This window comes from Camelus bactrianus, chromosome 31, assembly GCF_048773025.1.
Source record: "Camelus bactrianus isolate YW-2024 breed Bactrian camel chromosome 31, ASM4877302v1, whole genome shotgun sequence".
Classification (NCBI taxonomy): domain Eukaryota; kingdom Metazoa; phylum Chordata; class Mammalia; order Artiodactyla; family Camelidae; genus Camelus; species Camelus bactrianus.
The window spans coordinates 19697075-19841253 of record NC_133569.1 but is presented as its reverse complement, the minus strand read 5'-3'; the positions used below and the strand labels follow the sequence as shown (position 1 = coordinate 19841253).

Here is a 144179-nt window from a genome sequence, read left to right as displayed (position 1 = left end):
CACTTAGCTGAGGAGAGGGATGACAGGCTCCTCTTTCTTGAGTGACTCATACCGTTTTCATCTTTATCCTTTCCTATTATTTCTAAGAGAATATCAAGTTTTTCTTTTTTATTTGTATGTGTAATTTCTATAATAATTAGCTTTTAATTGTCCCAATTATGCTTTCAAAATTGTGTTCTTAATTTTTGTTAAATTTCCAAAAACTGTATTTCTTGATCTAATATTTTTTCATGTAAATCATGTTTCCATCTGCTAAGATTTTTAATACTTCCTTGAATTTCATTAAAAATTGAAAAAAATTAAAGATAGTCTATGAGTTCTCTTTTTTAAAGCAATTATCTAATAAAGGAAATACTAGTTCTAATTTTTTGGAGTGGTCCTTTAGTTAAAAATGCAACATTATTTTCTTATGCCTGACTCATACTGACAAAAGGGGTCTAAGCTGGTTTGATTGCTTATTGAGAGAGTTTTGTCAGAGATTATGTGATTTATTATTGGGATCTGTCAAATAAAATTTATCTTTATTTTGCTGGAATATAGGTTCATATAGCTGTATTACATATTGCTATGGAATATATCTATGGCTATGGAGTAAAGAGGGAGCTGTAACTAGTAATATCTAAGTATAAATCTTTGTCTTTGGGACAAATTATTTCTTTAACGTGTTTGTGATGGCATCCTCTTTAAGAGCCAGAACTGCTCTTCTTATAATATATCCCTGCCAACCCTCTATCATGTTTAGCAAGCAGTCCATCCATGCCTAGGGTAGGCTAGAAGTAATCCCTGGAATAGGAAGTTTACTTTTTCTAAACTCTAGTTTCTTTGATATGTCTTTAAGACCTTAGAAATATCAACATTTGCCCAAAACAGCTACGCCATAAACTTACCACTCTAAATTTAGTGTAACAAAGGCATCATTCTGGTGCTTTATTCCATTTGTTTTCCCAGTGAATGTTTACCCTCCTCTATGAGTAGTCTGAGATTGGCCAACTCTCCATCTCTGCTTTTATTTTCTGTATAGCCCTCTTATTTTCTGTCATCATATAGATTTCCCTTTATTTCCTTTTTTCTACTTAAGAAAAAATCAGAAACAGAGAGGAGAATGGTTTCTGATCCTATGTACTTAGATTTATATCTAGATTCTTAAATCTTTCTTTTCTACTAGTCTCTAAGATAGTCCCAGATTTGAAGCTTATTAGGTTATTTGATGAATATCATACCTTAAATTTATTTAAAAAATTTAGAGATTAACAAGGCAGTACCATTAGTGTTAGAGATTTAATCCACAAAGCAATGGATTTCAGTTTATCTACATCTGCCTGCCTTTTTACACTCAAATTGACATATATCTCACAAAAAATTCTGTTCTGAGGCCACTTTTGTACACTGAGACAATCTCTAAAGCAAAACCTGAATATTTGATAATTATCTCTAGAAATGCAAATATTATGGAATGTTCAGTCTGTGTTAGTCTTTATAGTAGTTCTTTGCATGTGTCTAACCTTAAAATGAAATATTTCATGAGATATAGCTCTGAAATTTTCAATTTTGCTGTTACAAAAGCTATTAAGTTGGGGGATTTTTCAAAATGCAATTTTGCTGAGCAATTGTCAGCCTGGAAAACTTTCTGTCAGAGAAAATTAGAAATAGCTTCACATGACCAAATTAAGAACGGAATTTGGCAATATATTTTGATTGCCTGCCCAGTATTTAATACTACTTGAGGGAATGTCTGCTTTTAATGAAAAATAGATTTGTTGAGTGAAAGAGAATTTTTATTTTCTCCTTTATCAAAATTAAGGATATGGATAAAGAATAAGGTCATAGTTTTGCATATTTTTCTTGAATATTGCAGATATTATCTGAAGTTAACACATTCCATGTCTTGAAGAACAGTATCCTTATTTTGCTTCTGTCCAATCCAAGACTGGCTCTGAATAAAACTGTGAAGGAACTGAAGATTATTTCCAACCATGCTAGTCTAACTAAGAACATATAATGAATGCCCAGAGTCAACGAGACCTCTAAGTAAATCTTCCTGAGCCTTACATCCTCATCTGTAAAATAAAGATAATATTACCTATGTCATAGGGTCTTTGAGATACACGAGATAATATATGCAAAACATTCAACATTGTGCCTCTGTCTGAATGGTAGCTCAATAAATGACAGTTTTATTGTTTTTGTCATTGTTTATTAATAAATGCAAGTTCCCTTAGCCCATTTCTTTTCCTTTAGTGCCTGAAAGAATAAGTAAAAGAAAGAAGTAAAGGGAAGCACTTTAGGAATAATGAGAGACTAGCTGTTTTGACTTTGAACTGATGATGAAGCGGAGGGTCCTGGATCTGTGTTTCTGTTCAGCAATTTTTTGTTTCTACACAAAACAAAGCAAACAGCAACAACAAACAAACAAATAGAAACACAAAAAGCTTGGTAGCATGGCAGAATACTTAAACCAGTAAGTCTGCATTATAGTCAACATGGTAAAATAAATTATTTCTATGATTCAAAATGGAAAGAGTTTTAATTTTTAATTCAGTTTTAATTCCAATAATTTTAGAAATTTTAACGACCAGATTTTTTTTTTTTGGTTTTTATTTTTGTTAATCTGTATCAATTTTGATGCTTAAATACATGGATCAGTTGCAGTGTGGTCCTTTCAGCGGAACTGAACCTTCTCCTGAGCACGTGCTAGCATAAGGTGCAGCTTAGGAAAAAAAAAACAAAACAGCTTTTATGAACTGGGTGATTAAGTTCAGTTCATTGCATTCTGCCCATTTTCCCCATTTTTTGGATCAGAGCTACGGTTTGGATTGAGTTCAGAGGGAGAGGTTTTTCAGAAGTTGAATTGTTTATATGATTTGAGGAATTTGTGTAAACCCATGAGTTGTTTGCTGTAGCGTCCTTTTCTTTGCACTTCTTTTAAAATAAAGTCCAAATCCTTTTAATGTGGCCCCTAAAGTCTCTCCTCCTTTTTCAGCCACATCTCTCACCATCTTCCCCTCACCCTATGTGACTTGGCACTTCTCAACTTCATCCATTTCTTTGAACCTGTCATATCCTCCCCTACATCCAGACTTCCACATGTGCTCTTTCCTCTGCTGGGAAAATACTTCTACATTCTCTTTGCTTTGCCTTTGCATTCAAGTCTTCAGGTCTTAGCTTACAAGTCACCTCCTCGGGGAAGCTTTCTCTGACCACCAAGTCAGGGTCAGATCCCCTTCTGTGTGCTGGTACATTTACATTATAGTGAAACAACATACTGTTTGTCTGTAATATTCACTGTTCCTGTATTGGCTTGTGAGTGGAAACTATGTTTATTTTTGTGTCCTTATTGCCAAACATAGTGCCCAGCACTTAGGAGGGACTCAATAAATGTTTGTAAATCAATAGTCTTGATCTATATCTTAAAGAATAAACAGGAGGATTTTGTGAAACTACTGCTGGCCCAATTATAACATATGCTTTTTACCCTTTAGCTATTTCTAGTCCATCCTTTTCATATCTCTATCATCCTTTTTTGGGTTTTAAGTAAATATTAAGAATCTTTACAGACAGGTGTGTTTCATGATATTGGGAACTTAAGTTTCCAATGTATGTAGTAAAAAGGCAAAATACCTTAGATGTTAAATGCCAGATTTCGAGTTAGGCAAATCTGTTTTTAAATCTGCCCTTCTAGGTGGTGATTCTCAACAGTTTACCTTACCTTTGCCAGATTTAGTTTAAGCATCTACAGAATCAAAACAATAACACATTACTCATAGGATTTCATGACAATTACATGAGGTATCTTATGTGTAGTTCATTTATTGAACATTAGGGACTCAATAGAGTATGAACAGAGAGCCACTTAATTTTTTTTGTTGCTGTTTCCATCATTTCTTTAAAATTTTTCTGCTGACACCTTCATTTCCCCTGGATGAAATCTCAGGCAGATAAACACACATTTTCTGATTATTCTTAAATGTTAATATATACTCTCATTTTTTTCAGGTATCAAAAAGTCCAGTCCATTTTAATTTCAAAACTTTCCTTTTTCATTTAATTCTAAGCTTTTTCCTGTGCCCAGCTTGGGGGTGCCTTAGGTTAGGAAAACCACAGTTGGGAGGAGGTTCTGGTGAACTTGTTCAGTATTGTCCCATGGCGCTCTTTCCCCTCTCCTCCCCTCACTCACCAGGCTGCCACTCCTCTTGCAGGGTGGAGCCCGGAGAAGGAAGAAGATGAAGGACAGAAAAGTTCTTTCTTGCTAGCATAGTTTTAGCTGGTAATGGTGCCTTTCTAGTGTGATGAAGGAAAATATGGGTTATTTCTTTCTTGTGCTCTTTTTTATGTTTCTCAGAGGATCTTATTTCTGGGAATCTTCTATCTGCTATTCCCTAATTCTTCACAGCTGACTGCTTAAGAGCTCCCTCAATCCATTTCTATCTACTCCAAATAACTTTCTTGAAGATGACTTATCCTTCCAAATCTACCTTTTGAACACATTTTCTTTTGAGTTGACTCATGTCTGGTCTCCCTCCCCAGTGCCTACCTCCCTTCTGTCCTTGGAACTCTAAAAATTCTTAAAGTGAAATGTGACCTCATCTATTCTCTTCCATGCCAGGCTGCTCTAAACAGCTTCTTTCCTTTAGAAGTTTGTTGTTGTTGTTGTGGGGGATGGTTATAAGTCAGGTAGCAGCTCCCCACCCCAACTTCAAAGAATACATGTCAAGATTTCTGAAATCCAGTTTATTTGGATGGAGGTGTGGTAGGGGAAAAAATAGTATCTTGAAATGCTCTTACTAAAGAAATACTAACTCTCCAACACCTCTTCCCCAATTGTCAAGCATTCCTGGTTGTTTATGCCCTCTAGGTGGCCCAGTGTTTGCTAAGCCTGTTTGCCAGACCATCTGTTAGATCTCTCTTTAGAATTTTGGGTACTCATTACCCTTTGGTTTCAAGTTTGGGGTATCAGCCAAAATTAACATGGTGAGAAACCATCTCATTTGATATCCTGTTGCACACGTAAAGTTTACAGGTAATGCAGGTAATTAATAAGTGATGTAGTAATTAGCTTGTTATTAAAGCAAAGCAGATGTGTCAGCATCAGTTCTGTCATATTGAGTCATTCTCCATATTAAGGATAGTGGGACGATTTACGTGCTGGATGTTAAATAAAATGAAGGATGAAAGAGAACTTTATCTATGCCATAATCACCACCTAGTAACTTTCTGCTCCTGTCAGAGAAAGAGGTAGCAGGAAAAGATACCCATTTTCTCAAATATGTTGGGATTTGATTCCACATGCTATTTCTTTAGCCTAGAATTTCCTCCCATTCTCGTTGCCTCATTCTCTTTCTACCTGAGATTTTTAAGAATGAATTTCAAACTTTAAAAAAACAAGCTTTACCCAGTTTGGTTCCCTATGTACTTTTCAAAGCAACTTTATTGCGGTATAACTGATACTCAGTAAACTGCACATATTGAAATTTGATGAATTTTAACATATGTATATACTCACCAAACCATCACTACAGTTATAATAACAAATATTTCCAAGAACTAAAGTTTTTGTAGACCAACTGTTTCATTACCCACATCCCCAAATAACCATTCATCTGCTTTCTGTCATTATATATTAATTTGCATTTTCTAGAATGCATAAATGGAACCATACATTGTATATACACCTTTGTGAGAGACGGGAACCTAGCTTCTTTCACTTAGCATATCTGTTTGAGACTCTCTCATGTAATTATATGTGTAAATAGCTTGCTCCCTTTTAAAATTACTAAGTGAATTTTCATTGTATAATTATAACACAGCTTACTGAGTTTCTTGTTTGTCATCTAGGTTGTTTCCTAGCTTCTATAGCTTTTAATAAATCATCTCAAACAAATAAATCTCCAGTGGCCAGTTGTGTACAAACAAGCCTTTGTGTGGAAATAGACTTTAATTCTTCAATTTTCCATTTCTCTAGAAGTGGAAATGCTATATCATAGCATAGTTACGTGCTTAAGATTCTGCCAGACTATTTTACAGAATGGTTGTACTACTTTGTTACCATCAGCAGTACATACAAGTTCCCATTGTTCCACATCCTCATAAACGCTTGTTGTGATTAGTGTTCTTACTTTTAGCAATTCAAGTGGGTGTTTTATGGTGGTTTTAACTTGTATTTCACTGTTGACTAATGATTTGAATATCTTTCTTATTTTTATCTGCCATCTTTGATTTTAAATCTTTTGCCTTTTAAAAAAATTGCATTTATTGAGACTTATTTACATTTATAGAGTTATGTTTTATAACCCAGAATGTGGTATATGGTGGAGAATATTCCGTGTGCTTTCTTGAAGAATGTGTATTCTACTGGTTGTGGAGGGTGGAATGTTCTATAAATATCAATTTAGTTAAGTTGCTTGATAGTATTGTTCAACTTTTCTATAACTTTCCTGACTTTTTACCCATTTCTTTTTGTTTTCATATTCTTTTTCACCAAAAGCTACTTCAAGATATTGAATATAGTTCCCTGTGCTATATAGTATAAACTTATTGTTTATCTGTTTTATATGTATTAGTTAGTATCTGCAAATCTCAAACTCCCAATTTATCCCTTCCCACTCGCTTCCCCACTGGTAACCATTAGTTTGTTTTCTATGATTGTGAGTCTGTCCCATTTCTTTCTATCAATTATTGACAGAAAAAATTTGAAATCTCCAACAGTAATTGTGGATTAAATTATTATTACTATTACTACTACTACTACTACTACTACTATTATTATTATTATTTTAGCATTTTCTGCTTTTATTTGATGCGTTTGAAGCCATGTTAATAAGTGAAAAAATTTGGGGGATGCTTATTTCTTTTTTGCTAACTGAATGTTTCCTTTATCATTATGAAATGCCCTTCTTTGTCACTGGTTAATTGTTTTGTCTGATTATATTTATACTTAATTATACTTAGTTTGATATTAATATAGCTACTCCTGTGTGTGTGTGCATATGCATGACATATTTTTAATACCTATAACTTATATATGACTTTATATTTAATGTCAGTGTCTCAGATAAAAAATAGTTTGATTGTCTTTTTTCATCTAATCTGTCTAACTCTGCTTTTTAATTGGTATCTTTATATAATTTGCACTTAATGTGATTGTTTATATGCATGGCTTCGAATCTACCATCTTGTTATTTATTTGCCACATCTGTTCTTTAGTCCTTTTTCTCCTCTTCTGCTATCTTTTGGATCAGTTGAATGCTTTTTCATAACTTGATTTTTATTTAATTTATTGCCTTGTTTATCTAGAGTTTACATATATATATAAGCTTTAACTTACAACAATATACATTTTAATGCATATTATAAGAGAATAAGATGTGTTTCTGGGTATAGAATTCTAGGTTGACTTTGTTTTCTAGTATTTTAACAATGTTGCTTCACTGAATTCTGGCTTGCATTGTTTTTGCTTGGAAGTCTGTCATTGTTCTTACCTTTGTGGCTTTGTGTGCAATGTGTCTTTTTTCTGTGGCTACTTTAAAAAAATTCTCTTAATCATTGTTTGGCAACAGTTGGATTATGATGTGTCTTCTTGTGGTTTTCTTCATATTTATTCTTACTGTAGTTTTTTGAGCTTCTTGGATATGTGGGATTATAGTTTCAATTAAATTTGGAAAATTTTAGCAATTATTTCTTCAAAATTTTTTTCTGTCTCACTTCTTACTCCTTTTCTTCTAGGATTCCAATCATATATTTGCTACACTGCTTGATACTGCCCATAGCTCACTGTTGCTCTGTTTATTTTTCAGTCTTTTGTTTTGTTTTGTTTTGTTTGTTTTGTTTTGGATAGTTTCTCTTGCTATGTCTCCAAGTTCATTTTTTTTTTCTGTAATGTCTAATTTATCATGTTGGGATGCTTTTATGTGAGACTTTATATTTTCTTTTCCAAAAGTCTGATTTGTATCTTTTTAAGTCTTCCATTAATCTTTTAATCATGCTCTTGCTTTCCTCCATTTTCTTGAACATATTAACTTATATTTATAGTAACTATTTTAACATTCTTATTCACTAATTTTACCATTTCTGTTCTTTCTGCTTCTGTCCCTTTTCATTGACTTTTCTCCTTGTTATAGTCATATTTTTCTCCTTTTTTCCGTGACTGGTAAAGTGTAACTGTATTTCAGGCATTGTGAATTTTATGTTCTTGGGTTTTAGACTTTCTTTTATTTTCTTAAATATTTTTGATCTATATTATAGCTAAGTTACTTAGAAGTTTATGTTTAGCTTTCCTATATGGATTGAGAGCAGCTTTTAGGATAGGGCTAATTTGTCTCAACTACTGAGGCAATACACTTTTGAGGTCTCTACTCCAAGAACTGGCAAACATTTTCCTCTCAAGGGCCAGTAAATATTTTATACTATGTGGACCAAATATTCCTCATTTCAACAATTAAATCTACCATTGTAGCACATAATATGCATGTACGATAATATGTAAATAAGTTAGTGTGGCTGTGTGCCAAGGACATTTGATTTACAAAAAATCAAGCGGCAGGCCACGTTTGGCATGTGGCTGTGTTTTACTGATAGAATGTGTCAGGGTGTCTTTCCACTTGGACTTTTGGGAACATGAGCTGTTCCCATCGTCTTGTGAGCTCTACAGATCACCCCCCTGCTACGTTCTAGTGCTTTCTTTCCTAGTCCTAGGAGTTATTTTACATGCATGTGACATCAGTCCTCTGTAAAAAAGAAACGAGGGAAACCCTCTGATGATCTCTGATGCTCACTCTATCCTGTGCAGTCGTCTGCCTCACAAATTTGAGAATGCATAACCTCTGTGAACCCTGACCTCTGCTTCTTTAGTTTCTCCAACTGGTGCCTGCCAGGTCCTGCGTAAGTTTGTCCACGTTGTTTAAACTCAGTCCAGGTAGTAAGTTGGGGTAATCACAGGGCCCTTGTAGTTTGGTTTAATGGTTTGACTCTTAGGGAATCATCGTCGTGATTTCGCCTGTTGTCCAATGTCTGAAAACTCTTACTTGTAGCAGATTATATTTGTATATTTTGACTGTTTTTAAGACAGGTATATAAATCTGGTCTCTATTACTCCATCATACCTGGGAGCAGCAGTCACTTCCTTAAGTCCTTTTTACTTACAGAGTCTCCGTGATATTCACATTGTCTTTGTACCAGGATTCCAAGAGGATAGAGTCTAACTTTAAATGGAGGTTTTACTCATTTTAGTTTCCTTTATGTACATTTCACTTGTAAATTAAGAATTTGTAAGTCATCATTTACTGTGGCGTTTGTAGAAACCTTCAATGTAAGAGAAAATTTTTTCTGCCTTGTTTTCACCTGTCATTTTTTCCCCACAAGCCCATATCTGAACTTACTCTGCTAAAACTGCTCTGGATACTTACCATTTCCTGTTCATATCAGTGACTTTGATTAAGAGATGTTTCCTGTTAGGTAGCATTTTCTTGTCAAATCCTCGCTTAAGACTGAGAAGGAGGGAGGCTGAGAGGATTTTGGCACAACTTAAATCACTCAAAATTAAGAGTAGTAGTGTGTAGCAAACCGAGACAAGAAGACAAGCCAGGCTGACATGTAACGTGGGGTTGCATGCGCAGATGAAATCTACTAGAACGTTTGGGCAGGTCCTTGGCCCATCAAGATGTCTGTAGCTACATGACAGAACAAAGTTGTCACTGAGCTCTAGGTTTCAGTCTGATCCCATGTGAACAATATCTGGTAAGACTTCTCTGATATTTGTAAATGTGGACTATATAGTTCTGATGATCTTGGTCCTCGTTTCTGCTTCCCCTATGTTGCTTTAGCCTGGTTATGACTTAGAAGATAAAGGATGGGAGGGTCTGCATCTGAAGGGGAATACAGAGTCAGCAATTCTGAGCAAGTTCAAAACCTTCTGGAGTTACATACTGTGAGGTATTACAGCTGCTGTATCGACTAAACACTTCACTTGGTCCGTTAATATGTACTCGGTACTTTACGTTGTGGTAAGTACTGAGATTATAAGGATGATATGATTTTACATATTTCCTATCTTTGTGAATGTTAGTTTCTGGCTGGGACTATAGACATGCAAATAATTAACTGCACATATTATCTCTAGTATTAGAGCTATATATGAAATGCTCAGGGGCTCAATAGAGCAATTAGCAAGCTGTGCAATGACTTCCTAGTGAATGTGTTGGTTATAATACTCTAAATCTTTATCACACAATGCACCAAAATACTCCTGTTTTGACTGATTACTCTTTATTTGCTATTTACTAACAATAACAAAAAACCCCATGGTGCTATTTTCTTTTTTGAGCTGCTGATTTTCTTCTGCCTTTTTTGATATTATGGAGTAAATCATTATTTTAATTTTCTTTGAATTTGCTCTAAATATGTTTTGAAAGTAGCTCTTTCTAAATATAAATTTTAATATTCTATTTTTTGGGTAGTTAGAAAAAATATTTCCTATTATTCTTAGCCCTGGAGGTCTGATTGGCATTTTTAGCACCTTTGTGGCAAGAAAGAATTTCTTACTTAATTACTAGTCATCTAAAATGGACAGATGTTAACTTAGTAGGAAAGGACCACCAGATAATTTCAGGACCTGTTTCAGGCAATTTTTTCTGTTGTCAGATTATGAACTACTGTGCTCCCTTTTCCCTCCTTCGTCCCCGATTTCTTTTTCTTCTTTTGGGCGTGATCAATTAACGTAGTCTGCCTCCTTCTGGGGCACAGTAATGAGAAAGCCAGTTGCATCAGTTTTGCAACAGAATTCATGTGAGGACATTAGTATATTTGAGAATGGCTTCTCACGGAAGGTAGGTCAAGGTGTTTATGTTTGCATATGTATTTGGAACCCTGGTACAGTATAAATTTTGTGGTAAAAAGAAAAGCTCAGGTTTCTTCCAGAATGTTAGTTTTAGGATGAGGGTGCAGAGCAGCAACATCTGGATTAAAAATCACTTAAAGAGATGGAATCTGTTTCATCACAAGAACATAATACATTTCTATGGTGAATCTGATCTTTCACCCATCCTGGCATTTGTTCTTTAATAACCTCCTGAAATGCATCTGATTGCTGTTATTTCACTTTATGTTCAGGTGGGATGTGTGCTCGGGAGTGTACATTCAGACCGATGAGAGAAGAAACAGACCAGATCGTGCTGCTGGCACCACATGGGCTGGAAATCCAACATTAAATGGGCAAACTGCATAGTAGTAGTAGACATCCATATCTGAGAAGGCCTAATCCAGCAGACTGGGATTAGCATTAAAGTCCAGGGGACAGGGACATCTGAAGTCAGATGATCAGCTACTGAAGATACAGGTAAGCTGGAGTCAGGAAACCAGAAGCAAAATATCCAGGGTTGGACCAGCACAGTGGGGCCTAGGGTTAGGGGAAGACTGTGTACATACAGTGGGATTGGAGGAAGGGAAGAATGCACAAATATGAGCAAAACTCCCCAGATATATTAGGTACAATTTTATGGGAATGAGATTCCTTTCAGTGGCTACTGCTGATCTGTTGTCTTTCCAGTTCGAGATAGGCTTAGAAACTAACCAGGTCTGGGCCTGCAGATGAGGAGGTGAGACTGTCAGAAGTTGACACTAACTCCCATGCAAAGAGACAAAAAAAGGATCCTACCTGAATATCTAATTTTCCTCGTGTTTATTATCTGTGTTCCCTTTATATCATTCTATTTTCTATGTTTTACTTAGATTGCATTTTTTCTGGTCATAATTTCCTGTGAAAAATAAAACTTCCCTTTGTCTGTCTTACAGAAGGGTTAAATTAATTAATATCAGTAAGAGCTCTTCTAGCTCTAAACATTTATGATGCAGGATCTCTTTATATTTATGTATCTCTACATACAGAGAAAGTCATACTATCTATTTATTTATCTATATACAGAGGTAAATGTATATATGTATAGAGAGAGAGGGAGAGATCTAGAGTTAGATGCTAGAAATCTAGAGCTAGAAGAGATATCTATTAGTTTCATAAATTTAAAAATTTCATACATATAAAAGTTATATATATATATATCTACATATAAAGATATATGTATATAAATGTGTACATACAGAGGGGATTATATCATTTACATTATTTAAGAAACACATTTTGAGTTGCCCTACTTAATAGCAGGTATTTATGCCAACAGCTTTTAAGATTGTCCATTCCTGCCTGTCCCTAGCCTGGCTGGTAAAAAACATTCATTTGTTTTTTCATTCAACAATATGACTAAGTACCTGCTATGTTGTTAGTACAGAGAATACAAAGATGAGTAAGATATGGCCATTATTAAAGTTTGCAACTAGTAGGCACAGAGGAGTTTGATTCTTCTCCATGTCTAGACCATATTGGTCTCCTTAGTCTATAATTGAAGCATCTGCTGGTGTTACCAGTGTTGCCAAATGACCAGCAGCCTTTGTTGCCTGTTTCTGGACCAGACCCTTCAATGAGCCCAATAGATGTTTATTTCAGATAAGGTTCATGTTTGGTTGATTTGGACTGATGTTCTTTTCCTGGATGGCAACAATCCTTTCTTCCTAGGAAATGTGTCCTGGTTTCACCTAAAACTAGTCCCAGCTTGCTCTCTCCATTTGGCTGGAAACTTCCAGCATGCCATGTGGTTTTAACAAGGGCTGTATTGAGGAAAAATGATAACAATTTTGTTTCTAGGCCATGGGGGGAAAAAAAAGGATGGACATGTCATTTTGTAATAGTTTAATTCATTTCATTCTATACATGATTTTCTTTTCTTTTTTGGTATTTGATTATTACCTTCCTCCTTTCAGACTGAAGTGTAAGACAGAGTGTATCAGTTAGGGTTCATTCAGAGAAGTAGAACTATGAGTGATAAAGGATAAGAGATTTATTATAAGATTTAGACCTTATTCAGTGGTGGGAGTTGCTAGAAGTATCTGTGAAATGCTGGTGTCTCTGAGTCTGGGTCGATCTTGAAACCATTGTGAGTCAACCATACTGAGGTAGGAAAAGAGCTGGGCATGTGCAGAAACAAGGAAAACTGGCACCAGAAAGGATGAAATCATAAGAACAAGAAGAAGCTGAAGCCTGTTGCTGTGGACTGTGTATGTCCTTGTGTTGGACTAGGAGAAACAGAGGATCTTGCAGGATCAAGAGTTGCTGTGGTTTCAGGTGTTGCCCCATGTCAAAAAGGTGATCAGTGAAATTGCATATCATTGACAATATATATGTGCTGCACTCACCAACCTTCAGAGAGCAACAAAATGAATGTGGCTCCACTTCTATTTCCCAAATCTTGTGCAAATATCGACCAATCCTTACCCAAGGTCATATGAGGAAAGAATTCTGGGAAATGTAATTCTAGTTTAGCTGAATTGACACAGTTCAAAGCCACCACAATCTACCATTTGGTACCCATACACATTTATTTTAACCATATTTAACTTTGAAATAAAAACAATAGAAAAATTATGCTTTCACCGAACATGATGCAGCTGTCTCATATACAACTGAAAATACACCAACCTTGTCCCCAAGATAAGATACAAAATTCTTTTATAGTAATTCTTTTTCTAACTGAATTCTACTCCCCCTTTGATATCATAGAATTTTCATCCTGATATGTGGATTAATTTCTATTGATACATCTTATGTTAGATGGAAGGGAAATGAGAAAGAAGAAGAAAGAAGTGGCTAACATACACACAATTATATTCACATCAAACTAAGAAAGAAATATCATAATTAATTGCACTTCTCATTTCTGCATTGAATCATGTAGTCGTAGCTGGTGTTGATAAGTTATTTTCCACTAGCCATTTTGCCCTCAAGAAGAAACCCAGTTGGTTGTAGTTCCTTACTGGTAGGATGACCCTAGCCTTTATTGTTGAAGTGTTTGGCCCAGCAGTTTTGCCTCTATTAAATTACTAGCATTTCTATTGATTTTAATCTTAGCATATGAGAAGACTATCAAGTCTTCCCAGGGGATCTACTTTACAGGTATATTCCCCAGTATTCCTGTTATGTTATAGCAAATCAGTTTCCCTTTCAGGTAAAATCAATAACCCCAGATAGTATAGTGACCTCCTTCTTTAGCTTTTTATTCATTGGAATGTGGAGCCCATACTGGCCAGGTGGTAGTATCAGCTTTCTATTTAATAAAACTATTGCCGTGTCTTCTGGTGGAAACACTCCCTCTTTGGTAATGAAGACCTCTAGTCCAGCAAAATTCAAAGTCATAAGGATGGAAAGCAAATATTTTGTTCATGGATGGATCTTTAGAGGTAGTGGTTTGAGAAGCCATACTCATTTACATCTCTTGATTCTCAGATCCATAAATCTTGGTGGTGGGAGAAATAGCACCATGTATTAACCACTGGTTTAAAGCATACATCACATTCTAGTGACATTACCCCAGCCCTACAAAGTGTTGCCCAGCTGGCACCATGATTGAGTCTTCAAAAGGCCATTCTACTATTCTGTCATACTTTCAGAATGATGGAAACATTGTAAGTCCAGTGAATTCCTTGTGTACAGGGCCATTGCCACACTACACTTACTATAAAATGATTTCTTTGATCAGAAGCTATGCTATCTAGAATATCATGAAGCGAATAAGGTGTTTTTTAAGTTCATGAACTGTTGTTTTGGCCGAAGTATTGCAGGCAGAATGGCAAATCCATATCCAGAATAAGTGTCTACTTTCTAGTGAGAACAAAATGCTGCTCTTCTACGATGGAGGTGGTCCAATGTAATCATCCTGGTAGCTGGCTACCAGGTAGCTGGCTAATCCTTTCTGGGAATGCAATACTGGAGGTCTCTGTTGTTGGCAGTTTGGACACTGTCACCAGATGAGCCTTGATGAATGTATTAGTCAGAGTTCTCCTGAGAAACAGAACCAATAAGATATCTTTATGGGAAGTAATTTATTATAAGGAAATCTCATGCAGTTGTGGAGACTGAGAAGTCCCACTATCTGCCATCTGCAGGCTGTGGATCCAGGAAAGCTGGTGGTACAATTTAGTCTGAGTCTGAAGGCCTGAGAGCCAGAAGCAAAAAGGACAGGATGTTGCAGCTCCTGCAATCAGGTAGGAGGGGCCAAGGTCTTCCTTCCTCCATCTTTTTATTCTATTCATGGTGTCAAGGAATTGAATGATGCCTCCCACACTGGGGACAGCCATCTGCTTTACTCAGTTCACCAGTTTAGATGTTAATTTCATCCAGAAACATTTTCACAGACACATCTAGAAATAATCTGGCCAGATATCTGGGTACCCCATGATCCAGTCAAATGGACACATAGAATAACCTTTACAGTGAGTGATATTCCACATTGTTAAGCACACATATAATGCACATCATGCTGCCATATCTACTTTATCAGTCCACTGGGCAAGGAAATTGGTAGTTGGGAATAGAGGCTTTTTGATGTCTGTAAAAAAAGATAGTTTTATCCACCTGCTTATTAAGGTCTCCCTCTACTGAGGGCATCCATTGGTGAGCATTCATATGGGACACAGATATCTCTATACCGTGCCCATTTGGGGTGTTCTTTCTACGTATCTCTTCCCAAGATTTCCTTATGGCCAGTTTTCCAATCTTGTTCCTAGGAAGCCCCTGTTGATCCAGCTAAACCAATAGTCACTGTCCATAAACCAGGTGTATCTGGCCATCTCTCCCTATGCCTTCAGAATCTGCTTAAATTTCCTCTTTTTTATATCAATTTCATTTGATTAGGGAATGATACAGTGTAGACTTTTTGGTTTTGTAGGTGAGACAACCCCAATAACTGATGAGCACCTCAAGTCACATGGTATCTTAATGGCCAGTGGTTAAGCATTCAGTCTACACCAGGGTCCATCAGAAGCCAGAAGCTGTTGCTCAAAATAGAAGCTATTGATAGAGGATGGCATAGCTTTGCTCCATAATCCTAAAAATCTACACTGTAAGTCACTTAGAGATTCTGCCCAAGACTCTTTGCAGCATGCCTATGTGCTTCATACATTTCAGATACCATCATATCTGCTGGATCATATAACTTGACTGACAGCAGTTTGCTTGACAGCAGACAACTTGACAGCTTGACAGGTTGCACAGACTTTTCTTATTCTGTGCCCCACTCAGTATGTTCACAAATATAAAATCTCCTGAGCTCAGACTAGATGGACAAAACTGGATTTTAAAAATTCAACAGGTTATAGATACCTATGAAGCCTTTGGAAAAAGCTCTATTCAACTTTCTCTTTGTCAATGACATATTCATATTGCTTTTTCTGATCACTTTGAGGGTTGTTCTTTTATTATTTTCTATGTTTTTTTGAGTTTCCTATCAACTAAAATCCTTAGGGCATTTCTTAAGATGTAGACTAATAACAAAGAGAGCCATTGGGTCTATACAGTCCTCTAACCCCTGAGCATGTGGTCAATCAATAAATTTGATGAATTAATCCTTGAACAAAGAATTAGCCAATAAATATAAATGGGACAATTTCTCATTTGTATGAATAGGTAAAAGATATGGATTGAATATATATGATAGTTTATATAAATACTGATACCCTTAGGTACCCAGATAAATTACTCAGTTTTTCTTTAAATTGTAATTTGTATCTATTATACAGAATGAATGTGATCAGGTAAACTTCATTTTTAGAATAGTTGTAGATTTTCAGAAAAGATGAGAGTATAGTTTAGAGAGTTCTCATATGTCTCACATACAGTTTCTTCTGTTATTAACATCTCCCACTAGTATGGTCCATTTGTCATAATTAGTGAACCAGTGCTAATACATTATTATTAGCTAACACCCATATTTTTTCATATTTCCTGTCATTTTTCTGTTCTAGGATCCCATACAGCATTCAATATTACATTTAGTTTGTATGTCTTCTTAGTCTCCTCCTGGTTGTGACAGTTTCTCAGAATCTGTTTTTGATGACCTTGAATGTCTCAGGTATTTGGTAGAACATCCTTTCACTGGAATTTGTCTGATATTTTTTCTCATAAGTAGGTTGAGTTTATGTGAGGACCATAGAAGTAAAACACCATTCTTATCACATCTTCTCAAAAAGATACACAGAGATCAACAAGACTTACCACTGTCAACAAGTTTATCAACTGAAGTGTAGTGCTTATATACATTTTCTTTTGCATTAGTTTTATAGTTACTTGGATCAGCACTTCCCCCCATGCCCTTCAATGAAGGAATTATTTCATACATTTATAAGACATTTAGATTCTTTTGTCACAGTCTATATTTCATCCTAAGATTCCTCAACATCCTACGTGATTTTTAAGTGCTTACACACAGAGTTTACTCTTTGTTCTGTAAAGTTCAGTGGATTTTGACAAACGCATAGTGTCGTGTGTCCACAATTACGGTATTAGACTGAATAGTTTCACTGCCCTGACAAAACTCCCCTGTACTTCACCTATTCAGAAACTCTGGCAACTACTGCTCTGTTAACCGTCTCTATAGTTTGCCTTTTCCAGAATGTCATATAAATTGAATCATACAGCCTTCTCAGACTGATTTCTTTCACTTAGTAACATGCATTCAAGAATCATTCATGATTTTGTTGGGCTTCATAGTGTAATAACTAGATTTCCTAGTTTTCCTATTTGATACTTTGACATCTTGGGTCCTTGCTCACCCTTGGGGGATTGCCCCTCCTGATTAGCTAACTAGCTAACTCCTAGAGAGAGCAAACGGATTACCTGTGAACATACCTTTCATAAGCACACTAACCAGTCCAGAGCCCACCCCCAAATGCCTTCTTTGTTAGGCTTTCACCTTTAAGCCACTGTTTCCTTGCCCTCATCACACAGGGCCAGGTACCAGACAGCTAGGGACTGCCTTCCGCAGGAGAGCCTGCTGGAGTGATTCACACTAGCTAATGCGAAACTGCTTCGCCTGTTCATTCCTTCCTGTGGAAACCACAGTAGAGGCTCCTGCTCACATTTTCCCCCTGCTCCTCCTGCCTCCTAACTGACTCACGTGGCCCACCATGACATGACCCTTCCTCTTGAGATCTGTATGACAAGCTGTCTTGTAATAGCAGTCATCTCCTAATCTGTTGGTTTTGCTATACTTGGATAATACTAAAACCTATGTTTAAAAACATAGTTCATTCCTTTTTATTACTGAAGATAATTCCACTGTAGAGATTCACTACGGTTTGTTTATCCATTCACCTACTGAATAACATATTAGTTGCTTTTAGTTTGGGGAAATTACAAATAAAACTGCTGTAAACATTTGTGTGGAGGTTTTTTTGTGGCATATGTTTTAAAATCAGTTGGGTAAATAAATACCTTTGAGTGCAGTTGCTGGATTATATGGTAAGACTATGTTTTGCTTTGTAGGAAACTACCAAACTGACTTCCAAATTAGCTGTGCTATTTTGCATTCCCACCAGCAGTGAATGAGCTTCCCTACTGCTCCACGCCTTGCCGGAAGTTGGTATTTTTATTATTTTAGAATTTAGCCATTCTAATAGGTGTATTTTCTTATTTTGCATTTCTGAATGAAAAATGACATTCAGCATATTTAATGTACTTTTTTGCCATCTGTACATTTTTTTGGTGAGATGCCTGTTCATATCTTTCATCCATTTTTATTTGGATTATTTATTTTCTTATTGTTGATTTTGACAGTTCTATGCATATTTTGGCTACAACTACTTTGTCAGATATTTGTTTTGAAAATATTTTTCCTCCCAGGTGGTGGTTTATATTTTCATTCTCTTAACATTATATTACACAGAGCAGATAATTCTAATTTTAATAAAGTCAACTTATAATTTTTTTCTTTAGTAGACCATGCTTTCTTGTTCTGTACCTAAAGATCACCAAACTCAGGACCACTTAGATTTTCTTCTTCGTTTTCTTCTACACATTTTACAGTTTTGAATTTTATAGTTAGATCTATGATCCATTTGAGTTAATTTTTGTGAAAAGGTATAAGGTCTTTGTCTATGTTTCTTTTTTTTTCTTCAAATTTTTGCATATGGATGTCCAGTTGTTCCAGCAGCCTTAGTCAGAAGACCATGCTTTCGCCACTGAACTGCCTTTGCACTTTGTCAAAGATTAATTATATTTGTATGGGCCTCTTTCTGCTCTCTTGATTCCATTTCAGTGATCCCGTTCTTCTGCCAGTACCACATTGTTTTTTAAATTAATGTAGCTTTATAGTAATTTTTGAAATAGGGTAGTGTGTATCTTTCAACATTTTTTTTTCAGAATTGTGTTGGTTCTATGCATTTTGCCTTTCCATATAAACTTTAAAATCAGTTGATACTTAAAATATAATTTGCTAGGATTGGGATTGTGTTGAATCTATAGTTCAAGTTGAGAGGAACTGACATTTTATTTTATTTATTTATTTTTTGACATTTTAATACTATCGAGTCTGTCAGTCCATGAACATGGAATATCTCTCCATTTGTTTAGATCTTATTTGATACTCTATTTTTTCTTCACATTTCAGTTTGGGAAGTTTCTATTGACCTGTCTTTAAGCTTACTGATTCTTTCCTTTGTTGTGTCCAGTCCACCAATCAGCCCATCAAAGACATTCTCTATTTAATTAGCATTTATGTAATGTCTAGTATTTCCTTTGACTCTTTCTTAGAGTTTCCATCTCTTTGTTACCTATCAGTTCTTATATTTTGCCTGTTTTTATCATAGTTATTTTAAATTCCCTATCTAATAATTCCAAAATCTGAGCCATGTCTGACTCTGATTCTGATGCATATGTTTTCTCTTCAGACCGTCTCTTCTTACCTTCTAGCATGCTTTCTAATTTTTTTGTTGGAAGCCAGAAACTTGTCTAGTAATAGAAACTTAGGAAAATTGGCCTCTACTGTGAGCTTTTATGTTAACCCAGGTATGCGTTGGATTGTGTTTATTATTTTTCTCTAGCTGTTAGTTCCAGAGGCTTCGAAGTCGTCCTTGATGATCTCTCCTTTGTTTTCTCTGGGTCTCCCTAAGAACTCTGTCTTAGATAAAGTCTATGTCTTAGTGCTCTTTGAGCTGTATTATACCACTATGCCACTGTTACTCTACTAGAGACATGTTGGTATTGTATAAGGCATGGGGGAAGGGAACCACTCCATAGTCTTACGATTAAATCTCCATCTTTCAGTGGGTCTGTCTCCTTGGGCTGTGACTTTCACAAGTGTCTCTTAGCTTCTCTCTTTTTAGGTTAGACAGTAAATCTAGAGGAAGCTTGAGTCAGTGATATGACCTTACTCTACAGGGGATAAGGCTCTGGTAAAGTTTTTCCTTCTGGAGAATAATCTTTGTTAAGGAGAAGGCCCTGGGTGTATTTCACAATGTTTATTCTTTCTTTACCTCTGATACAGCCATCTTTTTTGGAGGTTCACATGAAGAACCTTGTGTGTATCCTGAAAATAAAGTCCAGGAAAGTGTAGCATCCCCTTAAGACTGGCTTCCAGGAGTGTTTCTCTTTCATGCTAGTCTATATTTAGCTTTCAGTAATTTATTGAAGTTGCCAGGTAAGTATTCCTACCAGTTTATGGCTCCAGATATCAAATATGTATCAGCTGTAATTATCTACAGTTGCCTATTTCTCCAGGTTATGTGGTGGCAGTTTGCCATGAAACTTGTCTTACGCATCCAAGAAAAGACACTGATTTTCAGTTTGTTTATCATTTAGTTGTTGTACAGATGAGGGTGACAACTTACAAGCCCTTTACCTGCTTTAGGTAAAAGTGGAAGTTGTGGTCATAGAGGTTTAATTGCTCATGTTGCTATTGTTTTTGGTATTACAGTGTAATTCTGAGTAAATTTGTTTTTATTCCCTAAGGTGCGTATTGTTTACCCTAGTGAATTAAAGTCACTGTATAGTATATTTTTTCACTAGGTGTTTTATTTGGTTTTACAAGTTTTAGTAAAGAAGACACTACTTTCTTTCTCAAATGGGATACATAGACACTGCTCTTCTTTGAACCGGAGGAGTACTTATAGCCAAGAGGTTTTCCTAGTTGTGAAAAATCTTTATCTCTCAATTGATATGATTCTCTGGCTTGGATTGTAGCTCTGGGAAGTGGCTACAAATTTGGATAACTAAGTAAAGTGGCTTTTCCATAAAGTTCATTTTTTATCCTATAAGAGATTAATTTGCTGTAGGGTTTAAAGAAAAATAGAGCAGAAAAACTAGTCTAAAAACTGATCAAAGTTATGATGAGAACACTTGAAAACTTTTTCTGTGTGGCAAAGCATACATCTGTCTTTATTAAATGGCATTACTGCCCAGCAGATCATAAAACTACATGATATAATTTCCCTGAACTACAGAACTTCCTATGACTCACAGATATGAACTACCTTGTATTTAACTAGTACTTTTTTTCTAATACAAACCAAGAGCCAAATTAGTTATTAAGCTTCCAGGAAAATGAACAAGATTGTCTTTGCTCTTATTCTTTCTCTTTAAAACCACAAATTTACTTGATGCTATGTCTTTTTTCTTTTCAAATAATTCCTTGCCAATTTTGATAAAAATTCAAAGCAATTGGCAGGCACCGATATTTCTTCCCTCCTCCGCATGTCTTATGAAAATGACCCTCCAATATGGCTCTATGTAATTCACTTCCCCATTTCTGAAAACACCATTATTAATATTAGCACTATTTTAAGAAACAGGAATTTTATCTCTTTGTCAGTTAGCTTAATGACATTTGGCCTTAAGAATATTCAATTCTATAACTTTACGATTACAGGAATTTTACTTCAATTGTATCTTTGCTTATAGAGTATCAGACTGTAATGTGTACTTTTATTTATTTATTTATTTATTTATTTATTTATTTATTTATTTATTTATTTATTTATTTATTTTTTTTTAACATTTTTTATTGATTTATAATCATTTTACAATATTGTGTCAAATTCCAGTGTTCAGCACAATTTTTCAGTTATTCTTGGACATATACACACTCATTGTCACATTTTTTTCTCTGTGAGTTATCATAACATTTTGTGTATATTTCCCTGTGCTATACAGTGTAGTCTATTCTACAATTTTGAAATCCCAGTCTATCCCTTCCCACCCTCCACCCCCCTGGTAACCACAAGTCTGTATTCTCTGTCTGTGAGTCTATTTCTGTCTTTTATTTACGCTTTGTTTTTGTTTGCTTGTTTGTTTTTGTTTTTGTTTTTTAGATTCCACATATGAGCGATCTCATATGGTATTTTTCTTTCTCTTTCTGGCTTACTTCACTTAGAATGACATTGTCCAGGAGCATCCATGTTGCTGCAAATGGCATTATGTTGTCGGTTTTTATGGCTGAGTAGTATTCCATTGTATAAATATACCACGTCGTCTTTATCCAGTCACCTGTTGATGGACATTTAGGCTGTTTCCATGTTTTGGCTATTGTAAATATTGCTGCTATGAACATTGGGGTGCAGGTGTCATCCTGAAGTAGGGTTCCTTCCGGATACAAGCCCAGGAGTGGGATTCCTGGGTCATATGGTAAGTCTATTCCTAGTCTTTTGAGGAATCGCCACACTGTTTTCCATAGTGGCTGCACCAAACTGCATTCCCACCAGCAGTGTAGGAGGGTTCCCCTTTCTTCACAGCCTCTCCAGCATTTGTCATTTGTGGATTTTTGAATGACGGCCATTCTGACTGGTGTGAGGTGATACCTCATTGTAGTTTTGATTTGCATTTCTCTGATAATTAGTGATAATGAGCATTTTTTCATGTGCCTTTTGATGATTTGTATGTCTTCCTTGGAGAATTGCTTGTTTAGGTCTTCTGCCCATTTTTGGATTGGGTTGTTTATTTTTTTCTTACTGAGTCGTATGAACGCTGCTTATATATTCTGGAGATCAAGCCTTTGTCGGTTTCACTTGCAAAAATTTTCTCCCATTCCGTAGGTTTTCTTCTTGTTTTATTTCTGATTTCCTTTGCTGTGCAGAAGCTTGTAAGTTTCATTAGGTCCCATTTGTTTATTCTTGCTTTTATTTCTTCTAGGAGAAAAATTTTTAAATGTATGTCAGATAATGTTTTGCCTATGTTTTCCTCTAGGAGGTTTATTGTATCTTGTCTTATGTTTAAGTCTTTAATCCATTTTGAGTTGATTTTTGTATATGGTGTAAGGGAGTGTTCTAGCTTCATTGTTTTACATGCTGCTGTCCAGTTTTCCCAACACCATTTGCTGAAGAGACTGTCTTTATTCCATTGTATATTCTTGCCTCCTTTGTCAAAGATGAGTTGACCAAAAGTTTGTGGGTTCATTTCTGGGCTCTCTATTCTGTTCCATTGGTCTATATGTCTGTTTTGGTACCAATACCATGCTGTCTTGATGACTGTAGCTCTATAGTATTGTCTGAAGTCTGGGAGAGTTATTCCTCCAGCCTCTTTCTTTCTCTTCAGTAATGCTTTGGCAATTCTAGGTCTTTGATGGTTCCATATGAATTTTATTATGATTTTTTCTAGTTCTGTGAAATATGTCCTGGGTAATTGGATAGGGATTGCATTAAATCTGTAGATTGCCTTGGGCAGTGTGACCATTTTAACAATATTGATTCTTCCAATCCAAGAGCATGGAATATCTTTCCATTTTTTAAAGTCTTCTTTAATTTCCTTCATCAATGGTTTATAGTTTTCTGTGTATAATTCTTTTTATGTGTACTTTTAACAGGACAATAACGATGATCTTAATTTACTAAACAACTCTACTCTTCCGGCAATTTTACTTACATAATTCTCTCATTTAATTTTCACTGTTAGAGGATTAACAGGGCTGAGATTGAGTATGTCCATCCTAGTGTGGCTACATGGCTTGTTTTGAGCATCACTGTCCCGTTTTAAAAATGAGAAAACTAACTGTCTAGAGATTAATTACCTTGCCCAAGATAGTCCAGCTAGTATTCAGCAGAACTTAACATCTGAACTGACTTGTCACGCCATGCCAAGTTATCTCAGATGACTTCATTTTGCAGGAGGCCAGTGCCTTTCAGTGGTCAGTGGGTGTTTCAATTAGAATAGCAAATATAAGTGTGAGGTTTTGATACAAAGACTGGAAAAGAGGAGTAAGTTAGATTCATCTATCAAAGTATCAACTAGTGCAACTAGTGCAGAAAATGCAAATATTCCTTCAAGGCAAATAGTTGATTCTTGAACAGTGTGGTGGTTGGGGCACTGATCCTCAGCCGTGTCGTAAAAAAATCTACCTGTAATTTATAGCTGTCCCTCCATGTCTGTGATTCTTCCAGACCTGTGGTTCTGCATCTGCTGGTTGAACCAACCCCAGGTCATGCAGTTCTGTAGTACTAACTACTGAACAAAATCTGCAGTGTAAGTGGACCTGTGCAATTCAGACCCATGTTGTTCAAGGGCAAACGGTATTCCTGTTACTCATCTATAATTAGTAAGATTTTATTGATCAAATACTAAAGTGCATCTAGTGAATAGCTAGGGCTAATAATTGAAAGATTTGAGAGGGCATAAGGTTTACTCTAGGCCGCTGTAAAGAGGTGAGGTTGATAGGCACTGGTGAGGTGCTGGGCATAGACTGAGAAGTACACAACATGGACATTTACTGCAGACTTAGGACTTAGGATTCAGTCCAGGTCTATCAGCTTTCCAATAGCCAAGATCACACTTAACCTTCTTTTCCTGTTTCACAATTTTACTTAGGATTGGCTCTAATTACATTATTGTGATATTAGCCTGCTTCCTATGTTTTCTGATTGTTGCTTATAGTGATGAACTCCCTATCTGCTGACACAGCCAAACAGTTTTGATGTACTTTATGGTTCCCTGGGGTGGCCATGGGAGGTGATAACCCCCCCAAATCATCCTGTGTTCCACCTTTTACCTCCTCTACCCCAACTTACTAGGTTGAATTGTATGGAATTGTCATTTGAAAATCAAAAACATTTGTAGTTCATAAACAATTTCATGAGATGCAACTTAATGTGCTCATTCTGAGAAGATCTTGTAGAATGGGAAGAGGCTGAGTAATTCTCTATCTCAGAGTGTTGTTGGGGGAGTGGGTTGCAAAACGGACACTGATCTCTCTTACTGCCAGTACGTGGAAACACTTTCTTAACTATTTACTTTCTTTACGACTTTACTTTCTATTTTTATCTTGAGCCATAAGTCCCTTCAACATCTATAATGTATACCTAGTCTCCAAAAACCCAGTGGACCAAAATAAATGCTTTCATTAAGTTGGCTATGATGTTTTACTATGATGACAGTCACATGATCAAGTGTGTGTGTGGGTGTCCATATCTTTCTTTCCTAAATTAAGGATAGAATGTGTCCAGGTTCACTGGACTTAACTCCCACACAATTTTCTGACCAAAATGCCATGAATCTCATGTTGACTTCTTATCTAAAATTAGAGGCAATTGAAATGAATTATAAGGTGTTTCATAAGATTCTTTTAAAAACAGTTCTTACCTCTGTTTGTCATCCTTCGTAACATCCTTTTCCCTTCACCTCTACTCTGTGTGGGGTGATTTGTCACTGTAGATTTTCTCATATCCTAATTTTTTTTTCTCTTTTAGTTTTTCATTAATTCTGGGCTGCTGCTACTGGTTTAAATTGTGGTTTTACTTTTTCCTGGTTAAAAAAATAAAATAACATGTAAGGAAAATTATCCATACAAATGACTCAATGTTTGCAGATCTTTTGGTGGAGAAAAAAATGCCTGACCTGTTGGCACAGGGGAGAGAGTTAGGGGCAGTGTGGACCTTGAGAGCGAAAAAGAGAATTTCTAAATTATTTCATGCTATGGGCTTCTGGGAGAATCACTATGGTTAAACTTACACAAAACCTCTCTCTCAACCTCTGCTGCTCACAATGCACATGGGTGGCTTAAGAGAACCAGATCTCTCAGTCAAGTTAGAGAAATCAGCAGCACTGAGTGTTAGGTTAACCTACTGGTGATTTTAGCTTTCCTTCTTAGACTTAAGTAACAGTTAATTGCCTTCTTTGTGTTCAAGATTATTTAACAACTGTAGGTATTTATGTTTATGATTAAAATTCACAGATGAGATCATTGATCATTTTATCTCAAATGCACTATTTAACTAGAAAGCAGATTTACTGACCCCTGTTGATCCTGTGTTTTCCTACCACCGTTGTTTAAAACATAATAGGCATTCAGGATATGCATTTTAGTGCTGTACATTATACATTAAACAGATGCTGCTAAATAGGAAAATGACTTACCAACATGCAGAACCCTCAGTAAATCTAAGTATTTTCTTTTTCACCCCAAGTATTCTAGGCGTGAAATATTAGATAGAAACAAATGTTAAGGACAGCCTTCAAGAAGAAAAGAGGTCACAGAGAATGGGATCTGTAAAAGGACAGGGTGGTGAGGAATTCCAGCTCCAATTTTTAAAAATCTCAGTGGTGTATAAACTTAACAAGAAGCAGAAGTGCACAGTGATGAGGCACTGAGGACTGGTTTGGCAGCTTTGACAATCAGCTTGCACTCTGAGTGTTAGGATCTGAGAAGGAGACCCAGCCATTACACAAACAGACAAGGAAAAGAGCTCTAATTTACAGAAGAAATTGAAAATGTTGTAGAAGGGTGTTGGGTCCAGAAAATTTTATGATTTTCTGGGAAACATTAAAGGAAACACAATGGCCATGCTACTGAATCTGTTTATTTTACCAAATCATTATAATATAGATTCTGTATTTCAGCAGAGGGAAGATAGATGAAGAGAAAGACAGATGAAATTCAGTAATGAGTATATAGTCCAATTTGCTTAGTAAGCACCAAAATTAACTGGTGCACAGGTGACTGAAGGTAAGAGGTGAAAAGGACCTGGGATCTACTCACCTCCTCAGTGGTGCTTGATAATAAGCAGCAGCCGGATAAAGAGAATTTCTTGGTGGGGGAACAACTAGTATAAATGCTGAGAATGGAGAGGGGCGTACGTGTAACAAAGATGGAAACAGGCTTGCTCGTGTAATGATGAGAAGCTGCTGACGTGGAGTCAGGGGAGAGCAACAGGGGACATTAGACAAATAACAGGGGATCAGACACAGGAGGCCTTATGCCACTCAAGTGTGACGTCAGGACCAGCAGCTTCAGTTGCACACTGAAGGCATGTTAGAAATGCAAAATCTCACCTTGCCCTATTGACCCACATTCTGTATTGTAACAAGGTCCTCAGGCAATTTTCAGACATATTAAATTTTAAGAAGCTTGGTCGATGTAAGACTTAAGCTTTCACTTGGCGATGATGGTTGGTTGCCCATTGGTAGACTGTGAAGGGCTTTAAAAAATAATGACACCTTACGTCACACCCAGATGCTCTGATGTAGTGGGTTCAGGGTAAGGCCTGGGCATTAGTATTTTAAATGCTCCTGCTCATTTTAACGGTAAGAGTTGAGCATGCTCCAGGTAACATGGTTTGGTTTTCCTTTACGAAGGATCTCTATTGCTGCCAGCTAAGAGAAGACTGTATGAGGACAGGAATAGAAATAGTTATGAATAAAATGGGCAAAAATCCAATTCATGCCAATGAGGAAAGATTTTAAAACTGGCTTGGAGTTATATGAAGAAAAATATGTAACTTTACTGAGGACATTAATAAAGATGTGGGGAAAAAAAGTGGAGATTCATATTGTCATCTTAGGAAGATTCAGATTGTAAAGCTGTCCATCCTGTTCTTACTGCTTTACTCCTTTAATTCACTTCTCATCAAAATTCAGTTAAGATTTCGTTGAAATTTGATAAAATGCTTGTAATCTTCATCTAGATGCTTTAAAAGCATGAAAATACGGACTCGCATTTTGATAAGGGAGAATGAAGTATAGAAAGCAGAGCTATAAATTATTAAAACTTATTAACCCACAGTAACTATTTCAATAGGTGTATCAGTGAAGTTGCAATAAAAAGTTGAAAAACAGATATAAGTAAAATAAGAATCTAATATTTTCAAAAGGTGATATTTCAAATTAATCTAGATTGTCCCTTTGGGATTACCTTTTGGGATGTTCCTATCTCTCTTACACATTTAAATAAGTTCCAGGTGGAAGTATTAAAGACATATATGTAAATATATTTTTGATGTGGGTTAGAATTTTTTTGAAACATGATGAAGGCAGAAAGCATAAAGGAGAACATGAATTTGCTTAGAAACAGCTAATACATGTCAAAATAATCATACATAAGTGAAATACAAGTAGGATGCTGTGGGAAATATTTATCACATATGTGTTAGGCAAAGGGATATATATATATGTATAAGTATATATATATATGTATATATATTTATACACACAAAATCAAAATGATAAACACTCCAGCAGTACAATGTGAAAAGGTTAAGCTAGAAAATTCAGAAGAAAAAGTACAAATGGATAGCAAGCATAGCTAACATATGTCTAACCTCCGTGTATTTTTAAGAAATTTAAGTTAAAAGCATAATATACCATGTTTTGCCTTTTAAATGAAAGAGTATTTTTAAATTATTTCATATTAAAATAATGATACTTGGTGTGGGAAAGAATACAGCAAAATGAGCATTCTTATATACTTCTTTTCAAAATTGGCATGTCTGTTAACCCAAATAATAATTTTATGAAAATTATTATTAAGATAATAATTATGACTGTAAATAAATATGTGGTCCTGATATATTTTCACAGAATATTTTTAAATAATAAGAAATAGCAACATAAAAATTCTATAGCTGTTTAATGTTCCAATATTTTAAGATAGATCTGAGCAATGCAATCCCATATAGGCATTTCATAGGACATATTTTGTCCATATGATTGAAATGTTGAAAGAATACATGTTCTAAATTAATATTTGATGGGCAAATATACTTACCACATACTATTAAGTAACAACCATATTTGAAGATAATGTGCAGTTGAATTAAAGATATCTGGACTTGTCAAATTTTGGCAAATCATCTTTGAGTTATTATTTCTTCATATTTCTGCTTATCTATATTTCCTAAATTTTCTATAATAAATATGTACATTTTTTTGAAAAAAATAAAATTTTTAGCTTGGAATACTTTTATATTTATAGAAAAGTTGCGAAGATAGTGGACTTGCCATATAACCTTCACCCAGTTTCTCTTAATAGTAACATATTATAAAACTGTGGTACATTGGTGAAAACTAAAATGTTAACATTTGTAGGTTGCTACTAACTAAACTACAGATTCTATTTGGATTTCATCAGTTGATCAACTAATGTTCTTATTCTGTTCCAGGATCTAAGCCAGGATACCACGTTGCATTTAGTGCAATATGGCTCTGTGTAATTTGCTTCCCCATTTCTGAAAACACCATTACTAATACTCTTTACCCTCACTGATCTTCCACTCCTTTATTTATAAAATGAAGATCCTAATATCCTCTTTGTAGAATTATGAGGATTAAACAAAACAATGTATATAAAATATTTGATACATAATAGGCATTCCAAAAAAATGCTTTAATTATTCTTTTTTTGATCCCCCTTCTTCCCTGAAAATCATGCCATCTTGATCCCAAAGATACAACTCTTATGGAATCATTTTGTTTTGAAGCAAGGAAAGGGTAAAACAAAAACAAAAAAACCCACCTCAGTATTTCCCAGTAAAGTCAAGTGACATGAGAATTTGGGATGTCAACATAAAGACATACCCTTTTGGATCATGGGATCTCAGAAAAGTAGGATGAAATTATACTGTGACTTAATGCCCCCATCAATCTGAATTTCCAGATCTGGTTACCCTGTAGATGCTTGGTGCTGGTAACTTATTTTCCAGACTTATTTGCTCAGCTGTCCCACTAAGCCAGAACTAAATGAATCCCAAATGATTTCTAACTATACTAGCACAAGTGTCATTTTCCTTAAAGCCAGTCATTACACCTCTTCCCCTGATATGTGTGTCACATTTTTCCTGCCAAACAATTTCTGTAATAAAGATTACAAAAATATGAAAGGAATGTTTATTTTCAAAATATTTGAAGCTACTTTAATTGAAAGAAGATGAAATGTAAAAACATCAGATCTAACATGAATATGGTGTAAGAATGTAAGAATGAAAAAAATAATTAAATTCTGTTTTAATAAAAGACAGTAATTTTATGCTATAAATGTACTTTTTAATCTTTTGTGCATCTAAAAATTAGATGGATTGCTTAGTTTAAAATGTGAATTCTTAGGTTTCACTAAGAAAGATTCTGAATCAGTGGGCTGGGATGGTGCCCCTGCAGTGTCCATTTTAAGCAGGCATGAGGTGAATCTCAGGTAGATTTTCTTTATACTATATTTTGTGAAACAGTTGGAGAACAGAATTTTTTTGATGTGGAGGTCTTTGAGAAATTCAGTTCCACTTGCTTTTCTCAAAATTGCCCTATTGGCCTACAATTCTCAATTTTTTCAGTCATCCTTATTTCAGCCCTCCACAATTTCCATATTCCAAGGAGTTCAAGATGCTTTGAAGTTAAGAATAAAGCCAGAGTAATCTGAAAATTGTAGAAACCGCAAACATCCTTACTTAGGAAGTACAGAAATGTTTCAATTGTTTTAAGAAATCTATGGAGACTGCTCAGAGATAGCAGAATAAGTACATGAGAGACACATTTGACTAAAGCTACATAGGAGTACAACTGACATTAGAAAAAGGCACCTTGCATATTGAGTCTAGTGGTAACTTTACTTAAATTTTCAACCTAAAGACTGGTGGTATAGACCAGTGCTTCTCAAAGTGTGTTCCATGCACCATGCCCATCCTTAAACTGTTTGTTACCAGTTGGTGACAGAATAAGTACAGAAATTAAGAGTCACTTTTTAGAAGCTTTAATAGCACTTCAAAAGAGTAATTTTGTGTTTGCAGAATCTACTAAGTGAAATAAACTGGGCTTGCATTTTGTATATTTTTCTTTCCATTTCATTTTTCCAGTAATTCATTTTGATTGGATTTACCAGGTTATTGAACCATGATGGATTGGAAAATTTAAATAAAACTGTTTTCTCACCACAGGCAGTTTGAGAAGCACTGGTTCTAGATCACTTTGTTTATAGTTTTCCTTGAGATGGTTCTTTAACGGTACTCAAACTGACTGTGTCTTCCATTGCCTGACTCACATCATACTTGTTGCCAAGCCTGTGTATAACTAGACGGTGAAGATAAAAACAACTACTTATTATATTTATTTTACTACATCCATGTTGTTCCAGAAAGGATTTAAAAGGAGGCTGGCTCAGGGGCTAAGAAGGCTGAGATGGATGGAGTGAGGCTCTCTAAATTTGGAAGACGTTTTCTGTTTTCAAAGGACGGTTCTAATAGCCTTTGTAGGGGGCCCCCTTACCCTTCTCCCATCCTCTGACAGATGATTAGTAGATAGGAGCTGGTCTTGTCTGTCTCTTGCTTGGGTTTATGTGGGCCTCAACTCTGGTTCGTATTTTGACTATGTGTTAAGGCTGCTTATCAGGTGGAACTCAGAAAAAGCTACTCTGACAATTAAGGATGAATCTTACCATGTCTTATTTTCTAGTTGACTTGGCCTATGTGCAATTTATAATTCCCAGAAATTAAATATTAAGAAGCTATTAATACTGATGAACAAAGTACACATTTATTGTATCTCTCAGTCTCATTCCCCACCTGGCAGTTGTCCCATGTATTGAAGTAGATGGTGGTGGGGAGTCTCCAAGCCCAAGGCCAGTATTTTCAGAGTTAGTTAGAGTCTACCTGTTAACCTATAATTTCTCAGCAGATCTAACTCCTAATTTTCCAATAGATGCTTCCACGTAATACTGCAAAGACTACAATTTTCTATGGCCCTGTATTAGTCTTTTGTTTCTATTGAAATTAGCTAGCACAAATACACTGGCTTAAAGCAAATGCATTTATTCTCTCACATTTTTGGAGGTCAGGAGTCTGAAATGAGTCTTACAGGACTAAAATCAAAGTGTCAGCAAGGCCAGTTCCTTTCTGTGGCTCTTTGCTTCTTGCTGCTTCTGGTGGCTGCCATCATTCCTTGCCCTGTGCCTGCATCATTCCAATCTCTCCCTCCATCAACACATTACCCTCTCTTCTGCAGTAGGATCTCCCTCTGCCACTCTCTTTTGAGGACATGTGTGATTACATTTAAAGCATACCAAAATAATCCAGCATAATTTCTCCATTTCAGCATTTTTAACTCAATAACATATGCAGAGTCCCTTTTGCCATATAATGTAATAGATTCCAGGAGTGTAGACATGGGCATTTTAAGGCAGCCATTATTTAGCCTCCCACAGGCCCTAATAAAAACCCTTGGTTCCCCTTTCCTCTTCCCATCACATTTTTGAAATGTCAAAGCAGAGACTGTAGAAAAGTGCTAAAGACCCCAGACTCTGTAGACTTAAACTCTGTAGGTTAAAATTAGACTATTGGGTTAAAATCCTAACTCTGCCAGTTACAGTCTATTTAATAGTGAAATTAACCTGTTTGTGCGTTACTTACTTCATTTGTAAAACGGATAATGATAGTATGTACTTCCTACGCTTAGTATGAGGATTAGATAGTTTATGCAAAGAACTTTGAAGAGCATCTGGAAATATAGTAAGTGCTCAATAAATTTTAGCCATATCTTACTATTAAGCAAATATATATTGGCTCACCCTGGGCCAGTTCCAGGAGGTCCTAGGGATTTTTTCATATACATTGTACCATTTCATATTCATAAAAGTTGTGGTGAATGTTGAGGGTTGGCTTACTCAATCTTGATTCCACTTACTTCTAACATGTCTGTCTTTGGTCAGTTCCTCAGGAAACATACTCTGAGGTGAATATTCGTGTTCAGGAAGTGATACTTGAGTAAACAATGGCTGTGGGGAATAAAGGGCATAGGATTGGACAGAGAAAGGAGTTAAGCTGCCAGGCAGTCACAGTGAAGGACTTAATCAATTACTTGAGAATCTCAGGTGCTGGAATGACCGTCAGAGACATCTTGCCTTGAGGCAAAGGTCTGGTTCTTTATACCCTCATGTGGATCAGTAATTAGAAGCAGTGTGCCCCTGGGAGTGGACCTGATGTTGGGCGAGGCAGCTGTCTGCAATAGATGGTCAGTTCCAGAGAAAGACTTAGCTGAGAGATGTCAGTTACCAATGATCTCAGCAGCTGAAGTAACGTAGTACTGTTCCTGGAGGGGCATCTGGTTACTAACTGTGCCCTCCTAAACTAGATGTGCTATAAGTCCAAAATCTCAGAGTCCTACACTGCCTTGCAGCTGGAGAGCTGCATGTGAATTTAGGTTCTAGCCATGAGAGGTATGCCTGGGAGATTTTGATTCAGAACTGGATTAAAAAGGGGAAACAGCAGAGAGCAGACATTCTTGCTGAGCAGGGCTGTGACACAGGCATGGTGGTTTTCCAGTTGGTGGCTTCATGATGGGGCACCTTCTTTCACTGCTGGTCACTGCTCTTCCTCCATCATGGCAGAAGCATTGTAATGCTGGGGCCTGCAAAGTGTTTCAGGAAGTCAGTCTAGAGCTGGCTCTTCCAGCTTTCCTATGGTTTTGTAAGCCACTTCATTTGATAACAAATTATCTCTAATTTAGTCAGAGGCTAAGTATTTTGCAGCTGTACCCTAACCAATTATAATAATCTTACTGTGTTTTGTTTCATAGGTAAAGAAACTGAGTGTCATAGATGTGCAGTGGTATACATAGGAACAGAGCTTGCTGAGTGGCAGAGCCAGGATTCAAATCTAGATGCTCTGGCTCCAAACACTGTGCCCTTCACCTAGAGTGAGGTTAGAAAATACATATTATGGGTACCACCACTCCAGCTCTCTTCCCTTGTCCAGAAATGGGTTCACATGCATTGATAGAAGCTAGCACATAAAGAAAGTCTATTTTTAATTTGGCTCAATATCACACAATATATAACTTCCCTCAAGTAGGTAGTCTTGTTTCTTGGTTCTCTCCCTAGCTCTCTTTCCTATTCTCTTTAAATATGTTCCATGTCTTCTTCCACCCTGTGCTCTCAGATGTCAGCAGTTCTTCTCTTCTGGAAAGACGTTGTCAATTGAATGTCTTATCCTCATATACCAGGGACTTTGACACTTAAAAGGAGGCCCTTCTAAAGGAAGAAGGCAGTGCTAAACCTACAGAAGAAGCTAATCACAGAGGGAGTTTAGAATACTCTAAGGGAGATGTTTCAGTAATTTTTGGGGACTGGCACTTCCCCTCATACAGCACTTTGCATCATTTTGCTCAATAAATATTTTTTAATTGGATGCTTTTTAAATGTGTCTGCTAATGGCTGTGTGGGCAAAGGCAGAAGACTTGGATTCAAAACAAAGAGCAGTATTAGGGTTAAAATGATTTCTTCCAGGGACAGCTCCCGGGGTAATATTCTAGAGCATAAATTTAGCTTGGCTGATCTTTTGTGAAGGAAGTAGAGGAGTCTTTATTTATTTTGAAATGCAATAGCCAAGGATTCAGCCTTTGATTTCCCTCCAGATATGGTTGGAAGTCCTGGAAAGGTCTTCTCGGTGCCTTGATCTTGCTGCCCCAATGCGAATCTTCTTGGTGTCTCTCCTGGGTAGCTATAATCTGCCTTTGATCTCTCTCTATTTCTGGGTGTGTGTGTGTTGGTATTTGTAGTTGTACATTTGTTTGCTTCCTCTATTTGCCTAATCAATCCATTTTTCAGCTGGGGGTCAGTAACCAAAAGCTATGACATTTGGTGGCAGTGCCACCCACCCCATTCTTAAAGTGAACACATGTGTATATTATATAAACAGGATGACATTATCCTCATAGAGGAATTTATCCCAACGCTGTGTGTTTTTTCAGATATATTAAGTAAAATTTTCCTTAGCTACATTGGTGGTTTAACAATGGATTTAACCTAAAAGCAACCATATTTAGACCTCATCTAGTAGGATGTACTTAAAGGAGCTAACATTTATTGAGCCTTAATTATGTTAGTTACTGTGATAGGCATTTGAAATACACAAATTTTATTTAATCTTCAGTGTATTATGAAGTAGGCATTATTATTCTGAGGGGTAAAGTAACCCAAAGAAGGGCGTAGAGATTTGACGCTACTTGTAACTGACTGACTTCTTAGAACATCATTTTGCCTCCTGGTGGTCTGCTGGACCTGCTGAAGGTTATCTGTGGAGATCTGCTGATCAGATGTGGTCTTAGGTTTTTACCTTCACTCTGTGCTTTCATTTACATCCATGTAAGTTCAGGAAAAAGTGGACTTGGAGTGAGAAGCCATGAATTCATTTGTTAATGTTGTCGTCAACTTGCTTTATAATGTTGGGCAAAATATTTTACCTGTTTGAGACTCTGTTTCCTCATCTGTAAAAGGGGTGATTGGGCTAAGTGATTATCAGTTCTCCCTTACAGGTCTCTCAGCAGCCTAGAAGTGGGTGGAGAATGCTTTATAAGGCTATTCCACTTGCTCTGAGTCTTGATGTTTACAAAAGACTATACTATCAAAGGACAGTTATGGTTGAGAAAGATAATAATACTGAGAAAGAATAATACTAAAAGAGGAAACAGAATGTTTACCTCTATGTGTATGTGAAAACAGAATGTTCACCTCACACATAGAATTGCTAAGTGTGTGGGTGAAATATCCACTGAAATGTGAAAAGAGATGAAGTTGCCGAGGTAGTCTGGGGCTGATTGTAAAGTGTCTTGGATTCTCAAATAAGGAGTTAGGATTTAATCCTCTATGTAGGAAATCAATGAAAGTCTTTAATCTGTGCAGGTCACTGTCACAGCTGTATTTTAGGAAGATTAGTCTGACAGCAATACTGAGAATAGATTGGAGAGAGAAGTGAGGTGGAAAAACAGTTGGTTTTGCATATTAATTGTCCAGGCAGAAAAATGATGAAGGCTACAATTAAGATTTTAGCTGAAGGAACAGAAAAGAGATACAAATTTCTAAAGAGGTATGTGAGGGACAAAAATTTTCCTATCATACTGATCTAAGTTACCTAGATTCTAAATGCATAGAGTTTTAAAAAAACATTTTTGAAACTGGGATTCATGTTGTCATTGGTTTATGCTGATTAAATTGGCACAGTATTTTTTCTTCTTTCAAAATGCGTAAAAATAATGGTGAGGGAAACAATTGATCATGTCTTATATATAATGAAATACAGCAAATAACTTTCCAATTATTCCCTGTGCAAAAGCCTTCTAAAGTCTCTAGTCTGGTTGAGATTACAAAAATAGTTGCCATTCTTTTGTTAAGTGGAACAAGGTAAAAAAATAAAAATCAACTTGGCTCTCCTTGGTACCCAAAAGATTTAGTTGTTTGTTGTTTGTTTGTTTGTTTAACATACAAATAGATTCTCTATTGCAGCTGTTTGTTTCTAGATCAAGGCAAATCTCTTCTGTAAACGGAACAGCCAAACAATGATTCCTGCTGAAGAGAAGCACCAAGGGATACTAAAAAAAAATTTGTCAAAAGCTCTAATTTTGAGTTCTGTGTTTGGAGCACTAGTTGTGTGACCTTAGGCAAATCTTTTAAGCCTCTCCAAGCTGCTCAGTTGTCCCATCAGTAAAATAGTTATAAGATCAGTCTCAAAAAATTATTGGGAGTCTCAAATCAGATAACATATTCACCTGGATGATACAAGGGAAATATCTCTGTTAATCCATTATTCTATGTGAGTACTTTGTAAGCTTCACATTACCTTGCCAAACCTATGTATTAATTCCCAGCCATGTCTGAACGTCCTTGTGGTGTGTTCATAGCCTATCTACGACCCAGTATCTTAGACCTCCAGAGAGTCGTCCTGTCTAACCTGTTTTGTGATTTGGCTCAGAAAGCACGTTTTGGTGGCGGATGTGGTATTACAAATGTTCTAGAGGGGAGAGCGGTTTGCCAGGAAGCTTTGCCAATTGAAAGCAAAGTGAAAATTCAGAATTAACGGAGGTTTAATTTCCTGCTGAATAATTCTCCGCAAGCTGTGTAAACTTCTCTTCACTGAACAAATACTCAGAATAAAATACCTTAGATGCTCTTTTCCTTTTTAATAAGAAATGTTCATATTATTTGAAAGTGGAGCCAAGGAGAGAAGAAGGTCTGGCACTCCTGAGCTGAGCTGAGTGTGTATAAGTCATCAAGAATCCTGCTGTGCCTTCGACCTGTGGAGTTTGGAAGGTTGGGTGAGGAGAGCCGTTTTCCAAGGGCTTTCTTCCAGCAAGAGCCCTACAGATTGTCCATGGGCAAGTTCTTTGCAGTCTCTTTAACTTTATAATTCTTTGGTGAATTAACCTTTTTATAGAAGATGCTTTAAAATAGTGCTTCAGCACCTACAAGGTGCCAGCATTGATTAGCAAAATAGGGGTGGTCCCTGACTTCTTAGAACATAGTTTAGAAGAGGAGTCAACCAACACATGTCCACGCAAATAAGTATAAAGGTAAAAACTGTGATAGATGTTAGTTTACATTAATGCATCAGAGAAAGACGCTTTCAGAAAGGACATTTGAACTGAAACCCAAAGGGGAAGTGGGAGTTGGCTAGCTGTCAAACACATAGATGCATGCTTTAGTCAGTGGTAGTCTCATGTGCAAAGTCCCCGCAGTGGAGAAACAGCTTGGTGCATCTGAGAAGCTGAACCAAGGCCAGGATGGCAGGACATAGTGAACATGAGGGAGAATGGTATAAGATGAAGAGAAAGAGTCGGTTCCCAGATATTGAAGCCTACAAGGACCTGCAAGGACAGTGGAAACCCACTAAAGGGTTTAATCAAGTGAATAACTTGATCAGATCATGTTTATGAAGATCACTTTGCCTGCTGTGTGGAAACCCCATGAAGAGCAAACCATACAAGCAAGGAGACTAGTTAGAAAGCTCTTGTAATCGAGCTGGACTAATTTGGTGCAGAGGTGATGGAGAGCAGTATACGGCTCTGAGATGTACTGAAGTCAGGAGCCACATGAGTTGGTTCTGAACTGGGTGTGAGAAGTGCTGGGGAGGGAGTAGTCAGGGTTGAATCTCAGGTTTCCAGCTTGAACACTAGCTGGGTTTTTGGTGACGCCATTTACTGACTTGGTTACACGGAGGGAAGCAGGTTTGAGGGAAGAGTTTCAGCTCAGCTTCAGTCGCATCGAGTTTGAGCTTCCGAGACTTCCAAGTGAAGTCCTAGAGTGCACGTTACATGCACCTGGAGATTCCAGCAGAGTTCAAGGTTGGAGTTATAAATTAGGCAATTCATCAAAGTATAGGGTGAGGCCGTGGAATGATGGTATTCCAGAGCATTGCCACTAAGAGAAATAGGGGCGGGCTCTTCCTTCTCAGCTAGTGTGTTAGGATTAGTTGATGCATGTTGGGTTACTGGGACACAGGCCATGATCAAGAAGGTCAGATTGATCAATTGATCATTATACAATGAGAATAATTAGGAGTCTGCATCTCAGGCTTCAGTTTTGTTTTGTTCTGTTTTGTTATTTTAAAGCAGCACTGTCTCTAGTTTAAAACAGATGATAACTTTTGATTAAATATTGAACTACGTAACAGGTGCTTTGCAAGACATTTTATCAACATTTTTCCAATTTAAACTTTTTTAGAAGTTTGTACTTTTATAAAATTTATATATGAGTATAGGATAAGTAGACAGATCCTTCTACATAGGTTATTATAAGATCAACAGTTTCCTCTGCCCTACCTGGTTCCATCACCTGATCCTCCCAGGCAATAGCTTTCCATTCTTTCAGCTTTTACACTTGGTAATATATATATTGCCACATCTTCTGCATATATTGACAATACACTTGGTATTAACATGTCTTGAATAACGTTTATAATGTTAATTCTTGATTTTAATGATTGTTTTATAGTTTTAGGCATTGTATTTTGGCTTTTCACCATAAAAGATGGGAATTTAGCCCTTTTTCATCAAGCTCCTCCCTCAAAAACAAAGGCACTGAGAATGTATCCTCTGAAGTTGTAGGCAGTAGAGAGTAGAATGCATTTTAAAAGCCTCTCTGGCAGAGTTTGAATTGTCAGCTGAGTCTTGAGATAAGAGATACAGCTTGATGGAATGTGAAGACATGGCAGAAACCCTTCACCTAGAGAAGAAACCTCTCCCTGGAGAGGAGTGTAAGAGACAGACTCACTGGCAGTGACCACACCACCTTGCATTTCAGAGGCTTTATCTCATCAGAGTTTTCAGAGTCTCTAAAGGGTTCCTTGATGTTCCAGTGAAGCAGGTTAGGTGGATATTATTATTTAGATTTTTTTTTTCAACAGGGAAGTAATTGAGATTTAGAAAGTTTGGCTGATTAAGTCAAAATGAGTGGCAATTGTGGTCACAGTAGTGAGAGAAATAACTGATAGCTAAATAGCCATACATCAAATTCTAAATGAACATACAGGTAATGTTCATGGTTACAATAATCAAGACATATAAATTATATGTCCATAATATACATGTAATATGTGCATATAAATTGTATAGATATAGAATAGAGTGTATCATTTCATTCACTGTTAAAAATGTCTTGTGTGTGTGGGGGGGCATAAATAGGTACAAACATGGTAGAAAATATGAAAAGGTAAAATAATTTATTTGGGAAGATCAGATTGTGAATGGTGGTTAAAAACTGATTTCCCCCTGCCATTATGTAGTTATATTGTCAAAACAAATTAAAGTGGTGGGACTTAGTAGGTGTTGAGGCCAACTTTTAAGTGTTTGGATTTTACACAGGAAATTCTATAGGCTCCTGTTTACAGAGCCACACAAATAAGCAGTTTAAAAAAGGATTGCCAAGTGAGCATAACAAGAAAGTAAGAGAGAGTAAGGATACAGTCTTTCCCCACTTTCCAATACCATTTTCCCAATTTCTATTTCCCTACATATTTCAAAATTGCAATTTTGTAAATCTGTTATCCAGTGAATCATGATTATCTCTGAATCAGCCATGTACACTCGTGAAGAGATTTGCCATTGCCCATCTCCAACACATGGCCACATACCCGTGCTTTTGTCATGGTGCCCCTCTGCAGGGCAGTCATGCTGATGCTTGCTGGGAAAGAGAAAGACTGAAACCAGAGAGGGATCTGTTGCTGTGAATTAGTCATGAGAGTGAGAACTACCCAGATGAAGGTACGGGTAAGGCAAGAATTTGAAGACATATTTTCCCCCAGAGTTTGGTTGGAAAAATTCTTACAATTGCTTAATGCATGATGATTTCCAAAAATTCAGGGCAGTGTAGCAGGCGTGCGATTGAAAAACAATTATCTTAGCAACTGGAAATAGTGTTGAGAATGCCAACCCCCTTCTGTGTGTATGCCGTGTCTATGAAAAATGCAAAAGTCCTTTTTGTGGATTGAAATATAAATTGTCTAGTGTAACATCCCTTGTGAGAATGTAATGAATTGAAAAAGAAAGGAAATCTCCTTGCCTGATTCCATAATGGATATGACATGCATTCAAATGACTGTGCACACTCTGGGTCACACAGGCATAACCAGTGCTCTGAAAAATGCCAACTAAATGGCAAGTTCTACTTTGTTCCTTGTAACATGCTTATCTCTTGCTGATGAATGCACACTTATCTTTGTTAATGCTATGTAATTACTTAAAGTGAAATTTTCTCCCTAAATAGGAGTAGTCCCTATGTGCTTTATTCTCTTCCCAAGTGAAAATTTGACTTGGTGAGAAAGTGGCATTAAGAATGTCTGGATGATTGGTACAAAAACAGACATAAAGATCAATGGAGCAGAATAGAGAGCCCATAAATAAACCCACAAACTTTTGGTCAATTAATCTTTGACAAAGGAGACAAGAACATACAATGGAGTAAAGACAGTCTCTTCAGCAAATGGTGTTGGGATAACTGGACAGCAGCATGTAAATCAGTGAAGTTAGAATACTCCCTCACACCATACACAAAAATAAACTCAAAATGGCTTAAAGACCTAAACATAAGACAAGACACTATAAACCTCTTAGAAGAAAACATAGGCAGAACATTATCTGACATAAATCCCAGCAATGTTCTTCTAGGGCAGTCTACCCAGGCAATAGAAATAAGAGCAAAAATAACCAAATGGGACCTAATTAAACTTACAAGCTTTTGCACAGCAAAGGAAACCATAAGCAAAACAAAAAGACCTATGGAATGGGAGAAAATATTTGTAAAAGATGAGACTGAAAAGTGCTTAATTTCCAGAATATATAAACAGCTCATACAACTTAATAATAAAGAAACAAACAACTCAATCCAAAAATAAACAGAAGATTTAAACAAGCAATTCTCCAATGAAGACATACAAATGGCCAATAGGCACATGAAAAAAATGCTGAAGGTTGCTAATTATCTGAGAAATGCAAATCGAAACTACAATGAAATATCACTTCACACCAGTCAGAATGGCCATCATTCAAAAATCAACAAGTGATTAATGCTGGAGAGGGTGTGAAGAAATGGGAACCCTCCTACATTGCTGGTGGGAATGCAGTTTGGTGCAGCCACTATGGAAAACAGTATGGAGAGTCCTCAATAAACTTAGCATATGATCTAGCAATCCCACTCCTGGGCGTATAACCAGAGGGAACCTTAATTCAAAAAGACACATGCACCTCAATGTTCATAGCAGCACTATCTACAACAGCCAAGACATGGAAACAACCTAAATGTCCATCAGTGGATGACTGGGTAAAGAAGTTGTGGTATATTTATACAATGGAATACTACTCAGTCATAAAAAAGAATAAAGTAATACCATTTGCAGCAACATGGTTGGAACTGGAGATCATCATTCTAAGTTAGGTAAGCCAGAAAGAGAAAGAAAAATACCATGTGATATCACTCATATGTGGAATCTGAAAAAAAAAAAAAAAAAAAAAAGACAGACGAACTTATTTACAAAACAGAAACAGACTCACAGACATAGAAAACAAACTTAGGGTTACCAGGGTTGGGAAGGGATACATTGGAAGTTTGAGATTTGCAGATACCTAATATATGTATATAAAATAGATAACAAGTTCTTACTGTGTAGCACAGGGAACTATATTCATATCTTGTAGTAACCTATGATGAAAAAGAAACATGAAAACAAATACATGTATGTTCATGTATGACTGAAGCATTATGCTGTACACCAGAAATTGACCCAACATTGTAAATGGATTATACTTCAATTAAAAAAAAAATATATATATATATATATATATATATATATTTATACAAGAAAAAAAGAATGTCTGAATGAAAAAAGAACAGGCTAGCAGTTTAGAGTGATCCAGAAATTTTGCATTTTATTAATCTCTCATTCTCTCTTGTTCTAGAGATTAGTTTTCATACACTTCGAATTAAACCCTTTATGTCTTGATAAGCATTTTACATCCATATGTAAAGCTTATATAAATTGTTCATCTCCTTTCTTCTTACATTAGAGACTATCAGTAAACACTTGTGAGGAACCATCTGGTCCAGAATATACTCTGTGGGACTTGGGGCCCAACTTGTCTGTCCTTTTTCTAGCTGAGCCCATGCCTTTTCAAGGTTTCTGTGTCTCAAGTAATCAACTGGCAGAAAAGTAGGCAGAGGGAAGAATGAGAGCATCGTGCTGAATTCACTGGGTACAGAGAACAGTTAAAAGGGGGCCAGTCATCAGACTCCTTAGACTAGATCTCGTGACCTCCTAAGCCAGAACCTAAGGGTGATTTATGTTTCTGTGTCACTGGATTAGTGAGCAGAGCTATACTGACCCCAAGATAGGAGACAGGGACATCTGTTTATGTTCACAAGTGAACAATCCAGGGGGGTCTTCCTCTTACAAAGGTCTTGAGCTGTAGAATTGGGTGGCGGGGGATCTTGTTAGGCTTATGGAAGAATAATAGATTAAGGCCACCGTACATTCAGTAGCACAACTTCCATCAGTGGGGGGTGAGGGTGACCTTTGCACAGGCTCCCTCCCACAGTGAGTAAGCCTTCCTTCCTTTGTTGTGGTTTTTACAATGATGGCAGAAGTCAACTGGTTGAAGAAAATGAAAATATCCTCAGTGATTTCTTTCTCAACAGGCTCTTCCAGTCCATCATTTGTCCAGCCAGTACTATTTTCAGGGTGACATGTGTTTGTGCTTTTTTTGGGTTTAATATCCACAGCCTGGCTTATTTCCCTGGCGGTTAGCCCCTTCCTTCTTTACTCTTCCAGCAGAAACAGAGCTGCTTTTCACCTCTTTGTGACTTCCTAGGGACAAGTGCCCAACCACACTCTCATAGTCTATGGTGTTCCACCATAGGAAAATTCAAATTTAACACACACACATGCATGCACGCACGCACATGCACACACTAAGTCTCTGTTGCCTGTGGCTGCAGATCAGGATTTGACCTAATTTTTTTATTCTTTTTTAAAGCAGTTCTCTTTGAAGGGATACTTACCTATTACTCCAAGCATTCATTTTCTTGATCAGTCATATATGACAGTGTGCCTGTGTGTGTATTCAAATCTGATGAGCATGAATCTAGTCTTCCTTCTAAAGATGGCTTTGCATACCCGCCTTTCTCTTATGCTAACTCCTCCCCACTTAGTCCCAAGGATACACCTTCCTGCCCCTAGCCTCACACAGACTTGTGCTTAAGGTAGTCAATTTGGATTTGACAATGTCAATAGATTGCCGAGGCTGTGGGTCTTTCCAAGTCAATTACAATATCACAATGAGCAATTTATTTGGAGTCTTAAATCAGTTAAGAATGGCAGGGGACATGAATAGGTATGAACATATTAGTGGCTCTGGTAGGACCATTTTCTGTGGAACAAAGGCAAACCTGAATGATTTGAGAATGGTTTAATATTTGAGCTTTGTTGTGGGAGAGCTGGGCTTGGTGCTACTTTTAAGAGCACACAGGGTAGTTGAAGAAAGAAAAAAAAGCAAAAACTGATCATCTTACAGAGGAGGATGAAGTTTAAACAGTTTCATATCAGTCCAACTTTTTTCCTTAAAAATCCAAATTATTTTTATTACGACTGACCCTCTTTTTAAACATGTCTCCTCTTGATTTAAAAAGCAATACACATTTACTTAAGAACTTTGGAAAATACAGTAAAACATAAAGAAAATAAAAATCGTTAGTTACTCAAATTTTAGAAATAATCACTGTTATTTTTATATGTGCATTTTTTGTATATATCTACTATATGAGCAATATTTATAGTATATTTGACTATATATATATTTGACTATATACACACACACACACACACACACACACACACACACACACATATACACATACATACACACATACACCAATATTGCAGTGCATATATATTTCATGCTTTTGTTGTGTATAATCACTACATTTGCATTTAGGATATATTTATATATGAATGCTGTACAGCATCATTTTCATGGTTATATAATAGTCTATCTAATGATTCTGTTTCTCATTCTGTTTCATATTCTAATTCAATGTTGGGTATTTACAGAATTTCTGATCTTTTTAAATAAATAATGTTTTGATATCTTTATAGGTTTATGCTCATTCACGGTAGGAATTTATAAGAAATGCTGTTAGCTCAAAGGTTTTTGTGTTTTTTAATTCATATCCTCAAATTGACCACCAAAACTATTGTTCTTATTGACAGTCCAACCCAAAAGTTATTGGAATGCTTACTTCTCCATAGCCTTGCTAGCATGTAATATTAATATAAGATAGAAAACGCTGTGAGCATTTGAATTCCCTTGTTACTATTGAGTGTGAATCACTTTATGCTTATTGGCTACGTACTTTCCCTGTGAACATCCTGTTTATGTACTTTGCCCATTATTCTGTTGAGGGTACTTTTTCTTAGTGTTTTGTTTATTTATGATAATCTATTTTTCTTTGCTGTTTTGGATGCTCCTTCTGTGACTGTAGCTCAGCTATTTTGCCAGAATGTGTTACACAGTCAGTCTTTGATTTCACCTGGGGTGTGATGAGCTTTCTCACTTTCACATAGTAGGGTTTTGCTTGAGAGAGTTACACTCAATTATATCTTTGTTACTTAGATTCCATACGTTCTCATACAGATGATACTCGTGATTCATGGATGCTGTTTTTGTGAATTTTCCTCCTCACTAAAATTTATCTGTAATCCTGAAATCAGTGCTTGTAGCCCTTTTGTAGTCATTTGTGGACATTCGTATGCAGAGAGCAGCAAAAAATTCTCAGTTCCTCGTACTGTGTACGTTCTCAGCTGAGGTAGACAAGGCAGCGCTTGTTTCAGCTCTCATACTTTCATGGTGTATTTAGTGCCACTTTTTAAAAAATATATATATTTTGCTTTTTTTGTTGGTGATTCCTCTGTTTAAAATGACCCCAAGCATAGTGCTGTCTAGTGTTCCTGCAGCAGGAAGACTGTGACATGCCTTCTAGAGAAAACCAGAGTTAGATAAGCTTCTTTAATTTAGGCAGGAGTTATAGTGCTATTGGCTGAGAGTTCAATGTTAAGTAATCAACAGTATATATTCATTAAGCTCTCTTTAAAGAAAAATGCACATTAAAACGGTTATGTATTGATCAGTTGATGAAATGTTGTGTCTAGAAGCTCACAGGAACCTAATTCTATATTTCCCCTGGGAGCAGTGGTCCAGGATTCACTAGTTCAGTGTTCGGAGTGACTTTATAGAAAATAACTACCACAAATAGTGAGAATTGACTGTATATCTTTCAGAGGCATTGATATTTTGAGCCTGTCATCTCTACCATTTTCCCTTGGTTGTTTTTTACCTTTAGACCTCTTAGCTTTTTTTGTGAATTTTGCTAATTTGACTCCACACAACTGAAATCATTTTTTTTACAGCATTAAGTATGCTTTTCTCTGCCTCCAGTGTGGATTATCAGCCTTCAGTTTTTTTGTTGCTGTGATTTTTCATCTATTTGTATGTTTCTGGCTATTAGTGTGAAAAATCTGAAGTCTTACCAGAACTTATTGAAGAGGTGTCATTTTGAACTAGAAGTCTGCGGAATATTCTGGTTTTATTTTCAGTTGTTTGATGTATCATGAGGCTTAGTGTACCGTAATGACATGAAGACACAAAGATATTTTCTTCATTCAGTTTCTTCAGTGATAAAAAAAGGCTACTCCAGAATATGTCAACCAGCAAGAAAAAGTGTTATTTCCCCCTACTTATACACTCCTCCTCCAAATATGGTCTTACTCTTAGAAATTGAAAGCCAATTATTATACTTGAAACTAATGAATGCACAGTAACCTCATTTTTTTTTTAAAGTATGGGATGAAGGAAGTGGTAAGGAAAGACAATGATAAGATTCTTTTACCAAAAGAAACTCACCTTTGTTGATCATTGTTAGGCATTTAAAACACCATATTCACAACAATGTAAAATGATTATAAATCAATAAAAATTTAAAAAAAACCACTATCTTAACAATTACACAAGCCAAATAGTATATATAGACATTTGGATACTCAGTGAAAAAGTAGTTAAGAGCTGGACTTTGGAGGAGACTGCTTATATTTCAACTTTTAAAAATAATAACAAGCTCTCTCTGATAAGATTATTATGAACATTACATGGATTAATCCATGCAAAGCAGCTAAAAGAGCTCCTGAAAGTTAATGCACAGTCATGGGTATTATTTTTGTGACTATAATAATTATTCAAATAAAAGAACTCAAGCCCAGAGAGATCAAATAATTTTCGAAGGTCACATAGCACGTAAATGGGAGCATCAAGACTCAGACCAAATCTGTAGACTCCTTATCTGTCTTGTGCCATTTACTATTCCTCAAGATAAATATTGTAAACCTATGTTTGTATTATAACTATATGTGCTGCAGGATTTTAAGGAGGCAGTGGCCAGTGTGTTCTTCAAAATGGTCACTTATTTCTCAATAATGATAAAAATGATAATTGGCCATGCATTTTTAAAAGATTACTTGTATTACATAAATATTTAAATACTTGCTCTGAAATGATGTGGCTTTTGCTAATTTCTCCTTCTGTTGTTTGGCCTGTCACCCGTTGACCCTGCCATGTTGCAAGGGTCTACCATACCATTCTTCCTGGCAGTTGGGATCTCCCTTGGCCTTTTCAGCTGGAGGGATGCACTGAGGTGTAATCCCAGTAGATGGAGTTTCTGTGTCATGACGCTGTGCTCCCCAGTGTAAGTAATTCATGAAACCTATTTTGGAATCAGTTGTGTCTCAAACACATAACTTTCCCGTCTGTCACCCCTTACAGATATTGTAAAACAAATCTAATTGTGTGGAGGTGTTTAAGATGGTTTCCAGGTCCTAGAGTCTGTCTCAGTGGCTGATATGGCCTTCTCTCCAGCGCTCTGACTTGATGGGCAGAGGTTTAAGAAACCCAAAAGATCACAGTTTCTGGAATAATTAAAACCATGGTCTGGCTCTTCAGTAACTATGTGACCTCAGGCAAATTACTTAATCTCTCTGACTCACAAATGTATCATCTTAAAAATACCACGATGATGCTTATTACAAAGAATAGTTGCAAATATTAATGGAAAATACATATAAAGCACCCATCTATGTGTCTGCATGTTAAATGTGCTCTGCTGTTTATCCTCTCATTATGACTCTCATTGTCACATGTGTGTGAAGAGCGTGTTCTCAAAATATCTCACTTCTTGGAAGGTTTAAGATGAAACTGGAGCCTTCAAAAGGATTTAATAAAAAAATAGGATCAAGGAAAGAATTAACAGAAGATATTATTTCAGGATAAAAGACTCTAGGGTGAATGATGAGATTGAGAAATTTTCCCTGAACATGACTATTGATTTTTGATGCTGGCTTCCTAATCTAGGGGAGTAGGGGTTCTTCCCAGTTGTTCTGGGAACATCACTATTACTGAGAAAATACGTAGATGTGCTATTTCTACCATCATGTGTTTTAGACTGATACAGCTAGATCTGTGTGTACACACATTGTAACAAGTCAATGATCAGTGTAGCCACCTCAGTGAAAATAAAAGTCAGATGAGTTCTTAACATCATAGAAATACTTTATCTTTGAAAAAAGATTCTTATAATAATTCTCATAGCTTATTTTGGAAATACCCCAAAATAACTTTTATGAAAGGTGAAAGCAAGCATCCTTCAAGGTAGTGTCCTAAATCGGGATGTGGAAAGAATCACTTGTAGAAGCTTAAAAATATACTCATGCCTGACATCAGGTCTCCGAGGTTCTTATCTGGTTGGTGTGAGTAGGGCCTCAGTATCTGCATTTTGTTTTATAGCAACTATATTGATGTAACTCACAGACCAAACAAGCTACTAAATTGATTCAAGAATGCATGACATTCTGAATGTCTGTGAGGATGTTTCTGGATGAGGTTCACATTTGAATCAGGAGACTGAGTAAAGCAGATTGTCCTCTTGCTGTGTGGGTAGCCCTCTTGCAATCAATCAGTTGAAGACCTGAATAGACAGAAAGGGTTGAGTAAGTGGGTATTGTTCCTCCCTGACCACTGAGCTGGAGAATCAGTCCTTTGTGGCCTTCAGACTGGTACTGAAACATCAGGTCTTCTTGGGTTCCTTCGGGATTTCAGAGTGGAAATTATACCATCAGCCCTGCTGGTTCTCAAGACTTTGAACTAGGACTGGAACTGTCCATTGGCTATCCTGGGTCTCCAGCTTGCTGACTGCAGCTCTTGAGACTTCCCAGCCTCCATAACTACATGAGCCAATTCCTTATAATAAATCTCTTTCTCTCTGTCTCTCTGTGTGTGTGTGTGTGTGTTTGTGTGTGTGTGTGTATATATATATTTGTGTATACATTCTATTGGTTCTGTTTCTCAGGAGGACCCTGACTATTAAATGTTGTAAGTAGCCCCTTTGTCAAACTCTCCTCGTTACCCTTTTTGATGAGCCATAACCCTGCCTGATACATATACCTCATTCAATGAATTATGATGACTAGTTAGTCCACAAGTATTATTTTGATTTTGACTATATTTTATTAAAAAATTTCCAGTAAACCTATGCAAATTAACATTATAAAATTATTGTGTTTCTATGCCAAAAAATCTACAGAGGAGTTGTATAGGACATTTTAGAGTGATAGATTTTCTTCAAGAGAGAAGTAAGCCTTTAAAAAAATAAAAATTAGCTTCTTTCTGCAAGTATTTTGCCTTTTTTATAAGTTCCAAATGTAAGAGTAGATTTGCTTTGTCATCATTCATTTCAATTTGTTTGTTGTCAGCTCTACCAGTGTGCTGGTGTGTGTGGGTCTTAGTGAAAATAGTTTAATTCCCAATGGAAAGAGTGTCCAATTGTTTTAATTTCCTTTATCACAGCTGTTAGGCAGCTCTTTCATCTTTGCCGTGGATCAGCTTTTGTTGCATTTGAAATTCTTCAGAATGAAGTTTAGTCAATTCATGAGGAGAATATTGACCTTGGAACACGTGGGCATTGATTAAATGTGCAGGGTCACGTAGGGAGAAGAGCTGGGTGCCCTAACAAGGGCTCTGGTGACTGAGGTTGTTGATCTACTTGCAAAAAAACCTTGGCTATCATCTCGGACTTTTATTGAATAATCGATTCATTATTCTCTTTGGTTGAATTCTAGCTAGCTAGGTAAATTTTGTCCCATATGAATCCCTATTTATTTTCTTCATTCTTGTCCAGAAGTGCCTGAGCTATTTCGTGCATGACTAGATATTGCTCCCATACACGTGGTTGAATATGGCTGGTTAACAGCCAAGAGGTGAGAGCTGGTCCCACTAAGCAAACTTACCCAGGGTAGACTCGAGTGGTCTATTTACACCACTAGAGTAGCATCCAGACTTCTTTGGTTCCTCCAGTTGCCTCCAGGAATTGCATGCCCACTACAGTGTACCACAGTTATGCAGATCACATAAGGCCATCTGAACATAAGGAAGGTATTCTTCATAGAATGACTGAAGTAACATGGGTATTCACATGCTTCATATGTCTCTACCTCCTTACATGTACACACCTTTCTGTGTGGTCTCTCTAACATGGGAGAAAGGCTTGGGCTATGGCCTACTACTGTGGTAGGAGGGTCCAGGCCTAGTGGCTCAGGAGGACACTGTTGTTACTCAGAGCATTGCTAGCTGACACTGGGTTCCAGGGTGACTTTCTGATTTCTCTAGGACTTACACAAATTTTTTTTTTTTTTTTTTTTTTTTTTAGTGTTTGCTCTAGAGATTATAATATAGATCCTAATTTATCACTGTCCATCTTGAATTAATGTAACATTGTTTTACTTGAGTTTTACATTTCATTTCACTTGAGTTTTATAGCAATATGTTTCTATGCATACCCCTTCTCATCTTTCGTGCTGTAATTGTTATATATTTTACTGCTATATATTATAAAGCCTATGATATATGGTTATTATTTTTTTTAAAGAGCCAATTGACTTTTAAAGAATTTTTTAAGAGAAAGAAAACTAATCTTTTTAAAACATATTTATTTTTTCTACTGCTCTTTATTTCTTCCTCTAGATTTAAATTTCCATTGATATCATTTTACCTTTATTTGAAAAACTTCCCTTAGCACTTTTTTGTGATGTAGATTTATAGAAGACAAATTCTCTAAGCTTTTGTTTATCTGAGAATGACTTTTATTTTGCCTTCATTTTTAAGGTATTTTTCACCTGGATATAAAATTCTAGGTTGATAGTTCTCTTCTTTCAGCATTAAAAAAAGTACTGTTCCATTTTTTATGACCTCCATAGTTTCTGAGAAGTCAGAAGTTATCCTTGTTTCTCTATAGGTAATGTGCTTTCTTCACTGGACTTCTTTTAATATTTTCTCTTTATTTTTTTGTTTTTAGCATTTTGACTGTGATGAACCTAGGTATGCATTTGTGTGTGTGTTTATCCTGCTTGAATTTCCTGTATTTGTGTGATGCCATTTTTGATCAGTTTGGGAAAAATTTCAGCCAACATTTCTTCAAGTATTTTTTCTTCCTCATTACTTTTCCCCTCTCCTGAGGTTAAAATGACACATGCATTACAACTTAACTCTGTCCTGCTTGTCATTTACATACTCTTAGTTTTTTTTCAAAATAAATGTTTAACATTGTGCTTTAATTTGTACATTTCCTGTTGACTTGTTTTCAAATTTACTGGCCTTGTCTCCTGTTGTGTCCAATTTGCTGTTACTACCATCCAACAATTATTTTTTTTTCCAGTTACTGTATTTTTTAGTTTTAAGATTTCCGTTGGTTTTTATTTATAGTTTCAAAATATGAAATATAATTTCAGTATAGTTCATTATCCCCTGAAACTCCCCAACTTTTTGTCATTAAATCCATTTTTCCCTATAGATTCTTTAATATGATATGTATCATGGTTACCTCAAAGTCATTGTTTGTTAATTAAACTTGATTTGTAGGGGACATTTGTAGTTTTGTTTCTATAACTATTTTTTTTCATTATAAGTCATTTTTAAACTTCTTTGTAAATCTAAAAATACTTTGTTTTATCTAGTAAAATTTATAGATTTATAGATTATATTAGATTCTACATTGCAGAACGTTGTAGAGGATTTGGATTCTGTTATCATCCTTTGAGGGGTGTTGAGTCTTGTACTAGGCTACTTGGAGTCTTATGAATATATTGTTCAGGGACCAGCAAAGAATTTGAGGGAAGTTTATTCACAAATTTTGTAGCTCCCCTTCTGTGACATCCTCCATTAATTTCCAGCTACTCTGATGCCTCCAAATTCTGTCACCTGACTCCTGAGGCCAGTAATGGTATGATTTTCTGATTGAGTTCTATGCTCTGAGTGCAGTGCAGACAAGGGAATGCCTTCAGCAGAGTTAGGACTAAGGAAAGGCAAAAGAAGCATTTGGGGTACAGTGTTAGAGCATCATACAAATGCACAGTCAGTACTTGGGAGCAAGTACCTCCTTGCGTGTACTTCAGGCACCTCTCTTCCTCATCCCATTCACAGACCTGCCTGACTTTCAGCAAAAAAGCTATATATATTAGGAAAGAGAGAAAAATGGAAGGAGCAAATAATACTACCTCTATCACTCCAAAATAATAATAGAGAGGGAAAGAAATCAAAGAAACATCTCCATTCTCTAATAAAAGCCTGTTTTAAAAAATCCATTATATACCCACACATATGAATATAAATATATTATGAGTATATGTGTAGTCTTCACAAGTTAAAAGAGAGCTGAAGGGGAGGCTGTCAACCAGAGATGTCAGTAGATGAAACAAAGGAAACAGCTGGGTGAGTGGAACCTGTTTGGCATATAGGGGAAAGCTGAAAGCCAGGAGCTTGTAGAAGAAATGCAAATGAGATGTAAGGTCATTTGAATCACAGAATCCTGGAAAGGCAATCGGTTACCTAGATTACTGGGGCATAACTAAAATCGGGGTTGGAAGCCTGTGTAAGGATTAGTTAAACCCTAGTACCACCTCACTTCCCCTTCTGAAACACCTACTTGCCCACCTTCATCAACACTTCAGAGGACAAGAGGTTATTTCTTTGCAGGATAGAAATAACTATGGAACCATGTCTTCAGCCAGAGGTTAAGCATTGTATAAAAAGCAGTTGAGAAGAGTGTATTTCAAAAGAAAATACATATCTGGTGGGGATATTCTTGGCTCTCTTTTGATACTCTTCAGCTAGCATGTTGGCAGCCAGCCTTTTATCTCTCTTGGCAAAGGATTGGAAGATTACTCTTTGGAGAAACTGGCCCAAGAGAAACGCCTACAGATACGAACACTTGGGAGTCCACCAATGAAATGTCAGTGACCTGGCCAGAATTATAACAACAATGTGAGGCTTAAACCCACTTATTTCAGAAGCTAGTGACTCAAATGGAAAAAAAAAGTTTTGAATTATGTTAGAGACAACTTTGATACATAAGATATATCTAATAAACTGGGAATTAGCAAAAATGGACTGTTAATAAAATGTGATTGTGTATTAGGCCCCAAAGAAAAAATTTCCATAAAGCAGAATTCTTATGGACATTTTGTAGCTCTAAAGTACGAAATTATAAATTACCAATAGAAGTGCTTCTTGGTTGCAAGCAACAGAACTTACTATGACTCTTGTAAGCAATAAAAATTTTTATTGGAAGAATAGGAGAGAGCCTCCAAAATTGACTGTACACTAGAGAATCAGATGAGATGCAAGGAAGCCCAGATAAGTCATCAGAATCATGGCCAAAGTCTAGTTCAGGTATCATCTGATACTTGCAGCCACTGGAATCTTGCTGCTACCCTCAGCTCTGGAGTCTCCACTGAAACTCATCCAACAGATGCTTACCTCAAAATTAGAGGGGTGGCTGAATGCTAGGTATCACAATACAAAAAAAACACCCACTATTGGAAGTAATAACAACAACAAAAGAAAATTAAAAGAAGTGCCCTCTTGTTATTCACATGAATATTTTCTAAAACAAATTCTTCTAAATAACTCAAATTAAAGAAGAAATCAGTGTTGAAATGACAATCTATTTGGGAAGGAATGAAAATGAGCAAAACATCAGAATTGCCAAAGCAATACTTAGAGTGAAGTTTTTAACAAAATTTATGTCAGGAAAAAAGTTGAAAATAAAGCACATCACTCAATAAACTAGAAAAATAACCAGTATTTCAATAAGGAGAGAATATCTCAAGATACTAATAACAAAGGGAAATCAGAAAATAGTCACAAATCAGTCACTTTAATAAAGCTACAGGCCTATATTATTAAAAAGAATCCTGCCTGATCTTGAAGGAATAGATAATTCTATTTGAAATGTTCTAATAGAGAGACAAAAAGTTCACCAATCCGTTCTATGTGGTTACAGAATCCTCATGAAAATAGCCAGTCAACAAACGGTAGCCTAAAGAAAACTATAGATCAGTTTCATTTATGATAATTAAAGCCAAAAATATGAGAATGATATTTTCAAATTAAATAGAGTGATAGATTAACAGAATAACCACATTCCAAGCATTGTTTATTCCAGGATTTCAAGAATGATTCAACAATTTGAATCTATTACTCTGAATTAACATATTAATTGAAAAAACAAACACACTTTATTATCTTCTCAATAGATGCCACAAGAGTTTTGATAACATGCAATATTCTTTCTTGATTTTAAAAGCCTCATCAAGCTAAGAATAGAACACAGCTTCCTCAGGCTGATAAAACTCTCTATCAGAAAATGACAGCACACATCCTAATAATTTCTGAAACATTAGACACGTCCCCTAGAAAGTCAGTGTGGCAGACACTCTTAGTTGTCTACCCATTATCCATTCCTCCCTTCTTCTTTGCTAAGGAAAGGTCAACGTCCTTTCTGGGTACAAAAATACCCAGTTATGTACTCATTTTCTCAGTTTCTTTTGCTGTTGGAGATGGTCATAGGATTGAGTTCTGTCCACTTAGTTGTGCGTGGAAGTCCACTGTGCATTCTGAGAAAGTTTTTTTGCTTTCTTTGTAGAAGGAGGTACCTGACTGTCTTTAGTTTCCTCTCATCTTTTTGCCTTGATAGTGGGAAGGAGCCATTTTGCAACCCATAAATAATGAGTCTAAGGAAAACCCAACATTCTAAGGAAGATGCAGAGAGAGATATAAAGAGCCTGATCCAGTGTTGACACTTTTCTTGAGCAATTGTACCATACAGGCAACCTGGGAACTCCTAATTGTTGAGTAGAGAGGGAAACTTCAGTTGAATTAATTATGACTGAATGCATTTCTAACTGAAACAACCAGAAGTAAGATAAGAATGCCCACTATAACCAGTATTATTTAGTGGTGTATTGGAGCTTAAATCCAATGTAGATGATATGAGAATAATTAAATAAAAACTATAGATAATGATAATCAGACAAATTTTCACTATTAACAGACAATATATTTGCCTGGAACATTTAACAGAGTCAACTTAAAAGCTATTAGAATAAAAGAGAACAGTGAAGTTGCTTAAAATACCTCAATGATCAACAGCTTTCCTAATCAATATTTCCACCCAATTAGAAAATATAATAGAAGAAACAGTCCCATTCGTAGTAGTAACAAAGTGACAAAGTAGTTAACAGGAAATGTACAAGATCTATATAAAGACAGTAGAAAAACAACAGAAGGACAAAATAAAGACAGGACAACATTCCATGTTCGTGGATAGAATGACTCAGTATTGTAAAGATGTCAATTATTGCAAAATCATTTTTAAAATTCAGTGGAACATTGAATTAAACTCCCTAATAGGATATTTTATTAAGCTTAACAAGCAGATTTTAAAGTTCCACAACAGATAAAATGGACAAAAAGGCAAGTATATTTGAAAGCAGCATCAAAATAAATGAATATACCCTATCATATGTAAGTGTATTATGAAGCCATCATAATGAAAGCAATATGTAATTGTCACAGTAATAAATCATTCAATAGAACTGAATAGAGTCATGTTTATGATCAAATTGTGTGTGTGTGTGTGTGTGTGTGTGTGTGTGTGTATGTGTACACTAGCCTCTTCTTTGTCTGGAATTAAGGACAACATGACACTTCAGAGAAGGTTTTTTTTTTTTTTAATTAAAGGAAACATCATTTAGGTGGGCTACATTAGTAATGTAAATGTAAGTGACCCCTCATCGTAGTGGATGGGTATGCATAGCTACTGGTGAGAATATTGTTCAGTTAATATATGGGAGGAAAAGCCAGATCACTGACCCCTTCCTTTTTGTAGTCAAGTGTTGTTATAACTCTCTGATAACTTGAGATAGTCCCACTCAGATCTATTGGGATCAGAAGACATCAAGATACCTTGAAGGGTCCTCCTCACTGGGAAGGAGGGGGTTTCCAGGGAGGGTGGGGGTTGGTGGATGTTGGTCCTCTGGATTGGTAGCCAGAGCCCCACAGCAGATCTTGGATTGCAGGAAGGGGTAGGGAGCTCTTTCTCACACCAGCTGTAGCTGAGTCTGGAACGCCCTTCAAGCTCTGGCAGTCTGGCCAAGTGTTGTGAGCTGGGGATGAGAGCTGAGCATGTGTGTGGCTGCTAACAGATTGGCTACTTTGGAGTACAGGGCAACCGTGGCTGCAACCTTGGAGACCCCTGAACCAGCAAGGGCACAAATACAGCAGTGGAAAAGTAAACATCAGACTGTCGCAGGGGTCAGTGCTGAAGAGCAAGGCCCTGTGGCAGGGTCAAAAGTGGTGATACTAGTGAATCATTCAGCCTTTCCAGTGCTCTTACTTTGCCTGGTGTATGGAAGCAGGCTTAAGGAAGACACCCCCATCCCCAGATTTTGTTACAGAATGTAAAATTAACAAGGTGAGAAGCATCCCAGGAAGATACTTAATTTTCTACTGGTAAAACATTTGAGGTGTGATGATTGGAAAAATAAATCAGATATGACTATATATGTTTTCTTAATTGATGAAGATATTCACAATGGTGCAGTAGATGAAATTTGTATTTTCCCCTTAAAATTGCAGATGGAATTACAGTATAAACGTATTGCAATTTACAGGGTCAATGCAATTCTTACCAAAATACCAATAGAATTTTTCACAGAACTAGAACAAATCATTCTAAAATTTGTATGAAAACACAAAAGACCCTGAGTAACCAAAACAACCTTGAGAAAGAAGGACAAAGATGAAAGTATTACACTCCCTTATGTTTTTTAATTATACTATAAAGCTACACTAATCAAAACAGTATGGTACTGGCACAAAAAAAGATGCATAGATCAATGCAACAGAATAGAGAGCCCAGAAATGAACCCACATTTATATGGTCAGTTAATCTATAATAAAGGAAGCAAGACTATACAATGAAGGGAAAGCAGCCTCTTAAACAAATGGTGTTGAGAAAACTGGAAAGCTACATGCAAAAGAATCAAAGGGACTACTTTCTCACACCACTCACAAAAATAAACTCAAAATGAAAAATGCTCAATATTTCTAATTATCAGAGAAATACAAATCAAGACTACAATGAAGTATCACCTCACACCAGTCAGAATGGCCATCGATAAATGCTTGTGAGGGTGTGGAGAGATGCTGGAGAGGATGTGGAGAAAAGGAGACCCTTCTACACTACTCGTGGTTATGTAGTTTGGTGCAACCGTTATGCAAAACAGTATAGAGATTCCTTAAAAAACTGAAAATAGACTAACCCTATGATCCAGCAATCCCACTCCTGGGCATATATCTAGAGGAAATTCTAATATGAAAATATACATGCACCCCAATGATCATAGCAGCACTATATAAAATAGCCAAATCATGGAAGCAACCTAAATGTCCATCAACAGATGACTGGATAAAGAAGCTGTGGTATATCTATACAATGGAATACTACTCAGCAACAAAAAAGAATAAAACAAAGCCATTTGCAGCAACATGGATGGACCTGGAGAATGTCATTCTAAATGAAGTAAGCCAGAAATAGAAAAAAAATACCATATTGTATCACTCATATGTGGAATCAAAAAAAAAAAAAAAAAAAAAAAAGGACACTGATGAGCTCATCTACAAAACAGAAACAGACTCACAGACATAGTAAACAGTCTTTGGGTTACCAGGGGAAAGTGGGTGGGAAGGGATACGTTTGGGAGTTTGAGATTTACAAATATTAGACACTATATATAAAATAGATTTAAAGATTATACATCATGATCAAGTGGGGGTCATCCCAGGGACACAAGGATAGTTCAACATAAATCAATCAATGTAATATATCACATCAACAAGAGAAAGGAGAAAAACCATACAATCATCTCAATAGATGCTGAAAAAGTATTTGATAAAATTCAACACCCATTTATGATAAAAACTCTCACCAAAGTGGGTATAGAGGGAACATATCTCAATATAATAAAAACTATATGTGACAAACCTACAACCAGCATAGTACTCAACGGTGAAAAACTCAAAAGCTTCCCACTAAAATCTGGGACAAGACAAGGCTGCCCACTCTCACCACTCCTATTCAACATTGTCTTGGAAGTCCTAGCCACAGCAATTAGGCAAGAGAGAGAAATCAAAGGGATCCAAATTGGAAAAGAAGAGGTAGAAGTGTCACTATATGGCAATGACATGTTACTATATATAGAAAACCCAAAAAGTCCACACAAAAACTACTAGAAATAATCGAAGAATTCAGCAAGGTAGCAGGTTACAAGATTAATGTACAAAAATCAGTTGCATTTCTTTACCCTAACAATGAATCAACAGAAAAAGAAAGTGAAGAAACAATCCCCTTTAAAATAGCACCCAAAGTAATAAAATACCTAGGAATAAATCTAACCAAGAAGGTGAAAGACTTATACATGGAAAACTATAAAACACTGATTAAGGAAATTAAAGAAGACTTTAAAAAATGGAAAGATATCCCATGCTCCTGGATTGGAAGAATCAATATTGTTAAAATGGTCATACTGCCCAAGGCAGTATATAGATTTAATGCAATCCCTATCAAATTACCCAGGACATATTTCACAGAACTAGAAAAAATCATAATAAAATTTATATGGAACCACAAAAGACCTAGAATTGCCAAAGCATTACTGAAGAAAAGGAAAGAAGCTGGAGGAATAACTCTCTCAGACTTCAGATAATACTACAGAGCTACAGTCATCAAGACAGCATGGTATTGGTACAAAAACAGACATATAGACCAATGGAACAGAATAGAGAGCCCAGAAATGAGCCCACAAGCTTTTGGTCAACTAATCTTCAACAAAGGAGGCAAGAATATACAATGGAATAAAGACAGTCTCTTCAGCAAATGGTGTTGGGAAAACTGGACAGCAGCATGTAAATCAATGAAGCTAGAACACTCCCTTATACCATACACAAAAATCAACTCAAAATGGATCAAAGACTTAAACATAAGACAAGATACAATAAACCTCCTAGAAGAAAATACAGGCAAAGCATTATCTGACATACATCTCAAAAATGTTCTCCAAGGGCAGTCTACCCAAGCAATAAAAAACAGATTTCTTCTGTATAGCACAGGGAACTATATTGAATATGTTGTAATAACATTTAATGAAAAAGAATTGAAAAGGAATATATGTATGTACCTGCATGAATGGGACATTGTGCTGTACACTAGAAATTGACCCATTGTAACTGACTGTACTTCAACTAAAAATAAAATAAAATAAATTAAAATAAAATCTACAGTTGACTTCAATGTGTTAAAAAAAAAGTGAACTTAAAATGGATTAAAGACTTAAGTGCAACTCCTGAAACCATTAAACTCCTAGAAGAAATTACAGGCAGTACACCCTTTGACATTAGTCTTAACAGTACTTGTTTTTGGATATGTCTCCTAAGGCAAGGGAAACAAAAGCAAAAATAAACATATGAGAATATATCAAACTAAAAAGCTTTTGCACAGTAAAGGAAACTAGCAATGAAACGAAAAGGCTACCTACTGAATGGGAGAACATATTTGTGAATGATATATCTGATACAGAGTTAATATTCAAAATATACAGAGAACTCATAAAATTCAACATCAAAAAATCAAACAAGCCAACTAAAAAATGGGCAGAGAATATGAATAGACATTTTTCTTAAAAAAGGACATACAGGTGGCTAACAGCTACATGAAAAGATGCTCAGGATCACTAATCATCGGAAATGTAGATCAAAACCACAATGAAGTATCACCTCACATCTGTCAGAAATGCTATTATCAAAAAGACAACAAATAACAAGTGTAGCAAGGATGTGGAGAAAAGGGAGCCCTCATGCACTGTTGGTGGGAATGTAAATTGGTGCAGCCACTATGGAAAGCAGTATGGAAGTTCCTCAAAAATTTGAAAATAGAACCACCGTATGATCCAGTAAATCCATTACTGGGTACTTTTCCAAAGAAAACAAAAACACTAATTTGAAAAGATGGATGCACCCCAGTGTTCACTGCAACATTATTTGCAATAGCCAAGATATGGAAGCAACCTAAGTGTCCATAAATAAATAGATGAATGGATAAAGAAGATATGGCATATATATACAATGGAATATTACTCAGCCATAAAATAGAATGTAATCTTGCAATTTGTGACAACATTGTTGGACCTAGAATATATTATGCTAAGTGAAATAAGTCAGAGAAAGATAAATATTATATGATTTCACTTGTACGTGGAATTCAAAAACAAAACAAATGAACAAACTTAATGGAACAGACACAGAGTTATAGATGCAGAGAACAAACATGGTTGCCGGAAGGGAGAAGGGTAAATGGACGAGTGAAATAGGTGAGGGAAATTAACAGGTACAAACTTTCAGTTGCAAAATAAATGAGTTACAAGGATGAAATGTAAGGGAATATACTCAGTAATAATGTAATAGTTTTGTATAGTGACATAGGTGGTCAAAAAGTACAAACTTCCAGTTATAAATAATTACTGGTGATGTAATGTAAAAGGTGATTAATGTAATTTACACTGCTATATGTTATTTATGAAAGGTGTTAAGAGAATGAATCCTTAGAGTTCTTAACACAAGGAAAAATTTTTTTCTTTTTCTTTTGTTTTGTGCTTGTATGAGGTAATGGATGTTCACTGGACTTAATGTGGTAACCATTCCATGATGTATGTGAGACAAATCGTGGTGCTGTGAGTCTTAAACTTGTATAGTACTGTAAGTCAACTATATCTCAATAAAACTGGAAGGAAAAAAACACCCAATTTAAAAATAATTAATTATTAATAATCTTACTTTTTTGAAGATCTCAGCTTTTTTTAAAACTTTACTCCTTTGCTTTTCTCCCAGTCTTTTCTCAAAAATGTATGTTTTGCTAAAATAATCTGAAATTTTAGCTTCAGGCTGCTGCTATTATTATTATTATTAACTATATTTCCTACTTGTATTTAAGTAATTTTTTTCTAATAATAGCGGTAAATTTCACAGATGTCATTAGCAATTGTTTAGATTTACTCTGAGCTTTATCTGTTTGTGACTTATCACTCTTTCTGTTATGCATGTCTTCTACCTTAGTTAAGTATTGCTCAGATTCGGTTTTGCTTATTTGATACATTTCTTCAAGGATTTTTCCCAAAAATGTATTTAGATAGTATGTTTTGAGTTTGTATATGTTTAAAAAATATTTATTTTCCCTTCACATGGAAAAATAATCAAAATTTCCTTCTTATAGCTTTTAAATGTCACAATCCTTGAACTGAGTCTCAAGAAATGAATTTGAATTCTAGTTCCAAGTTAATGGAGGGGGAAGAAAACATTCCAGACAGAGGGAAAGGCATCCGAAGAAACTTTAGGGCATTAATTTTCGTAGATTTAGCTGTGGATATCAAGAATGAAGAAAAGGAATATATTGAAAATAAGGATGTAGTTAAGGAAGAAAACAAATGGAGTGGTTTGGGAAGTAGAAAAAAAATCATAAATATGCTTTATGACATCATTTTCCAGTTGAGAAAATTGGTCAAAGTGGTAAGATCACATAATAACAAGTCAAAATTATATAAATAAGAAGCCAAGATCAAAGAGAAGCATAAAGAGAGGCTCAAGAGATTAAAAAGAGAGTGAGAAAGATTTAGATTTATAAAGATAGATGATAGATAGGTAGATGAGTAGAAAGAATTGAATTTGGCTGGCAAGAATTAAATGGTACCTTAAGGAAGACAGTGCACATGAAAACTGTAGAATGTTTATGTGAGAAACTTGGTTTAAAGGAAAAAAGAGATCTAATCTATTAGTTGAAAATGAACCTTCACACAGAAATAGTGAAATGGCCATGATTGTCCTGTTTCCCTCAGTGCATGGAAGATGAGTCTGGAAATAGAAGGAGATCTGATGTTGGACTCTGCTTTTCCAAACAGTTGTCCCCTCTCTTGACCTAAACTTAAAGTATGATTTTATTTTTGATTTATCTGATGATTTCCCGTGTTCCCCAGGGAAAGGTATAAATTCTGTTTGGGAAATATTCCTGAAGGGGGGGGACACCAATTATGGTCATAGCATAGCAATGACTACTGGCACGGGCCAAGCCTTCTCTGCCAGGCCTCTTTTGCTATCTCTGCATGCATTTATTTCCAGAGTCAAATAATTACTGAAAATGGAAGGATCTTCTCGATAAATTTCCTATGACATTCTTTGAGCGACCTCGGTTTACCTCCAGGCGAGAAATGTTCAAGTAAGAATTCCATAGAGACTGGGTTTAACATAGCTCAGATTATCTGTCCTTGGTGGTGGAAAATATTTTCTCTCTACTTGGATGCTTGGATTCAGCCCCCTGGGCTTTCTCTTAGATGAAGCAAGGACATCAGGCCTAGTTACAGCTGGGGTCTCCTCAGCTGCTGGCTTAGCTTATCTGAAATTGCTCAGGGATGGAGTAAATGTCATTGAGATGGTAAAAGCCAAGAGGTCCATCAGTAACAGTGTGTGTTCTATTTGGTTTTATGTATCAAGCCTTACAAAACAACTAAGCTATCTTAAGTAATTTTTTTCCTCCATCTGCAAAGAAAAATCAAGAGAATGATTATATATTTATTCTCTGATCAGGTATTCCTCTTTTGAGGTTTGCTCCATGAGGCAGGGTTTGATGTAACCTCTTTATACCCTCCCTCCTATTCTTCTGGCACAGATCGCCCATCATTGGCCAAATAGGGGGGTGATTTTGGAAACATTTTCTCTTCTGTCCTAGGGTAACATTTTTCATCGGGTAAATATCCCTCCCATCTTCCCATCACCACCCCCTTTTTAAAGCAGTATAAATGCAAATGGGTTGAGTGATTTACAGCTGCTCTCACTCATAAAGCTGGAGAAAATTGCTTTTATACAGAGCTGATTCTTGCTTAGTGCTCTTAGATATTTTCTGATTTTTCCATAAGCAAGCTGTGCTGACCAGGGAGAGGGGGCGGGTGTAATCCTTCATTAACATGACAGCAGAAAAGCACTTGACAATGTCACAGCGTCCCAACTCCAGGCAATGTGTGAAAGGTGACCCTGTCTCTTTATAGGGGGACAGGGAATGGAAGAAGGTGTCTTTTTCCTTGAATGAAAGCTGGAAAGAAAGGAAACATTTATCATACATCTCTTCCTCTGTTTAGGGAACTGTATTAAATGCTTTTTGTTTGCCATTAATTATCACTTCGACACGCTACCAAGTAGGTAATAGTATTCCCAATTTTATAGATGAAGAGACTGAGACTCAGGAAGTTTAAGATACTTGCTTAAGCCATATGGCAACACTCTTTGGCTTATAGCAACTGCCCAGTGAATAGCGAACCCGATCATCCAACTCCTTGACTTTTTTGGAGGGACGAAGGACTGAGCTAATTCAGACCAGGTGATGATCATATTCACTTGTGGCAAAAGAGATTCAGGAAAAATTTTAAAAGCCTCTTCTACCTTCTAGTGCACATAGTAAACATACCTCCAGGTCAACGGGCTTGAAACATTTCAGAGAAATGTATTTTATATTGTGACCCCTAACCACACACATACATACTGTTCTTCAAAGTTGTCTTATTTCATTAGAAAAGTGCAGGTTTGTGCACCACTAAATTGATTTCATGATCATTTATCTAGTGAGCCTCCATCCTAAACCACAAAAATGAAAAAAAAAAAAAAAGTTCAATCCCTATCCTCACCCAGTCTTTTAAAATGTTTGTCCAACTTTCTCTGATCTCCCACTAACAGTCCTCATTTCAAGCCCTAAGTGCTAGATCCATGTTTTCCTTCAGACTACCATGCTTATTGAGCACCTTGACCATCCTGGGTGTATTTGGTAGAAGCTAAAGCCTGAACTTCCCTAAAGAAAGGTTAAGATTTGGACTTGATCTCTCAGTCGCATCTATTAAATCTTAATAAGAGGTACAAGCATTTCATTTATTTTAACTTCGCAAATACCTCATGTCAGGATCATAAACCACATAGCATACTCTGATCCCTTGCTTTAAGAAGTGATGGAATTTAAACTTGAAGATGCCTGATGAATTTTCTGCCGTGGTGAGAAGGCCAGAAAGTGGAACAGAAACTAGTAACTTGCGTGTCTTGAGTGATGGCCTCTTGGAGCTATTTCATCATAGCCATAGGGGTATCCAGAGCTCCTGTGTAAAACCTCAGAATTCATCAGTTGTAGCACAAGCTTTGTTGTAAGTCAGAAGACTCATGATGTTGCCTCATCTCCTTTTTGAAAAAATGATATATGAGTGGTCTTTGACACTGACCTCACCATTCTATTGATTTAGTTTGCAAAGTGGAATATAATAAGTATAGAGGTGAACTACAAGGCAGGAATCGTCCTGCATAAATGTGAGTATAAAAATGTGGCATTCTTTTAATCCCCAACCCCTGATTTATCCCTCATTACTATATATAAAATAGATAAACAACAACAGGACCTACTGTTTGGCTCAGGGAACTACAGGGAACTTGTAAAAACATGGAATGGAAAACAATCTGAAAAGAAAAAAATAGGTATATATATATATGTATATGTATAACTGAATCACTTTGCTGTACACCTGAAACCAACATTGTAAATCAGCTACACTTCACTAAAAAGTAAAACGACAACAACAATGTGGCATTCTTTGCTCAACTTGTGTCCCAGACCGAGTTCTAGAACCAAAAAGAATTTAAAGGCTTAGAGTTGCTGATGACTCCAGTGGTTTCTAGGGCTACTGATTTGTAGCATCTCTGTGGGAAGCCAGCACGCAGAGACAGAGGTGCCACATGTCTCAGTGGTAAGGCATCATCATCACGCTCCAGTACATACCCTTTTTGCTTCTCCTCATGGAATTCCATGCATCTTAGGAGTTCAAAAATTAAATGTGTGCTTTATAAGAAAAACACGGGGAAAGGAGGACCCAACAAAACCTCCCAGACCTATTGCTGTCTTTGTGGGGGTAGAGATTCAGCAGAGCTTTCAAGCAAGTAATATTTTTTCCACCTGCATACTTTCTAGGCTTTTATAGTGCAGGAATAGGACAAATCTAGGTTGTCATTAGTCTTCTAAGACTGGGACTGTTGGAGGAGTGACCAAGTGCTATCACTGAAGCTAATTGGGGAGAGTTCAGGGTAATAGCCCTGCGACTTCAAGTGTAATGCAGACCCAAACTAAACGCCCTAAGTGAAGTTTGTCATTAACACAACTGTGGCAGGCTGTTTCAGAAGCTATCAGTTGTCTTCTCATGGAAGCCTTCCTCCTAAAACAAGGCAAGTCATAAGTACAGATTTTTCAACCTTCCATCCCGTTTTTACCTAGAACGAAGAAATACACCCAGGCTTGGATGTCTTCCTCAGATTGGTTTCTTACATGTGGTAAATCTTAATTTTTAAAATGACAATCTGCAAAAGACTGGCTTACTACTGTGGGCTGTTTTGCTTTGTTGCCTTGGAAATAGGTTAAGTTCTAATGTAGATAAAAACTCTCTGAGAACTGATTTCTCTTTTTGAATCAAGAAAGATAAATAAGTTGGAAAAATATAATGCCATATGTAGAGGCATTCCAGTTCAAGAATTTCTTGAACTTGCCTGAAATTAATTGAATGTGAATCCCCCAAGAATAGGCATCTTTGCTTTGTTTAGTGGTGTATCTCAAGCATTTAGAACCTTGTCTAATATCTAATAGGTGCTCAGAATATTTTGTTCAACCAACTGCTCAACTCTTGAACCTTCAGAAGTGTGATCTTCCTCAGGGGCATGACAAAATGCAAACTGGATTTACAGTTGAAATCAGTCATAGCGTGGGGATTTAAATGTTTGTTGCAAGAAAAGGCATTGAGATTGCCCTTGGGTAAAATGTGGAATAAGAAAATTTTTGTATCTCTTACATTCCTTTCTAATGCTTCCTTATAGAATAAATGCCCTGTTGCTCATTACTGTTTCTCCAGACCTCATCGTCTCATTTATCCTTGTTTAAGGAAGGTATAGCTCAATTATTTACATCATAGTTTGAAACTAAGTGAAAAAGATAATGAATAGGAATGCCCAACTAAGTAGGTCCGAGTAAGTCTAAGTAACTATACATAGTGTGTTCCTTTAGGGCAATATCTCTCAACTTGGACACTATAGCGTTTTTGGACCAGATGACGCTGTTGTAGGGGCTATCCTGTGCATAGTAGGATGTTTAGCCTTTATCTATTAGATATCAGTAGCGCTCCTATTCTTTCCACTCCCTCTTACCCCATGTGGCAGTTGAAAATGTCTTCAGGCATTGCAGGTATCTGCTGGGAAAGTGGGACCAGAATATCCTGCTGGTTGAAGACCTCTGCTTTAGAGAAATAGCTGATTCCTCCAAGGATATTCAAGCTGAGTTTCTTGCTGGAGGAGTTTCAAGAACCTGCAGTCGGTATAATAGGAAGGCATTTGCTGGGAGGTCTTTTGAAATGCTTTTCAAGAGACTGTTTAATCTTTTAGAACAGCTCTAGTTCAGATTCCTGTGACCTTGGGCCTGGGGTAGAGGTTGAGTAAACCCAGCGTCTACGGGTTACCTGAGGACTCTTTGATTGTATATATGGGACTGGACCTTGCCCCCATCGTCATCCCCACTGACCTTGCTCCATTTTTAGGATTATTGGGACATATTTTTCTATACTTAATGAACATTACAATGATGCTATGATTATGCTGCTACAGTGATGAACTGGTTGTATTATTATCATGTTAATTATAATAATAATGCTAGTGAGTGCTTTGCATGTGCTAGGACTGTGGAAAGTGCTTTATGTAAAATAACTCACTTATCCTTTCGGCAATCCTCTGTGATCGATGAGGATAACGATTGTGCAGCAGGTAGAAGAGATTATGTGCCAGTAGCTATTGTTATTAATACCTGATTTGGGGGTAAAATCATCCTGAATAGTTGATATGAGCAGAATACTCTGGGAAATAAAAGAAATTCTTTCATATACTAGTCGTCTTTAAATAGTTGTTAAATGGCTTATTGTGTTATTCATCCTTCTGCCTTGCAACTATTTGTATACACATCTGTCTCTCTCCACTAGACTCTTAAACCACTTGTGAGGGTCTGACTTACTGCTTTTGGTATCCTCAGTGCTGACCACATAACAAGTGCTTCGGGGTGTATTTAGTGTGTGACGGCATGGGAAATCGAGTGGAGGGAATGCTGTGTGAAAGAGAACAGCGCAAGTGCAGGGAGTCCTGTAGGCTTGCCGTGGCCAGACTGTTCGGTTCAGGCCCCCAAGACTCTTCAAACGCGTTCTCTTCCATACCTCTTGTGGTGGGACTAGAAACTTCTTAAGGTGTACGTTATAATGCCATCCTTGTGGGTCAGTATGAAAAAGAGAGTGACATTCCGGTGTCACCCAGGATGTGTTAAGCACGTTCTCAGGTGTTATTTCATTTTGTATTTGCATGGACCCACATAGGGGGGCGATATTTCCATCAGTTTGAAGATTAAACAACTAAATCTTAAGGAAGCTGTTAAATTTACTTTGTTTCAGGTTGATGAGTATCTTTCTAAGGCATTTCACTTAACCTGAATTCCTCATTTATGGTCCAAGATGCACGTTGGTCTGACCTTCATCCTCCCCCCAAAAAACTCTATCATATAAAATGACTATGCATTCCAGTGTAGGGACAAGATTTCATTATTGCCTTCCCTTTAACTTACTGTGGGATTCTGAGGTTTCCTTTTTCTCATCCTTAAAACATGAACATTGTTCATTTTTGCCATCAGACCATGTCAGTGAGTACTTTGAAATCTTAAATGAAAGACCCTACATAAACAGCAAATACGGCATTCCCGTGGCGGTAAACAATAGAAGGAAAGTAACTTGGGGCTAAAGTGTCAAGTTTAATCCTTTGAATTCTTTTATCTCCAGGCAGAGCCGGAGTGTGTACATCTCTCCCCAAACTTCCCAAGAACTACACACTAAAGAGTTGGGAATTCTGTTTAGTTCTGCTGAAGATAAAGAGCTAAGTGAATCACACGAAGACTCCAGCCCATGGCTCCAAGAAGTCTAGGTACATCAAACCAGATGTTCAGATCACTGAGCCATGCCCTCCAGCTGTCCCAGGAAAACATTTTTTTTTTTAGGCTAAAAATGAACATCTTAACTTGTCATCGTTGAGCTGCATGTAGCTTCCAGCAAATTGAAGGCTGGTACTACTTTTAATTTGTTTTGCTATTGTTAAACATTGTTCATTCTTGTGGTCTGCTTCATTTGTGTATGAGAAAGAAAGGCTTTTTAAAAAACTCCACATATTTGCACCCTCTCTCTTTTGGTATTTTCTTGGGGACAGTCTTAATTGAGGACAATTGGGGATTTGCCCGTTGGCCAGCAGAGCCATGGAAACTGTTGTCTTGTGTTCCAATAAGAGGATAAGGCCCAGTTTTCCTTCTGAAAACTGTCAATATGCAGAAATTTTTGGCCCCAGTGTCTCTGGGTGTAATCTTCAGTTTTGTACAAAATATTATTTTGGCCCATGAGTGTTCCAGAACACCTCTACCTTCTGCTATTTCATCCTTTGTGCTAATTGAGAAATTACCAGTATAAAGATAGAACAGCTGGAGTACAGCATTAATAAAAAGCAGGAAAAAACATCTGGGTTCACTTATCTTTTGGACATCTGCCTCTTCCCTTGCGTTTAACTCCACATACACGAGTTCTGGGTACCAGGTGAGAGAATACAATGTCCTAGGACATTGGTGTCTAAGATACTTTCCTTCTTCACGATATCAGAAAAGATGATATCATTTGAAAAGCATCCTTCCCTCTTTCAACTAGCAACTGTGCAACAGAAATTAGGTTAAGTTCCAAACGGGTACTTTGGTAAAGCTGATGCCTAACAAAATAAATGGGGTAGGTAGCATTCCCCCCACTCCTCTTTGATGGCAGTTTTGACAATAGAAACATTGTTACCTTAGAAATATGCACCATTGCGTAAAAGCCTTTTTATCTTGGGACCAAAATAAATGCTTTTGTGGTTATAAATACACTAAAAGAAACCTCAGGAAAACCTGGAGCAAATTAGTCAATTGATGTCAAAATGACAGAGGTTGGTGTATTTGCCTTCTTACTGTCACAGACTGGCTGCAGACTTCTGAGTTCCTTTCTAATAGCCTCCCTCCACTTAACTTACAATGTTCAATATATATATTTTTATTTTTGGATGTTCTGTATTGTTTACTTTCATCCTTTGGCAGACTAGCTAGTTACTTGGACAGATGATTATTTTCTCCAAAATGATGTAAAGGGAGGAAATATACCACTTCATTTTAAATTTTGAGATTCTCAGAAAGTGAAACAGAGCTTCAATAACATGCGCTTAAAAGAAGTCAAAAGCTCTGCTCGTAAAAATCTGTGTTTTGCAGCATCTCGAGTCTTTTGATATCCCTTGTCTGATAGCAGTTCATGAAAGGCACCCTCGTGCTAGTAGTCAAGAGCCAGGAAACCACCTTCCATTTCGAAATTGGGTGACTTTGAAATACTTTCCTCTTGTTTCCTCATCTGAAATTAAAGCTTTGGAAGTTACCGATGGCCTGACAGTGCCCATGTGGGGCAGTTAGTAACTGAATACAAGTATGTCCATGGAATGCTTTCTCAAAACAACTTGACTTAAGCCAAACTTTGTGAGAGACAGCATGGGTACTGGTGTGCCACATGAGTTCACCATCACATTTTCCTGGTTTTTTGCCCTCTCACGTGTCTCGCTCCACCTCCCACTGTTCTTGTATTCTTTATTCAGACCATACTGAAATGTGTTGCGTTTCAGTCAGCCTTATGATTTGGAAACGGGCAAACACCAGAAACTTTAAAATTAATCAGTTATGGGAAATGATACATTTCAATAAAATAAACAAGGAAATTTAAAAAACACATTTTGTTGCTGAAACTTGACTTCCTAACTCCCTTCCTTTACCTCTTCTCTCCCTCTTTAAACATTTATTGGCTCCTCATTTTATTTGGAGGAGGGGAGGTTGCGGATGTCCCGAGAATCTGAGATACGTCGTTATTTCAGTATGGTACTCAGAGTGAAAGAATTAAGTATACTTGTTGGAGGTGTGTGATTTTTTCTGTCTTATCATTGATTGACATTAAGATTCATTAGGTCATTAGCAACAAGCTTACCCTGTAGATTTCTTGATTAATATTAATACACATTTTATTAAAATCCTATCTGAGGTATTATGGTATGTATAGCACAGAGCACAGAGCAATTTTACAAGACCCATCACTGCTGTATGCACTTATGCTCACAGATGCACTTCAACATGATCAGCGGGGATAAAGGTTGAATTAGGAATTATAGCCCAACTCTTCTTGCTGTTATTCACCCATTTGAGAAATATTTAATGAAAACATAAGATGCTGTGAGGCAGCATCTTAGAGCAAGTTATTGGGTATATAGAATAGTCATGTAGAAACTGTAAAGTCTCTTAAATTAGACCCATGATGGATATGCAAAAAGTGCAAACAAACAAAACTTCAAGAAAAATACTATGAGATTCAAAATAACAATACAGTTTCTGTCAGGTGTTTCTGAATGAGTTTTGGGAGATGCAGAAAAATAATTTAACCAAATAGAAAATATAAGAAAACATTCTAGGATTCTTTGTATACCATGAAATTACATTGTTGATCAAGCATAATTAAGAGATCAAGGTCATAGTTACAGGTCTCATGATTCACATGCCACTGAAAGGCAGAAAGCTTCAAAAGACTTTAATCTCTGAATATGAAGAAGGTTTAGAAAGAAGCTTTTGGACATGGTAAAATAGCAGCCATGTTTGTATGCATGAATGTTTGTTATTGCTGTCTCAAATATATGTCTATACTTAATATCGTGTTTCTTCTCATCAAAAATCTTGTTATTTAAATTGAGGGTATATTAAAAACATAAAATATGTTTTATCCAAACTCTGAGGGCATAACAATGACAAAAATTCCTGTTCTCATGCTATTAATCTCATCAGAGAAGATAAGAAACAATTTTGCCCTCAATGTGTCTATTTTATGGGCCTAGTAAGTAATAAAAACATACAGAAATGGAATGATTTCATTTGGTAACACATGCTGTGGAATAAATAAGGTAGGCTGTCAAGTAAGTTCTTTTTTTTCCCCTTAACCCCAGTCTCCTCATCTGTAAAAACGAGGTATTGATTTACCTGTTCCTTGAGCTCACCTCCAGCTTTATCACTCTAAGAATATATTGAATATGTACTTTAGTGAAATATACTAGCTCATATAAATGTTTTTAAAATGTATAAAATCATCATTATTACACTTGGTGCAGTCAAAGGGGCAGAAGTTGGATGGCCATTGACAAGTATTGATGGGGATTTATGCTCAGCACCCCTTCTACTTCCTATCTTTAAGGAGAAGTTTAGGGACTCAGAGATGGTTGGTAATTGACCAAGAGTTGACAAGTTGATGTAGAGAGAGCAGGTCCTTCGAACCAAATGTTTTTCTCTGTAAATTCATATATTGAAGCCCCAACCCCAATGTGATGGTATTTGGAGGTGGGACCTTTGAGAGGTGATTAGATTTAGATAAGGTCATGAAACTGGGTCATGCAAGTTTCACGGTGGAATTAGTGTCCTTGTCAAAAGAGGAAGAAAGACTAACGTGCCCTCTCTCTGCTCACTGGCACTGAGGAAAGGCCATGGGAGGACACAGTGAGAAGGCAGCTGTCTACCAGCAGGAAGCAGGCCCTTACCGAGAATTGAATCGGTCAGCACATTGACCTTGGACTTTCCAGCCTCCAGAACTGTGAGAAATAAATGTCTGCCATTTAAACTGCCACTCTATGGTATTTTGTTATAGCAGCCCCACTTGACTAAGACAACAAGTAACAGTGTTGACCAGACCAAATAACTAAACAGAAAGAGTTAGAGACAACAGGCATAGACAAGGAGGACCAGACTCAGAAGATCTTGAACCTAGCCCTGTACCTCCCAGGTGTGTAACTTTAGCCAGTAATATCACTTCTGCAAGCCACAGCCTCCTCATTCATTAAGTGAAGATGAGAATATCTAATTTATAACATTGTGAGTTCAAGGTATATGTATAAGTGACAGGCACACATTGGGTTTTTGTTTTTATTAGGCAAGAACTTTTTGAAAGGCAACAAACTCTACAACTCATCAACAGAGATAAAATAAATAGTAAAATAAGATTTAAAAGCTAAATTTAAATGCTCAAATAAATATTAGTTGTGGGGATTTGTAACATTAATAATTCAAATTCTAGTTGAAAAAGAAGTGCTCCGATCTGGCAGTCATGGTCCTTGGATTTATTCAAAGAAGTTGAAAACTGAGGTCTACACAGACAGTTGCACACAAACATTTATAGCAGTTTTATTCATGTTTGCCAAAATTTGGAAGCAACCAAGATGCCCTTCAGTAGGGGAATGGATAAATACATGGTGATACATCCAGACAATGGAATATTATTCAGCACTAAAAAATGAGCTAACAAGTTATAAAAAGACACAGGGGAAACTTAAATGCATATTACTAGAATTAAATGCCAGTATAAAAATGCTACATACAATATGACTCCAACAGTACATATTCTGGAAAAGGCAAAATTCTGCAGACAATTAAAAAAATCAGTGGTTTCTGAGTTGGAGCAAGGGATGAATAGGCCAGGCACGGAGGGCATACAGAGATAATTTTACTTCTCTCTTTCCAATTTAGGTGCTTTTTTTCTCTTGTCTAATTGCTTTGGCTATGTCTTCCAGTACTTTGTTGAATGGACGTCGGGAGAGTGTGCATTCTTGACTTGTTCCTAATCTTAGAGGGAAGCTTTCAGTTTTTCCCCTTTAAATATGATGTTGTGGGCTTTTCAGATATGGCTTTTATTATGTTGAAGTAATTTCCTTTTATTCTTAGTTTGTTGGAATTTTTATCATGAAAGTATGTTAATTGATACAGAAAGTATTTTTCTGTATCTATTGAGATGATCATGTGATTAATCTTCTGATCTATTAATGGTTTTCGTATATTGAATCATCCTTGTATCGTAAGGATATATCCCACTTTGTCATCATGTATGATCATTTTAATGTGCTGTTGAGTTCTGCTTACTGGTATTTTGTTGAGAATTTTTGTGTCCAGACTCATCAGGGATCCTGGGCTGTAGTTTTCTTGTAGTGTCTGTCTGGCTGTGGTATCAAGGTGATACGGGCCTCATAAAATGAGTTAAGAAATATTCCCTCCTCTTCAAGTTTTGGGTAAATTTGAGAAGGATTGATATTAATTCTGTATTAAATGTTTAGTAGAATTCTTTAGTGAAGCCATCTTGTCTTGGGCTTTTCTTTGTTGGGAGGTTTTTCATACTGATTCACTACGCTTTCTACTTACAGGTCTATTCACATTTTCTGTGTCTTCATGACTCAGTGTTAGTAGGTTGTATGTTTCTAGGAATTTATCCACTTCTTCTAGGTTACCAATTAGTTGGTTCCACTTGCTCGTATAATTGCTATTTTGCTAATTGTTTTATATCTCTTGTAGCTTTTTTGGCCCTCTTTTCCTCTCTTGCTATCTTCTTTGTGTTTTGTTGATACTTAACTGATATTCTTTGAGTCCTTTTTCTTTTTCCATCTTCTATGGGTATTCACTTTGTGGTTACTATTTTGCTTACATGAAATATCTTATTTATAACATTTTATTTTAAGCTGATAATAGCTTCAGTTACCTAAAAACTACTATTTGAATTATCCTCCTTCCACGCTTTATATTATTTATATCATAACTTATATCTTTTGTGTTGTGTGCCTAATAACATATTTTTATTATTATAGTTATTTTTATACTTTTTCCTTTTAACTTCTACACAAGAATTAAAAGTGATTTGTCCACTACCATTGATGTAATACTGTATTCTCTATTTGTTCATATATTTACCTTTACCAGAAAGCTTTATACTTCCACCTCCTTTTGTGTTACTATCTAGTATCCTTTCATTTTACCTTGAGGGACTCCCCTAAGCATTTCCTTTAAGGCAGGTCTGGTGGTGAGGTGCTTTCTCAGCTTTTGTTTATCAATAAAAGTCTTTATTTCTCCTTCATTTTAAAGGATAGTTTTGCCAGCAATTGTATTTTTGGTTGGCAGATTTGTTGTTGTGGTTGGTTTTTTCCAGCACTTTGAATGTATTGTCCCATTCCCTTCTGGCATGCAAGTTTTCTTTTGAGAAATCTACTGATAATCTTATGGAGGTTCCCTTGTATGTGATGAGTTGCTTTTCTTTTGCTGGATTCAGAATTCTCTTTTTGTGTTTGTCTTTTGACAATTTGATTATAACGTGTCTCAGTGTGCAATCTTGGTTCATCCTTATTGGAATCCATTAGGATTCTTGGTACTCAGTGTACTTTTTCTTCCCCAGCTTTGAGAGGTTTTTTGGCCGCTATTTATTTAAATACATTTTCTGCCTCCTCTTCTCTCTCCTCTTCTTCTGGGACTCCTGTAACACACGTACTGCTCTTTTTGATGGTGTCTCACGCCTTAGGCTTTCTTCATCTTTTTTCATTCTTTTTGCTCCTGAGACTGTAATGCTTCACGTCCATTGATTCTTTCATCTGCTTGATCAAGTCTGATGTTGAACCCCACTAGTAAAATTTTCAATTCAGTTTTTTTTGTTTGATTATTTTAAAAATTTTATCTCTTAGTTTATATTCTTATTTTGTTCATGCATTATTTTCCTGAGCCTGTTGAGCATCTTTATTAAGGTTATTTTGAATTATTTGTCAGATAATTCATATACCTCTGTTTGTTTAGAGTTAGGTTTTAGACATTTGTTTTTCTCCTTTGAATGGGTCATATTTTCCTGTTTCTTCATGTGTCTTGTAACTTTACGTTAGGATTTGCACATTTGGAAAAACCGCCACCTTTCACAATCTGTATGAACTGGCCTCATATAGGGAAAGACCTTCACCAGTCAACCTGGCTAGAGTCAGTGGAGGCCTCTCAAACCTTTTTCTGCGGATGCATCTTCTCTGGTTTTGTGTATAAATTCTCAATTTGAGGAATTTGCTTCTTTCTTCTTTCAGGAATTGTAATCTCTTGCTCCCCCTCATGCACATCTATGGTACTGCAGGTGCTCTGGCACAGCTGCAAGCCTCCCAGCTCTTTTTTTTTTCTTTCTCTCAGCAAGCCCTCAGGCTTTTAGAGCATGCTAGTTATCATCAGTGCTCCGAATCTGTGAAACAGAAACCAGTCCCTCCGGCAGCCCTCTGAGAGCCTCGAATGTTGTACGCATGTTCAAACTCTTCCCCACCTCCCGGAGAAGCTGGGAGGTAGGGGTTTTCTCCTGCTTGTTGCAGGTTGAGCCAGGAGGAGGGATTATGGTTGGTAAGTGCATGCTAGCCTAGCATGCCACCTTTGTTCTCAGTGGCTCCCAAGCTGGAGCCTTTTCCTTTCAGCACTGAGATTCAAGTTAAGACAGAAGCTAGTCCCTCGGGTAGCCCCTCAAAATGCCTGAACATTGGGTGTACAGTCCAGTGTTTATTTTCCCTCCTCAAGAGGAAGGCTGGAGGAGTTTCCTCCTAACCCACCTGCACTATGCTGGTGGGAGGGACTGTGATGAGTGAATGCCATGAATTTTCCTATCAGCTTTGATACAACTGGTTTCCTGTTCATTTGGGGTGCAAGAGCCTCTTAAATGTTTTGTTTTGTTTTTAATTTCTCTCAAAGGGAATTGGTCCATATATTGTTGTTCAGTTGGTGTCTCCATGGTGAAAGGAGGATTCAATTATATGTTGTAAATTTGGAATCCTAAGACTGATCAGTCCAATTCTGTATATTGCACCTAAATACCAAGTATCTATCTTTTAGAACCATAAATCCATAATCCTACTGATGATTAAGAACTGGAAACTAATTATGTACAACTCTCTCAAGCAGTTGTTATCAAAAACTCCCTCAGATTACTCACCTTCCCTCCACCCTGACTGGAACCTGTTGCTTTATGGAACTGAGCATTACCTAGCATCACTTGGCCTTAGGGAAAAATTTATTCTTATAACTGGCAACATATTGATATCAAGAGCTATTCCTGGCTTGATCTCTTTCATCTGATGTCAGTGGGGTGGTTTCGGTGGTTTTGAGGTTTTCAAGGGCAGTTCTTGTCTTCTTTTTGGCTCTTTCTAACATTAAAAGAATTCTTACAGAGTAGTCTCACTCCCCGTTTGCCCTTCCAGCGGCAGGTGAATCTGAATTACTTCTCCAAATTAAGATAGATAGGAAAATGTCTCCAGCATATTTTTCATCTTTCTCCCATGTCCTTTTGAAAAGCTTAGCTTACTATTAGTGTCCTCACATTGCCTCATTGCTAGCTATTTATTTATTTAGTTTAGTTTATTACTTATCTATTTACATAGGATTCTCATTATATTACTGTAAAGACAGATTTTTTTACATTTAATTTATTTTTTTAATTTTTATTTTTCTTCCAGTTTAATTGAGATATAATTGAAAGACAGCACTGTGTAAGCTTAAGGTGTACAGCACTGTGTTGACTTATCATGAAATGATTACCACAATAAGTTTAGTGAACATCTGTAATCTCTTATACATACAACATCAAAGAAATAGAAAAACATTTTTCCTCGTGATGAGAACTCTTAGGATTTACTTTCTTAACAACTTTCATACATAACATACAGCAACATTAATTATATTTATCATGTTGTACATTACATCTCTAGTACTTATTAATCTTATAACTGGAAGTTTGTACCTTTTGACTGCCTTCATCCAATTTCCCCTGCCCCCAGCCCCACCTCCACCCCCCACCTCTGGTAACCATGAATCTGCTTTCTTTTTCTATGAGTTTGTTCATTTGTTTTTGAAGTATAATCAACCTACAACACTGTGTTAGTTTCTGTTATACAACATAGTGATTCAATATTTCTGTACATTTCAAAATGATCACCACAATAGGTCTAGTTACCATCTGCCCCCATACAAAGGTATTATATGGTTACTGACTGTATTCCACACACAGTACATTTCATACCCATGACTAATTTATTTTGCAACTGGAAGTTGGTGCCTCTCCACATCCTCACTGATTTCTCTCCTTCCTCTACCCACCTCCCCTCTGGCAACCACTTGTTTGTTCTCTGTATCTATGACTCTGTTTCTGTTTTGTTGAGTTTATTCATTTGTTTCTTTTTTCAGGTTGCACATATAAGTAAAGTCATTCAGTATTTGTCTTTCTCTGACTTGTTTCACTTGATACCCTTTAGGTCCATCCATTTTGTTGCAAGTAAGATTTCATTCCTTTTTATGGCTAAGTAAAGTAATATTCCATTGTATGTATATACCACATCTTCTTTATCCATTCATGTATTGAAAGACACTTAGGTTGCTTCCATATCTTGGCTATTGTGAATAATGTGGTAATGAATATAGAAGTGGCTATATCTTTTCTAATTAATGTTTTTATTTTCATTGGATAGATACTCAGGAGTGTAGATGCTGGATTGCATGATAGTTCCATTTTTTTTTTTTGTGGAATTTCCATACTGTTTACTGCAGTGTCCACACCAATTTACATTCCCACCAATAGTGCACAAGAGTTCCCTTTTCTTTACATCCTCTCAAACACTTGTTATCTGTCAGGTGTGAAGTGATATCTCATTGTGGTTTTGACTTGCATTTCCATGATGATTAGTGATGTTGAATATCCTTTCATGTGTCTGTTGGCCGTCTGAATGTCTTTAGAAAAATGTCTGTTGAGGTTCTCTGCCCACTTTTAACTGGGTTGTTTGTTTTATTGTTGTTAAGTTGTATGAGTCCTTCGTATATTTTGGAGATTAATTCCTTATCAGATACATCATTTGCAAATATATTCTCTCATTTAGCAGGCAGCCTTTTGTTTTGTTGATGGTTTCCTTCACTGTGCAAAAGCTTTTTAGTTTGATGCAGTCCCATTTGTGTATTTTGCTGTTGTTTACTTTGCCTGAGGAGACGTATCCAAAAAATATTACTAAGACTGATGTCACAAATGCATTATATTTACTTCCAGAAGCTTTATGGTTCCAGGTCGTATCGTTAAGTCCTTCATCTATTTTAAATTTATTTCTGTGCATGTGACAGAGTGGTTGAGTTTGATTCTTTTGCATGTAGCTGTCCAGTTTTCCCAACACCATTTACTAAAGAGGCTTTCCTTTTCTATTGTATATTCATGACTTCTTTGTCATAGATTAATTGACCACACAAGTGTGGCTTCATTTCTGGGCTCTCTGTTGTGTTCCATTCATCTATGTGTCTGTTTTTGTGCCAGTACCATTCTTTTTTGATTATTACAGCTTTGTAGTATAGTTTGAAATCAGGGATTGTGATACTTTCAGCTTTGTTCTTCTTTCTCAAGACTGTTGTTTGGTTATTGGGGACTGTGGTATTTCCACAAACATTTTAGAATTATTTGTTCTAGTTCTGTGAAAAATGTCATTGGTATTTTGATAGGGTTTACACTGACTGTAGATTGCCTTGGGTAGTATGGTCATTTTAACAATATTAAATCTTTCAATCCATAAGCATGGTGTATCTTTCCATTTATTTGTGTTGCCTTCAATTTCTTTCCCCTCTGTCTCATAATTTTTTGAGTACAGGTCTTTTATGCCTTTAGTTAGATTATTATTATTTTATACTTTTAATGCAATTGTAAATGGAATTGTTTTCTTAATTTCTCTTACAGTTTGTTGTTAATGTATAGAAACACAACAGGTTTCTGTATATTAATTTTGTATCCTACAACTTTCCCAAATTCATTGATGAGTTCTAGTAGTTTTTTGGTGTCATCTTTTGGATTTTCTATGGTATCCCATAATCAACAAATGGTAACATTTTTATTTCTTCCTTCCCAATTTGGATTTCTTTTGTTTCTTCTTCTTGTCTGATTGCTTTGGCTAGAACTTCCAAAGCTATGTTTAATAAAAGTGGTGAGATTGGGTATCCTTGTCTTGTTCTTGATTTTGAGAAAATTCTTTTAGCTCTTCACCATTGAGTATGACGTTAGCTGTGGGCTTGCTGCATATGGTCTTTATTACATTGAGTATGTTCCCTCTATACTCACTTTATTAAGAGTTTTTATCATAAAAGGATATTAAATTTTATCAAAAGCTTTTTCTTCATTTACTGAGATGATCATACAGTTTTTATTCTTCAGTTTGTTAATATAGTGTATCACACTAAATTGATTTGCAGATATTGAACCATCCTTAAATATTAAAAACCAGTGAGGTTCAATATGCCTTATTTTTTAAAAAATATTTCCTCTTTTCTTTTTCTTTAGAATTTTTCCTTTCATCATCACTTTTCACCTTCGTCTAAGGGGTTAACCCTGCGGGGATTTAACCCTGCATTGCTTGAGGAAATGCTAATGGCCTCCCCAGAGGCCATTGCTCTCCAGATCTATGCTGATTCTCCTCAGGACCCGACTCCACCTCTTTGCTTCTAGACTTATATCTAGACTGAAGTGGTACAAAGTGTGACCCATAAGAAGGTGCACTATGCTACAAAAGAACTACTTGATTTGTCTAATTTATACAAGCAGAAAACAAAGGAACATATATGAGAATGGATAAAAGTAGAAGAAAAATGAAGTTGGATCAGGTAGCATTTATTGATATGAGCTCACTAAGCAGAGATTCTTCATCTAATGTTGCAACTTGGAAAGTTAGAAAGAGATCTAACAGTTTGATTGGTTGCTTGGCTAAAACATGAATGGTCCATTGTGAGCAAATTGGAAAAGCCTAATCTTCTTAGCTTAATGTATAGGAGGAGATTGAGAGGCTTAGGGAGATTGTAATATTTGTGTCAATTTGTTGTTTAAGACTGACTCACCCACACTGAGAAGGTCTAGAAGACCTTCTCACAAATACTTTGAGAAATAAATTTGTGAGGAGAGCCCTAGTATCCTTGAAGAGCTCCAAAATAGTTTTTTTCCTTGCAGATCAGACCTTACAGTGGGAACAACAGCAACTTAATTGGAAAACCTAAATGCAAGGGACTAGATGGATCCACATGTGGCAGAAGCCAAGTGGTGGTACTCAGTTGTCAAAGGCAAGGTAAGCATGATTACTGAAATGGACGGCAGAGTCAAAGCAGCAGTTAGAACAGAATAGTCTGACGTGCACAGACCCACAATGTTGGCTAGTTAATCATGGTAGGAAGTCTGCTAAACTCTTACTTTATCTGTATAAGCAGAAAAATTCCAAGTCAAGTGAACAAAAGCCTAACTTGAATCATCAAAACAGATAGTCATGGCCTCACAATCAGCTTCCAGAGTTGTGCCAGCTCACAGACCCAGAACCCCTTGAATGAGGGGGAGTCTGGGTCCCCTTGAGGAAGGACCCCTATAAACTGTGGAAAATTTATACTATTAATTTCTCTCTCAGTCTTCCCCCAGAGGATCTAACATCTGTTACCAAAGTACATTGTACATTGAGGAAAGGGAAATAATCAGACCTTTTGGGGTCTACTGGACACTACTTCAAACCAACACTGACTCCAGGAAACCCAAAAGTTGTCCCAACAGTCAGAGTAGGGGCTTATAAGCAGGGTTCTTGAACCCATCCTGTGGTTATTTCCCCAGTTCTGTAATGCATAATTATAATAGATATACTTAGCAGCTGGCAGAATCCCAACAACAGTCTCTGACCAATGTGGAGTGAGGCCTATTGTGATGAGAAAGGCCAAATGGAAGCCATTAGAGCTGCCTCCATCTAGGAAAATAGTAAAGAAAACCAGTCTGCACCCCTAGAGGAATTACAGTTTAGTGCCACCATCAAGGACTTGAAAGATGGAGTGGTGATTCCCACCATATCCCCATTTAGCTCTTCCATTTGGCCTGTGCAGAAGACAGATGGATCTTGGAGAATGAGAGTGGATTATTGTAAGCTTGGCCAGGTGGTGACTCAAATTGCAGCTGCTGTCATTTCTTCAGCAAATTAACACATCCTCTGGTATGCAGCTGTTAATCCAGCAAATGTCTTCTTCTCCATATCTGTCCGTAAGGTGCCCCAGAAGCAGTTTGCTTTCAGCTGGCAAGGCCAGGAATATGCCTTCATGGTACTATCTCAGGAATATATCTACTCTCCAGGCCTATGTCAGAACTGAGTTTGCAGGAATCTTGATCATCTTTCTCTTCCATCAGGTATCATACTAGTTGATTACACTGATGACATTATGCTGATCGGAACTAGTGAGCTAGAAGTAGCAACTACCTAAGACTTATTGGTGAGACTGCTGTCAGAGAGTGGGAAATAAACTGGACTAAATTTCAGGAGCCTTTTACTTCAGTGGAATTTCTAAGGGTCCAGTGGTGTAGGGCAAGGCGAGATACCTCCCTTGTAAGGTGAAGGACTAGTTGTTGCATTTGGTCTGTCCTGAAGCCAAGAATGGAGCACAGTGCCTAGTGATCCTCTTTGGATCTTGGAGGCAGTATCTTCCTAACTTGGCTGTGTTACTTCAGCCTGTTAATAAAGTGACCTGAAAAGCTGCTAGTTTTGGGTGGAGCCCAGAACAAGAGAAGGCTGTGAAATATGTCCAGGCTGTTGAGTAAGCGGCTCTGCCAGTTGGGTCATTTGCTCCAGCCAATCCAATGGTGCTTGAAGTGTCAGTGATAAATAGGGATGCTATTTCGAGACTTTAGCAGGCCTCTATATGCGAACTGCAGCACAGGCCTTTCAGACATTGGAGAAAGGCCCTGCCATCACCTGCAGATATTCTTCTTTTAAGAAACATCTTTTGGCCTGCTACTAGCCCTTACTAGAGACTGCAGGCTTGTCCATGGGCCACCAAATTACCATGCGACGTGAGCTGTCTTTCATGAACTGGGTGCTGTCTGACCTACCAAGCCATAAAATTGAGTTTGCAGAGCTGCACTCCATCAAATAGAAGTGTTATCTGTGTGATCGGCCCCAGCAGGCCTTGAAAGCACAAGAAAGTTACATGAAGTGGTCCAAATGCCCATGGTCCCCACTCCTGCTCTACTGCCTTCTCCCTCTCAGCCTGCACCTGTGGTCTCATAGGGAGTTCTTTGCAATAGTTAGCAGAGGAGGAGAGAGCTCAGGTACCTTTACTGTTTATTTATACACGCACATACACGTATATTATACTATTTATTTATTATGCAGATGTTTCTGCATAATATGCAGGCACCACACAAAAGTGGACAGCTGTAACCCTTCAGACACTCTCTGGGAAATCTCTGAAGAACAGTGGTAAAGGAAAATGCTCCCAGCGGGCAGAACATCAGGCAGAGCACCTGGCTGTACACTTTTGCTCGGAAGGAGAGATGACCAGCTATGGGATTATATACTGATTCATGAGCAGGAGCCAGTGGTTTGGCTGGATGGTCAAGGACCGAGAAGGAACTTGATTAAAAAATTAGTGACAACTTTGCTAAAGAAGTATATGGATAAACCTCTCTGAATTGGCAAAATACATGAAGATATTTATGTTCCACCAAAAGGTGACCTCAGCAGAGGAAGATTTTAATAATCAAGAGTATACCCATTCTGTGGATTCTAGTCAGTCTCTTTCCACGGCTCTTCTGTCATTGCCCAATGGGCTCATGAACATACTGGCCATGGTGGCAGGGGTGGAGGTTATACATGGACTCAGAAACACTGACTTCCACTTGCCAGTGCCGATCTGGCTATGACCATGGCTACGTGCCCAGTCTGTCAGCATCAGAGACCAACACTGAGCCCCTGATATGTCACTGTTCCCTGGGATGATCAGCCAGCTACTCAGTGGTAGGTTGATTACTGGGCCACTTCCAAAATAGAAGAGGCAGAGTTGTGTTTTTTTGGTTTTTTGTTTGTTTGCTGTAATAGATACTCTGGATGTGGATTTGCTTTCCCTGTACACATTGTTTCTGCCAAAACTACCAACTACCATCTGTGGACTTACAGGACGCCATATCCACTATCACAGTATTCGACACAGCATTGCTTCTGATTAAGAAACTTACTTCATAGCAAAAGAAGTGTGGCAATGGGCCCAAACATGGTCTTAACCATGTTTCCACTAGCCTAAAGCAGCTGGCTTGATAGAATTATGGAATAGCCCTTTGAAGACTCAGTTCCAGTGGCAGCTAAGGTGAAGTAATTTACAAAGCTGGGGCCTCCAGAAGGCTGTATATATTCTGAGTCAGTATCCAATATATGGTATTGTTCCTCCCATAGCAAGAATTCATGGGTTCAAGGATCCAGGGGTAGAAATAGGAGGAGTGTCACTCAGTATTACCTCTCGTGACCCACTAGCAAAATTCTACTTCGTGTTTCCATGACTTTATGCTCTGTTGGCCCACAGGTCTTATTTCTAGAGGGAGGAATGCTTTCACCAGGAGATACAACAATGATTTCATTGAACTGAAAGTTAAGATGGCCACCAGGCCACTTTGGGCTTCTCATTCCTCTGAATCAACAAAGCAGGGCGTTATGGTGCTGGCTGGGGTGATTGGAGAAATCAGACTACCACTAAATAATGGAGGTAAAGAAGAGGTAAAGCCCAGTGGAAACCGGCAACTCAGTCCAAGCAGAACTACTTGGCCCGGACCCTTTAAAAATGAAGATTTGGGTCACTCCAGCAGGTAAAGAACCATGAACAGCTGAGGTGCTTGCTGAAGGCACAGGGAACACAGAATGGGTGGTAAAAGAAGATAGCTATGACCATGTGACCTCCTACAGAAATGAGAACTGTAATTGTCATGTTTTTCTCTTTATTTTGTTATGAATATATTCATGTGAATATATGCATATATTAAGCAAATAGCTTTGTTTTCTTTCCTATCTAATTCCTTTATCATTATAAACATCAGATGTATTGATTTTACATCTGTGTTTTAAGTATTGTTAATTTCACATCTAGTATTTTAAAGTTACAGGATATCAGGGGAAGAATAAACTCCTTTTAAGGATTTAAGGAATTTGCCTCCTCTTCTAGGAAAGGAATTTGTGCATTTTTGGTTGTATGCAGGGTAGTTGTATCATATTAGGTAAGATTATGACCTTGTTAATGTTTTTATTAGGAGATTAAGTTTGGTTTATGGAGATGCATATGGATGCCAAGTTGACAAGGGATGGACTTGTGACTACCATTATCCCACTGGTTTTCCTGGTTCTTCAGTTTGCAGACAGAAGATCATGGGACTTCTCAGCCTCTGTAATCATGTGAGTTAATTTTTCTAATATATACATGCTATTGGGTCTGTGTTTCTCTGAAGAGCCCTGAATAACACACTCTCATATCATTAACCAGTTATCCTCCGTTGATCTGAGTTAAAGTGCAAGGAGTATTTTACTTTTCTTTCTGATAATTACAATTGACTTTAAGGCAGCTCAGGAATAAACCTAATATATCTGATTTTAGCAGAATTAAACCTCGAGTTGATCCCTTCTTAAATTTTGTTTCCCTAGAAATTCTTATGTCATCATCATCTTAGAGCTTTCATGATTACAAAACTAGATCATGCATAAATTAAAATACGTTTCTATATTTTTTATCACATATAGGATTCTCTAAGTGCAATCAGTTTTATCTCATTTTTCTCCCTTGTGCAGGTAGGTAGCACTAGTGATTGAAGCAGTACAATCTTTGAAAAATTATATAATTTGGGTTAATTCATCCTTTTAATATACATTTGATTACAGTAAAAGAGTTGTTACAGAGGCATACATGGTAATAACCATATAACCTGAGAATAAGTACGTTAGGCATTCTGAAGGAGACAGGATGACGTTAGGCAGAGGTTGACATATATGACTTTAGAGAGGAAGCAAGATTCAAGCAGGAAGGATGGTGAGATTCAGAGAGACAGAAAAACGGGATGATGTGAGCAAAAACTTGATCTGAAGGCGTAAATTGAGATTTGGAGAAAGTTGATCTGTTTGGCTAGATTGGAGAATTTGAGGAGGATTGATGTAAGATATAAACCTGCATGAGTTCAGGTAGAAGAGTAACAGAATCCTAGAGGTGGCTGAAGTGTTAGCGCTTGGAGCACTGAAGCTGAATGGCATTGATCACTGTAAGAGGAAAGTTTGCTATGTGGGGAGAGCATGTGAATTTAAAAACAGCCTGGACTTTACCCTGTTTAACATCACCTGGTGTTAAGCCATCCTGTTTGAGATAATTACAAATGGGAAGGAACGTGGACTGGATGAAAGGAGACAGTTCAGGGGTTATCAATGGATGTATTGTCTACAAGCATTTTTATAAACTCGCTATGTCTTGCTAGTATAAATTTTTTAAAAAAATCTGTTGGGTCTTCCTTCTCATCTTCATACTGCTTTGCTGCTCACCTGAAATCTCATGATGCTTGTACAAAAAGGCTCAAGTCATGCTGGGCATCTCAAGAGCCAGAGATTAATCTGATATTAAATCTGGGTTTGGCTTGCATGTGGAGATGAAGAGATGTTCTTGTCCAAGTTTGGCAGTCACTTAGATGTTGAAGTCTCAGTGTTTCAAACTCAGCTTAGAACTCTTTGGTGTGTTTTGAGTTTGGCTCTTGGCAAGGCATGATTTCCTGTTTCTAAGAAAAAAGGCTCATGAGAGAGCCTCAATAAAGCTTCTTGGACATCAAAACAACATTTTGATGAATTAATTGTAAATGAATCAGAAACATATGGATTCATTCTCTTGAGACACACATGTGTTTCAAAAAGAGGGGGGTGGTTATTGCTAAGAGCTAAATGTGTTTTGGGTTTTATCAAATGCAAAATGCTTGGGGGAAAAAGAGCAAAAAAAGATACATTGGAACTTCTGCTTGTCTTTAAATAGACAGGCCCATTTACAATCTTATTTACTGCCACCTATTGTTGTTCCAGAAGAAATTCAGCAGTCATGACTTAATCACAACCAGTCAGGCCTGGTAATTTACACCATTACATAGTTTTCAGTCTTAATGGCTTGAGACCTTAGGCAAGCATTTGAGGCTTAGGAAAGAACAGGTCTTGTTTTCATGTTAATTAACAGTTAAAGTTGGACTACTTGGTAAGGATTGTTGTCGCTTATGAATAACTTATAAATCTACTCATCTTTTGTTGAATGCTCTATTGTCTTCTTAAATGTAATGGCTGAAATACAGAGCAATTTTCTGAAAATCCTGTTTCAGAAACTAATGGAAATACAATGAGATACCGCTTCACACACATTAAGATGGTTAATTCACAAAAATGGTAATAACGGGTTGTTGTGGATGTAGAGAAATTGGAACCCTTGCGCATTGTTTGTGGGAATGCAAAATGGTATAGCTGCTTTGGAAAACAGTATGGCTGTTCCTCAAAAAATTTTAAATGGAATTATCATACGATTCAGCCATTCTGCTTCTGGATATTTCCAGAAGAACTGAAAGCAGGGCCTCCAAGAGATTTTTATACACCTATGTTCATAGAAGCATTATTCACCATAAGTACCTAGAGTAATCAAATTCCTAAAGACAGAAAGGAGAATAGTGGTTTCCAGTAGCTATAGGGAGAGATGAGGAGTTGTTTAATGGGTATAAAGTTTCAGTTTTGCAAGATGTAAAGAATTCTAGAGGTGGATGGTGGTGATGGTTGCACAATAATGTGAATGTACTTAACACCACTGAAATGCACACTTAAAATTTTATATATGAGATGGTAAATTTTATGTTACGTATATTTTACTACCATTAAAAAAAAAAAAACAAACTAAGAGACCTTTATTTGAATACTGTTGACCAGAGTAGACTCGAGTATATATGACATCTGCAGTCCCAGGGATTTTGTCCTTTTCTTTGATGGAGTTCAATTTCTTGACTAGAAGGATTTGGTTATACCTATGAGAAGATGACTATACACAGACACAGACACACACACAAGCGCGCGCACACACACCCGCACCCCCCTCCCCCCCCCCCCCGGACACCTGCCCCAGCCACTTCAGACTAAAAGTTCTGACATTTCCCAGCACACTCCCCTGGCCCCAGAGGCTGTGCTTGGTGTTCATTTTAATGAGCTATCACCTGGAAATTAATTTTGTGCTTGGAAAAGGAAGCAAAATTTGATTTTCCAAGTTCTGCTTCTTTGAGGAAGATCCTGTTTTTTTCTGCATATTATCATGCAACTTATATCAAGTCCTAATGGAGTTATTTACATATAGGAAATAAAGGAGAATGTTGTTTCTTGATTAAGCTTTGTAAATGGCATTCTTATCAACATATGGAGTATCTTTCCCCCGGGTGTTTCTTTCCAACTAATGCCTATAAACACTGTATCTTTTTGGGGGGAAAATGAGAAAAAATATATAGTTTATGGATTATAGAATTGATTTATACTATAACTCATTCAAAAAAGGATTTGAAATAACTTACAAGTAAGAGAAAAAATAAATTGATGGTAGAATTAAGATTAGTATAAAACATATATACAATAGGAACTCTGTTGTTGCTACAGAGAGGTTGAAATTTTAGCTCTGGGCTTCCTAACCAATAAAGCAAGGAGAAAAAAATATACATAATAAGATTCACAGAAATGAATCTTGCTCTACCTGACAAGGGGCCGCATGAAATAAGTACACTTGATATCTTAGTCTGATTTTATTTTATCTTCCATTTTTTACTTAATTCAATTCACCAAAAAATTTATTTGGTGCTGTAGAGTGGCTGAGAGACCCATGGTTTTTACCAACTTTAATAGATTATTCTGGAATTGATAGTCTATGAATTTTCTGTTTCTGGAGTCATCAGGCTCTTTGCTTATCCCTTTCTCCTTCAAACTCTTCTAATCCTCTATTTTTGATATTAATATCTCCTAGAAAAGAAATAAGGATTACATGAGAGGAAATACGATTCAAGTTTGTTCATTTTTTCTCTGTGTGCTTATCTGATTCCTTTTAAAAAAACCCTCAGTTTTAGTCGCTATTTGGTTCTTCCTGTTTGTAATATTTAACTTGAGATCTAAACAACCACGTAGCTTTGGGCACCTTCTCTAACCCTAATTCTGTGCTGTGTTAGCAACTTGGTAGTTTGGCAGAGTGGAAAAGGCATTCGATTAAGAGCTAACTAGGACTAGCACATGGTATGAGAAGTTACTGGCTTGTCTATGCCTCTGTCCTGGTCTCTAACACAAGGAGGGTGACTTAGATAGTCTCCTAGGTGTAGAAGCTACAGTATGTAAATTGTTCAATCTTTCTGCTCAGAGAAGACTCAAGTACATGGAAATAACCTTTGGTGTAGTGTTATCTTTTAATAATCTCTATTTAACGATCTCTAGCTAGGAAATGTTGACAATGAAAAGACTACTTAAAAGTGCTTCTGAGTTTTGGTGGCAGGAGTTCAAGAAAAATGCTTTCTGTAATTAAAGACAGGGGCATTAGTGAGGGCAGGGGGAAGGAGGTTGCCATATCATCCCAGGATGAAAATGATGACTCTATACACAATAGAATTTGGCAGCCTATTTTGTTTTGCCTTTATTTCCATTCACTTAAAGCAAGTGTGTGTGAAGGAGTTTATGGGAAATGGGGATGGAGAAGATATAATTTATTTGGGGTATTGTGCATTAGTCATTTTTCATCTGCGAAGTCACCACCTGAAAGAAACGTCAGACAGCAATGGACGTCATCCATCAGCAATACGTTTTGTTTTGAGAGAGACTTTTATGGATGTGATTAAGCTCTGTGAAACATCCTATGCCACTGGGACCGGAAGCATTCTCATTGTGTATTCTCACTTGTGAAATGCCACGACTCAGGAAATACATGAACTTTAAAACTCTTCTGGCTGGATCCATACATGCTTTGGGAACTAGGCGAGGGAGACAGAATAATCTGACATCTCAAGCCTTGCTTATTTGGAAATTTGGTCGTAAATCACCCAGATGATTTCCTTAATTTTCTGTGTACTTTTTTGGGAAGTAGATACTGTTGGTTTTGCATCCAAAAGCAGCTTGTTTTTTTCATTTAACTATAATACTTCAAATTATGTTCATGGTAATTTACTGGTACAACTTGGAGCAATCACTACACACACATTTACAGTAATTCTCTACAATGTTGCTTGTGATGGTCTTAATCTAAAACTGGTGGACAGGATTATTTTTAGTGGATCCTCGGTATTTTGCTAGAAGGAATGCAAAAGTCTTTATAAAAGGAAAGGACAATTAGCTTTTGTATTAAAAGTAAAGCCCTGGGTTAATATATATCCAAACAACTCATTGAAACACTGGTGAACAATCTGAAAGGGAGGTAGCCATGAGGTGGACCTGTGATGTGGGTTTTTCCTTCCCCAAATTTGGCCATAATTAAAAGTATTCCAGACTTTGTTGACAACTTGAATGATCAAATCCAGATTTGATGTGAATTAAAATACATCTAAAAATATTTTGAGAAAAAGCACATATTAAGCCATGCCATTTTTATTAAATTCGAGTTAGTAGTGAGTTGTAATTTTGTTTGAGCATATAAATCTATTAGTATAATATTACTTCCTAATACTACATTGTTGATACTTTAAAAACTGGTTCCATCCACAGTTTAATTGATTAATTAACTGTAAAATATTGCAGTGTTAATTTGCCCTGCCGCTCCCTGGTTTGGCAAAGACTGTCATGACATAAAAATCCAAAATCAATCAATATGAGTTAGGTAATATATGTATCCTGAAGTCAAAAGAAACCACTTGGCATATTTTATCAGTTTAATTCTATTATTAGCTTCCTACTGATTCAAATAAAAGCACACATATAATAAACTCATTTAGAGAATCTAAGTTTAGCCACAAGAACATGTCTTCAGGGTAGTCTTTGGTATGTGTAAGGTGTAAAATTGGTGAGTGACTTTGTGGAATTTCAGACAACAGGTGCCCCTGAAGGCTTTTATTCTTAAGCTTTTATTCTTAAGAATTGACATTAACTTCTGAATTTTGAAGGTTCCAGGTTACTTTCTGTGTGACTGGAACCTGGTAGGAATCTTTCGTTGTAGTTCCAAGGTATAAAACATCTTTGAAAGGTTCATTGCTTAAGATTGTTTAATTCTCTAAAGAGTGAGCTTTGATCCTGAACAATTTGTTTACTTTTTATCTATTTAGAAAGAATCTTATTTAGTTAAATTGGAAGTATAGCCCATCTCATTTCAAATTTTTAAAATTTTGTTAAAATGCACATAACATAAAATTTACTTTCTTAACCATTTTTCACTGTGTAATTCAGTAGCATTAAATACATTCACTTTGTTGTGCAACCCACCTCAAGAATGCTTTTCATGTGGCAAAACTGAAACGATATACCTGTTAAACAGTAATTCCCCATTCCCTTCTTTCTCCACCCCGGCAACCACCATTCTACATTTTGTCTTTATGAATTTGGCTCAAGTACCTCATATAAGTGTAATAACAAGTATTGTCTTTTTACATCTGTCTCATTTCACATAGCATCACGTCCCCAAGGTTCACCCCTGTTGTCGCATGTGTCAGAAGTCCCTTCCTTTCTGAGGCTAAACAATATGCTATTATATGTACACTACAATTTGTTATCTGTTTATCTGTTGATTGATACTTGAGTTGCTTCCACCGTTTGGCTGTTGTGAATAATGTTACAAACATGAGGGTACAGACACCTCTTTCATAGTCTCTCGTTTTTTAAACAGAAATTCTATTCCCTAGAAATTAGAGAAGAAACCACTTCTGAAGCAGTCAATCTAAAATATATGCTTAATTCTTTATTAAAAATTCTGTCATAGAGGAGCTGTTCCATGAATTATCAGTGTTAAATCCACTATTACTTTGTGAAGAATTCCTGTGTGTCTCACTTAATGTATATTGACCTGATATTGACCTTTCACTAGCATTTGACTTATGCACAAGAAAAGTTATGAATTATATTAAATGAGATCAACTTAAGTCTCTGATTCTTACAGCTAAATCAAAACCTATATTTGATCCTACTTTGAGAATCATGGTACATTGGAATGATCTTTAAATAGATAAAATCTAAACTTCCAGTGAAGTAAAATGGAGATAATGTTTTGATTTCTCCCTTTAAATTTCACCTTACTGACTTAACAACACTTTCCCCCCATCATTCACTATCCACTCCCTAATTTAGTCATACATTCCGTGAATCTTTATGGAACGTCTACTGTTTCAGATTCTTTTCTAAGTGATGGGCACATAGCTACGAATAAAACAAACAAGGTCCTAAATTACACAATACTTATATTACATACAAACAATAATCAAATAAATAATTTACCTTCCCCCAAATGTATTTTTTTTTCAGTATGGCTAAGTGCTACAAAGGAAACAAACCAGGACAATATGATAGCTTGAACTTTCTTTGATGTATAAATAAAGTCCTGAAGTCCTGGATAGTTCTGAAGAGAATGACATGTTCTGATTTTGACTCTGAAAAATCACTGGTGAAGAGAATTTGGGGATCAAAGAATGATCGCAGAATCCTAGGGACCAGTTAGGAAACTGCTGCATTAGTCTCAATAAGGAGTAATGGTGACTTGGATTAACATGCTGACGTTGGAAGTGGAGAAAAGTGTAGATATGGAGGATATATTTTGGAGGAAGAGCTGATAGAACCACTGCTATCCCTCTGTTACTCTGTTACTACACCACATAAACACACATAGTCACGCTACATACTTTATAGATTTACCAACTAGAATTGTTTCAGCCGCAACAGATACCCCAAATCTAACTGGCATGAGCTGTGCTGATTACTGTTAAGTCTGACAATTCTTAAATATGTTTGGTAAATGTGTTTGGTAATTTGTATGTCTCTTGTTTTTAATTAATCTCTTGCCAGATCGTATGCTCTCCTTTCAGTCTTTTTCTTTTTTGTAGTGATTCACAAGACCTTTTAATATACTAAGGATATTAAATATTTTGGATGATGTGTGATGAGAATGATTTATTTTTCACATTTTTTCATTTGCTTTAATTTTCTTAACAGTGATTTTAGCATTCAGATATTTTAAAATTTTACATAGTCAAATATAAAAATATTTTGAATTTTTAAAAATCTTTTCTTAGAAACAGTAACTCTACATAAAGGAGATTAAATATATTTACACATATATTCATCTATCAGAAATGGTTTATTTGCTTTGTTATGATATTATAGAAATATATATACAGATAAAAAGAAAATACAGGATTTCTGGTCAAGAAGGAAGTGTAGTAGGACCATGAGCTCGCCCCTCCTCACAACTACAGCAAAACCACAGCTGACTACTAAACAACCATCAAAAAATCCCAGACTGGAACCTAGCAAAAAAAGATCCTTTTCAACTGGAAGCATAAATAGAGAACCTCAGAAGGATGGTAGGAGGGGCGTGCTCGTAATATAATTGGGCGGGCAACCCACAAGCTGAAGAATATTTAAGTTGCAGAGGCCCTTCCACAGGAGTGAGTTCTGAGCCCCACATCAGTCTCCCTGGCCTGGGGTTCTGGCATTGGGAAGAGGAAACTCCAGAACATCTGGTTTTGGAGGCCAGTGGCGCTTAACTCCAGGAGCCCCACAGGACTAGGGGAAACAGACTTCACTCACTTGGGAAGTGCACACAGAATTTTGCGCACGCTGGGTCCAAGGACAGAGGCAGTAACTTTACAGGAACCTGCACCAAATCTGCCTGCTGGTTTTGGAAAGTCTCCTAAGGAGGTAGGGGGCGGCTGTGGCTGACCATGGAGAAATAAAAGCTGGTAGCAGACATTCAGAGAACGCTCATCTACATGAGCTTTCCTGGAGGCTGACATCTTGCTTGAATCATTAGCAACAAGACTTACCCCCCACCCAGTAGCCTGTAGGCTTACATGATGGGAAGCCTCAGGCCAAACAACATACTGGGTAGGAACTCAGCCTCACCCATCAGCAATCTTCCTGAGCCAACAGCTCCCTCTAGGCACATCCCTGGGCACGGCCCTACCCACTAGAGGGCCAGGACCAAGCTCCATCTAGCAGTGGGCGATCACTGTCTCCTCCTGCTAGAAGAAGACCTGCATAGTCCTCTAGTCCAGCCTCATCCACCAGGGGTAGATCCCAGAAATAAGAAAACAACAATCCCAGAGCCTGTGGAAGGAACCCACAAAGACAGATGAGACTCTACATTAGGACCAGCTGGACCCTGGCCCTTGAGTGACGAGAGAGAAGTGTACTGCTGGGATACATAAGATGTCTCCCACGGAGGGCCATTTCTCCAAGGTTGAAAAATGTAACTAACCTACCTAAAAATACAAATAGAAAGTTAGACAATATGAGGTGGCAGAGAAATAGCTTCCAGGCCAAGGCACAAGATAATCCCAGAAGAAGAAATAAGTGATGAGGAAATAGGCAGTCTGTCTGAGAAGGAATTTAGAGTAATGATGGCAGAGATGTTCAGAGAACTCAGGAGGCATATAGATACACAGAGGGAAGTGTTTAGGAACGATAAAGAATACCCAAACGGAGTTGAAGAATACATTTACTGAAATGAATGACAGACTAGAAGGAACCAAGAATGGACTAAACGGGGCAGAAGAACGGACCAGTGAGCTAGAAGACAGAGTAGTGGAGAAAAGACAGTCCCTGCGGCAAGAGGTCCTGGGAAAGCTGGGCAGCTAACTATAAAAGACTGAAAGTCGAACATTCCCATATACAGAAATAAACTCAAAATGGATTGAAGACCTCAATGTAAGACCAGATACTATAAAACTCCTGGAGGAAAACATGGGCAGAACACTCTTTGACATAAATCGTGGCAATATTTTTTTTGAACCAGCTCCTGGAGTAATGGAAATAAAAGCAAAAAGTAAACAAATGGAACCTAATTAAACTTAAAAGCTTTTGCACAGCTAAGGATACCATCAGCAACACGAAAAGACAACCCACAGAATGGGAGAAAATATTTGCAAAAAAATGTGACTGACAAAAGACTAATTTCCAAAATATACAAACAGCTCATGCAGCTTAATATCATAAAAACAAGCACCCCAATCAAAAAATGGGCAGAAGACCTAAATAGACATCTCTCCAAAGAAGGCATCCAGATGGTCAACAAGCACTTGAAAAGATGGTCAACATCATTCATTGTTAGAGAAATGCAAATCAAAACTACAATGAGATATCACCTCACACCAGTCAGAATGGCCATCCTTAAAAAGTCCACAAACAATAAATGCTAGAGAAGGTGCGGAGAAAAGGGAACCCTCCTACACTGTTGGTGGAAATGTAAACTGTTGCAGCCTCTGTGGAGGACAGTATGGAGGAGCCTTAAAAAACTAAAAATAGATTTACCATATGACCCGGTAATCCCACTCCTAGGCATATATCCAGAGGGAACCTTAATTCAAAAAGACACCTGCACCCCAGTGTTCACAGCAGCACTACTTAATAGCCAAGACATGGAAACAACCCAAATGTCATCGACAGATGACTGGATAAAGAGTGTGTGGTATATATACACAGTGGAATACTACTTTGTTTATTTGTGGAATCGAACAGAAAGGACACAAATGAACTTATCTACAAAACAGAAATAGACTCACAGACATAGAGAATCAACTTGTCTTTTCCGGGGGTAAAGAGGGTGGAAAGGCATAAATTGGGAATTTGAAATTTGCACCTCTTGGGGAGTGATGGAAATGTTAGCTGTCTTGATTGTGGTGGTGTATACATCTATCAAAATTCATCAAATTGTGCATCTGAAATATGTATAGTTTACTGTACAGGTACCATACCAAAATAAAGGTGTTAAAATTAAAACTAAAATTTTAAAAAAATCCATCCATCATTGTTAATCAATGTTTAGTTTTGGATGCAAAAAAAAATGGTGTTCCTACTAAAGGATCTTGCACAATTAGTGCACAGGCTGGGAATGACCCACAGAGGAGGCTTTGGACCAGGTACACAAATACCTTGCTGATGTGGATTTTTAGGCCCTGGAAAGCTGTTCTGCCTACACTAGGTCTCATAATGGCCTGGGCAGACTGTCAATGGAAAATGCTGGCTGAGGCCAAAGATCTCCTCCCTCAGTCAGGGATTTGGAGTAAGCTTTTCAGGCAACAGATGGTGTTACAGCATGATGACTTGACAGGTCCAGAAGGGGCTGAAATGAGGTTTGAGTCCACCCAGTTGTTTCTCAGGGGGGTGTCTAAAAATATAAGTTCTCTTTACTGGCAGTGATGACCAGTAAATAATTTAAGAGACCACAGATGCCCTGGATTTAAAAGAAGTTCTGATAAGTGTGTCCTAAGAGTTATCCACACACTGAACAAATGGCCCAGGAACTGGAACTTACGGCTGAATCTCATCATACTATAGGGTCCATGGTGTTAAACGACCACAAAGTCCTACCTTGGCTCACTGGCTGATGAAGGAAGGGGAGTGGTCTGTGCACTTACTAACACATCTTCCTGTAGATGACACTCACCAAGATTTACAGATAGCCAGAGGCATTGTACCAAAGAGCCAAAATGTTACTCTATTACTAAGTGATTAAACAAATCAAAGTCGTCTCCTTTTCTGACCTACTGTCCTGAATTCCCCCCGCTAACTGGCCAGCCTGGCTGCAAATGGACTTTGAAATCCTAGTTTGTGAACATATAGGATTCTGAGTCATTAGACTGCTTTGTTGCTGACTCCAAGTTCAGGCTTTATGAAATAACATACACTTAGATTGTATAACAACATGGGCCAAGGGATATATTGTTACATAAATGAGCCAAAACTGGCCTCTACTTTTGGCCCTATGTTTAATTCCTCACATCAGGCTGGGACCATTCTGAAAAGTCCATCAGAGCTAAACTCAAAGTTTTACTCATCCAATTACTTAAAATACAGCCCAATAAGTACATTTTTAGACATTTAGAACCTGCCTTTTCATATTCCATGAAACTATACCCATCTGGAAGACATAGACAAAACAAATCCTGAGACAATAAAAGACCCCAGGCTTGGAGTTCTCTGACCTAGAGATTCCTCTTGTGCTAGACATAAGCTCCCTCTCCAATTTCCCTCTCCCTTCTTCTCTTTCTGGGTAGTGGTCCCGTGCCATTGTCTCTGGAAGAACTCATGCTATGAGGGAATTCCCTTCCTTAGACAGACCTTTGCTAATATCACCTCACAGTCATATCTTTTTCCTTGATCAGCTCCCAAATCTCTGAACTTGTTACTGGAGAGAAAGGTCTGGGGAAGCAGACAGGACTTTCTACTCTCCCTCCTCTCCAGCATCTACCTGTTATCCCCAGATGCCTGTATCACCAAGGGGGACCCTCTTTTGTCCTTTGTCTTGCCCCTGTATTAGCTTCCTAGAGCTGCTAAAGCAAGTATCATAAACTGCGTAGCTTAAAACAGGAGAAATGTGTTGGAGTTGTTACAGAGGATAGAAGTCTAAGTCCAGGTGCCAGCAGAGTCATGCTACCTCTGAGACTCTGGGTAGCAGCCTTCCTTGCCTCCTTGCCAGCTTCTGGGGGTGCTGTCAATCTGGCATTCCTTGCTTGGAGCTGCATCCCTTCAATTTCTGTCTGTGTCGTTACATGGCTTTTTCTCAATGCATCTCTCCTCTTCTAAGGAAATCAGTCATATTGGATTAGGGAACCATCCCACTCCAGTATGTGCTTGTCTAAACTAATTTCATCTGTAATGACCCTATTTCCAAAAAAGGAAATATTCTGAGGTTCCGGGGGATTATAATGTACAAAATTGCTCTGTCACTCTACAACTGCCATACTAAATAGATGCTTATTTCAACTGAAACTGGTGAATGAGCAAGATCATTTTTTACTCATTCTGCCTGATAAAGTGCCCAAGTAAATGGTGATGCTGCCACTAAGTTATTAAGGTTTTCATCCTCTATCTCCTGAATTTAACATTGAACTTAATTAGGATTGTGTGATGTAATTTCTTTGAAACAATCTCAGAAACTAAAGCTCTGTGCAGTACTTGAATAAATTTTTTTCTAAATATTCTCAAAAGCAAGCTCATGATTGTTGCCCTTATGTGCATAATTTATTTCTAACAGTTTTGCATTCACTTGCTTTTTCACACAATCACTGGAAAAAATTAGCCTTAAACCATAAATCTAGAAATCAAAGCAATGTAATTGTTTTTCAAAGTAAAAAAATTGTCATTGATTTATTATCTGTATCTCAGGCTTCATTTAATGAATAATAATTTTAGCATTTTATCTGAGTAGAAGAATAGGATCATTGCAGCATGTAGAATGTAAAATATTCGTGAAATTTCAAGACATTTCTGTTTGGTTCCTTCTTCAGCAGTTTCCACCAAACTCACTACATTTTCTGTAAGAACTTATTAATTTAATAGGTCCTGTTAGATTGTTATAGTTATCCATAAATAAATTACTAAGCCTTTCTTTTATTCAAGAAGTCCTTTTTACCTCTAATTGCCGCTATTCATCTTGTTTGAATATTTTGTAGGAATACATGATAAGGGAACACCTGAATCTCTTAAATGTTATATAGTTTGTCTTTGGCCGAAAAAAAAATGTTATAAATGCCTCCACTACATTCCTGCTAAAGTCATAGCTTTTTACTTTATTCTGTGCTATAATTGCTTTCTGGGAGTTAAGAAAGCAGCGTATGCTTTTGACTTCTTAATTAAAGCTTATATCATGTTTGTTTCATTGTCAACATCAATTGCATGACATCAGTTTAAAACTTATTTTCTATTCTATAAATGTTTCTTCAAACAAATTCACTATACTGTTTGGAGCTATGCGGGCTCCAAAAATCTCTTAGTATGCTAGAAAAGCAGGGTCATAAAGGAATTCATCATTACTTCAATGAGCTGTCAAACTTTTAAAGTTTAAAAATGGGTAGGTAGCTGTATCAGTTCTGTTGATGATGTGTTTTGTTAATTTTTACTTTCCTAGAATCAGAACTATAAAAGAATATCTTACTAAAGTACTTTTGTAATATTTGTCTTATAGAAATTTGATTAATGAAAATAATAGTATTTTTGTATCCTTATTTTATTCTATTATTTCTCTTCCTCATACTCTATATACTTTAATTACTTTAGATCAAAGTAATTTATTATGAATATTTTATATAATTTCAGAAATTTTCTTTCTCATGAAACTTTGGCTTTTAATTCATTCTTACAAAAAATCATAAATAGAATGTTTTAAAAATAAGCTTTAGAGTTTAGGTGAAATTAAGGAACTAAAAATAAAATTCTTAAGGTTTATTTTACATAATATTAGGAATGCGAGTACTTCAAATTATTAGAATTATAACAACTTTTGTATTCTTTGCCAATTACTATTATTTAGATTGTTTATAAATATTCTTGCTCCTTATTAGAACCATGTTTTTCCATAACGTTAGATACTTCTGCATAATTTATCTAGTATTCTAAAACTAACTAGATTTATTGCTCTATTTATTCAACTACTCGAACGTTTTTAGCAAGTGTTTTTATATATAAAGTTATCAGCTTTCACAGTTATTAATTAAAGCAGTTTATTCCCTCAGTAGTACATACACGTTTATATTTCGACCAACTGATATATGCTTTATATTTTAAAATTCTAAGAAAAGTTTCAATCCTATTTGTGTATAGAATGCTTGCTTTCATTTACCTTGAATATTTAGATAGTAGCAATAGATTTGGATGGCATGTCTACTCACATTACTGAAGTTTTTACACTGATTAGAGATAATGGTATCAGTGTATCTTGATCATGTATAAATTCAGAAGTACTTGTAATAACTCTGGAGTAGATTTTCATGGTCCCAAACAGAAAATCCACATAGCAGATTTGAGCAGGATTTTATGGCTAGAGCTGACCTCCAGTACACCAATAACCAGGGGCTGAGCTAAGAATAAATAATGAGTGTAGTTTTCTTTCACCTAGAATTCACCAAATTTGAAAGATGATGTGACATTATCTCAGTGAACATACTGGAAGAGATGGTTGTAAGAAGCATTTGTTCATTATGCAAACCTTTATTGAGCATTTTCTTTGTGTCAGGCACGTTGTGTTAGGCAATGGGCGTACAACCCTGCAGAAAAGAGACCAGGAGCATTTTCCAATGAAGTAGACAGAGAACACACAAATAGACAATGTTTTCAATAGTGTGATCAGTTCCCATTAACAGATTTAAAGGAATAGACAGTGACTGCAGCTTCTATATTAGATAGTTTGGCCAGGGAAGACCTCTGTGAGGATCTTCTGACAGTTGACTAGATAAAATGAGGACATGAATTTTATGGATATCTGGAGAAAGAGTGTTCTAAGCAGAGAGAAGTGCATACAAAGAGCCTGAGGTCTAAACATGCTTGGTATATCTCAATAACTCAAAGGAAGTAAAGCTTACAATTTTCAATTACAAAGTCTTCTACAATTTATTGAGTCCCAGACCTCATTTTTAGCAACAGCGAGCGTAAAGAAACAAAATGCCTAAACAACAACTACAAACAGCAACAACAATGGACATTTTTCATAATTTATAGCTATGAATTTAACTCTATGGGGAAAACATAAAGGCAAAGAGCTGTGTTTTAACACCAGCCCAACTGTGCTGATAGAAGAACTGAATTTCACTTTAAAAAAATAGAGGTAGGGAATGTGGAGATTGTGACATTTAAAGATTAATTAGAACAGAGTCAAACTGTACCTAAGTGTTTAAGTGTTGCTTTGCCCAAGTGTTACTCTACCTACCTTGTAGTTCTTGTATTTTGATAGAATTGCATATAATAATTAAGTAAATAAATGGTAATATTTTTCATTTTCAATCATCTACTGCTCACACACAGCATTTTGGGCCTTGTGAACAAAATACCTACTACCTACTGTTATCACACATTCAAGTGCAGGATAAAGTACAAAAAACCAAAACTAAAGCAAATACAGCTCAAAAAAGAAAAAAAAAAGCAGAAATGTAACTCCGCAAATCTACCATCTAAAGCAGTAACACTAATATCATAGGTAAGACAATAAAATTCCTCAAGTATCTGACCCTTTTATGAGTTACTTCTTTCAGTAAAACAATTACTCTGGTTATTCTCAGTCCAGGTTGGATTAATTAATATTATAATAGCTATAGAAGGGTGACTTAAACACCCTTCTATTAGATATGGGTATATCTAACAGGCAGAAAATGAGTACACAATTAAACTCAGCACCACCAACAATCAAATAGATTTAATAGGCTTCTATAGAGTACTTCAACCAACAACAACAGAATACATACTCTTCTCAAGCTCACATGGAATATTTACCAAGATAGATGGCATTCTGGGCCATAAAACATGCCTCAAGAAGTTTGAAAGAACAAAAGTAATACAATGTCTCTTCTCAGGCTGCTATGAAATTAAATTAGAAATCATTAACAAGAAGATAGCTGGAAAATCCCCAAATACTCCTAGATTAAACAACACACTTCTAAATAACATAGAAGAAATTTTGATAGAATTTAGAAATTAAAAGAAGTTTTGAACTAAAATAAAATGGAAATAAAACTTATCAGAATTTGTGGGATACAGTAAAGCAGTGCTTAGGAGAAAATTTGTAGCATTGAATGCATATATTAGTAAAGAAGAAAGATTAAAATCAATAATTTAATCTCTGTCTTTGGAAATTAGAAAATATAACAAATTCAAAGTAAGCAGGAGAAAATAAATATGCTATTAGAGCAGAAGTAAAGGAAATTAAAAATAAGAAGTCAGTAGAGAAAAAATCAATGAAGCCATAAGCTAGTTCTTCAAAAAGATAAATAAAATTCATAAACCTTTAGCCACATTAACTAAGAAAATTACTAATAAAAGAAATGAAAGAGCAGACATCACTACAGGTCACATGGACATTAAAGGGATAGTAAGGAATATTATGAACAACTCTATGCCCACAAAATTTGGTAACCTGGATGAACTGGACCAATTCTTTTAAAGATGCAATCTGACAAATCTTACACGAGAACGAATAGATTATCTGAGTTTATCTATTTTAAAAATTGAATCAATAATTAATAACTTTGCAAAATAGGGAAGCACTGGGCCCGGATGGTTTTATTGGTAAATTCTACCAAATATTTAAGGAAGATGTTATGCCATTTCTCTAGAATCTCTTCCAGAAGATACAAGCAGAGATAATAAATCCTAACTCATTCTAGGTCAGCATTAACCTAATACCAAAGTCAGACAAAGACATGAGAAAACTGCAGATCAATACCTCTCAGGGGTATAGACACAAAAATCCTCAAGAAAACATAAGCAAATCAAAACTAACAGTATATAAAAAGAATTATGACCAAGTGGGATTCCTCTCATATTCAAAGCAGATTTAACATTCAAATATCAATTAATGTGATCTATCACATCAGCTGGCTAAAGAATTACATGATCATATCAGTAAATGAGAAAAAACATTTGATAAAATCCAACACTTATTCATGATAAAAACTCTCATCAAACTAGAACAAGAAAGGAACTTCTTCAGCTTGAAAAGAACATTTTCAAACAAACAAACAAACAAAAAACCCCACAACTAATATATTTAATGGTGAGAAACTCCAGCTTACTGAAATCAGGAGCAAGACAAGGATGTCCTCTTTTACCATTCCTTTTCTATATCATACTAGAAGTCCTAGCTAATACTGTGAGACAAGACAAGGGGGGGAAAAACATATGCAGATTAAAAAGGAAGCAATAAACTAAACTGTGCTTGTTTGCTGATGAGATGATAACATATAGAGAAAACCCAAAGGAATTGACAAAAAGCTCCTGGAACTAATAGGCAGTCACAGCCCGTTTGCAAGACACAAGGTTAGTTCACAGAAGTCAGTCATTTTCCTATATGCCAGCAATGAACAAATAGAATTTGAAATTAAAAACACAGTATCATTTATATTAGTACCTCTCAAAAATGAAATACTTAGGTATGAATCTAACAAACTATGTTTAAGTTCTATGAGGAAAACTTAATACTTTTGATGAAAGAGATCAAAGAAGAACTAAATAAATGGAGAGACATTTAATATTTATGCATTGTGAGACTCAGTATTGTCAGGATGTCAGTTAGTCTCAACTTGATCTATATACTCAGTGCAATTCCATTCAAATCCCCAGCAAGCTATTTCTTGGATATTAACAAACTGATTCTAAAATTTATATGGAGAGGCAAAAAATCTCGGAATAGTCAACTCAATATTGAAGAAGAACAAAGTTGGAGGACTGACACTACCCAACTTCAAGACTTACTGTAAAGCTGCAGTAATGAAGTCAGTGTGTTATTGGCAAAAGAATAGACAAATAGATCAGTGGAACAGAATAGAGAGCCCAGAAATAGACCTCCATAAATATAGTTAACTGTTCTTTGACAAAGGGAAAAAACCAATGTAATGGAGAAGTTTTTTTTTCCCCCAACAAATGATACTGGAACAAATGGACCTTCACATGCCAAAAAAAAAAAAGCATCTCGACACAGACCTTACCTCCTTCACAAATGTTTACTCAAAATGGATAATGGACCTAAACATAAAATGCAAAATTATACAATTCATAGAAGATAAAAATTTCTGCCCTGTGAAAAGACAGTATCAAGAAAATGAGAAGACAAGCCACAGACTGAAAGTAAATATTTGCAAAAGCACATCTGATAAGGTACTGTTATCAGAAATATACTAAGAACACTTGAAACTCAACAATAAGAAAATGTACTACCTGATTTAAAAATGGGCAGACGATACCAACCAAAAAAGGTATAAAGATGGCAAATAAACGTATGTCTTAGGATATGACAAATTAAAACAACAGTGAAATACAACTATTCACCTATTAGAATGACCAAAATCTATAACACTGATGACACCAAATACTGGTGAGGATGTGGAGCAGTGGGAACTCTCATTCATTGTTTGTCAGAATAAAAAATGGTACAGCCACTTTGGAGGCCAATTTGATTGGCAGTTCTTTACAAAACTAAACATACTCTTAACCATGTGATCCAACCATTGTACTTCTTGGTATTTACCCAAATGAATTTAAAACTTATGCCCACAAAAAATGTGCAGTAGGATATTTATGGCAGCTTTATCTCTAATTGCCAAAACTTGGTCATAACCAAGATGTCCTTCAATAGGAAAATGGATAACTAAACTGTGGTACACCCAGATGATGGAATATACTACAGCACTAAATGGAAATAGGCTATCAAGTCACAAAAAGACATGGAGGAAATTAAAGTGCATATTACTAAGTGAAAGAAGCCAAACTTAAAAGGCTACATATTTTATGATTCCAACTACATGACGTTCTGGAAAAGGTGAAAGTATGGAGACTATAAAAAGATCAGTTATTGCCAGGGATTAGAGGGAAGGAAGGGATGAATAGGCAGAGCACAGAGGATATTTTTGGACAGTGAAACTATTCTGTCTGTTGCCGCGTTGGTGAACACATCTCATTACGCATTTGTTTAAAGCCAAACAATGTGCGACAGCAAGAGTGAACCCTAATATAAACTATGGACTTTGGGTGATAATGATGTGTCAGTGTAGCTTTATCAGTTGTAACAAACGTCACTGTGGTGCAGGATGTTGTGTGGTGTGAGTGCAGGGTTTATATGGGAAACTCTCTCTATTCTGCTTAATTTTGCTGGGAACCTAAAACTGCTCAAAAAATAAAGTCCGTTAAAAAATCTGTACAGTTAATCCTCAACGTACTTTCTCAACATACTTTTGGTGGTTTGGGGTTTTTTTGTTTGTTTGTTTTTTGGGTTTTTTTGGTTTACTTGTTTTTTGGTTAACTGCTTCTTATCTAGCTGCTGAAAATAGCCCAAAGTGGAAAAATAATACCATTGCATTTTTGGTAAAGGATTTGTGTTACTTCTCCTCTGTTTTGTTTTGTTTTGTACCTGAACATTTTTTACTGGTGGACTATAGAATGTAGTGCTTTAGAGTACCCCGGTGGTACTGGACTGACTGTACTCAAATCCAGGCTCTACCCTGTACTTGTATGACTTTCGGAAATCTATTTGTATACTCTAATCCTTGAGCTTCCCAGATATACAATGTCAGGGAAAAATACATACTTTCTTTCTTTGTTGTGAAGCATTTTGTCAAATTTAAGTTCATAGAAGCTACTGTTATTATGACTTTTGTCACTGAGAAGAAAAACAGGATGGCCCTGGGGAAAGGGGAATATTGTATAGATAAGTCTAACCAAATCCCTGATCGCAGCCCATTCTTGGTTGTATTGACATCCTAAAGAGTAATTTCTGCCTTTTAAGTTACACCCGTTACCCATCCTTAAAGATTTATTGTTTGCACAAAATTCTTATTTTGTGGCCACAAAGGATGGAACAAGAAGGAAAATTTTCTCCACAATAAGGAAAAACCCCGTAAGAATAAGAATAATTAAAATCTCCCTAGTTTGGGGGCTTTTAACTGTTCCCTCGAGCTTTTTCAACTTCTTCATTTATAAAAATGGGGATAATGAAACCTATTTTAGAGCATGGTTGACAAGATTAAATGAGATTCAGAGTGCCATGCCCTAACTGAAAATATTAGCTCCCTTTGCAAATCACTGTGATCTTTACCCCTTTCGCTTATCTGAAAGGAATAAATCTCAATTTCCTATTTCTTCTAAACATCCATCGTTGTCAAGGTACCACACAGTCAGCACAGAAAGGCCCTGTTTTCACCTGCTTTAATGGGGTACCTATTCTAGTTAAGTAAGCTAAATATAAATATAGATGCACAAACTTGAGAACAGAAATTTGCTAGAAACCTAAAAATGTTCCAGCATCCCCTACTAGACTTCTGTCCATACCTTCCCGTGTGTGTGTGTCTCCTGTCAAGGACGGGGATAGTATTCCCCTTGGGCATGCATGCTTCAAGCAGGCATCGATGGGAGTATGCAAGCAGTCAATGAGCGCAGGTCCCACGTCAACAGTGGGATTGCTGTGCACGCGTCCTGATTTTATCTCAAAATGAACGTATTTCCCTCTTGCTAGTGTCAACACGTTTATTTGAGATAGTCATCAGGAAAAGATCTGTAGCAGACTTTGAAGGCATTAAACTTGGATTACAGCTGTTACATTGTTACTCACCAGCTAACTGGCCGTAAGCAAATTTACATGTGGGAACTTGAATTTCTTCATCTGTGAAAATAGGAATTCTGCCTGCTTCACGGTGAGATAATGAATATGCATAGAAAGCATAAATGTTTGTGTGACTCCAGTCAGAAAGATCTATGTAAACTTATTTGAATACCCCTGTGTCCAGGTGGAAGAACATGTTCTTCCTCAACCCCTCACCACTCTAGCCTACTGCAATGGGAAATCCAACTTACAAATTAGCACCAATCAAAACACGACTAATTTATTATAAGTAATTGATTGCAGAATATCAAGTGCTTGATGTTTATAATTTGCATGTCGAGAAGAGTGCTTACAGGTGCTGATTTTTAGGCATTTCCAAGCAGGATTTTAATAAGAAAGTGAGTATTACAAAAGTGCATTCAACCCTACGTTCTCAGTGGATATTAGAAACATTCATTTAGCCCCTTGTTCTTCCTTGTTTTGTAAGAACACATGATTATCTTCTCGATAGTTAGTTTATAAATATAGGGTGTTCCTTGCCCTCAGTTTTAAGTCTTTTTAATAAAAATGCAGTGCTATCATTGATTTATTTATCCTTATCCCTTACAATCTTATTTTCTGAAGAAAGGCCAAACAATAAAAGATAGGGTGGCACACTGTTTTGTATTTATTATGCCTCGTCTTTCGTGTGCCCACAGCAGACATCACTAATCAATAAGAAACTCCAGCTTCAGAATCCTTCACAGCTCAGTGTTTCAAGTAGCCACTACCAATCTGTATGTTTGATTAGTAAAATGAAACCCATATGCCATCCAGTCCATAGGAAAAGGAAGAACGTACAGGAAATTAACAGGGTTGCTTTACTCTTGAGTCCCTTAGGGATCTTAGACATATCACAGCACCTGTCCAAGACTTACTTTGCACGTCTTGTAAAACAAGAGAGAGAATTGGGGCGGCTTTGTGATACATCAACTTGGCTAGGCTGACTTAACACACCCATAATTTCCCTTCCTGTGCGTTTCCAGGTAGCACTGGCCAGAAGAGAGATTCCCAAGGGAGACGTGGCGGACAGAAGTGACGAGAACCGATGCAGATGTCACACCGTTCTCCAGCTCGTGCTTGCGGGTTCCTGGTTGATCTTACTCTTCCTCATCCCACACCCAGCTTCCCTTCCCAACTACCCATCCTGGGAACTTCAGACTCCAGCGTTGGACGGAAAGACAGCAACCTCACGGAGACCCAGGGCTGCATAAGCTGAGGTAAGTCCCTGTATCAAATCCGTATATATCCTAGTGACCCTGCCTCTGTGATTGAGCCCGGACTAATGCAGGAGTTAAAACCACGTGTCAGATAATTTCTGAAATTCCTCTCCTCTGCATGTGGGAAGCCCAGACAGCAGAATGGTTAGGCGCCTACACTCCGTGGTCTACAGCAACCCAGGTTCAAACCTTAGCTCTGATGCTCACTGCTCATGTGTCATTAGACAATTTTTAACCCCTCTGATTATCAGATTTCTTGCCTGTAATAGGGAGATATTGATACTTACCTCTATCATAAGACCATTGTGAGGATTAAAGAAAATTATAGAATGCTTACATAGAGCCTGGCACTCAACAAATTGTAGCTTTAAAAAACTACAAGTATAGATTTTTAGTCTTATTACATTTTGGATTGACAAAGGGTAGTAAAATACTAAATCTAAAAATATTCTTTGATTTAACTCAGCTGTGAAAAAGCCATCTATGAGAAGAAAGAAAAATTAAAAAATAATTTTATTGTCTAAAATATATTATTTATACTTCCGTTTTATTTTCTTTAAGCTGTAACTTTATATTTGACTTATAGTTCCTGATTTTTAAATCAGCTGCTTTACATTTTGAAACAAAATCCTTATCTGTTGATGAATCCTTTTTCATGCTGTCCCGAGTCTGAGCACGTCAGTATTGTAGAGTGGAAAGCACACTCAGCCGACGCCAAAGCCCTAGATTCAATCTTGACCTCCCTGCTTCTGGCAGGTCACTTGAACAAATAACATAGCATTGCTAAAAATTGCTCCCTAATCTGTGGAAGAGGGTAATACTTCTTAGAATGCCTGACTCTGGAAGGTTGTCGTGAAGGTTCAAGGTGAAAGAGTGTTGGTAACTTCAGAGTGCTATGTGTGTATACAGTGGTGTCTACGTTACTGCATGTGTTCTTCTTAAAGTCCAGTTTGACTTGTTCTCCTGCCTCTGTTCAGCCAACTAGTAGTTTGTACTATTAAATTTCCACTTGGGGAGATGACTTGAAAAGCATATAGTCCAAAGGAAATCAAGTTTTGCTCTTACTCCCCAAAATGAGAGTAATATGACATATTGTGTTTATTAATTATTTAGCCACTTGGAAAATGTGGGGAGGAAAAAAACAGGCTGCCCAACTTTCTCCATTATACTTCTTCTGTACTATAGGTGTTTATTTTGAATAAATGAATAGCTGAATGCTGGTTCTAAAAAATAAAAGATGGCACGATGCTTAGAATGGTCAGGATACTGGGCCAGGTGTGCCAAGAGTACCAAAGATGAATTTGAGGGCATCTGTCTTTAAAGAGCAAGAGCCCTAATAGGGAGACTAAATCATGTCACACGTACAACTTAAATGTAACTCACAAAAGAAAATGAGTGCGGCATCTGGAGGAAACCACAGTTTAGACAATCAGACCGTTTCTTTCTCATACAGGACATTTTTATATGACTTTATACTTTTACTACCACATTTACTGAAATTGAACTGGCATGGTTCGAATGAACTCTAAATTAGGCAATTAGGCCAAGGCTTGATATCCTGATCAAAAAGAATAAAAACAGAGAAATAAAGAAAAGATGGCTCCATTGCATGTATTTGATGGTGAGGCTGTAAAGGAGGCTGGGAGGAGATGGTATGTATAAACACATTTCTTTCTCTATTTTATTTGTACAGAGAAGAATGTCATTTTTGATAAAATGTGGTTTATTTAGACAATGACACTGGCTAACGCAAGGAAAGGAAATTTTCCTTGAACGATCAGGAATATTTTGGAGAGGAAGTCTAACCTTGGTAGTAGGAAGTAAGTTTTGGTGGAAAAAAATGGCTCAGATAATTCCTCAAGTTCATAGTTAAAACATGGGTAAATATCATTTCCAACTATTAGCTCAATGTCTGCTTTGCCTCTACTAAACCCAGATGTCATATGGGTCTTATTTACTGCCTGGACACATAAGGAATGAGGTACTCCAGCCCCCCTTCCCAATCCCTGGAATAATTTCTTATAAGTTAAGATTTACTTTATCCTTTTTAATTACCCTTTCTAATTCATTATTGCCACTTTACAGGATCACTGTCCATTTCAGTGTATTGATTGTTTTGGAAATATCTTATTCCCAGTAGTTCATCAATTCACATAGATTTTTAAATTTTGTTTTCAAATTTATGAATATGGCACACATTCAAAAAGTGAATAAAGTATAAATGTCCAGTACAACGAATAAGTAAATAAATACCCATACAGCCAACACACAAGTTAAAAAAATGTATATTGACAAAATCCCAGAAGCTCTTTGTGATTCTTCTGGGTTTTCTCTGTAGAAGATCAAATTGTCTTTTTAAAACAAAAAATGTGTTTCTTCCTTTCCAATTATTTTATCAACCTTTCTTGTTTTGTTGAGCTGCATAGAATCTAGAGTATGTTATTGACTATATCTCAGGAGGTGCCATATTTAAGTGATATGAAACCCAGATAGAAATTTTGAGATGCTACATTTCCCCAGATGGGAACTGGCTGGTGGCCGGTCTCTCATGGTGACTACAGAACCCCTTTTAGCATCTTGAATTAGTGGTGACTTATTTCTAATTTACCACCATATTGGTACTTTTCATTTATTAATTATATAATTTTTCATGTTTTTATTCAGTAAGTGTGAATGGAACGATTAATAAGTGGACTCACTCATCAAAAACTCATGATATAGCTGGAGAGACAAAACATATACATAAAAGTTTAAAATTTTTACTGAATAGTTATCAATGATGTAATAATTAAATAATGATATAGGCAATAAATGCTTTCAGTTTTCTGGTGAGATGATATGTGGAGAGAGAGCAGTTTAGGCTGGACTGGAAATGGCTGGATCTTTATCTCCGGAGACCCCTGGTCTGGTTTTACTTTTAGCCAAGATAGTGGCAGTGGTATTTATGAGGTGCTGCTTAAGTTTGGAAAGTCCCCTGGTGACCTCCAGGTCAGTTTCTTTACTGATGGTTTGCAACTGGCCTAAGCAGTTTGATAACCTGGCTTGATTACTTAAAGGACCACTGAGAGCTTTTGGTGCGGGTGAGGGTGGGGGTTCTTCCTAAGATTCCATGCACAGATCTTCTGGTTCAAGCGAGAGGCTCAGTCCATTGCCTGGTGCTCAGAGAAAGGGTCCTGGCGAGTTTGGGCTGCATGATGGCTCTCGAACCTGGACCTCTGATGCTCCCCTACATTCTCTGTCTCCTGCTGCCCCACATCCTTTACCTTTAAATAGAAGCCTTTTGTGAGTACACTGTGTACAGTCGGGTGGCTTACCCAAACTGGTGAACACCATACAGTTAGCTGAACACCAGTGAGCCACCCAGATGGGACATTTGAAATGACCCTCCCCCACATTTTAATTTAGATAATAAAGGCTAAGACATTGTTTAGGATAAAGAAAAATGAGGCAAGGCATGGGGAATGAAAACACTGTTTCCATTTGGTTTCTCCCTTCTCACTTCTAGACTGAGGTTACAGAAGTGTTTCTTCCACTGATGAGCAGAAAAGCATTTGTAGATCCCGGGCCCGGGGAAGTAGCTAAACGGGTAACGAGGTGCCGACTGGGGGGAGGTCAGTCAAGAAGAGGTGCCTTGCTGCTCGCATCTGTTGTAACTACAGTGACTGAAAGCAGAGGGAAGCTGCCATAACCCCCGTGCGAGGGTCTGCGACTGTCTGTAAGGGGGAGGAATGGAGTATACAGAAGGCATTAGTGTTAACTGGAATTTGGTCAAGAGTTATTTTTAGACACATTTTGCAGTGTTTTTCAGAGTATCTCTTGAAATGGAAATTGCGTTTGAGGGATTAGAGGTGACACCGTGTGCAGTCTTACTCAGGATCCTAAACTGTCTTGCAGCTTCCCCAGAGATGTGTTTAGAGGGGCAAACTCCCACTCTGTTAAGTTGCATAAAGGCAAGAGTATATGGTATATGCCCTGAAAAGTGACACTGCCCAGCTCCTCTCTTAGATGGTAAGTGGGCTACTCTGAGGCTACTGAAATGCTGGAAATGCTTGTAGCTTTAGAGGGGTTGTACGATGATGCGTACCCAACACTGTGACTCTGACTCAGGTGATGACCGATGCTGAGATAAAAGGGAGCTACAATCTCATGGACTCCTCCGATGCCTACGTTGTTGGGGGGATAAGAGGATGTGAGGGAAGCTGCCCCTGATTTCCTTGCTCAGCTCCCCTGAATGAGATTTAATGAGAGGGAACAAAAAAAAAGGATTATTCAGAGGAAATGGAACAGTAAGAATACGAGAGATGGGGAAAAAACCTTGGGCAATTGAACCAGGCAGAAATGTCTTATGGTTGATTCAAAATGGCACAAAAAGGAAGAGATAAATGAAGTAGTCACTAAATGTTAATGAATCACTATAAAAGATTACACCTGCTCCAGCACCAATTCCTCAGATTTTATAAAATGACAGAAAGTCACTCAATTTATCCTAGTCTTGATGGATTAAGAATCTGAGTATTACGCAAAAGCGGAGTCTAAAATTTCTTCAGAGCCCATGCCAATGGAAAAAGTACAAAGCAAAGAGAGGACTAAGACTTTGAGTGATGGGAGAGCCCAAGCCAGGGACCCAGAGAGGGACCCATGGCCGTTGCATTGGTCTGGCTCCAGTAGCCTATAGGTGGTGAAAAAACTATTACGATTGCTGGTCATTGGTCCCTAAACCTGCTCATGAAGCGTTTAAGGGCACTGTAATTACATTAGGAGAATATGATGATGTAAGTGTGGAAGGCTTGCAAGTCAAAGTATGGTTCAAAGTGGGGATTTATGAACACAAATTGCTTATGCACATTGCCTCCCTCTTACACGGAACGTATCATTGTAATGGATGTGATGTCCGAATGGGGACCTTTCCCTTTTCCAAATAATTGGGAAAGGGATGTTGTGCAAGTCTGCCCCTTCCCCTACTTTAATCGGGCATGCTAGATGGGAAAACTTCAGAATGAGCTAAGCCCACTCAAGTGGTTAATTTAAAACAATATAGGACACCCTGGAGAGCAGTTTTGGCTTTAAGAGCACATCTGTGATATGCGGTGATATCAGTGACCACAAATTCCTTCTTTCATAGTCCAATAAGGTCTATTAGAAAAACTGATAGACCCTGGAGGTTACTCGTACGTGGTAAGAGACCTGAATAAGGAAGGTGGTGATAATTGTGGAAATTTCTGCCACTTGCTTGTCGGCTGACTGGAGCTTCTGGCAGAAGTCTGTTACTGCCACCTAACGGCCACAGCTAGGATTTTTTTGACCAGGACTAATGGACCAGTCATGTAACTGGAAAAGGAGGGCTTATATGACTAGAAAATAAAAGGAACACTGAGCTAGGGTGCTCTGTTATGGAAAACCATATGTACTTGAACAGAACAACTGAAGTGGGATATATTTTTGCTCATTAAAAGGCCCCCTTCCAATTTCTAAGCTTACTTGAACCAAAAAGTAAATGTCTCATTTGCATTTTGAGGGTAGATTTTTGGATACAGAAGGTTAGTGGCTGTAGACATTCAAGCATCACACTGATGGGCAGGAAAAAGTTGTATTTAACTGTCTCACTTAGAAACTTGACAGGTAACTAAAGATTGTTATGTTTGTCGACAGGAATGTGAGAGACTAAACATAGCCAGGGGTCTCATACCAAGGTGAGCTGCGCCCACCCATAGCTGGCAAGGGAATGTCTGACTCTGTGGTGGATACCAGCGGGTCTTCACTGGGAGAGATACTCATTCTGGGTTTGGATTTGCATATCTGATAGCAGAAGCAGATGCCCCTGACACAGTCGATGCTAGAATAGAGAAGACAGTTTCAGTTTGGACTTTTCGCTAACGTATCACCTAATTAGAAAACCAGATTTATTCCCCAGTGCATGGCAATGTGAACTAAAAAGCATTGTATATAACAAAGTTTACCCCTACTGAGTAGTTACTCCCTGATAATACTGCTTGTTCTGAAGTTTGCTTTGTCTGAATTTAATATAGCTACTCCCGTTTCCTTTTGGTTAGAATAGCATGATCTATCTTTCTCTACCCCCTATTTTTGATGTATTTGAATCCTTATATTTAAAGTAGGTTTCTTATAGACAGTAGATAGTAAGGTAGTGGGGTTTTTTATTCCCCTCTGATAGTTTTTGTGTTCTAATTACTGTGTTGAGACCATGCACATTTAAAGTGGTTATTGATAGAGTTGGATTCAATCAATGATGTTTGTAACTTTTCTTTTTTGCTGCACCTTCTTATTCATTTTTTTATTCTTTTTTTTTTAACCTCTCCTCTTTTTCTGTCTTCTCTGGTTTTAATTGGGAATTTTGTATGATTCTAGTTTATCTCCTTGCTTAGCATGTTAATTGTATTTTTAAAATGTGTTTAGTGTTTGGGTTTAGAGTTTATAATGTACATTTTTTAACTAATCTTTTCCACCTTCATGTAATAGTATACTGCTTCGTGTTCAGTGCAGCTTACTTAGAATAAAAAATTCCCAATTCTTTCCTCCTATTCTTTATGCCATTGTTGTCATTTATTTCACCTACCCATATACTAGCATTGTTACTAGTAATACATTGTTACTGTTACCACTTTAAACAGTTATCTTTTAGGTCAATTAAAAGTAAGAAAAATATAAAGGTTTTATTTTATGTTAACTTACTCATTCCCTGATGCTGTTTCTTTCTTTATGTAGATCCAAGTTTCTGATCCATATTGGTCTCTGGGACTTCTGTAATGAAATGCCATAAAATAGGTGGCTTAAACAACAAAAATGTATTATCTCACAATTCTGGAGGTTTGAAATCAAGGTGTCTGCAGAATTGGTTCCTTCTGAGGCTATGAGGGAGAATGAGCCCCATGCCCTTCTCCTGATTTTTTATAGTCTCAGGCATTCCTGGGCTTGTAGATGGCATTCTCTTTGTATTTTCACATCATCTTCCCTGTATGTATCTGTCTCTGTGTCCAGTTTTCCCATCTTTATAAGGACACCATTTATATTGGATTAGGGCCCACTCTAATGACTTCATTTTACCTTGATTACCCCTGCACAGATTCTAGTTCCAAATAAGGTCATTCTCAGGTACTGGGGTTAGGACTTCAATGTGTCTTTATTTTTAATTTTAAATTTTTATTTTTTTATTGAAGTATAGTTGATTTACAAAGTTTCAGGCATACAGCAAGGTGATTCAGTTATACATATATGTATATATAAATATACATTCTTTTTTAGATTCTTTTTCATTATAGGTTATTACAAGATATTGGATATAGTTCCCTGTGCTATACAGTAGGTCCTTGCTGTTTATCTATTTTATATATAGTGGTGTATATCTGTTAATCCTAAATTCTAAATTTATCCCTCCCCACCTTTCCCCTTTGGTCACCATAAGTTTGTTTTCTGTGTCTGAGTCTATTTCTGTTTTGTAAATTGTACCCTGTTTTTAAGATTCCACATATAAGTATTATCATATATTTGTCTTTCTCTGTGTGACTTACTTCATTTAATATGATCGTCACTAGGTCCAGCCATGTTGCTGCAAATGGCACTATTTTATTCTTTTGATGGCTGAGTAATATTCCATTATATATACATATACCACACTTTTTTATCCATTCATTTGTTGATGGACATTTAGGTTCAGCATGTCTTTTTATAGGTACACAACTCGGCTCATAATAGTCTGTCTATAATAGCCCTCCCAAATTCATGTTCTTCTCATGTGCAAAATCTGTTCACCCTCTTCCAGTGTCCCCCAAATCTTTATCATTTCATTATCAACTCTAAGTCTAAAATCTTTATTTTCTAAATCACTTGACGCATTTGTGGATGAAACCTGGGGTATGATTTCCCATCTCTGAAATTGATGCAACCAAGCAAGTTATCTACTTTCAAATTACAATGTGAGGCAGACGTAGAATAGACATCCCTCTCCAAAACTAAGAAAATGGAAGGAAAAGGGGATCATAAGTCAAGTCTGAAACCTAGCAGTACGAATTTCATTAGATTTTAAGGCTTGAGGTGAATCCTCTTTGGTTCTCCGTGCTTTGTCTTCTGGGTCCCTGGGGTGGCAGCCCTGGGTAGTGACTCTGCTTCCTCTGTCCCTGGGAACCAACCCCACCCTTTGGAATTCATAAGGTGGCCCTACCTTTTGGAAATGAGAAGGGCCTTGGGCCTTTGACCCCAGAGTTCTCATGTCAATGATAGACCCACTGGCCCCTGAACTTCCCTTGAGGTCATCCTTCCCTTTTCTTAAAGAATAACTCATGTTCACAGCCGGATAGCTCAATTTGCCTGTTTCCTGCCTGTAAAGTCCCAGAAGTCTGACACCCTTCCTTTATTTCATCTCATCTCTATTTCCTTCAGTCCAGCTGGAAGTGTTTCTGCTGAGATGGTCAATTGGATCCACAAGTCATATGCCTTGTCTCTTTAGCCAAGAGTTGTCCAGCTATACCCCTGGTGTTGTCTCCAGGACATGCTTCTTAATTCTGTGCAATATGGATTGATTGACAATTTCCACACCTTCACATTCTGGTTAAACAGTCTTTCTTCAGTTTATTACATTCCCTTTGAAGTTCATCACTTGTAAGTTTTACTTGCAGCCCAACAGAACGGAATTCAAACAAGTTCTCTGCCACTTTATGATAAGGACTACCTTTCCTCCAATTATCAATAACATATTCCTCATTTCTGTCTGAGATATCACCAGAAGCAAGTTTAACAGTCACATTTCTACAATAATCTCTTCAATCTAACCTACACTTTTTCTGTCAAACTCCTTAAACTCTTCTAGCCTCTACCCATTACCAAATTCCAAAGCCACATCCACATTTTGAGGTATTTGTTACAGCAGCACTCCACTTACTGCTACTGTCATCTGTATTAGTCTCCTGTGCTGCTATAACAAAGTACTACACACTGAGTGGATTGAAAAACAGAACTTTGTCTCACATTTTTAGGGGCTAGAAGTCCAAAATCAAAATTCTGGCAATGTTGATTTAGAGCAGAGGCTCCATGCTTCTCTCCTAATTTATGGTAACTTCAGGCATTCCTCAGCTTGTAGATGACGTTCTCTTTACATCTTTACTTTGTCTCCCCTTTATGCATGTCTTTCTCTGTGTCCAAACTTCCTCTTTCTAAGAGGGCACTCATAACAGTGGTTTACACCATAATGATCTCATTTTAGCTTGATTACCTTTGTAAAGACCCTCTTTTCAAATAAAATCACTTTCTTTAGTGCTAGGGGTTAGAACTTGAAACTATCTTTTTTTTTTTTTTTTTTTTTTTTTTGGTGGTGGACACAATTCAACCCATAAAATTATCTATATTATTTGCCTTCTCCCTGAATAACTTATTTTAATATTTCTTGAGCGTCATCTCTATTTGTGATGAATGACCTTAGCTTTTGTTTGTCTGAGAAAGTCTTTATTTATCCTTCATTTTTGAAGGATAATCTATGTGGTTGGCTTTTTTCCTTCAACCCTTCAAATATATCAACCCATTGTTTTCTTGCTTGCACAGTTTGTGACAAGAAGTAGGCTGTAATTCTTACTCTCCTACCTCCCAGCTATCTTTGATTTTCTGCAGTTTGAATATGTTAACATAGATATGGTTTCATTTGTTTTTTAGTATTTAACTTGTTTGGTGCTTTCTGAGTTTCCTGGATCTATGTCTCTCATTAATCTTGGAAAGTTAATTATTGGATGGAAAATAATGGCCGGACCATTATTAGTTTATATGCTTCTCATTTTCTATTCTCACTTTCTTCTCCTGCTGATATTCTAATTATACTTATGCAACAACTTTTGATTAATTAAAGATTTATTGAACATCACTATGTATCAAATACAATCTTAAGAACTAGAAAGATATCTGTGTACAAAAGGGATGAAAATATATTAGATGAATTTTAAACTATGTAGAGATACTGTTGGGACATTTCTAAATAATTTCATCTTTGTTTATTTAGAAATTATATACAGTGTTCAACACTTTAAGTATAACTTATTTTTATGGCATTGTTAAAATATAATTTAGATAAAGTACAATTTACCACTCTAAAATATAAAATTCAGTGGCTTTGGGTACCTTCACAGAGTAACACATCTATCATCACAGTCAGTTTTAGAATATTTCCATTGGTCCCTAATGAGATCCTACATACCGTAAACATCACTCTTCAATCCTTTCTTCCTTCCTACCTTCTAGGTATAGACGACTAATAATCTGATTTCTGCCTGCATAGATTTGCCTATTCTTAACATTTCCTATATATCGAATCACAATTTGTTGTCTTTTGTGACTCTTTCACTTAGTATAATGTTTTCAAGGTTTATCTGTGTTTTAGCAAGTAATGATACTTCACTTATTTTTATTGTTGAATAATATTCCATTGTATGGATATACCACAGTTTGTTTATCCGTTCATCAGTTGATAAACATTAGGTTGTTTCTACCACGTAGCTATTATGAATAATGCTGCTGTAATCATTTATGTGCAAGGTTTCATTTATCTTTCATTCCATTTTATCTCTCTTGCATGTATAACAGAGTAGAATTGCTGGGTCATATGGGAACTCTATTATAACATTTTCAAGAATTGCTAGACTGTTTTCCAAAGCCGTTGCGCCATATTATATTCACATCAACAATGGATGAAGGTTCCAGTTTCATCACATCCTTGTCAATTCATCATTATGTATCATTTTTATTATAGCCGTCTTAGTATGTAGTGGTAATCTCATTTGTTGTGTAATTTCCTGATGTTTAGTGATGGTCAACATCTTTTCATGTGGTTTTTGTCCATTTGTATATCTTCTTTGGAGAAATAACTTAAGATCTTTTGACCATCTTTTAATTGGGTTATTTGTTGTTTTATTATTGAGCTATAAAAAAATGTTGGAAGTATTTTAGATTTCATGAGTGCAGCTGAGCTGAGAGACAGAGCACAGCTGCCAGGTGTCAGAGTAGCCATTTAAAGCAGCAAGGCAGAAATGAAAGAGTTAAGCCTTTAATCACTTACTGAGATGGTATAAACAAGGGGCTGACATCAGAAAGTACAGCTTCCCATGTTTCATTTTTCCCCATGGAACAACACACCTCTTGAGAGTCCTGTGGATCAGCCTGGATATGGGGCTTGTCTCACTGTTGAGAAAGCCCCCAGAAAAAGCCTCTGGCTGTTTTATGGACCATGGGTTTGGGAGGAGGAAGAGGGGTAAAGGCAAGGAGTATGAAAGTACTGGGTACTGAGTTGGAGTTGGGTGCAGTGTCTTCAAGGTATTCCCTTCCTCTCTTACATAAGGAGGTCTTAGCAGAGGTGTCTGGGAGGATCTGCCCAGGGCTAGGAATGGGGCTAGGAATTAATATGTGCACAGAGCATCATCATGACCAGCCAGAGAGGCTTGAGTCCTTGACTACATCACTCCCTTCAGAAACTGCAATGCACGGCTCTTCACCAAGTCCGATATGAGGAGGGAAACTTTCCTACCTGACGTCTGCCTGGTAAAGCCTTTGTAGTTGCCAATGCCCAGACGTGAAAAGCCACACAGAGGTTTTTAATCAAGAGTTGAACTCCTTATTAGATACAAGTCCTAGTACTAAATACTAGTGCAAGTACACTAATTACAGTGTGATTTGGTAAACTTTCCTCCTCTCATCTACATTATCTTTCCACCTCCTTGATAGTGTGGGAAGTTTTTATTAATCTATCTTTAAGCTCACTGATTTTTTTCCTCAGCCACTTCCAGCCTACTGATGAGCCCATCAAAGGCATTCCACATTTCTGTGTTTTTGATTTCTAACACTCCCTCTTGATTCTTTCTTAGAGTTTCCATCTCTCTGCTTATATTACTCATTTGTTTGTACATCGTGTCCACTTTTTCCATTAATTCCCTTAGCATATTAATCATAGTTATTTTAAATTCTCCGTACGGTAATTCCAACATCTCTGCCATATCTGAGTCTAGTTCTGATACTCGCTTTGATCCTTCAAACTGCCTTGTCTTGCTCTGTAGCATGCCTTGTTATTTTTGTTGAAAGCCTGACATCATGTATTGGAGAACAGGAAGTGAGCTAAATAAGCGTTTAGTGTGAAGTTTGTGTTAATCTGGGTAGGAGTGGGTTGGATTTAATGTTTACTATAGCTGTAGATGCCAGAGTCTTCCGATGAATCTAGTGTCCTTGTTTTTGTTTCCCCTGTTGACTTTGTTCTTTCCAAAATATTACTCCTCAGAGTGAGTCTGTGTCTTGCAAAACCAGCAGCTGCAATCCACTGTTATTATACCGGAGGCCTGTTGGTGTGGTGGTAATTTGGGGTGAGGGAGAAGAACCATTTTGTAATTGTATGATTGAATCTCTTTCTTTGAGTAGGTCTGTGTCCCTGCGCTGTGACCTTCACAAATTTTTTTTCTCAGGAAGCATTTCCAATTTTTATTTTTAGGATTGTTAATCAAAATTGCAAAAACACAGTAACGAAATGAAACTTTCGAGAGACATCTTGAAAAATTCCAAAGGAATACACACTAGCTGAAAATCTACAATTAAACTGTGATTACACATCAGATTATATTTAATCCTGCGTTTTCTCAATAATTTCTTTTTAATGCCATAACCTTTCTCTTTTCCAACTTGTCAAGACTTAGCTTTACATTCAAGAATTTTTTTCCCCGATTTTAGCCTAGTGATAAACACTTTGCTCGGATGAATACTCATGTGGGTCATCATGCTGTTAGCTGTCTCATACTGCACCCTCTTGGTGTAGATGGTACATCACTTGCACCGTGTTGCTGATTTGTTAACCTAGGTAGTGTCCCCAGACCACCTGGATCTCATCATTCTTGCAAATGGGCATGGAGCAGACATTGTGCTCCTGTTGAGCCGGGCAGACTTGGGCAAAGGGGCATGGAAGTGGCGTCTGTGGGTTTTGCTGCAGTCGTAGGTCACAGAGGGATTGAACTTCATGATGACCGTCTACCTGGCACCAGGTGGGCTCAAGTGGGCACCGTCACGTGTGTTTCTTAGAACGCCTTGCCTCTGCAGGTGAATCATGACAGCTAGAGGGTGAGGAAGAGAGACAAGTGGCCTTATCGCAGGTGTGACAAGGCTCTGGGGAAGTTTTATTTTTCCCTGGAGAGTAGGCCTTCGTTATGAAGAAGGCTTTAGGCACATTTCGCAACTGTTACTCTTCCTCTTTTCTTGCCGGCGCCAGGCGGGGCTCTTTCTCAGCATTTCACCAGGAGAAGCTGGAGGGGTCCTGGAGGTAAAGCCCAGGAAAGTTTGAAGCTCCCTTAAGACTGTGGCCGCCAGGAGTTCCTCTCCCACAGGTTAGTCTAGTTCAGTCTCCAGCAGTTGATCAAAATTACCATTTAAATTTTCCTACCAGCTTATGGTTCCAGTGCTTTCTGCTCGTCACGTAAGCAGATCTGAGCTGTGACTCTTTGGAGGCATCTGTCTGTCCAGATTTTGGCGTGGCAGTTTTCCCTACAACTTCAGTCCTCTGGTAGTTCTAAGAAGAGTTGTAATTTTTAGTTGGTTCAGTTCTTTTCTGGTTATAAAAATGAGAGTGATGACTTCCAAGCTCTTTACATGTCAGAGATGCTGGAAGACACATCTTAGAGCATGGACTTTTAGAATATTTATTCTTTATTCTCTAATTTTCAGAGTGGATGCATCATCCTCTTTTAACAAAATTCCCTTAGTTCAGTTTTGTTTTTTTTTTTGTTTGTTTGTTTTTTTTTTGGTTGGAAATGACTGATTGTGATATTTCATGTCACCACAGGCAATATGTGATGCAGTTAAGAACTTGGCTCTGAAGTCAAAGGGTGAGAGTTTGAATTCTGGCTCAGCTTCTTTTCCAAGTATGTTACTTTGAGAAAAATATTTCACCTTGCTGTTCCTTAGTTTTTTCATCTGTAAAATGAGGTCAATATAGTAACTTTCTCTCAAAGGGAAGATTAATTATGTTAACACATACGAACGTCTTAGAACCATGCCTGGCACAAATTAAGTACTTAATAAATAATGGCTATTAATAAATTTCTCAGAAGTTTATCTGTTTCTCTATTGGTGTGAGAGCATGGGGGTGTTATCTTAAGACAGTGTTTTCACTGTCCCGTAGAGTTTAGAGACCAGGCTCAAATTGGCCTCAGAACTGATAGAAATCAGCAAGCAACTTCAAGGCGTGAGGCTAGGCTATAGCAAAGGGTTTTCTAATTAAGAGACATGCCTTTGATTCTGACAACTTAAGGAAGAAGTCCAACAGCTTTGTTTTATTTTGTTGAAATCATTGTGTTTTTGAAGAATTATCTTCGTGGATAGTTCATGGATTCTGGAAAACTCCCTACAAAAACAAGACTCTTTGATCCACAAGTGTTTGTTTTTCATCTAAAAAAAAAAATAACAACAAATAAACCCAATACAAAATTTTTAAATAAAAAAAATTTGAGGAGCTTGGAAGCCCTGTCCTTCTCCCTAGAAAGCATCTCTCGCTGTTAATTTATACACAGTTGCATTACCGTGGCTGAGGATGTGACCCAGGTTCTTAGCAGAGATGGAGACGCTCATGTAAAGGGGAGTGTTCCTGTAGGAGGGTGTTCTCTTCTGAGCGGATTGTTTGGTTCCATAGTGACTTTTTTGTCCATGCCAAGACTGGGTAATAATATTGAGGCGAAAAAGTGTCTTAAAAAATATCCAACCTTTATTTTGCTCTCTTCACCAGTTTCATCCCATCTTCAAGTCTATCAGCTCCAGTATCATCAATAACAAGCATTAATAAGTGCCCATAAGTTGCATGCAGATGTGTGAAAAATGACGAGAAATATTACACATGGGTCTTGCTCCCCAAGGTTCCACAGTCTAGTGTTTTATGCTGCTCTTTGCAACTTTAACTTAGTTCTGCTTTCCTTGACTCTTAACTCTGCATTTTCTCTTTAATTTTTCCACTAAAATATGGACCCTTGGAGAGAAGTGTGAAAAACTCATTTAACCCCACTCATTTTATATTTTGTAATGAACAATGCTACAATACTACATGTCCAACATTTCAGCTCATCTCCCATCTGGGGAATTCACTTTTTTCCCACTAATTTTCAGAGTTAATATAGGTTATTCACTCTGTGGATGTCATGGAGTTTCGCCTATAGAATGTAGTCAAAAATGATACAAGCTATTTCGAGGTCTGGAAATCACCCTCCAAGATCTCTCTTGCTTTCTCTCTCCTTGTGGAGCAAAATTTGAAGAACTCCAAAGTGAAAAAAAAGCCACAGTGTAGAAGGGGACTGAATTACTTCTTGACAGAAGGCCCATTTAAGACTCACCTGATAAAGAAAATCTTCATTAAATTTTTTGATCAGAGGATATATTTTATTGTGTAGTAATAATTATTGGTTTATTAATACACAATGGATGAGTTTTTTGCAGTTGTCTGTTATAGCAGCAATCATTAACTAATACCCAGATAAAGAATTGAATCTCAAAGAGTTGAAGTAGTTTATTCTAGATGACATATGATTTTTGTGCTGGGATTGGAACTAAAAGTTTCTGACTTCTAATTTGATTTCATTTTCACTTCATTTCTTTCACTGTCCGTTCTCAGCCAGTTATAAAAAAAAATATCAAACCATGAGAAATTAACATTGAGCTGTTTCATGTATGGTGATTCCACTCAATTAGTGCCTCTCTGCACTTGAAAAATACAACTACTGAATTTCAAGACACTCATTCTTTGGGTACTTGCCATTGCTTCTCCTAACATAATTTCTGAAATTCTGAATTTCAAGAAGTCTAGCTAAAAGTTGGGGAGATATATATAAATATTAGACAGTTATTCAAAGTTAAATCACGAGTTACCACTAACTCTGTTTACGAAAGTCCATTTTCTGTTCCCAGAGATCAAATTTCCCTTTGAATTGAAATGGTAGTCACTTGAGCTTGTTAATATTTAATTCCATTTAGTACTCCATCTATGCCAATGGGATGAGTTGGACAGTTAAATGTATCTGACTAAAAGAAATAATTCAGGGCCAAAGTAAATTGTCAAAATCCCTTGCAACAGAGCAAATGCAAATCTCAGTGGGTTTCTCACCACCAGCTGAAAAAATAACAAAAATATTCATGTCTCACAGAAGCATTTTTAAAAGGTCAAAGACAGACAGGGCAAGGTTTGTTACTTGTTTCTTCTATGCTGCAAATCTGAGATCAGTTGCAGTAAAAGTTGAAGGTTACTTGAAGAAGTCTGGCCTGTTTCACACTAGGTACATAAAGTGTTCCCAATGCAAAACTCTTTAGTTCAGTGGCTCTCAAAGTGAATGATTATGGCTAAATCACAGAACATGACATCTGAAGACCATGCTGTCACCTCAGATGCTCCAGTGAGTATATAAAAAATGCCAGCGATGGAAGAGTATTTTCTCCCTCTTTTTTTTTTTTTTTTTTGGGCATACTGAAACATTTGCATAAAGTGACTCAATCAAAAGCAAGCTGCATGTCTGTTGTTATGAAATCTTATATTCTTCCACAGTGGAAAAAAAAAGAAAAGAAACAAATAGAAGAAGGGGGCATTTTTTACCTTACAAACACAAAAAGTTAACTTTTTGTTTTTTCTGTGAGCTTTTCCTTAGGAAGTTGTTGGGAACCTGGCAGCTGTTACGAACTGTATTTCAGTTTTGATTGTTGGATTTTGCATGTTGCCTTTTTGGAAACTTTCCATGTCCTGATTTTTTATTTTTTTTAACATTTGTAAAATAATTCCATGAAATGACTTTTCAAAAATCTTTCCAGAGTTCTCTGCCAAAAATCTCTGAGTAACTTTTCCTACGGTGTATTCCTATAGGTCTTTCTTCAGATCTGATGAGTTACTCAGATGCCCTAGGGCAGGGCTATATGGCCAAGTGAGCATAGAATGGCTTTTGAGATATATTCATTCGTATTATTTTGACATTTATATAGAAAAAGTAAATACACTAGACACCATACTGTTTCTACACAGTAATTGTCTAACAAAAACATGTCTAGGTAATATAAGGATAATTCCTACAGAAACCTCATCCGAGGGGATATTCTATGTGAACTTTAGAGAAGGAATTTTGGAACAGAGTAAAATGTAGAGAGTATTATATACATACTATTTGCATGGTGTTAATCTAAACTTTGGTATTACATGTAATAAAAATTGACCTGAACAAGATAACCTATATGTTTTATACCCTATTAAAAAGTAAAGAATTCCCTCATTCAATCCGCAGAGGATAAAAGAGATTGTACTACATATGCCCTTGTTAGTGCTGACAATCAGACTGACTTTGGGCCTTGACCTAAAGGTCAATGGCTTTGGCCTAACAACTAAGGAAGCAACCTCATTGGGACGACCGAAAACCCAAAGGAAAGCCACGCCTGTTCTTCAAGGGGAAAACAGATGAGAAATGACATGATGCACTTTCTGCCATAACCATTGTCTTTTTTTTCCCCTTGAGTAATTTTTCAGATATAGGCGGTCCCCAACTTGTAAGTTCACAAAGTTCATTATCAGGAGAACTATTAGAACTTAGAACATAACATCCCATAAAATCAATGTTATGTTGGTGGTTACTGAGGTTGGTGATTTTTTTTTTTTTCTGCCTTAATCCCTTCCTTTTCCTGCTGTTGACAGTACCCCCTTCTCCACCTCCCACCCTGTGGTTCTCATAGAACTTCCATACCCTTGACAGCAGTTTCATCAAAGTTCAGTGATAGTCGAAGGGGTGGACACAATTTAAGTTGGGAACAATCAAAGTAATTCTCCCCACCCCCTCGTCATAGTGACTTGTCCAAGTGGTGGGCATGTGGCTCCAGCTGAGCCTGGCTAATTGGGTTCCTTTCCAGGATATTTTTAACTGGAGCTGTAGAGAAAGAACTGTTTCCTCTGGTCTGAAGCTGTGAGGTTGTGAACCCATTGCTGTTAGACTCAAAATCACCCACTGTGTGAAGATACTGGCTTATAATAAGAGCGAAACTAATAGGCCAAACCAGAGATGAAAGAGGGCGAGAGAGAGCTGACAGCACTGGACCCCTGGTCTTCGTTGCCTGAGGACCAGAACTGCCTTAGTTTCTGTTTTCTGAAGTTGGTTTTTTAACTCTTTGTTTGAGTATATAAGCCCCCAGTACTCTTCAAACAAAACAGATAAAACAAAACCTCTCTTATCTACATTTTTTTCTTAGGTTTTTTTTTTTTTTTCTTTTCTTTTTAAATTGCGTTTCTGTCTCTTTTAATCCGATGGCCTACCTAAAATGGTTGGTTTCTCAGGCTAGAATTTAGACATGCGTTTTGTCCATAATGCAGGAAACTAGCCACCGCTATGAGCCTGGAAACCCTCTCCTTCCTTTTTCCTCTGATCTGCTTTCAGCAACGGTTCAATAAGATCAGATAACCTAGAAAGAGAAGATTCAGGTCCAGCATTTTAAATTAAGTAGCTCCTTTCCTTGCTGTAACCATGACGCTGACAGTATAGTGAGAAGGGAGCATACCGATTCTGAGACTTAATCCAATTTTCTGGGACTCTCAGCCCAGGTGAAGAGCCCAGACAGAGACCTTCAGCGTAGTGATGACTGTTCAAAACAGCATTTATGAAGGGGGCTTGTATCACACTGGCACTGAGACAGCCGGGCTTTAATCATCTAAGAAGGGCTTTCAGGGCAAAGTCACCCACTCATTTGTACTCTGTTTTGTTTTCTGAAACAACTGAATCATCTCAACAATGGAAAAAAAAAACTTAAAAAAACAGTGCTGCTCAAAATAGCAATTGCATTATTGTGGTGACGGTGATTGTAATCAACACTTATTAGACTAATTCATCTCAGATGAGAATATTCATTATTTCTGGAGAGGCAACAGTCCTTCCAGGCTCTGATAATACTTTGTCACACTCTGAAGCAATCAATTTTATGCACTTTTAAATTATAGATGTTTACTCTTATGTGTGTCCTCTACCATTTCAGTGACCACCTGAAAACACACACACACGTACATTAATGTGTGTACATTCCCCTTTTCAGAGTCATAGTATCCCCTGCTTCTTGGGCAAGCTGAAGCCAAATATACCTAACAGCAGTGTGTTCAGTGAAAGGCAGGGCATGGTTAGAAAGAAGAGTGCACTGTCACATTCACTTTGTCCTCCCACGTTGTTTCCAATTCTCTGTCCCTGGGGAAGGTTATCTTAGTTTCTTTGATGAGTGCATTCATTTATTTAATAAGTACTATTGAATGCCTGTTGTATGTGAGGCACATGCTACACTCTAAAAATTCAAAGATTACTAGAACAGAGTCCGTGAATAAGTTCTCAGCCCAGTGGAAAGGCTGTCACACAGTCAGATAATTTTAGTAGTTATAATAGGCGATGGGAATATATAGAAGAGTGGCGCTTAAGAAACCAGAAGAGGTCATAGTTAGCTGCATCATAAAGGATGAGTGGAAGTTAACTCAGAAAAAGGTGTGACTATGGAAAAGTGGAGGATGGGAGGTTGGTAACTGAAATGAGGACTGAGAGGTGTGTATTTTAGGAATAGGATACACCATTGGGAAAGCAACATGGTGTGTGAAGCAATTTGGTGTAAGTGTAAAATAGCTGATGACTCAAGCTGAGAATTGAGATAAATAGGGACCAGAAGATGGAGAGCTTTACCTTATCATTGTATGGTGTTGAGTTTTTTGTTACGATAAAGAGCCAACAGGGGAATCCAAATAGGTCAGGAGCATAGATTTACTATTTGGATGAATTGCTATAGCAACAGTGTCAAGAATGGCTCCGAGTAGAATAACGTTATTACTTGATGTGCATATATGATGGAAGCTTAGCTCTGATTCAATAAAATTCCCACAACCACCACAAAAATGGCCAAAGTATATAACTACAAAAAAGAAATATAAATTACTTTTAAACTATTTATTAAAGAACAATCTTGTTCATAAGAAGATAAAAGAAAATGGAAACCTCAATTAAAACTTCATTTTAACCTATTGGTAAAAATCAATGCTATGTTTGGGAGAGCATGGAAAAATAGACACTCTCTTTCATTTCTTTTTTATGTATACATATATATGAGCTTTTAAACATGTACTTTTTAATGTGTATATAGCAGATATACTTCAGATCATAATTCCACTTCTATAAATTAGTCTACAGTATACTCACTTGTGTGTAGAAGTGATTATATATAAAGGTCTCATTGCAGTACATTGTTTGTAAAGCAAAAGACTTAAAACTTCAACAGCAGACATTATGTACATGTAATGGAATACCATGACCTCACTAGGAAGAACAGTGAAAGCTCTTTATCTACAGAGTGGGAATGAGCGCCAAAAGTATATATTTTATAAGAAAAAAGATGATACACAAGATTATGTATCATGTGGTGACACACTGATGGGGAAAAAAAAACTCCACGTAAATATACATAGAATATTCTTGGAAGAGTACATGAGAAACTGATAAATAAAGGTTCCATCTGATGAGGGACCAGGATAGGGGGGCCTCAGGGATGGGGGTGACTTATTTTTCATATATACCCTTTTGTATTTTCAAAATTCATGCCACATGAATATATTACCTAAACAAGAAAAGGAAGAGAAAGTGGGAGAAGATGGAGAGAGGAAGGGAGAGAGGGAGGAAAGACGGAAGGAATGAAAGAAGAAAGGAAATAAATTAGAGGGATTAATGTGTAAGCTGAAATTTCACCTCCTCTGAGGGAATTGAACCTATGCCTACAGAAAGTCAGGAGATGAACCTTGGAATCCACGTGAGGCAAAAATGTGTAATTGTGACACTTGTTTCAAGTGCAAGAATCTCAGATAAACCATGAGCTAGAAAAAGTGCACTCAGCAGTATTACAGCATCTTTGCTAACTCAGTCTATACTTGGAATAGAAACATGAAATCTTTCATATAAATTTATAACCATGGATTTGTCTTCATTTTAATTTGGGGACGGATTTTTATTAGGTGCAAGAATCCTTATGCCAAAAAGTTAAGATAGAAACACGCTTTGGGTGATAATATTCTGTGAAACATGGCAGAATCAAATGAAAACCATCGTGGTACACATTCTTCATCTAAGTTCCAAAGGTTCTCTGCTGATGAATCTCCTAGAAGAATGAACACATGGCCTAAAAATGATGAAATATACCAGAAAATAAATTACCATGAGTGAGAAATGATAGAATTAGGCCTTCAAAAGTGTCATATGACAGACTGTTTTTTACTATTAAGTAAAAAGTGTTTAAAACTATTAAACACATTAAAAAGGACTCAGAAACCCAAAAAAGATGATATAAAAATACTTGGCAGCAGAACTAAAAGAAATCAAATAGAACCTCTGGATATGCAAGTGGCTCTTGGGGTTATGAGCAAGATCTTGGAATACGAAGTTCCGGCTCTTGTTCTCCCACGAAACCACTGATCTAACATCGATGTATGGACTAAAATACCTTTATAAAATATCCAGAATCCAGTTAAGAGTTTCAGCGTCTCAGATGAGCAGAAATCCAGGAGCAAACTCACCGAAATGGGTAAGAGCAGCAGTTTCACTTTACCCATGTTAGACCCTCCCCCAAGCTGTCGCGCGTAAGCACTGAGATCGCCTTGGCCGAGATGTCTTCCTTGGAAGAAAGAATGAAGCACGCATTCAATATCTGTAGTCTTCTGAGGCATTTCCCAGGGCACCTACTTCTGTCTCACTTCACCCAGAGTGAAGTGTTGAGTGTGAAGGTCTGGGGGCAGTTAAGAACAAAGAAAATGGGCAATTGACTCTCAGAAGCCAGCATGGACCTAAAGATGGGGGAAAAGTGTACAACCCTGAAGCTTTCTTAATATTGAAATGTTCTTACTGCTCAAAGCAATGTACACATTCAATACTATCCCCACCAAAATTAAAATGATATTTTTTTACAAAAATGGAATAACAATTCTAAAATTCATATAGAACCATGAAAGATCCAGAATTGCTAAAGCTATCTCAAACAAGAAAAACAAGGCTGTAAGTATCACACTTCTGATTTCAAAATATATTTCAAAGCTATAATGTAAACCAATAGTAATCAAAATAATAAGATACTGGCATAAAGACAGTAGACCAGTAGAACAGAATAGAGTGCCCAGAAATAATACCATGCATCTCTGGTCCACTGGTCTTTGACAAGGGTGCCTAAAGTACACAGTGAAGAAAGGGTAGTCTCTTCAGCCAATAAGGTTGGGAAAAACTGGGTATACACATGCAGAAGAATAAAACTGGATTTCTGTCTTCTGTCTACCATACATAAAAATCAACTCAAAATGGATTAAAGATTTAAATGTAAGACTTGAAACTGTAAAACTCCTAGAAGAAAGCATAGAGGAAAAGCTTGACATTGCTCTGGCAGTGATTTCTTGAACATGATACCAAAAACACAGGCAACAAAAGTAAAAATAGACAAATGGGACTAAATCAGCTTCTAAAATACTTCTGCATAGCAAAAGAACAGTCAACAGAATAAGAAATCAATCTATAAAATGGGAGAAAATATTTGCAAGCCATATATCTGATAAGAGGGTTAATATCCAAAGTATATAAGGAACTCATACAACTCAATAGCAAAGCAAACAAAAGCCCCAAATAACCCAATTAGAAATGGGCAAAGAATCTGAATAGACATTTTCCCAAAGAAGTCATACAAATGGCCAACAGGTATATGAAAAGGTGTTCAGCATCACTAATCAGCTGGAAAGTGCAAATCAAAACCACAGTGAGATGTCACCTTACACATGTTAGGATGACTGTTATCCAAATAACAAAAGACAACAAGTATTGGCCAGGCTGTGAAGACACTGGAATCTTTGTTCTTTTTGTTCACTGAGACTGTACTTTGGTGCAGCTATCTATGGAAAACAGTATGGAGATTCCTCAAATAATTAAAAATAGAATGATGATCCAGCAATCCCACTTCCAAATATATAATTAAGAGTTTTAAAATCAGGGTCTCTAAGAGATATCTGCACTCTCTTGTGCATTGCAGGATTATTCGTAATAGCTGAGATATGAAAACAGCCCAAGTGTCCATCAACAGATTAACTGAAAGAAAATGTGGTATATGCGTACAACGGAATATTATTCAGCCTTAAAAAAAGAAGATAATGCTACCATCTGCAACAACATATATGAATCTGGAGGACATTCTGCTAAGTGGAATAAGCCAGTCACAGAAGGACAAGTACTGCATGATTCCACTTATATGAGGTATTTTAAAAAGTCAGCTCCTAGAATCAGAGAACAGAATGGGGGTTGCGAGAGGCTGTAGGGAGAGAGAAATCAAGAGTTGCTGTTCAATGGTAATAAATTTCAGTTATGCAAATAAATAAGTTCTAGAAATTTGCCTGACAATGTAGTGCTAATCATTAACATTATTATATTGTGCATTTAAAAATTTGTTAAATAGGTAGAATTCCTGTAAAGTGTTCTTACCATCGACACAAAAACAACAAATGTACACAAGGAAATTTTTGAAGGTGACAGACATGTCTATTACCTTGATTGTGTTGTTGGTTTCATGGTGTATGCATGTGTCCAAACATATAAATAGTAAACATCAAATATGTGCATATTTTGTATAGCAATTATTTCTCACTATAGTGTTAAAAATAGTTCTTGGAATTAACAGAAAAGAGAGATGAAAACTATTAAAGAGGTAAAGAGTAATGAAGGAAAATATAAAGATGTTCACCACATATTCACAAAACAGTTTTTTTTCTATTAAATCCATTAAAGAAGCTTGAAACATTGATTTGGAAGGATGCCAAATATTTTATTCTGTCTGGAAGACATTTGTAGGGCCCAGCTAAATGTAGTTGTATATAAAAAATGTGTAAATATTTATAAGTTTTAATTGAAGTTAAATTATCAAATAATTTATATCATCCTTTCTTCTTAAGGATATACCTTCTTAATTATAAAAATTTGTCAAGTTATCTTTTATATGATTAAAAGTTGTCAGATTATCAAAGATGACTGAATTATTAGTGTGCATATTGGGATTTTATTTTGATGGACCAATGATATTTGGAAACATGATACACAAACATATACACAGTTTATAATTATAATATATTAAGTTTTTAAAATTATGTTTCTTTTCATTTAAAAAAGTCAATAATCACACTATTAAAAACAAAATTTTCGTGTAATTTTTTTCCATGACAGTAATGTCAAACTAGACATCTGTCTGTGAATTATTGTAGTTTTATATTTTAAATTAATTTTATTTGAATACTCATTAGATTGGGAAATGACATGAGAACTTTACATCCCATTTAAACTTTTTAATAGAATGCATATGATAATTGTTGTAGAGAAATGTCAATATCTTAATTAAGATGAATTGGTCTCATATAATGCATTTTACCATCTTGTAAAGTGATATCTAGAGCTATATAGTAATAAAAAAGATTGGTATATTTAGAGCTACATGAAGACAGATTTACAAATAACATGAATTATTTAACATTGAAAAATACTTCTCCATCACCATGTGCAACTGTTTCAAACCAAGCCAATTGCTGAGTATCATGAACCATAAATTAGAATAAAATAAAAAATAAGAAGAGAAGCAAGAGAATGGATTCAAGATGCTACTTGGAAATGCATTATGTTGTGGAAGAATCTTCTACATTCATTCTCTTGGAAAAGAAGGATTTGACAAATTATGTAGTCTTTTACTAATTTCTCTGTTGATCAGTTTGTCTTCACTATGAAGCATTCTCTGTCTTTGACAATGACTGTCACACAACCCTCAAATATTTATGGCATTTCACAGTAACTGTTTTTTCCTTAGAATTCAAAAGAGAAGTTACTTGTCAGACCATGTATTTTAGAGTTTTAGGTTGCAATGTACCAACACTGAGTACTGATTTACAAGTGACAATAGTTTTAAAATACTCGTGTGTGTGTGAGTGTGTGTGTTTTGATATACAGGACCTTTTAAAATATGGGATCCAAGGACCTCTCTTGCCCAATTGTTCAAGTAGTGCTGCCAACTGGAGTACTGGAAAGACAGAATAAAAAGAATGCAGTATTAAAGAAGTAGTGGGTGGAATTTTCTCAGAAATAAAAGAAGATATAAATGGCTCAGAAGCTCAGATTCAGGAAGCCTAAGGAATCTAGTGAAGAATAAATAAAATTGGATTTAGCTACACCACATCACAGGGAACCTCAAAACACCAAAAGAAAAAAAGACTCTTTAAATAACCAGAGATGAAAAGCAAATTTTCTACAAAGAACATGTTTACCATTAATATATTCTTGCTAAAGGAGCCTTGAAGAATATACTTCTGGAAGAAAAACAATAAAAACAAAAGGAAGATAAGATATACAAGACAGAATGATAAATAAACAAATTGGTAAATATGAGGAAAAATATGAACTAACATTAATGGTGTAAAATGATGATGATGATGTGATGAAAATGATGTAATAATGATGATAATAATAATAAAGACTTAATTATTGGGAGGGCATATATTGGTACAACTAACATATTAGTCAACAATATGATGCAAAATTGAGTTTAGGATGCATGTGGGTCATCCAGGTGACAATGTTTAATAGACAGTTGTATAAATAAATGTCAAGTCCAGCAGCATCTTAGGTCAGATTCCCCAGGAGATTCTGGGATAAGCATTCATGTACAAGTGATTTACTGAAATGCTTCCAGGAGTAGTGGAAGCTGAATAGGGAAGGGGGAGAAGTCAAAGTCTCGGGTGAAGTCCCGGCCTTCTCCAATCCCAAAAGGAACTCTGGAGAATAAATCACACCACAAACTTCTCCTACTCAAAACAAGGGAGATGGGCTCTTATACTGTTGCCTCAGTCATTAGCTGTGGTCTACCCCATGGGACAAACTTCCTGGTACTTAAGCTCTTCATATGTCCAGGCAAAGTGGCTCCAGTAGCCCCAGAATTGTCTTCTGAAGAGGGTTGCAGAAACAAGCCTTCAGAAACAAAGCATGCAGAACCTGGGGGTGGGCACACAGAATAAGAAAATGGGATCTGAGAAGGATCTAGGCAGAAGACTGAAGCATCTGGAGAGAGAACTAGATTTTGGAGTTCACCCACCTGTTTGATGAAGTTAGAACAAGATGTAGATGGGGTATGAAGACAGACTGTTTAGAACATAGAAATGACCCCTGAGAATTACTGACATTTCGAAAGAAGAAAGGCCTGTGAAGAAGCCTGAAAATTGAAGAAAACATCAAGAAAAACCAGAAGAGAAAACCGTTGTAAAACCCTATGGTGTAATCATTACTGGCTTTTGTTTATTTGCTTTATGATTATTTACACACTCGTCGCACTGCTGTTTTAGAAGAGCCAGCCACGCGGTACCAGTGGGGAATAATTGTGAGAGTGTTATGCACACTCTCGCAAGTGCTTTTTCTCGGGAAGTCCAGCCCCAGGAGCACCCTTAAGCTTCCCCAACTAAAGCCAAATGTTCCTCTCAGCTGTCATGGACTCAGTCCTGTTTGAACGTGGGGAGCCTTCTGAGAGCTCAGTCTTAAGTGTGGAGTGTTTTTAATTAGGCAATTTAAAGGCATCAATATGATGATAAAGCACAAACATTCTGAAGGGATGAAGGGAAATTGCCTGGACTCGGAAAAGCCTTGGGTAGTATTTGTTTAAAACAGTGGGTGAATCAGACCGTGCTCAGATCTCCTGGCCTGAATCCCAAACAGGAAATAAAGCTATAAGAATTATGGTGACTCAGAAGCTAATCTCACTACTTACCTGGCAGGAAGAGGGAGAGGGAGAGAGAGAGGAAAGGAGAGGAGGAGGGCATAGGGAGTCTGCGATGGGGATGGGAACATTTCCCACTGCACAAGAAAAAGCCTTCTGGTGCTCTCAACAATTCTTGTTTTTTTCCTCCAAGTCTGTCATCCTCCTTTCTTTTTAAAGGACAAAGTTTGCATTAGGTCTGTTGTTATTGTTATTTAGTGTGTAAGAATTTGCTTTGGAGAATTGGTAAAATCCTAAAAACCATTTCAAAAATCACCCACATTCTTGTAAACCAAACTTTTGGACATTTCACATGAGTACAAGTATTAATTCTTAGAATTACATTGTGCTTTATTTTTATGTTAATACATATTTTAAAAAATAGTACTCTGTTATGGCTAAAAGTATTCCTTTGTACAATATCACAGTTTATTCAACCTCTTGACTATTGTTTGATATTTTTTCTAGCCTCCTGTTTTTAAACTGAGTACAATAAATACCACTGTGATACCGGATATGTAACTGGCATTCAGTGGCACAGCCTGAATCTACAAGCACCTGCGTTTTCTAGGCATAGCCCTTGACTGTATTTGGAGGAGATGCGTCACTGGGAGATAACATAAGCGTGTAATTTGAAGCTATAAGAGACAGAATTATATCCAGATACAATACTGCCAACTCAATTAATAATATGAAATTATTCCCTGATTTTACAAAAGTATTTAAAATCTAATTGTGCGAGCCTGATGGGATCACTGGAATTTGAAGCCAGGTGAAATCTTGGAATCCTAGGGGACTATCTCCAACGCCATTATAGCCACCACTCCTCTCCCTCCTCTTCATAGATTAGGGTAAGAAAAAAATGTAAAGTATGCTCCCTGGCCTGAAAGAAAATACAGTCTAACTAGGAATACAGAACAACACAGGCAAAGTGAAAATTATTCCTGCCACTCTCCCCACTGCACCAAAAGACATCCTTTGATATTCTTAACCTCTTTACAATCACTGAATTTATATCCCGATTTTATCAGACTATCTCTGCCATGTCTACACTTTGAGGCAAAATTATTCCAAATGTCAGTGAATTTGGATTCTGTCTCTCTTACTAAAATCTCTGTATTTGCTTTATACTACCTGTTCATTCTGTTTTTTCATTCTGATCTCCATCTGCCAGAAGCTGTACTTTTTTTTTTTTCTCTTACTTCTTGTAACTCATAGCTAGGTCATTTACTTCTGAACTTCTGGATCTCATGGTCAGGCCAGGCATTCAAAATCTTTTTCATAAAAATCCTAGCATTCTTGTTTCCTTTGATACTCCACATATTTACTTGTGATTCCTAGTCTGTTATGCGTTTACAAAGACAGTCTCAAATCTGGGATATCATATTCTATAAAATCATGATTTTCCACCTTCAATGTGGTATTGACAGTTGCCCAATAATTCTTTCATTCATGTTTTGTGAATTTCTTATGGCATTATCCACAGCTGTTATTCCAAAACTTTCTCATTCTCCATTGAATAATCTTTGCAAATTATTTGACCTGATTTATTTCTCCCACTGATATTTGCTAACAGAACTCCACTTTTATTCAGGAAGCAAAACTCTCAACCCCAGGGTAAAATTTGTGATTATTTTAAGCCAATCTTCCTAATCTCATTTACTTTGCTCATTTATGATCACCTATTGACCAGTATTGACCAGTGAGTTTAGGGGATATATACTAGTGGCTTCTGTAAAACATCATATATATAATATTCATATATAGTATCTGTCTATGTATGTATCTATATTCAGGAGAAAATGTTTTTCTTTTCTATCTTCTTTCTCCCTTCTTTGGAGAGGTCATGTGAATTGTGATGCAACAGCCATCCTACCACTTTTAGCAGAAGATGGAGAAAGTTTTGAAAATGACAAACTTGCATCCTAATATTTGTTGAGCTCCTGACCCATCCTGCAATTTCCTGCTTCCAGGCTTCTTACATGTGAGATAGTTAATTGCCAGAAAATTACTCTTAGTTGGCAATTACAGAGAGCAAAATATCCAAATGGATCCACTTCTTAAGTCCCAACACTTACTACTGTCTTGATCTTAGCAGATGTCATTGCCTCTTACTTTACAAGACCCAAGTTATCCTGAAAGGGCACAGTTTGATCACCACCTATTCTACTCTCCCTTTCTTCTGTTTAATAGAATGAAGTGCCCTCTCTTGGCAAAATTAACTAATTTATCTGCTGGAGTCCATCAGCTTGTCCCTGCTCTAGGAGATTGCTCCATCAGTCCTGACATAGGATTGATACCTTTATTTTTTGTTGTTGTTTTTGTTTTGCTTGCTCTTCCTCCCCTCATTGGTGATGGAGGAATCCCTACTGTAAGGTTACAGGGATGGCCAAACACATTAACACCCGACACCGTACAGATCTGTCTGACAACAGTTTTTTTTTTTTTAACATTTTTTATTGATTTATAATCATTTTACAACGTTGTGTCAAATTCCAGTGTTCAGCACAATTTTTCAGTCATTCATGGACATATACACACTCATTGTCACATTTTTTTCTCTGTGAGTTATCATAACATTTTGTGTATACTTCCCTGTGCTATACAGTGTAATCTTGTTTATCTATTCTACAATTTTGAAATCCCAGTCTATCCCTTCCCACCCTCCACCCCCCTGGCAACCACAAGTCTGTATTCTCTGTCTATGAGTCTATTTCTGTCCTGTATTTACGCTTTGTTTTTGTTTGTTTTTGTTTTTTAGATTCCACATATGAGCGATCTCATATGGTATTTTTCTTTCTCTTTCTGGCTTACTTCACTTAGAATGACATTGTCCAGGAGCATCCATGTTGCTGCAAATGGCATTATGTTGTCGGTTTTTATGGCTGAGTAGTATTCCATTGTATAAATATACCACGTCGTCTTTATCCAGTCACCTGTTGATGGACATTTAGGCTGTTTCCATGTTTTGGCTATTGTAAATAGTGCTGCTATGAACATTGGAGTGCAGGTGTCATCCTGAAGTAGGGTTCCTTCTGGATACAAGCCCAGGAGTGGGATTTCTGGGTCATATGGTAAGTCTATTCCTAGTTTTTTAAGGAATCTCCACACTGTTTTCCATAGTGGCTGCACCAAACTGCATTCCCACCAACAGTGTAGGAGGGTTCCCCTTTCTCCACAGCCTCTCCAGCATTTGTCATTTGTGGATTTTTGAATGACGGCCATTCTGACTGGTGTGAGGTGATACCTTATTGTAGTTTTGATTTGCATTTCTCTGATAATTAGTGATATTGAGCATTTTTTCATGTGCCTTTTGATGATTTGTATGTCTTCCTTGGAGAATTGCTTGTTTAGGTCTTCTGCCCATTTTTGGATTGGGTTGTTTATTTTTTTCTTACTGAGTCGTATGAGCTGCTTATATATTCTGGAGATCAAGCCTTTGTCGGTTTCACTTGCAAAAATTTTCTCCCATTCCGTAGGTTTTCTTCTTGTTTTATTTCTGATTTCCTTTGCTGTGCAGAAGCTTGTAAGTTTCATTAGGTCCCATTTGTTTATTCTTGCTTTTATTTCTTCTAGGAGAAAATTTTTGAAATGTATGTCAGATAATGTTTTGCCTATGTTTTCCTCTAGGAGGTTTATCATATCTTGTCTTATGTTTAAGTCTTTGATCCATTTTCAGTTGATTTTTGTATATGGTGTAAGGGAGTGTTCTAGCTTCATTGTTTTACAGTTTATTAATCACATATACTCCTGGCCCTGAGAAGGACACCACTTGTGACATACAGCCACGTGGAGGTTATACCTAGAAAAGTGTGAACAGCCAGAGGCTGTGGGAGGAAGGCTTTGTAGTAACAAGAGGGTGAAGGGAATCCTAGTTCCCATAAGAGGATGTGACTGGCTTGTTTGAATAATTCTGTGGGTTGGCAGGGAACTGAAGCCTGCTGCTTAGGGATAAGGAGGACTATGCCTGGTCCCCATGATAAGGAGGGTTGTTTGGCTGAAGGAGCTTATCCAAAAAACAAATGTGAACATATTGTTCACATAACAATAAACTTAGCACATAAACATAAACTTGAAACATAGTAGTGATATATTTTAAAACATGTTTTCTTTTAATTTTGCGAATACTTTTCTATTCTTTTAAGCATATAGTGTGTTACTCATGATTAAATTATCTTAACCCAAAGGCCAAACTTCAGATATTTGCTTCTGATGATATAGTCTTGTTATATTTTTTGCTGAATATTCTTATGGCTAGATATTTGCACATATAAATGATTTTTTTTGGAATAAATTCTAGGAAATAGAAATTTTGTCAGAGTTTACAAAAAGCATTAGCTACATGTTAATTATAATATAAAAAATTTATCCTAATTTATACTCTCAAAAGTACTAAAGTGCACATTCCAAGTACTTTTAATAACACCAAGCTTTATGCTGCTTTAATTTACTTCAATGTGATAAGTAAGAAATTGTGGCTCTTGTTTAAATCCTTGTTTCTCTATTTGTTTATTGGCTATTTATAGTTCTTTCATAAACTAAGGATTAATATTATTTTCAGCTTTTCCTATGTACATGTTTATATCATTTTCTGACTGAATACTTATGGAATATTTTTTAGTTTAGAAATAATTTTAAAAATTTCCCTGCTGTATGTTTAGTGACAAAAATATTGTTGGAGTGGGTACTTTTTCATTAGAAGTATCTGGTTTTTAGTTAGGAGCCCTTTACATCTAAATATCAAAGTTTCCTTTACCTTAGGACAGTTTTCTTCCCTTTTCTTTGCCATTTCTTCTCTTTAATTCATTTTTTAAAAAAATTCCTACTATGACCACATTTGACCTCCCTATTCTGTTATCTATGTTTCTGACCATTTCTCTCTTAACTTTTATGTCTTTATTGCCTTACTCTGATTTTTCTAAGTAACTTACTAAAATGTCCTCTAATTTTTAAGTTTTATTTTAAGCAGTTCACTGCTTCCATTGTACTTTTTTTTTTTTTTTTAGCAATCACATCTTTAACTTATTTTCTATAGTGAGTTTTTCTTTCTTTTTCTAATTTCATAGATGCAGTGGTCTGCTCAGATTTCTTTGAAAGTTTAATCAAAGATATTCTGAAGTTTTTTCATGTGTCTTTCAGTAGCTATGTTCCATAAGATATCTTTACTTACTGATTTCTCCTCTATTTGTAGTGATGTTTCTGTTTATTAATCTAATAGATCACATTTTTCTATTTTAGAAAGTTGAAATAGGTGCTTTGGGATATTGTTCAGGCCCCCATTTAAGTCACTGATACCTTACAGGAGGTGGAAAGATTTTTATTTATTAGAATTTAACTTTGCCAGATCATATATTTAAGACCTTCGGTGAAAATAGAGGGCTGTATCTCGTGGAGGCAGGTTTGCTTCTGTGCTAAGGGTTTCCTTTATAAGGCTGTTATGGCAGCCTAAATACAACTTAGCCAGTAACCCCTTCTCTAGCTAACCTCATCAATGGCCAGTAGAATATTAGCTACATTTTATTTAGCTTATTCTTTACTTAGCAACTCCAAGGTGTGACTTTTTTTAGTGCTTCTTTTTTTTTTTAATTGAAGTACAGTCGGTTACCATGAGTCAATTTCTGGTGTATAGCATAATGTCCCGGTCATGCATATATATACATATATTTGTTTTCATATTCTTTTTCATTAAAGGTCGTTACATGACATTGAATATAGTTCCCTGTGCTGTACAGAAGAAATTTGTTTTTATCTATTTTTATAAATAGTTTTATGGTTAACATTTGCAAACCTCAGACACCCAAATTTATCCCTTCCTACCCCCTTTTCCCCCAGTTAACCATAAGGTTGTTTACTATGTCTCTATGTCTGTTTGTGTTTTGTAGATGAGTTCATTAGTGTCTTCTTTTTCTTTCTTTTTTTCTGATTCCACATATAAGTCATATCATATTGTATTTTTTTTCCTCTCTCTGGCTTACTTCACTTTGAATGACGATCTCCAGGTCCATCCACGTTGCTACAAATAGCATTATTTTACTCTTTTTATTGCTGAGTAGTATTCCATTATATAAATATACCACAACTTCTTTATCCAGTCATCTGTTGATGGACATTTAGGTTGCTTCCATGTTTTGGCTATTATATATAATGCTGCTATGAACATTAGAGTGCATGTATCTTTTCAAATAAAGAGTTTTCTCTGGACATATGTCCAGGAGTGGAATTGCTGGATCATATGGTAAGTCTATTTTTAGTTTTTTGAGGAATCTCCATACTGTTTTCCATAATGGCTGCACCAAACTGCACTCCCACCAGCAGTGTAGGAGGGCTCCCTTTTTTCCACACCCTCTCCAGCATTTATCATTTGTGCACTTTTTAATGGTGGCCATTCTGACTGGTGTGAGGAGGTAACCTCATTGTGGTTTTGATTTTTGATTTAAAAGGGAGTCTCTACCTTCTCCAAAAGGTCAGTAGGAGAGAAAATAGGCTTTTGTCAATTCTCTCTAAGGCCTTCTTCACTTCTAGTGCCTTGTTTTTCACACTAGAAGATGTTATTATAGTTCTACCAAGTAGTAAGTCCTGTCTCACACACAGGTATATTTCAGATATTTTTCTTTAATACTATTTGAAGTGTTGGTGTGTGGCTGGAACTAGTCCTTTGTCTTCAGTGTCAATGTATTTTTTCTCTCACTATTTTATTTCCTACAATTTTTTAAAAAGAAACTTGGTAGGATGAGGAGAGAGAACTAACTCTCTTCTTTTTGTACTCAATGTTTAAATGAATAATTTTTACTCTTTGCTCATAATTTTTTAAATTAATAACCTATTATTAAGCCTTTAAATCTGCTTCCTGCCTCAAAATATACAACTAAAACTTGTGGCTATGTTAATCAGTCTTACCTAATGATGAAGTTCTTACTTCTTCTTATTCCTTCTATCAGTCAGGATAGGCTACCTGTTTGCAACAGTAACAAACAATCATACCATCTATGTCTTTAAACAAGTAAGTGTATTTCTCACTCATGCTGCATGCCCTTTGTGGGTTGGCCAGGGGCTCTGATGCACATTATGTCCTCATGCTTAGTCCCAAGCTAATAAAGCAGCCATTATCCAAACATTTGGTCACCATGGCAAAGGAAACAAAAGGAAGCATGGGGAAGTTCTCATTGACTCTCAAAACTTTCAATAGAAAACAACACGCAGCACTTTCAATCACATTGCATTAACCAAAACAAATCAGGGAAACACAATCTTTAATGTACCACAAAGAAGAGAGGGCTGGAATATTTATGGACAGTTCTAATAACTACCACATTTCCTATCATTTTTAACCTTTAACACTATTGCCAACCCAAACTTCTAAAATTTCCTCTTTGTTTTCCATGACACAAAATCCCTAGCTCTCTGATTATTTATCATATTTTCCTCCAACTTCTTCTCTTTTCACAATGACCTAAGTGTAGCTGATGCTTACATTTCTGTCCTTGTTCATTTCCCATGTTATCTCTTTGTCTGTCCTTGAGTGACCCTATAGTAACATTTAAACACACATATATCAGCCCAGTCTTTCATCATTTATTTACTAGCCATTTATTGTCAGTCTTATATGTGCTATGGGCCATAAGATGATCAAGATAAAATCTCTACCTTCAGGGAAGTCACAGATTAGTTAAAATGGCAAGAGTCAAACAGTTTTCAGTAAAAATGTGCTTCATGTTTTAACAGATTTGTGGTCTATGTAACATAAGGAATTCTAATTCTGATGAGTAGGATAACTAAGTACCTTGAAATCTGACAATATTCAAAGTTATTCTCACCAAGTTACATATAAACTATAAATAATAATGACTAAAGCTCTCACATTTTGAACAAAATCTTTTACTTAATCACTTTCAGGTGGACTTTGCTTTTTGACTATTTACGTGGAAGAGCTCTGGAGGAGAACTGTCATGAAAAGGAAATTTCAGAGGCATGCCATTTTTTAATGTAACACTGCATGTGGATTTTTCCTGATTGTGAAAACACTGCTAATCAAGAAATTTGAAACTGCAGGTGCCAAGGTTTATTTTTTCTTTGCTTTCTCTAAATCGATTAGAAAATGTAAGAATTAGCTCCGAGTACTTGGATGTCAAACTCTACCTCTTGACCTCTGTATCAAGCAGAACACTACACAGAGTAGTGCCTCAGAAATATTTATGTCATAAACTGATATTGATGTATTCTCTATCTTAAGAAAATTTGGCTTTTTTAAAAAAAAGAATTCTACTTATTACCTAGAAGTAAAAAAATCCATGTGGAATGTAAAGATGAATGAAAACAATAAAATAAGGGCTATTATAGAAAAACTAGATTGGAGACTTGGAGCTACCACGGACTGTGCACGAGCAAGTTACCTTACCTTGCTGTGGCTTGGTTTTCTAAGTTTCAAATTCCAGGTATCAGTGATTCAAATTGGAGTGGGATGGTGATAAGGACACGTGTAAGGTAGTAACCACTTTTCTTTTTAGATTTATGTGTATTTGAGCTGTTCAGACAGTCTAACACCCTTAAAATCCCTAACCTTCAATGCCAGATTCTGTAGATTTATATTGTTCTGAGCATGGACATGATGTACAATTGTTATAGGTAGTTTGTGGAAGTCAATCTGTACCAGTCCTCGAAAAGTAGATCTCTGAGATAAGTGTCCAAATTAATAAGGTAAAAACAAATATTTTCCCACAAAACCCAATAAATCACTGGCATCTCTCAAATTTAGTTTAATGGGGAGCTGGGAAAGAAGTAAGGAAGAAAGAAGTATGATTTGATTACTTTCCATTTCAGGACATGCAGAGTGTCTGAACTGTATATTCAATTATGTTAGTCCCCCAACACCTTGGAGAAAGACTTTATACAACAGATGCATTTTAAGAGCATTTAAATTATTAAGGAAGCCATATTAAAGTATCATCTGAAGTTTAAGGAGAAAAATAGGTATTTGCTAAAAACAGATGACCCTGGAGGGTGAATCTGCTGAGTTTAAGCCTAGAAAGAAAGGGACAGTCAGCCTCAAACGAGTGTGAGTGAATGTTCACATCCTCACTCAGAGGTTAAAGGCACATGTTTAGTATTTGGAGAACATGTGAGACCTTACATCAGCAGGTGAGACCCTAAATGACTCACAGGAAGAAAGGATCTTAATCGTGTATTACACGTCAGCCATTGCAAATGCTCTCAATGGAAACATCCACTATAGCAATTTTCTCAGTAGGTGATGAAGCCAGACCTAACTGTTGGTTAATTAAATGCTCTGTCATGATGTTACTTTACAGCATTTAATTAACACAATAGCTGGGCTATTGTCTTATGTAGCACAAGAGTTTAGTTTTTTAAATACGAGCAATTTTTTTTCTTTGTCCTTTTTTTGTAATTTTTTTGGGTCAAAATGGATAGAAGGTGAATGATTTACAATATAAATCTGAGTAGATTTGTTTGAGGAATAAAGGTATAATGGATTATTTAAACTATGTTGTTTTCATGACATTATTTGGAACCAGTACATTCAACTTCTCACCTCTACACTTAAAATAATTGAAAATAATTCTGTTTTAGTTCCCTTCTTGGCTCTGAAGAGTGATTTCTTTTCCTAGTTGAACTTACGAGCCTTTCCATGAGATATATTTGAGTTTGGGACCCTGGCTTCTCAGCTTATTGTTTCTAAGGAAATGGCTAGGAAAGGTCACATATCAGCTTTTTAGAGTAAAAATAATGAATGGGCATTCGAAATGAATCAGAATCCGTCTCCCCCTCTGTCCCACCTAGGCCACGTGTTTGCCTTGTGCCTCATTTCCCACAACTGGAAGCTCCCAGCTGAATAATCACATCCAAACATGCTGAGCTAATTGAAGAAAGGTGCTATATAAACACAAGGTACTATTATTATGGTCATTTTCCCAGACCTGGAGCTTCCCCACCCACTTCCTCTACATTTACAATGAGATGGAAGGCATTGCCTCCTCCAAACGGATGCAGACTTTGAGAGCAATGCCTTTGGTGCCCTCTAGTGGTTTTCTCTGAATAGCAGTCACTTAGCCAGGGAGCCTCATGGCAGAAATTACTCCCTTGAACACGCCAGCTGAAAGGGGGAAAGGTCTATGAGAAAAGCACGTAGGGCCTTTTAGGTTAATGTTTTAAACAAAGTCATTTACGTGCATTAAAATGCCAGGCAGTCTTTACTATATTTGAAAAGAGATTTGAAAATCTCTTCTGAACGGAAAAGTATAGGTACAATAAATATTTTCCTTGATAACCTAATTACTCCACGGGTTGTTGGGAAAAATCTTTCCCTGCACGAAGGCTGCACTGTGGGTGCGGGAGGGTATGTGGAGGTACTGAGCAGGCAGCCAGTTCTTTATAAGTGTTTCCTGACTCTCTTGTCTCAAGTCAGCCTCTGTCAGGCTGGGTGAGGTCAGATAATTACTTGTCCTAGTTGACCTATAACTTCTTTATTCTTAAAAGAAAAGCACTCAGCCCAGTGAGTGGTTTTTAAAGTTATCTGTTGTTTTAATCAGCTGAGCCTCTTTTATGAGAGACGGATACTGTATAAGCCCAAAGTGTCAAACAAGCGAGAGTGGAACCATTCTTTTACAAAACTACCTAGTTGCCTTTCCTTTCTATCCTCCCAGAGTCCTTCATGCACCTTAGGGAATCCCGGAGCTTCAGGGAACACAGTCTTAAAATCATTGTACTAGTTAACCTTATTGTTTATTTAAGCTCCAACTTTCAAAATTGTTTCAAAATATTATTTAATTTCCTTACAGATTCCTACAATTTTAATTTTTCTATTGCTCTGTAATAAAACTTTATTTTCACTTTGGTTATCATCGTGTGCGCAAAGGCAGGAAAGTAGCAGGGATGAACTTCCAAGGTCCCTCTCTGTCCTCATGCGTTTGAGACTTTATGAATCTACAATTAATTCTGTTTAATCAAACACACAATTGAGTATCAGATACTCAGCTTAGGTTTGGATTTTGTTAGGATAAAGAAGCTGGTTGAGGTTTAGTCTAATTGACAAAAGTTTTGAAAACCGTCAAGTCCTGTGTCATAATTAATTGGATAATAATAAAACATATTGAGGGTTGAAATTCACATGGTAAATTAGTCTGAATTTTACTGCTGTTCAGAGGGAAGAAAGGCCAGTACCTTTTCAGGAGTCAGAAAAAGAACAAAGTGAGATGAGCTGAGCCCAGAGGAAGCATGACGTTGGACAGACAGAAAGAATCAGAGGTTGATGAAGTCTTTA

At 36.8% G+C, this 144179-nt stretch overlaps 1 long non-coding RNA gene and 1 pseudogene across 1 annotated transcript; one reads left to right on the top strand and one right to left on the bottom strand.

Annotated features, from left to right (window-relative positions):
• The first annotated feature begins 83890 nt into the window (after positions 1 to 83890).
• On the top strand, positions 83891 to 141235 carry LOC141575719 (uncharacterized). The gene is made up of 3 exons (XR_012503465.1): positions 83891 to 84025; positions 105884 to 106117; positions 140798 to 141235. It is a non-coding gene; the product is annotated as an uncharacterized LOC141575719 (long non-coding RNA).
• LOC123616815 (ribosomal protein uL24-like pseudogene) lies at positions 118589 to 119104 on the bottom strand (annotated as a pseudogene).
• Positions 141236 to 144179: the final 2944 nt, after the last annotated feature.